At 49.9% G+C, this 113,099-nt stretch overlaps 33 protein-coding genes across 33 annotated transcripts; 11 read left to right on the forward strand and 22 right to left on the reverse strand.

Moving 5' to 3' along the window:
- Positions 1–7,317: 7,317 nt before the first annotated feature.
- On the forward strand, positions 7,318–8,615 carry GCG54_00005678 (uncharacterized protein; the record flags this gene model as incomplete). Its single annotated transcript, XM_045405696.1, has 4 exons — positions 7,318–7,512; positions 7,708–7,923; positions 7,951–8,079; positions 8,229–8,615. 4 exons carry the CDS (start codon positions 7,318–7,320, stop codon positions 8,613–8,615), a joined length of 927 nt encoding a protein of 308 aa, XP_045264798.1.
- Positions 8,616–12,173: 3,558 nt separating this feature from the next.
- On the reverse strand, positions 12,174–12,897 carry GCG54_00005679 (ATP synthase subunit 9; the record flags this gene model as incomplete). The annotated part of the gene is made up of 3 exons (XM_045405697.1): positions 12,174–12,179; positions 12,239–12,552; positions 12,792–12,897. The coding sequence occupies 3 exons, from the start codon at positions 12,895–12,897 to the stop codon at positions 12,174–12,176; spliced, it is 426 nt and encodes a 141-aa protein (XP_045264799.1).
- A 4,235-nt stretch (positions 12,898–17,132) lies between these two features.
- GCG54_00005680 (uncharacterized protein) lies at positions 17,133–21,271 on the reverse strand (the record flags this gene model as incomplete). Its single annotated transcript, XM_045405698.1, has 3 exons — positions 17,133–17,192; positions 17,281–18,910; positions 19,470–21,271. The coding sequence occupies 3 exons, from the start codon at positions 21,269–21,271 to the stop codon at positions 17,133–17,135; spliced, it is 3,492 nt and encodes a 1,163-aa protein (XP_045264800.1).
- Positions 21,272–21,909: 638 nt separating this feature from the next.
- GCG54_00005681 (uncharacterized protein) lies at positions 21,910–22,413 on the reverse strand (the record flags this gene model as incomplete). The annotated part of the gene is made up of 2 exons (XM_045405699.1): positions 21,910–22,027; positions 22,097–22,413. 2 exons carry the CDS (start codon positions 22,411–22,413, stop codon positions 21,910–21,912), a joined length of 435 nt encoding a protein of 144 aa, XP_045264801.1.
- Positions 22,414–24,014: 1,601 nt separating this feature from the next.
- On the reverse strand, positions 24,015–25,252 carry GCG54_00005682 (Glycerate dehydrogenase; the record flags this gene model as incomplete). The annotated part of the gene is made up of 3 exons (XM_045405700.1): positions 24,015–24,731; positions 24,782–24,911; positions 24,996–25,252. 3 exons carry the CDS (start codon positions 25,250–25,252, stop codon positions 24,015–24,017), a joined length of 1,104 nt encoding a protein of 367 aa, XP_045264802.1.
- An 875-nt stretch (positions 25,253–26,127) lies between these two features.
- GCG54_00005683 (Exosome complex exonuclease rrp6) lies at positions 26,128–29,206 on the reverse strand (the record flags this gene model as incomplete). Its single annotated transcript, XM_045405701.1, has 5 exons — positions 26,128–27,658; positions 27,708–27,898; positions 27,945–28,604; positions 28,659–29,033; positions 29,195–29,206. 5 exons carry the CDS (start codon positions 29,204–29,206, stop codon positions 26,128–26,130), a joined length of 2,769 nt encoding a protein of 922 aa, XP_045264803.1.
- Positions 29,207–29,516: 310 nt separating this feature from the next.
- On the forward strand, positions 29,517–34,777 carry GCG54_00005684 (N-acetylglucosaminyl-phosphatidylinositol biosynthetic protein gpi1; the record flags this gene model as incomplete). Its single annotated transcript, XM_045405702.1, is given in 12 exon segments — positions 29,517–29,557; positions 29,609–29,646; positions 29,714–29,787; positions 29,852–29,942; positions 31,319–31,545; positions 31,607–31,699; positions 31,900–33,196; positions 33,242–33,703; positions 33,755–33,843; positions 33,899–34,158; positions 34,170–34,194; positions 34,376–34,777. Coding segments are annotated over 12 exon segments (3,099 nt in total), but the record flags the coding sequence as incomplete, so codon positions are not given.
- Positions 34,292–34,808, reverse strand: GCG54_00005685 (uncharacterized protein; the record flags this gene model as incomplete). The annotated part of the gene is made up of 2 exons (XM_045405703.1): positions 34,292–34,750; positions 34,806–34,808. The coding sequence occupies 2 exons, from the start codon at positions 34,806–34,808 to the stop codon at positions 34,292–34,294; spliced, it is 462 nt and encodes a 153-aa protein (XP_045264805.1).
- Positions 34,809–38,654: 3,846 nt separating this feature from the next.
- GCG54_00005686 (uncharacterized protein) lies at positions 38,655–39,263 on the forward strand (the record flags this gene model as incomplete). Its single annotated transcript, XM_045405704.1, has 1 exon — positions 38,655–39,263. The coding sequence occupies one exon, from the start codon at positions 38,655–38,657 to the stop codon at positions 39,261–39,263; it is 609 nt and encodes a 202-aa protein (XP_045264806.1).
- Positions 39,264–39,419: 156 nt separating this feature from the next.
- GCG54_00005687 (uncharacterized protein) lies at positions 39,420–40,439 on the reverse strand (the record flags this gene model as incomplete). The annotated part of the gene is made up of 3 exons (XM_045405705.1): positions 39,420–39,567; positions 39,614–39,776; positions 39,827–40,439. 3 exons carry the CDS (start codon positions 40,437–40,439, stop codon positions 39,420–39,422), a joined length of 924 nt encoding a protein of 307 aa, XP_045264807.1.
- A 662-nt stretch (positions 40,440–41,101) lies between these two features.
- GCG54_00005688 (uncharacterized protein) lies at positions 41,102–42,031 on the forward strand (the record flags this gene model as incomplete). Its single annotated transcript, XM_045405706.1, has 1 exon — positions 41,102–42,031. The coding sequence occupies one exon, from the start codon at positions 41,102–41,104 to the stop codon at positions 42,029–42,031; it is 930 nt and encodes a 309-aa protein (XP_045264808.1).
- A 1,691-nt stretch (positions 42,032–43,722) lies between these two features.
- GCG54_00005689 (Aldehyde reductase 2) lies at positions 43,723–44,918 on the forward strand (the record flags this gene model as incomplete). The annotated part of the gene is made up of 4 exons (XM_045405707.1): positions 43,723–43,975; positions 44,028–44,390; positions 44,442–44,567; positions 44,620–44,918. 4 exons carry the CDS (start codon positions 43,723–43,725, stop codon positions 44,916–44,918), a joined length of 1,041 nt encoding a protein of 346 aa, XP_045264809.1.
- Positions 44,919–45,623: 705 nt separating this feature from the next.
- Positions 45,624–45,947, reverse strand: GCG54_00005690 (uncharacterized protein; the record flags this gene model as incomplete). The annotated part of the gene is made up of 1 exon (XM_045405708.1): positions 45,624–45,947. The coding sequence occupies one exon, from the start codon at positions 45,945–45,947 to the stop codon at positions 45,624–45,626; it is 324 nt and encodes a 107-aa protein (XP_045264810.1).
- A 1,150-nt stretch (positions 45,948–47,097) lies between these two features.
- GCG54_00005691 (ABC transporter FUM19) lies at positions 47,098–51,483 on the reverse strand (the record flags this gene model as incomplete). The annotated part of the gene is made up of 11 exons (XM_045405709.1): positions 47,098–47,242; positions 47,300–47,692; positions 47,746–47,823; positions 47,880–48,516; positions 48,580–48,644; positions 48,712–48,759; positions 48,822–48,893; positions 48,953–49,055; positions 49,139–50,401; positions 50,457–51,004; positions 51,086–51,483. The coding sequence occupies 11 exons, from the start codon at positions 51,481–51,483 to the stop codon at positions 47,098–47,100; spliced, it is 3,750 nt and encodes a 1,249-aa protein (XP_045264811.1).
- Positions 51,484–52,620: 1,137 nt separating this feature from the next.
- On the reverse strand, positions 52,621–53,916 carry GCG54_00005692 (uncharacterized protein; the record flags this gene model as incomplete). Its single annotated transcript, XM_045405710.1, has 2 exons — positions 52,621–53,436; positions 53,491–53,916. 2 exons carry the CDS (start codon positions 53,914–53,916, stop codon positions 52,621–52,623), a joined length of 1,242 nt encoding a protein of 413 aa, XP_045264812.1.
- Positions 53,917–55,333: 1,417 nt separating this feature from the next.
- GCG54_00005693 (uncharacterized protein) lies at positions 55,334–55,624 on the reverse strand (the record flags this gene model as incomplete). The annotated part of the gene is made up of 2 exons (XM_045405711.1): positions 55,334–55,379; positions 55,446–55,624. The coding sequence occupies 2 exons, from the start codon at positions 55,622–55,624 to the stop codon at positions 55,334–55,336; spliced, it is 225 nt and encodes a 74-aa protein (XP_045264813.1).
- A 3,032-nt stretch (positions 55,625–58,656) lies between these two features.
- On the forward strand, positions 58,657–60,854 carry GCG54_00005694 (Asperfuranone cluster transcription factor afoA; the record flags this gene model as incomplete). The annotated part of the gene is made up of 6 exons (XM_045405712.1): positions 58,657–58,891; positions 59,014–59,269; positions 59,316–59,532; positions 59,589–59,891; positions 59,961–60,677; positions 60,729–60,854. The coding sequence occupies 6 exons, from the start codon at positions 58,657–58,659 to the stop codon at positions 60,852–60,854; spliced, it is 1,854 nt and encodes a 617-aa protein (XP_045264814.1).
- Positions 60,855–61,103: 249 nt separating this feature from the next.
- Positions 61,104–66,882, reverse strand: GCG54_00005695 (Vegetative incompatibility protein HET-E-1; the record flags this gene model as incomplete). Its single annotated transcript, XM_045405713.1, has 2 exons — positions 61,104–61,447; positions 65,457–66,882. 2 exons carry the CDS (start codon positions 66,880–66,882, stop codon positions 61,104–61,106), a joined length of 1,770 nt encoding a protein of 589 aa, XP_045264815.1.
- Positions 66,883–67,657: 775 nt separating this feature from the next.
- Positions 67,658–68,348, forward strand: GCG54_00005696 (uncharacterized protein; the record flags this gene model as incomplete). Its single annotated transcript, XM_045405714.1, has 3 exons — positions 67,658–67,803; positions 67,872–68,054; positions 68,123–68,348. The coding sequence occupies 3 exons, from the start codon at positions 67,658–67,660 to the stop codon at positions 68,346–68,348; spliced, it is 555 nt and encodes a 184-aa protein (XP_045264816.1).
- Positions 68,349–74,164: 5,816 nt separating this feature from the next.
- GCG54_00005697 (uncharacterized protein) lies at positions 74,165–75,421 on the reverse strand (the record flags this gene model as incomplete). Its single annotated transcript, XM_045405715.1, has 1 exon — positions 74,165–75,421. One exon carries the CDS (start codon positions 75,419–75,421, stop codon positions 74,165–74,167), a length of 1,257 nt encoding a protein of 418 aa, XP_045264817.1.
- Positions 75,422–80,745: 5,324 nt separating this feature from the next.
- Positions 80,746–83,570, forward strand: GCG54_00005698 (Transcription initiation factor TFIID subunit 12; the record flags this gene model as incomplete). The annotated part of the gene is made up of 3 exons (XM_045405716.1): positions 80,746–82,803; positions 82,854–83,084; positions 83,145–83,570. 3 exons carry the CDS (start codon positions 80,746–80,748, stop codon positions 83,568–83,570), a joined length of 2,715 nt encoding a protein of 904 aa, XP_045264818.1.
- Positions 83,571–84,912: 1,342 nt separating this feature from the next.
- GCG54_00005699 (putative 26S proteasome regulatory subunit rpn3) lies at positions 84,913–86,794 on the forward strand (the record flags this gene model as incomplete). Its single annotated transcript, XM_045405717.1, has 3 exons — positions 84,913–85,183; positions 85,270–86,597; positions 86,651–86,794. 3 exons carry the CDS (start codon positions 84,913–84,915, stop codon positions 86,792–86,794), a joined length of 1,743 nt encoding a protein of 580 aa, XP_045264819.1.
- A 2,716-nt stretch (positions 86,795–89,510) lies between these two features.
- Positions 89,511–93,340, reverse strand: GCG54_00005700 (Secondary metabolism regulator LAE1; the record flags this gene model as incomplete). Its single annotated transcript, XM_045405718.1, has 12 exons — positions 89,511–89,559; positions 89,618–90,037; positions 90,101–90,238; positions 90,306–90,498; positions 90,644–90,732; positions 91,895–92,314; positions 92,366–92,503; positions 92,559–92,596; positions 92,652–92,806; positions 92,871–92,912; positions 92,971–93,064; positions 93,215–93,340. 12 exons carry the CDS (start codon positions 93,338–93,340, stop codon positions 89,511–89,513), a joined length of 1,902 nt encoding a protein of 633 aa, XP_045264820.1.
- An 800-nt stretch (positions 93,341–94,140) lies between these two features.
- Positions 94,141–95,935, reverse strand: GCG54_00005701 (Dicarboxylic amino acid permease; the record flags this gene model as incomplete). The annotated part of the gene is made up of 3 exons (XM_045405719.1): positions 94,141–94,580; positions 94,630–95,687; positions 95,751–95,935. The coding sequence occupies 3 exons, from the start codon at positions 95,933–95,935 to the stop codon at positions 94,141–94,143; spliced, it is 1,683 nt and encodes a 560-aa protein (XP_045264821.1).
- Positions 95,936–96,618: 683 nt separating this feature from the next.
- On the reverse strand, positions 96,619–99,189 carry GCG54_00005702 (uncharacterized protein; the record flags this gene model as incomplete). The annotated part of the gene is made up of 8 exons (XM_045405720.1): positions 98,973–99,189; positions 98,798–98,922; positions 98,540–98,755; positions 97,942–98,489; positions 97,618–97,891; positions 97,393–97,565; positions 97,163–97,340; positions 96,619–97,106 (listed from the first exon to the last, which is right to left on the reverse strand). Exons 1-8 carry the CDS (start codon positions 99,164–99,166, stop codon positions 96,619–96,621), a joined length of 2,196 nt encoding a protein of 731 aa, XP_045264822.1. The 5' UTR covers positions 99,167–99,189.
- A 1,005-nt stretch (positions 99,190–100,194) lies between these two features.
- GCG54_00005703 (uncharacterized protein) lies at positions 100,195–100,965 on the reverse strand (the record flags this gene model as incomplete). The annotated part of the gene is made up of 3 exons (XM_045405721.1): positions 100,195–100,438; positions 100,499–100,674; positions 100,726–100,965. 3 exons carry the CDS (start codon positions 100,963–100,965, stop codon positions 100,195–100,197), a joined length of 660 nt encoding a protein of 219 aa, XP_045264823.1.
- Positions 100,966–102,871: 1,906 nt separating this feature from the next.
- Positions 102,872–104,249, reverse strand: GCG54_00005704 (uncharacterized protein; the record flags this gene model as incomplete). Its single annotated transcript, XM_045405722.1, has 6 exons — positions 102,872–103,137; positions 103,201–103,368; positions 103,428–103,537; positions 103,596–103,798; positions 103,871–104,109; positions 104,204–104,249. 6 exons carry the CDS (start codon positions 104,247–104,249, stop codon positions 102,872–102,874), a joined length of 1,032 nt encoding a protein of 343 aa, XP_045264824.1.
- Positions 104,250–106,568: 2,319 nt separating this feature from the next.
- Positions 106,569–107,814, reverse strand: GCG54_00005705 (Aspartate aminotransferase; the record flags this gene model as incomplete). The annotated part of the gene is made up of 3 exons (XM_045405723.1): positions 106,569–106,971; positions 107,022–107,662; positions 107,737–107,814. The coding sequence occupies 3 exons, from the start codon at positions 107,812–107,814 to the stop codon at positions 106,569–106,571; spliced, it is 1,122 nt and encodes a 373-aa protein (XP_045264825.1).
- Positions 107,815–107,837: 23 nt separating this feature from the next.
- On the reverse strand, positions 107,838–108,143 carry GCG54_00005706 (uncharacterized protein; the record flags this gene model as incomplete). The annotated part of the gene is made up of 2 exons (XM_045405724.1): positions 107,838–107,966; positions 107,991–108,143. The coding sequence occupies 2 exons, from the start codon at positions 108,141–108,143 to the stop codon at positions 107,838–107,840; spliced, it is 282 nt and encodes a 93-aa protein (XP_045264826.1).
- A 400-nt stretch (positions 108,144–108,543) lies between these two features.
- Positions 108,544–109,449, forward strand: GCG54_00005707 (uncharacterized protein; the record flags this gene model as incomplete). The annotated part of the gene is made up of 2 exons (XM_045405725.1): positions 108,544–108,603; positions 108,652–109,449. 2 exons carry the CDS (start codon positions 108,544–108,546, stop codon positions 109,447–109,449), a joined length of 858 nt encoding a protein of 285 aa, XP_045264827.1.
- Positions 109,450–109,767: 318 nt separating this feature from the next.
- GCG54_00005708 (uncharacterized protein) lies at positions 109,768–110,175 on the forward strand (the record flags this gene model as incomplete). The annotated part of the gene is made up of 1 exon (XM_045405726.1): positions 109,768–110,175. The coding sequence occupies one exon, from the start codon at positions 109,768–109,770 to the stop codon at positions 110,173–110,175; it is 408 nt and encodes a 135-aa protein (XP_045264828.1).
- Positions 110,176–110,458: 283 nt separating this feature from the next.
- GCG54_00005709 (uncharacterized protein) lies at positions 110,459–110,911 on the reverse strand (the record flags this gene model as incomplete). The annotated part of the gene is made up of 1 exon (XM_045405727.1): positions 110,459–110,911. One exon carries the CDS (start codon positions 110,909–110,911, stop codon positions 110,459–110,461), a length of 453 nt encoding a protein of 150 aa, XP_045264829.1.
- Positions 110,912–110,945: 34 nt separating this feature from the next.
- GCG54_00005710 (Secondary metabolism regulator LAE1) lies at positions 110,946–111,789 on the reverse strand (the record flags this gene model as incomplete). The annotated part of the gene is made up of 5 exons (XM_045405728.1): positions 110,946–111,087; positions 111,144–111,193; positions 111,242–111,396; positions 111,547–111,673; positions 111,724–111,789. 5 exons carry the CDS (start codon positions 111,787–111,789, stop codon positions 110,946–110,948), a joined length of 540 nt encoding a protein of 179 aa, XP_045264830.1.
- Between the last annotated feature and the right edge of the window lie 1,310 nt (positions 111,790–113,099).

Raw genomic sequence — 113,099 nt, forward strand, 5'->3', positions numbered from 1 at the left:
CTAACTATATAAGTAATAATAACTAGAATTATTATAATATATTAATTCCCTTATTATTATCTATATAATTAAATACCTATAAATGCTTAGGATTATTACCTTTTATTATAATATAAGCCTATCTATAACCCTATACTATATAGGCGTATATACCACGCCCCTGAATACGCTTATACCTGTGCTAACACTTAATCCTCAGCATTAGTTTATAAGTCTATACTTCTCTAATTCCCCTCTTATGTATTTTACTTTAGAAACTACTATAAATTATATATTATAAGAGACTTTATATTTATAAGCTTCTACTCCTAATTTCACATCTCCTGATCCTATTTAATATTGTTCTAGGTATTATAACCTTTAGTAATAGCGGAAACATCCTCATAAAAAGGAGTTCGCCGTCCCTAGCATTCTAGCTGTAGCAGGATCTTCGCAAATGCCTCCGACTAAGTAAGGCTTTCACTCTCGAGATCGCTTGTGGCCTTATGATGTCCAACCTCACGAGGATGTGGAATGTGGAGAATATTTGCCGCGCCGAGATCATTCACGGATCAATGTTCACCGGCAAGAGTTGTTAGCTTGAGGATGAGTGTAACACCTTTACGAGACGGACACAACAGCACATCATAGAATGAGTGCCGTTGATAAGCGAACGACGCTGTGCCTGACTTGCAGCAGAGTTTTCGAAGATGCTACACCATTTCAACCCTTATCATACTAGCAAGTCTAATTATACCAATGACCTCTATCAGATTCTCAAAGGGAAATGCTATGTAGACTTTTTGCTAAGCTGGCCTTGATTCTTGAATATTGTGCGCACCCATTGAAACTTTGCATCATCGCATTTGAGCGTCGTCGGACCCCTTGCTGAGCGTGGCAAGTAGAGCCGGGACTTCCTGGTGCAAAGGACGCAAGCGCTTACAATGCAGACCTGACAATCTAAAATTGAATAGAATCGCTAGCCAATTTACTTAGTATGTGGTGTTTGCTGCCATATGTCAGTTCTACTGGAGTGAACACTGGGTTATGCCGAGCACTCTATCAGACGCCACGTTCGTCTAGAAGTTTGGTATTGAACTCGCTCTAAGCTAGATCAATCACACTTCCTGTCCGATAATGAGCATGATTGGAGGAAGTGTGTGGGGCAAGCGGCGTCGATACATGAGAGAATATGCAGATAAGCTGGTACGACCGCAGCCTGATTTTTGGAGAGCAAAAAACAAGATAAAACCCCGCATTCTTCGATGGTAGTTTTCCTTCATCTTTCTCTTAGATTCTCCGAGAGAGGTTGCCCAAAATCGCCTATGCCATGGCTGATTCCCTGCCCCCAAGCGAGGACGAGGAGTTCCGGCCCCCTCTACGTAGGGCGACGATGCCGGTGGATAGCCCAAAACGACGGCCGTCAGCTTCAACCCCCTCCTCACGTCCTGTAAGCACAACCGTTGTTCTAGAGTCTAGGCTTTTAAGATGAGCTTGGATCACTGATACTTGACTGCCTTAGTATCCAGCCATGCCGCACATGCCTCAACTCGTCCGCCGAGCCACCTTTCAACGACAGCCCGAGATAATAAGAGACGAAGCGTATGCCGAACGCGAAGCTGACGCAGAGGGCGGTAGACACGGAAATGACACATATCATTTAGATGACCGCCGACCAGGAGTGATCCGTTACGTCGAAGCACGCCCAAGGCCCCGCGAATACTACCCAAAGGCCCATGACCCTCGCTCGGGCTCGTCATATTACTCGGATGAAGATGATTTAGATATACATGTTTCACGTCGTCGAATTCCGCCACGGGCCGTTTATGCCCAAAATCTGGAATCCTCAGACGACGAGGACGATGAAAGTATTTACAGCTTCACATCATCGTACGGTTCTACTTCAGCCAGGAAGTTAGAAGAAAGAGAGTCTTCTATTGACTCGTCAACACCGCTTCTGACATTACCTGGTACAGCAGCTTCTGTATCCAAGGTGAAGATCATGCATGTGCATGAATCCAAGTACACAGGTGATGCATGTCCGGAAGGGCCTCACACGTCAAAACTCACATTGCTTCACGAGCCCGGAAAGCTTCAGCAGACGCTGTTCAGATGGGGGTAAGTGATCATGCCAAGATTTCTTGCCTTTTCGCTTTCAGAACGCCTTCTGAACTGATAAATTTGACAGACATTTGGAGCAGCAAACTATGAGCTTCAGTACTTTCTCGGTTAGTATAAGCAGTAGTCATTCGGTTTGAGCTGTGTGTCTTGCGCTTAGGGGCTGACCAGGAACCACTTAGGATGAGATAGTAAACATTCCCAGTCTAACAACTTCTGAAAAGAATGGACTTGCAAAGCTTTTACGAGATGTCAAACGTAAATGTCGCAAGGCGAAGAAGACTGCAAATGGAACTCAGCAGTACATCACTCCTGGGATGATGACGCGAGTATTAGACTCCGACGAAGTGAACAAGTCGCCTATGTCGCCCGTTCGATTTGTGCGTTGGATCAACGTCCCGTTTTTTCATTTAAAAAAGTATTCGTCTGAGGTCCAACTTCACACAACCTGCCCAGCTCTTACTCTGATGCAAGCCAACTTTTCACAACATTCGAGGGCAAGAGACATGCAGCAGGTTGTCCAAGTCCAAGGTGCTCCGGCGGATCACTGCTTCCACATTTCCCAACTGTGGGTCATTGTTGTGAACAATTGTAAGTTCACTTGTCTTTTCTGTCATCGATTCCCACAAACTAGTCTGGGCTTTATGCAACACAAAGTCATGTTTCTTACACTTCCCATAGCTCTGTTGGTGTCTTGTAGCACTCTGTCCGAGCAGGCGCTGCGAAATACCGAGATCGAGACCATAACTCTCCCTCCTAAAGAGACATCGAGCGACAATGGCAAGGCACGAATCATGGTGTCATATCACGACAATGTTATCTGGGCGATTCTGCTGGAGGAGTGTCAAACGTGGTTTGTAAGTGGCGCGACTAGATCTATCCTGGGCAAGGTCAATACTAATGTGTCGAAAGGCATTCATGGTTCACTTTTGGGAGTTCTGGCTGAAGAATATTAGGTTCTACAGGCGAAGAAAACTTCTTACTGCAGATGATTGGCAGCGCTGCTGTAAGTGCAAATACTTACTAACCCTTCTAAGTAAATCTAACTAAAGGGAGGCTATCACTACGCCTAATTAAGTAAGTTTATACCCCTTAATTAACTTAAATACCTTAATTAATTTAGATATTTATAGATCTAACTAATAAGAGGCTATAGATCTAACTATACCCTAGTTATTCCCTTATTTAGAAGTATACTTAACTATTAGATTATACTACTATTACTAATATTACTATAATTATATATTTTAATAATATTCTATAAACTACTCTTAAAATATTAGTTTTTAAATAATACTCTTAAAAATCTTAGGGATTATAGAGGGTATTAAAGTAGTTTAAATAATATATAGAGTATTATAATTAGCTATTAATAGTAAAAGTTATTTATTACTTTAGATTATCTTTATTATTTTTATATATCTATATATCTCTCTACTTTAAATTAATAATATTAACTATTATTACTACTACCTTTATTGCTAATATATATATATTAATAGGTACTTTATACTTATATATCTTAATATAGATTATAAATACCCTTATTACTATTATACTTATAGCCTTTATAATTAATAACCTATTATAGATTATTACTAATAATAAGAAGTATATATTAGAGTTATAGTTATTAAGGAGGTATAGTTAAAATTAATCTAATTAGATTTAGGATTATAGTGACTTCCTTATTAAAGTTATATAGGGCTAAGTTAATACCTCTTTTTAGAGTTACTAATAATATAATACTAAGGGGTCCTTATAGGTTTTTAGTATTATTACTATATCTACTACCTAAAAGTACTTACTTTAATATATTAATATAAACTTTCTATCTATATAATTTATACTCTAATAAAGCTAAAGTAGTTATAATATCTATAGGATCTCTTCTATATTAAATAAGGATTTTAATAACTTAATACTTCTATTATTAATAATAATATTAGTCTCTCCTCTATATAAAAAAGCCTACCTTATTAACTTAAGTATCTTAAAAACTAAAATTATAACTTTAAAAGACTTTACTATTACTACTATTATCTCTACTAATCTTCTATTTATTTATTTTAAAAATACCTTCCTCTAGTAGATCTTTTAGTACTATAGTATAGAGATTACTAAAGAGGTTCTATAGGACTAAATAGTAATTTAAGATTAGCTTAATAATCTATTTTAGTATAGAGAAGTTCTTATAAAGTTAGAACTTTATATAGTAATTTTAAAGATCTATTTATTATTTAATCTATAGTTATTACTAAATATCTATACTTTTATAGTAGTTACTAGTTATTTTATTAATAGTAATAATATCTTATAGTTCTATTTTTTAGCTTTCTTATAATATTATAGAGATTATAGAGGCTATAGTTTTTTAGAGACCTTTATTAGTATTATTTACTAATATAATATCTAGAACTAAATTAAAGTAATAATCTCTAATAATATTATAAATAATAATATCTACTTTAAGGCTTTCTATTAGAGTATTAACCTTAAGATAATAGAGATAGATATAGAGGCTTAATATATATAGTACTATAGCTATATCCTTAATCTCTTAGCCTAAGCTTTCTTATTTAGTGCTAATAAAGATATATTTAATACTAAGTTAGAGTTCTACTAGTTTATAAACTAATATAATAATAATCTTAAGCTTTAGTACTATATTAAGCTTATAAGCTAGCTTTAGAATATTATTAAGTTTATTTAGGCCTTATTATAATATACTAAAAGGTTCTAAAAAGCTATAGTAGAAGTTAATAATAACTCTAATTTCTAGATCTTCTTAGAGTTATATTAAAAGGCTTAGTTTATACTAAATAATAATACTTAATAGAATAGTATATATTTTATAATTTAAAGGGTTATAATAAAGAAGGTAGAGATTTAAGCTTTTATATTAGTTATTAATAATAATAAGGATATTAAATAGTATATACTAAAAGAGGATCTATTATTAATTAATAACTAGAAAGTTCTTATTAAGATAGGTATAATCCTTAAGCCTTTTTATTACTAAATAAAATAGTATAAGGGATAAGGTGTTAGTAATAAGTATAGTTAACTCTAAGAGGTTATAATAGGTATAAAATACCTTCTCTTATACTTTATTAACTAAAAGGAGTATTATAACTTTATAATCTTACCTCTAGTTAATAATAATAATTAAGGTGAATCCTAGTAGTTATAAAACTCTTAGAGGTAGTTAGGATACCTATATTATTATTAGTATAATACTTATACCCTACCTTAGTATATATAAGAAAACTAAGTATTATTAGCCTTATAATCTACTTCTTAATTTAATACTCTTAATAAGAGATAATAGACCTTCCTCTATAATAGTATTAAATAAGTATAGTAAAAGCTCTAGTTATATTATAATAAGTTAGAGGTATTACTATTATTTTCTAGTATAATTATTCTATATCTATTATATAGTATATTATACTTAAGAGATATATAGAATAATAACTACTAATAAGAATAAGTTAATAAAGCTCTCTTAAGCCTTATAGACTACTTTAATAAGTAATATTATTAAACTAATACTAATAAGAGTTTTTTAGCTAACTTACTAGATAGTATATAAGCTAGATTACTCCTAGTTAATCTTAAGGCCTAAGATAAAGACTATTACTTCTAATAATAGGTTAATAACTAGTACTAGTAGCTACTACCCTAGATAAATAAACTTAATCTCTACCTCTATTAATCTCTAGAGGCTATAATAGATCCTATATATTAGTAGAAAGAGTATATAGAGACCTACCTAGACTTATCCTAGTTTATTATTAATATCTTTACTATATTAGTAATAGTAGTAGACTATAAGAAGGTGTTTAGTACTACTAAGTTAAGCTTTATATTATAGAGGTTTATAATAATACTACTTACTATAGAGACTCTCTAATTAATAAAAAACTAGTTAAAGAGAGGGGTTATAATATATTAGAATAGCTTTAAATTAATAGGATTATTATAAACCTTATTATAATATAGTTTTAAGTAGTGATTAAATTATTATACTTATAATATAGCTAATTAATTAAACCCTCGTGAAAAAATCTTATTAATAGTAAGTTTAGGGGTCTAATTTGCTTTAATTGCACTTGCGGCAGCGCTGATGATTGGCCTGATATCGTACGGTCGGCGCGGAGCCCAAGCAGCAAGATAGTTATTCAAGCTGTTTTGAGGTAAGCACCCGAGCTTTGAAGTTTATTGTACTAGTTTGACGATCTTGATACAGGCCATTGCCGAGTGCTCCAGTTAGAGGTGTATTGACGCCTACCTGCCCAATAAAAACGCCTGAGGCGGCACAAGTGAATACGACAGCTTCGAATGATCCGACAGCGCCCTCAGTATCGACAGCGGACAAAATCCTTTCTCACATGAAGAAGAGTCCCGAGAAGGGACAGACGAATCAAATAGAATCGAAAGACCCTGCATTGTCTGCAAAATCAATTCCAGACAAAAGTACTGACGTAGATCCCACAGCACCGTCTCAAGAGCCAGAAACCTTCAGCGTCTTTACCTGGCTGATACCACCTCGAGGAGTTTCCACAGCCACGGCCGTCCAAACAGAGTTAGAACGCCTTGATAAATTCCTCCGCCAACGTACGCGGAATAGGGACAAACAAGCTTACATGCAGTGTCCGGAAGCAACGCAGGATGATATACGATCCTCGCTATTGAACATCTCCCAACATAAGCTCTTTAGCCAGCTAAATGATCAGTCAGACCTGAAAGTTGCACTTGAAGACAGGATCGATATCTTCAACGCTGCGCTCATGGCTTTTGAACTTTTTCTGCCCTTGCGAATTTCTAGTGCTCTGGTAGGAAAGTTTTGGGGGGGCTTGAAGGCTTTACTAGACGTGAGCGCTCTCCCATAAGTTCCTGTTCTATTTGCCAGCTAAGCAAGCTAATCTGGTCATCTTTGTCCCAAAGCGCCCGTGGTGGCCCTCTAATGCCGAGGACAGTCGCACCATCTCGAAGTTCACCAGACGGCAAGAAATAGCAGACGAAAACGTTCCCCAAGTACGGAGGAACTTTAGAGACCTCAGTCGTCAAATTCAGCTTTTCCAACAAATCATGATACACGCACAAGCATCCGATAGAGCCCGCTTTGAACTTCCTCCCCAGCTGTTTCAAGCATGGATATATCTCATTCTCGCCACAATACAAGGCGCTCTAGATCTTGAAACACATCAATCCCACATGGATCAGGCTGCTAGCCTACTAGAGGATGGATTGCGGTTCATTCTCAAGGTCTTCTCGCCATCACCCCTGCTGAAGTGGTCATCCATACTACCAACCGAGATTCTGTCGCAAATCAGCTTAAAGCTCATCAATGACTTAACAGAGGAGCATTTGGATATCACCACTGTCTACTCAGAGTACATTCAGAAACTCGTAAGTGTTTTTCAAAATATCGTACTTGAGAGATCAGTTATTGAGACTCAGACCAGACGAATGAAATAGACACAAAACCAGCTGTGTCCCACCAGGAAACCATTCAGCGGCTTATCACGGAGATTAATGTTATCATTAACGTTTTGAAGCAACAAATCAATGTCTTCCAAGACATAGTACGATATTCTGCACCAGTGTATCAACAGAACCCTCGCGAACGAAGTAATTATCCCGACAGAGAACCAAGTTATCGACTCAGGCCACGGAGTTACTACCCCGACGAGAGAGAACCGAGCTATCGCACCACGCAACGGAGTTACTACCCCGACGAGAGGGAACCGAGTTACCGACCCAGGCCACGGAGTTACTACCCCGACGAGAGAGAACCGAGCTACCGACCCAGGCCACGGAGTGAATACCCAGAGAAAGTGGAAATAGATATCGTTCACAGACGGGCCGACCTTGACGACACAAGGGCTTATCCAGAGTATGGGTACCTCAGAGACCAGAGTGCGGGCCCAAAACTATCCTCGACAGATACCAGAGGCTTCCGAGGGCTCCTGGCTAGTGAGTGCGAAAACGTCATACGCCAGCGGCTGGAAGACTTCATACACTTTCGAGATCAGGTACATGATCTTGGTTTGAGGGTAAGCGAGCTTCTTCTCTAACTTCACAGGCTTGATCTTGGAAATTGATCGGCTCACCATGCTTTGCAGAACCAGAATAAGACACAGACAAGAAAAGACACTCAGGAACAAGCGATTTACGCCTTTACCATAGTTACGATCATATTCTTGCCGCTTAGTACCGTCGCTGGCATCTTCGGCATGAATACAACCGATATTCGAGATATCGAGTATGGTCAGTGGCTGTACTGGGCCACGGCAGTTCCAGTGACTGCCTTGGTAATTTTGGGCGGATTATGGTGGATGGGCGAGCTTGGAAATGCAGTTCTATGGCTACTCAACGTGCGACGGCCCTCGCAGAAGGACTTGAGAAACGTCGAACGCTTTGAGAGCAGAACCGAAAGTTCCGAAGACGATTTACCACCACCCCATGTATATCGTGAGTATCGTGAAAGAATGCTGAGGCGGGGGGTTTAGGACAGCGTGTGAGATCTGTGCTGGCGGAGGTTTCTCTTCTGATCCAAGATTCATAGTCTTTTGACGACGATGCCTTCTTTAGGCATCGGGCAGAAAAATCGGTTTCTTCTTTTCAATGGCTTATCCGGTTTTCTTTTCAGAAAGATTGTCACTTCCTCATGATTTATGAATCCTGTCAGACAGATTACCTTCGCTTTCTGGGATACAAGGAGTATCTTTCTTTGTGTCTCGATTAGCGATGACTATCTCATCGTGGTCGATGAGGTTTGCTGTGAATAACATGCAGATGAGCTAACACGCCAGCAGGCATGACAACATACGTAGAGCTAAGACAAATTTCACACGAGTCAAATGAGGGTTTTCTTCTAACTACCTAGTAGTCAGGCTTCACACGATAGCGAAAAGCAGAAACTGGCGAGACGTGAATGAATTGGAGCCCGCGTTAGCAGTTACATAGTATTGCAGATGATCACATGAGGTCTCGCAATGAGTGAATAAGCTCAATCGAACAGATATTTTGAGCTTGTTTGGGCCGGCCGGTTTCAAGCCGTTGAGGCGAATTGCAATGCTAACTAATCATGCGCACTCTGGGGCAGGGGCACAAGTCAGTGGAAAATGAGCCAGCACCCTGCTAGTCAAACAGACGAAGGAAATCCTTATCTAATATCGCTATCTGGGTAGGCATATGAGATATACTTCGAGGTTGAGACCCTGGCCAAGCCATGTCAAGCGGAGCTGTGTGTCATTATCAAGCACGAAAGACAGAGAATATGAAGACAGGGGGAGGTAGCAAACACCAGATTCATCTTCGTGAAATGGTCATGAGAGCCATACAGCCAGTAAGTTACCCTCCGAGTCATCCCGTACATCAGTAGCCCGCTTCACGACATGCCCTCCCCCAGCAAAGCATCCACAATCACCTCACGAACTTGTGGGACTGCTTCCCCATGGGGGGCGGGGGCAGCTTCGAAGTTCTGTGCCCCGTCTCTCCAGACTTCTAGGACGACAACCCTCTTCCGAACGGTTTGCTGCATGCCAACAAAGGCTGTTCACACCTTGTGAGTGTCATAGCCGCTTACTGAGGCCCCCGGAAACGGCAGCAAGACACAGCGGATAACTGTTATACAAGTCCTGACATCATCTCATTTCCGTCATACCTTGGCCCTCGCCCCCAGTGCCATCGTGACCAAACACCCGTCCCTCGCCATACCTAGCTCCGGAGCACTCATCCCGCTTCTGACTCGCGCCCCATAGGCCCCCTCCCTCCCTTGCAAAAGCCCATGAAAACGGTCTCCCGACGTTATCCTTCATATCAAACACAATCCAAACCTCCCATGAATCTCGCGATATCTCTCCCAAAATCTCATAAACCCATCTCATATATCACACCACAACCCCCAAGAGCCGTCGTCAAAACAAAGACCCCCCCAAATTCTTCACGCTCAGAACAGGCATCGAAAAGTGGATCCACATCCTTTGCTGCACAGAAGCGAGCGACCGTTACACCGGCCCAAGCCCTCGGCTCTCGCTTCTCCTCACCAAAAAAAGAATTGGAGTAAGGGTAAACAGACGAGCCACGCGCAGAAAAAAAACAGCCCAGGTCTCGAAAAAATCGAACGACGTCTGCGTGAGGGGAAAGCTGTCAATTACCGTTCCCTTGGGTATATCACATCTCCAAATCCCTAGCCCCCCGGCTCGGAATTAAGTAATCCTCCCAACTACATCTCATTATTTCAACGACACATCGTGAGGCCCATTCGGTGCACTGCGCCGCAGCACAACACAGGCACTACGTAAAAACGGTGAGATGGACACACAAGCGAAAACGGTGCCACGGATGGGTACGTAGACCCAATTCCAACAAATGTCGTGATGGGAATTGTGTGGAGCACCCCTGGGTCAGTCGGAGGAGGACCCGCTGGGTCAGTTGGCCACCGAGCCTGACGACGATGATTGCGGATCCTACGATAAGAACAGGATTTTCATTTCGCGCCTTTCACGAAACGGTACGGCGGGGTCGCTCACTTGGATCGTGGGACTGGGGCGGCGAGGGGGGGAGACTTTGGCGTCGGAGGAAAACAACAAGTACGTTCGATCAACGGGCGGGCGGCCGAGCTTGATGTCGCTGGCTCTCCCAACTCAGGGATGGCCGTCATCGAGATCGGGCCAAAGGTTCGATCTTATCGCCACGGACGGCATTTCACATGTCTTTCTCCCTTTCTCAAAATTCCCAAAGTTGGGAGCATGGAAAAAAAGAGTTGAAGCATAAGTTTAATCGCAGAAAGCATGCTTCCTCACTTTTCCCTGGAGTTTCAATTGAGTTTTCGTCATTGTTTGAAGGGGCGGACCAGCGGCCAAGCTGGGCGATGAGGCAATTTTTAGTGTTCGGACGCACGAGCACGACTCGGGGGTAAGGCCCCCCCTTCAGACTTGAGATCGCGAGAGATAAGGACATACGGTCCAATGGGCGGGCGGAGCCTCGGAGACCGAGCTTTATTTTCGTTTCTGGGTTCACTTTGACTGCACAGTGTGTGCTTGTGCTGCGTGGCCTTTGGCAGAGAGTCTGGCAGGTCGGGAGCTCGAGTGAGATCGTCCTCTGGCGGCAGTGAGTGAGTGGGTAGGTGAGAGCGACACGTTCGCAGGAGGAGGATCGTGAAGGGCCGCCCCGTCGTTCATCAGCCAGGCCCCCAGGATTCTAAAGATGTTGGTTTGGTTCATGGGGGCAGCGGGAAGGGCACGAACGCAAAATCTAAACGGACGGGAGCAGCAGTCGAAGGGGACTGGAACCAGACCAAGCTTGTGCTTGCCTTGTGCGCTCCCCATGGGGTGTGATGCTTCCCTTGTCATCCGCTCCCGCGTGGTGCCTGTGTGTGCCTGGCCCTCAGTAGCTTCCCTCCCGGCGAAGAAAGCTCTCACACGCCCCCTTCCCTTCGTCCCAATTCTCACCTCACATTGGCCAATTCACCTTGGGATCTCGAGTTGATCGAGGGGAGCTCCTTCTCCAGAGTGGAGATACCGTGGCCTTGAGATCTAGTGAGACGTTCATATCGAAAGCTGTCTCGAACGGGAAAACGCCTCAGGCGAGTGCTCAGGTGGAAATCCATCAAAGTCGGAGGATTCAACGTTCACAGCATTTCATATTTCACATTTCACCAATCGAGACGGATCGCAAGTGTTTTGACGTTGTAGTATTTTTACAGAAAAAATTTGTATCGGGGCCAGGAGCCACGGGGGATACGTGGGAAAATACCAGGTGCAAGAGAAAAGTGTGGTACAAGCAAGACTTTTTCGCTGGATGAGTAGTGCGTTGCCCCAAGGCCTTCCTTTGCCAAACGGAATCTCCATCTATACAACACAACAGAGTGTGCGGTCTATGACCTCTATCTTCTAGGATGCCCACCATGCTGTCTAAGTTTTCCCGTCTATTACTCTCTCATCATACAGTTGGGGGTCAACCGTAGATGAAAAGGCGACCTGTCCCAGGGGAGTCGTGAGATAGACAGCTTGTCCAAAGCTGGCATCCTTCTCTCCCCAGCTCGCCAGTGCGAATTGAATCGCTTACGTCTGTGGGGTGAATTAGCATCGATGACGGGTGATGGAAATGAGATGGAATGATGACGTACGAACTTGGCCATGAGGGCAACCATGAGGTCGAAAAGACCGATGGCCTCGACGAAAGCGAAACCCAGAATGGCGTAGGAGAAGAGCTGGCCACGGAGGGCGGGGTTGCGGGCAACACCGTTGAGGAGGGCGGCGAAGACCAGACCGATACCGATACCAGCACCAGTCAGACCGATGGCGGCGGAACCCATACCCAGGTTCTTGGAGACCTCGACCATGGCCTGGGCGATCTCAGAGGAGTAGGCGCGCTTGGCCTGGACCTGGGTGAAAGCCTTCTGGGCGGTCTGCTTGCGGGCGACCTGGAGGGGGCTGAAGCCTGAAAATTTCGAGTCGGGTCAGAAACGGTGATCGGTGAGGAATTTTTTTTTTCTGTGTCTCATGGTGTCGGGGGACGGGAAGGAAGATCGATATCGACATCGAATTGGTGCCGGCGAGGCCAATTGGTCTCATCATCGGCGGGGTATGTGAAAGTTGTGGTCGTCGATGCCTTCTTTTCCTCCTCTTGCTTTCCTTCCCTCCTCGGATTCACCTCGAACGTGTCTTCATAAAACTTACCAGAGATGGTGCGCTTGGGCATGGCAGAGACACGCACCGCAGGGCGGGCGGCCTTGGTGGCCATCTGAGTGGCGAGTCTGGAGGCGAGGACGCGAGTGGAGGCCATTGTGACTGATGGAGGGGAGAGGTGGTGGTGATGGACTGGAAGGAAGAAGATAGGAAAACAAGAGACAGATTGGGGATGGAGAGGTAAAGTGGAAGGAGGAAAGGAGGAGAGAGAAAAAGCTTCGGAGACGGGAAAAGCTCTGCTCAGGTGATGGGCAAGCTCGGTAGAGCGAGAGGGCAGGGGCCCGGGCAACGGGACGGCGGAAGTTGATCCAGATGGCTCGGCCGTTGGGCCAAGGTCGGTTCCTCAGGTTCCACGGGTTGCTACTGTGTGAGGTGAAAGACGGTAGCAAAGAAGCCTGAGGTTGATACGGTGACTGGCAGTGCGGCAATACTGTAGCCATCCACCAGCATCCAACCATCGGATCAAACAGGAGAGACATTGGTGAATCCAGTCGCTCGGTGGGCCCGGCGCCGGGATGGATTTCGCAATGTGCGAGGCGTCCCAATCAGGTTAAGACTTGACTACCTGTTGACATATCGTGGACCTCCCATCCACACAATGGACCCAACACACACGCCCTCGCACCGATCTCGGGCATTGTCGGGAGGCTGGGCGGCGAAGGGCATCCTTGATAGCGAGACGGCGCTGCAGAAGGGTTGACTTTGAGCATAGCATTGCTGCGCATGCGCCTCAGGCTTTGCTGCGCTGCTCAGAGGGATGAAAGGGCGAAAAGTCCCTTGGCCGGGAGCACGAATCATGAGAAGTGGGTTGGGCTGTGTCAAGGCTGCGAATCCGCAAGGTTGGGTCCGTTACGGCCGGCTAAGGTAATGGAAATGGCAATGGATATCCAGTTTGGTTCCGTTACGGAGATGCTATGCTGTTGGTTGGGCACACGATGGATTATTCTCATTGGAATTGTTCAGCCGCTGCTGATGCTGGCTGATGAACGGATCGAAGGTAAGAGATATCGATGACGGTGGATGTCGGGGGCTGCCAGCGCCTGCCAAATCCGATAGACGGGCATCCCACGGCGAGAAAATTTTCTCAAAAATCATTCCCTCAGGCACAGCGCGCTAGAGAAGAAGTCAGCTTTGATATCAAACCGGCCATGGCTTGTGGTGACCCCCACTCGACACCGTCAAAGGCCCCCACTTTGCGGCGGTTGGGTCCAATCAGCCGCAGCCTGGCACTCACACGTGGGTGGACCCGACAAAATAGCTCAAGCAAAAGCGACCCTAAGGCGCCAGAAGAAAGTGGGCACGATGGCCCAGCTTGGATCCGGTTCCAGAGATAAAAAGGGACGCGGTGAGACGGATCGCGGTTTGGCGGCCGTGGCGAGCGGTGGTCTTCCGTTCTGTTTTCCCTCTTCATTTCTTCGCGCTGTTCCTCCCTCCCGTCCACCCTGTGTCGCCATTCTTTCCAACCGCCGCTTATCAGACTTTTCGCCGGGCCGCACCACGGGCGAGATGGGATGAAGTCAATCGAAGCACGCTGGGCGCATAGACCTAGCGCTGTCAGGGACGCTTGTCGGCGACTGCACCCGAACACTCACACCCCCTTCCAGGCGTCGCCCCCTACCGCATAAACAGTAGACGAGTGTTACGTGAGATCCCGGCAGAAATCCAGAAACCTGGCTGGCGTGCGCTGGCAGAGAGGCAACAGTGAGGTGCTGGCAGCTGCCGGCTCGGAAAACCCGCCAATGGGAGATGCCATCGCTCCATTCAGCCGACGTCCGAGGCTCCAGTGTCTGAGATGGCCGAGATGGGTGCGACGCCGTCCAGCGTGGCCGTATTGCAGGGTCCACAAAAGCGCTATCTGCGAGATTGATTCAGCGTCAAACGCAAATCTAGCGTTGTGTCAATCCCAGTGCTTGGTACCACCAACGCAATGCAGCCCTTTCACAGGCTTGGCCTGCAGTACGTTCACACCTCATCACTGCCGTCCGTAATGTGCCGGGTCAGTCCTGTCTCGGAGGTCCAGGTACCATTACGGTTCGAGGTACCTGAAATGCCCGGCGGAAGAAATTTTCGCGGCCAAGCCGTTCAATGCCAATGAGCCACTGATGGCTGCTCGTAACGCTGACAGCAGTGCCGCGGGTACGCTGACGGTCGCTGAAGAAGAAATGCCGGCACAACGTTGGCGCTCCTGGGCGTGGGCGATCGGCGTTGTCTCTCTGTCCTCTGTCTCTCGGTGCGTGCCTGAGGCGTAAGAGCCTCAAAAAATGACGCATTACCGGCGGACGTCTGCATCAGCCACTAGAATGCAGCCCCAATCGTGTTGAGACCGGGACGCCAGCGGTTGAGTCGGAGCTTGCTTGTGCTTCCGAGTCGGTGTCTGACTTCTGCATTTTGATCGTATCTTAAATTGGGTGCAGCTGGTGTCGCAAGACAGAAGCAACCGCGTTGCTGACGCTATCGAGCCAATTGAACGGGAGATTCGACGACACCTGTTCAAGCCACGGGGGTCAGAAGGTCAGACGGAATTGATTGAGGTGCCCATTGTTACGGTTGGGATGATGAGGGCGACGGATGCCAGTCCGCCCGAGCTTATTGCAAAATTTTCTTCCCTTTGTTCCAGGTCCGAGCTCCTTGTTCCTTCCTTCCCTTGTGGTTGGGTTGGTTGGTTCCTTCCCGGCGGCGTCCCTTCCATGCCCGTCTCCTGCCGTCCTGGACGGAAAAAAATCAGGGCCAGGCACGTTCAGCCTTGCAACCCAGGCAGGCGCCGCCAAACGGGACGTCGTTGCCTTAGGCTCAAGCTTAATTCCGTTGTGGCTGCATCATCAACCGAAACACCCGATGGTGCCCAGCCTTTTTGGACCTGCGCCAACGGGCAGGAACGGGACTATGAGACGCCGAGGTACAATATACAGCAAGGTATAGATATAGAAAAGGACTAAGCTACCCTAATAGATATAACCTAAGGTATAAATATAGAAATACTATACTTAGTACTAGAAGATATAGAGGTCTTAAGAGAGATAAAGATAAAGTAAATAAGGTATAAATAACTTTTCTTTATAGTAACTTTAATTACTAAAGTTATAGGAACTTTACTTTATATAAGGAGAGTAGTAATAAAATAAGTAACTAGTACTCTATCTATTAATTAATATAATAATAAACTAATAACTTAATAACTTTAATAATAACTTTAATTTAGAGGGTACTATATATATTAACCCTTAAATAACTATTTAAAGTATATAAAAACTATAATTAGGAAGAGTATAAAAGTTCTTTATAAGTATTACTAAACTTAATATTAAGGATATTATTACTATATTTATTTTTAGTACTTATTTCTAGAAATAAACTAAGTTATAGTTAATAGATTTATAAACTTAAGTTTTAAACTATATTTATAGGAAGTATTAATAGGGGGTAATAGATTAAATAGAGTAGAATTTCACTATAATTCTCTAAAGTAATAAATATATTACTTATAGAGCTATTCTACTAAGAGCTTTATTAATTACTTAGATCGTATAAGAAGGGTAGGATAACTATAAGAGTTAAGGGATAAAGTAGTATACTAAGACTAATATAAGAAATTCAAATAAATAACAGGCTACTCACACCCCAGGGTGGGGGGAGGGTGGACTGTGAGACGCCACGCCCAGATGGTGCACTCGCCAATTCGAATCCCAGCGTCCTTCCGGAATGATAAATGAGTCTCAACCAACGGGAATAGCAACCTTGCAAGCACCCAGGAAGCTGCAGGCGACCTTGTCAGAAAAGTTTTCCATTCCCGGGGAGATTTCAATTGGGAAGGCTTCCAGTAATTCGCTTCAATATTCCATACGAAGCCCGGCCGATCACCTCCCTGGCCCTGCAAAAAATAGCTCCAACGAGGTCGACACGCATTAATTCCTCGCGCAATTGACGCCGAAAGGCGCATGCGACGGCGCCAGTGGTCCAGCAACCTCGGGCGAGTCCAACACGACGCCAGCAATTGGAAAAACATTGCGAAAAGTGATCTCGGCTGCCGCCATTCGCGACCATCCATCCAAAGCTTTGCATGGCCCAAGCTCCTTTCCCTTTTCGGCCTCATATCTCACTCCCTTCCATCCTCGACGTCTTTCTGCATCCGATAAATCCCGCTGACTTGCATTGTGTCCTTCCCTTCATGCTCCAAGTGCCTTACTTAGAGTCTTGCATCTTGGGCATGACATGCCAGAAAAGATTCCTGTCACTGGTTCTGGGTATCGAAGTATCCTTGACTCTGCCGAGGCACTCATCTCGCAGACACAAATTCAAACCTATTCGACGTTGGGCGATGCCTCATGTAATTTTTCAACAACCCGCGCAAATAAATTCGGGTGCTACCACCCTCATGATGTTCCGAGCAGCATACTGCGTATGCGCTGAACCGTCCTGTGGTTTCCTTCCCTTGATTGTCTTTGTGAATCCATGTGCGGGGTCCCAATTCGTCAACAGACACACAGCCTGGCTCAGTGAAATCAAATCCATCATCGCGTGGCTGTGGAATGAGATAGACCAGATCTCTGATCCATGAGTTAACCTCCGTGGTATCCTCGGCGATTGCTGAGTGGCTAGGCCCGTCCTGTTCGTGTGCTTGGCCGTCATCTGTCTTCTGTCTATTTACGCCGTAATTCAGATGTATAAAATGGATGAAAGGGCCGTTCCAGGTCACGTAATATTCTTTGCCCATCGCCTTAGTTATATAATCCTCCCCTGATGCCTTCGTTCTATACAGCCTGCCCATTGTCTTGATCAAAAACTCCCTGCTCATTGCGCTAAAGCAATTCCCGTCGGTGCTGGGAGTAGGTACAAAGACTGAATAGTCGGTGAGGTTTTCGAGGAGCAATACTTGAGCAGCTGTTCCCATTAGAAGCGCAGGAAACTTGATTGCAGTGGTGTCTCGCATGCATACAGACACAGGCAGCCTAGCTAGCCCCTCTGATTCTTGCTCGTACGTCAGCCCCCAGTCCAGCCGCTGGAGGCCATCATACGCCCAGTTAGGTACCCATTGTGGTAACTGATGCTCGACAGCTAGACGCTGCTGCAGAACGCAGGTTCTGCTGAGTAATGACGGCAGGCCGAAGTTTTGTGCGATCCAGATAGCGACTGACGTGTATACCTCTGCCGTCGTTTTCGTATAATCAGCCACAAGCCCGTCGCTCTCTGGGCAAGTCAGCAAGCCGAAAAGTGCGAAGACTTTGTCCCGTGGGTCCGATGCCCGGCTGCCAAGAGTTGCCTCCAACAGCCCAAGCAGCCCCTTGGGGTTCCCGTACGCGGGCGCGCGAAGTTCCAGGACCGGAGGCAGTCGGTCCAGGCCGGATATGCCCAGGAAGTATCCATCGTCTTTTGAATAATCCAATAATCCGATGTGACCCAGTCTAGGAATCTCCATCAGAGACCATGGTATTGAGTGTCTTCCACAAATAAGTGTTGCCTGTCTCGCCAAAGCAACTTCCTGGAGGACCCAGACTCGAGAGAAATATCGTCGTCTGAAGAGCCTACATAACGCCGCCTGCAGTAGTAGATGCAGATCGGTGTCCTCAGATACCCGCAGAGATTGGCCAGAAAGGAAGTTCAGCAAGTCATCCTCTTTGGGACTCGACTCACCAAGGTAGACAAGCACATGGTCCGCGCGAGAGTAGATTTGCTGCATCAGGCGTACTTGATGGCCCCTCTCCTGCAGGTCATCTTGGTTGATACAAATAGCGTCGATCCAAATGGTTTTTTTGCTACCCTGGCTTCTAACACGCCTCAAAGCTGCTTCACAGTTCGGTGTCACTAGAAACCTTCGAGAGTTCAGCATAATGGATCCGCTGCGTTCCATTTGTTCGTCTTCACCGCCCCAGGTGTAAGATATGGCATCGTATCGCAGGAAGCCGGAGGTGGTCGTCAGGTGAAGATTTCCATTGAGTGGGTCTTCGTATTCACCAGGTTCCAAAGTGAGAAGCCGTATATCTTTCGTGTTGTTCAGAGTCTGGTAGATGTTGTGGTAGATGTCCTCATCACCAGATGACGATAGATCCGGTTCGGTCTGAACGGAGCCACAGCTTAAGCAACTTGAAATGCCGCCATTGGTAAAAACGTCCAGTCTTCGACAAGATGAGTTGTGCCATTCTGACATGGTTGAAGGGTGAAAGATCTGAACGTGCGTTTGATATAACGAATATGTTCTTCATTGAGGTGGTTGATGTAGCGTTTGTGTAGGTGGTAAGTCAGGCTGCCTCGAGGCGGGGTCATGCGAGTGAGCCGCATGCTGAGCCTGGCCGGTTCATTGGCAGGCATTTCAACAAAACATCGAATCATATTCCAGCAGATGTTTATGATGTGTCATCATTCTCTTGAGGCGCAGGGGCATGTGCGCAGGCGAAAGAGGGAGGCTGAATTGGCAGCGCACAACTGCCAATTCATCTTTAAACAAACCACGTTCGTTTGCTTCGCAGGCAAAACGTCTTTTCAAATTTCCCTTCTAATGAATGCGCTTAATTCTCTTCGGCCTGACAGACAGGAACAAACAAACCTTTCCAAATTACCACGCCCACTGGCTAACGCCTTTCGCTCTGAGAATTGACATTCAGCACGAACCAAGCCATCCGGCAAAAACATCCTCTAACACTACGCCTCGATATTCCCTATTTAGCACAAACGAACGTAAATTCTCCCGTTTTCCATACGCCTTTGTGGGAAGTCCCATCCATGTACAAAAGTCCTTGTATTCGCTCTGGCCCATCAACCCCATCGGCCGCGCAGAAAACTGCATACTTGCTGAATCTGCCCCTCGTTGTCCTCCCGTTCGGTCTCTCATGGAGCCACGTGAGGGATTTCCCGTTCGCAAAGACGGAGACAGTTCCCGGGTGGGTAAATTGAAACTTCCCGTAGTCGTCTGGCTCTGGCAAAAGGTAAATGTTGGCCTTGTTCCAGCCCGCGTAAGCCTCTAAAGTCTTGAACGTGATCGGAAAGCCATTGTCACACCGTGAATACGCCTCGCTCGCCAGACCAGGGAAATCTCTGTCGTTCCTTAGAAATACGAATGAATACGTCTCGGCAGTTCTCCTCCCATCGATATAGTCGCCAAAGATCTTAAACACCCATGGCGGGGGAGGAATATGCACATCCTTCGCTCGACCTATCACATTTTTGGAGAACGACTCGTAGGATTCTTTGTCGTACGCCAAAATTTCGTCAATAATGCGTCCAAGTTTGAATGTAGGGAACCGGATCGCGCCGGGGTCTCTCTGGGACACCGTAATCGGCAACCCTGCCACCTTAGACACCGAGCGATACTCTCTCCTGAGCTGAGGAATCAACGAGTCCGGACTTTGGAATGTGTCCTCCGTCCAGTTGGGTATCCATGCTGAATCCAATACGACTGCCTCGCTCACAGGCACACGCCGGACAACATCGACAGCCCTCGCAAGAAGGGCCGGCAGGCCGAACCTCTGAGCTATCCATAGAGCAGTCGATGTGAAGACCTCTGCGGGTGTTTTGGTGTAGTCTGCTGAAAAGCCCTCGCTCTCAGGGCAGGTGATCAACCCGAATACGGCAAAGACCTTGTCGCGTGGATCTGCTGCCCGACTGTTACGAGCTAAGTCCAGGAGGCGGAGGAGGTCGCCGGTGGTTCTAAAGGCCGGCGCCTTGAACTGGATTACTGGAGGTAGCGCTTGCAATCGTGGTATTCTCCCGTCCTCTGATACTAAGCCTGATAAAAGACCGCGAGCGGCCAAGTTGTTCACGTGGACCAACGACCATGACAATGTGTGGCTTCCGCAAATGAGAGTTGCCTGTCTTGCCAGTGCAACTTCTTGGATGACCCACGCCCGCGAAAAGTACCGACGACTGAGGAATCTCACCAAAGCTTCCTGGGTCTCTTCTCGGTTGCCCGGCGTCGAGTTGTGCTGAGCCCAGGTGAGGTGTTTGAACAGTGCCGGTATATCACTAGTTGCCTCTCCCACATAGATGATGACTTCTCGTGCGCGTGAGTATATCTGCGGCATCAAGCTGACTTGGCGTCCTCGTTCGTGAAGATCATCCTGGTTGACGCAGATAGCGTCGATCCACACTATCCTCGGTGTCCATTCTTGCCGAACCCGCCTGAGTACGGCCTCGCAGTTCGGAGTGACTGGGAAATCTTCCGAAGCAATAGAGACCCGGCCGGACTTGTCAATGATATCGTCGTCGCCTGCCCAAGTGTAAGAGATGGCATCGTACTCCTCATAGCCCCGAGTCGTTGTCGTGACAGCGAGGCTGCAACGGACTGCATCGCCAAAGGACCCAGGCCAGACGGTGAGCAAGCGGATCTCGTCCTCTGCCAAGGGCTGGTAGAATATATTTTCGCTGTCGACCCTATGGCACTCCTCAAGTGAGAATGGATCGAATTCCAGAGAGCTTTTCAAGTCATTGTCGGGATCGATGTCGAGCTCCGCCCAGAACTCGTCCCAATCCCCATCATCCATGATGGATCATGGAATTAGTTTATCGGCAGTTTGTTCACTAGATCAACGCGATTATGTCGAATCATGCAGAAAAACGAATCAGGCTATCACGGGCGGGGTAATGCGGCGGAGCTGTGTTGCACATTCGTGCTGATTGGTAGGGACTTCACGAACCCCCGAATCAAGTTTCAATAAGTAGTCGTGCTGCTCCACACGTGCATGACATTGCCTCCTTTTCACTGGACGCAAGATCAGCTGTACGTTACATCCATTTTCTGAGAGCAAATCCAGAAAGCTTCGCATTGGATCCCACAGATTGAAGCCGAAAGACTACTGCCAGCCCAATCCGTACGTGTTTGGTTTTCCAGCATTCAACCTTGTCTGCCCTGCCCACATGGGTTAGAAAGCTCTATGTTCACAAACGGTGATGTTGCAGCTTTTGTGGCCTTTTGACCTTGTATCATTACTACTAACCTAGAGTCATCACGACCATGTATTTGAGAGATCGAAAATGATAGCCATCAAGTGTTGTTTGGTTTTATACAATGATTTTATATATACACGAACATAGTGTACCCCCTGACTTTGAGGATAGCCGACTCTTTCATCACGCCGGACCACTCCTCCCATCCCCAGCAAAATCCGCTCGCAGATTCCCTTTAAACGCAGCTGTCGCTGCCAGGAACGAAGGTTCCGTCAGAGTTCTCGCAGCCGCACTCGCCGGTGTTGGGGTCCTTGATGCATCCAGCGCCCTCGCCGGAAGAAGATCCGTTGCCGCTGTTTCAACTCTCGGTCAGCAAATTACATTCTTCTTCGTTCCCCCAAACGCAAACCACCAAAACTCACCTCCAGAAGAAGGTCCAGCAGTCCGCGTCAGTCGTCATCTGCGAGCTCGAGGGCGGGGTGCAGGTGTACGCGGAGCAGGTGCCGTAGGGGGCGCCGTTGTTGCCGTCGTACTGGTGGTCCGTCTCGAAGACGGCGAAGGTCTGCGTCTTGGAGGTGCGCGTGTTGTGCGAGCACTCGGCGGCCTGGATGGCCTTGGACACCTTGGTCGCGCTGCAGCTGTAGACGCTCGGGCAGGCGCCCTTGGTGTTGGAGGTGGCCGGGTCGAGGGTCGCGGCCACGAGGGCGGGGGCGGCGAGGAGGAAGTAGGCGAACTGCATTTTTGTTGTTGGTTGGTTTGGTTGAATTGAAGCGAATGTCTTGTCAAAAGAGTGTGGTCTGTCTGTGTGGTCCGGCCTGGGATTGTTGAAATGGTGATGATGGTAATAGCAAGAGGCACATATTGGATCAAAGGAACTTTTCCTTTTATATCATCTCCCTCACCTCATCGAAAATGGATCGTCTGCTCTTTGCCCATTCCCCATACTGTCAACTCCTTGGTTCCGAAGCTGCGTAGCGTCGACATGTAAATTAGCTCCCGACCCGCCGCGTTTCGAACAGATTCCTATCGGGCCATTACGAGCAATCGGGTCGCGGCTCCGGCATGTCCATCCCGCCCGGCCGGGAGACACCCCTGCCCTCCCGCCGCGGTCTGGACCAAACTTACGTAGTTTCTTGTGTTTTCGTCCGCGTTGCCTGTTTATATTATGTTTTGACAGGAGGTTCAAGGTGCACTGGCAATTGCTTGAATTTTTCTCCTGAGTTTTCTGGAAACATTTCTCCCCCACAGTCTTCGATTTCTCGTGGTGGAGCCGGCAGCACACTAACAGTGTCTCGACCAGAAGCTGTGTGACGCGCCACTCCATCCAAGTTAATAAAACAAAACCAAACAACGCTCATCTCCCGAGACAGCACCACCACCACCACCAGCACTCATCCTCGAATAATTGCGGGTGTTTCTTCTAGACCACCACGGCAGTCTGAAAGAAGCACAAATGTCTCGGAAAACCTGTCACTTCCCGCCTTCACGTAAGGGTCAGTCGTGCACCTCCCCCAAACCCATTGTGGTTCATCCCAATTCCCCACACCACGCCGCCAGCCAGCCAGCCCTGCTCAGGGGGGGATTGATTGCTTGTTGCAGCCGCAGCGGGAGATTAAAGGCGATCAGTGGGGTTTCCCGCTCCCTCAATCAACAATGCAGCTGGGGTTCAGCCACTGCCGGCAGGTTGAGTGGTTGCTGACGACGCGCTGCAGTTTGCGGTTCGTTGTTGCAGGTCTGGATGAGGGCCATTTGTCTACGTAGGAAATGGTTCGGAGGATGGATGCGGGAAGAAGAAAGTTGCTGGCGGCTGCGGGAACGCGTATTACGCAGCTGATGTTTCTATTCTTGAACTTCCGAAGCTTTCGATCCCCCTTTCTTAATATTCAGGGAAAATCGTCTGGAGCTTGCGAGAAGTATGAGTTGCAACGTTGCAGGACCTTTCCCCTTCGTCCATCGAGTCACGCGTTGTCGAAGCTCCTGAAAGATTCGTGTCGTGGAGTTGCATTCGATCGCGGACGAGGTCGAGGGCGGCATCGCAAGGCAAAACAAGCTAGCCTAGCTCACCGGTCGCCCTATCTTGGCATCGCAGCTGAACGGGCACACCATCGGGGAACGACCAGACCCAGGCCAATCGAATCGAGCAGAAGCATCGGACATTTTCATGTCGCAAGGTGCGGGGTGTCGTACGCAGCGGAGCATTTCTCAGTAGCCTTCCTCTAGGATTCTCGGTCAGCCAAGGCGCCCGTCTCGGTGATGAAGCCGCAACCCATCCCGCCGGCTGCCTGTTTCTCTCTATATATCCTCTTGGACCCAGTCCATCTTCCTCCTTCATCGCCACCTCTACCTCATATCAAGCACCACATTCGGCCCCTTCTCCCCCTTCACAAACGCCCTCAAATTCTCGCCCACGACCCTCCTGATGTTCACCCGCGTCTGGTCCGCACACCACGCCAGATGCGGGCTCAGCGTCAGATTCACCCCTCTCGCTTCCTCCCCAAGCAACACGCTATCCGCCCCGCTGCCCGCCGGCTCGACCTCGTACACGTCCGTCGCGGCGCCGTACAGCCTCCCCTCCTTCAGCGCCTCCAGCAGCGCCGTCTCGTCCACCGTCCCGCCGCGGCCCACGTTGACGATAATCGCATCCGGCTTCATCAGCGCCAGCTCCGCCGCCCCGATGAGGTTCTTCGTCTCGGGCGTGAGCGGGACGACCATGAAGAGCGTCGTCGCGCGGCGGAGGACTTCTTCGAAGGGCGTCCTTTGATCGCCGTTGGTGATGTTGGAGCCGTTTGTTGCTGGCGTGGGAGACGGCGAGTCCTTGCGCGCGGCCACGAGGACCTGCATCCCCAGCGCCCTGCACATCCCCGCGATGCGCTGCCCGATCGGCCCGTACCCGACCATGCCGACGACCTCGTTGCCGCACGTGTGCGGCGGGCGGCCCTCGGCGTCGAGGAGCAGCGAGGACATGCTGCCCTTTGTGCGCCACGGGTTCGCGTGCGCGGGGGAGTGGTCCATCATCGTGTTGTGCAGCGTCACGAGGCGGCGGCGGGTTGAGAAGTACTGTTCCAGTGAGCATTGGTGTCTTGATGATGAGAGGGTTGACGACGTACGAAGCCCAGCGCGTGTTCGGATACGGCTTCGACCGTCGCCTGCGGCGAGTACATGACCGTTACGCCGCGCCGCTTGCACTCTTCCAGGTCAATGTGATTTGTGCCCGTTGTTTCCGTGATGATGCATTTCCTGTGATGAACCAGTTAGCCCAACCCGTCTCGTCCATAATGGTTCCAATCTCCCCGTAAAAAACGCTGAAAAAAGAAAACTCACAAATAAGGCGCCTCCCCCAAGGTCTCCTTGCTAATCGGCACCGTCGTCGTGATCAGGATGCTCGCCGGCCACACCCGCGCCGCGGCGACCTGCGGCTCCGACGGGCGCGTGTACTCGTACCCGATGACCTCGTGGGTCAGATCGCCCGTGTCGACCTCCGGCAGGGCCACGTGGATCGTCTCGAGCTTGACGACGACGTGGTGCGTCGCCGAGGGCAGGCTCGCGGGGCGTTTTATCTCTGTTGCGGGGTCGGACATGGTGCTGCTTTTTCGCCCCTCTTGCGTTCTCCTATTATCCTTGAGATTGGCCGAAAATAAGACAAGTTCAATTGTTCTAGAGGGAGAATGCGGCTTTTATGTCAAGCTGGACGTTGACCATATGATGAAGTTGACGCAAGGAAGTTGGTGAGCTCTGGGAGCTTGGGCGCTCAAGGTGGTGGGGGCGGGCCGTTATGCAAGATGGAGGTTACCCGTTTCCCTGTACCCAAAGATCAAGAGGGAGAGTCCTTATAACAACAAGTATCCAATTGAGAGAAAGATAAGAACATTGGCTATATACCGCGACATGAGGGGAAAATGCCATCTAGGGTCCTCAACCCGGCACCACAATATGTCTCCCGCTCCCTATCAGACACGCTAGGCCCCGCGGATCCGACAACCGGCGGGCGGGGGAGACCAAGATCGGCCCTCCGCGCATGCAAGCCGTCCACCGCAGGGCGCGGGCGGCACTTGATTTTTGACATTTTGACGTTTCGCACGTCACGCAAGCAACACACGCCTGCGGGAAGGATCACAATCCCGGTGCCATTGGCGGCATCAATACGACGACATCCGTCTACCCTATCTTGAAATGTCCGATCCGATCTTGACATCCCGCCCTTGCGTGGGGTCCCGGCTGCGGCAGGGCGTCTGTGGGGAGGGAGGGAATTCCGCACCCCGCGGAAAACTCGCGATAAGACAGAGCATGCTAATGGTATCAGTGATTTTGCAAGTTTGGGTTCCAAGCCACCCACAGGTATCAACTTTTTGAATTTGGCATCTCGAGGCATACCTGCCCGAGAGCAATGCTAACAACAATTCCTGCAATAAACCCCTCCCATTCCCAAATCCAACCAACCACCATTACCCACTGCTCACCTCTTGAAGGTCGCGCTCTTTTCACCCCTCGGAGGCGGCGCCTTGCGGGCCCCCTTCGGCGCATCGTCTCCCGTCTTGGCGTACGGGTCGAACGCCGGCTTCGCGACCTTCTTCGCCCCACCACCGTTCCGCTTCGCGTGAAGCACTGAAGCAGCCTGTCCGTAGTCAAAAGCCTCCTCCTCCTCCTCGTCATCACCCTCGCCCTCGCTCTTGCTCTTCGCGGCCTTCTTAGCAGCCTTCTTCGCCAGCTTCTCTGCTTCCTTCTGCTTCTTCCGCTCCGCCTTCTCCTGCTTCCGCGCCTTTGCTGCGGCTTTCTTCTCGGCCTTGGCCTTTCGGTTCGCGAGCGCGGTGACGTAGTTGTCCAGCTTCTGCTTCTTCTCAGAGGCGATGCCCTGCGCCTCCTCAAGCTGCACCGGGTACGCCCGGTCCTCGGCGACGTCTTTCGTGAGACGCTCCACCTCGGCTTGGGCACGCTGGTAATCCTCAGTGTATCTAGCAACCTTGTCGGCCCTCTTCTGTTCGACCTTCGCCTTGCGGTCACCCTCTGTCGTCTTACCCCTCTTGCCGCTGGGCGTACCGTCTGCCCGTTCCAGAACGATGTCGACGGAGCTCTCGTCCGATCCAGATTCGTCGTCGCTACCATCTGACTCCTCTTGCGCCGGAGCCCTGCGTTTCGCGCCGGCCTTCAGGGTGAACTCCTCCTCGACCGGAGGCGCCTCAGGCTGGGCAGCAGCCTCGGCTTCGGCCTCGACTCCTCCCTCCATGGCGACATCCTCTTGAGCGGTTGCCTCAGTTGTTGCTACGTTCTGCACGAACTTCTGCCATGGCAGCATGACGAAATCTCCGAGGCCATTAGCCGCAGAGGGCGCCGCCTCCCACGCCGAACTCAAGGCCATGCTGCCGAAGAGCTGGGACTGAGCCAGTTCGGCCGGCTCCGCGGCAACATCAGCTGCATCCTCCACCGCGGTCTCGGCCAATGGCTTGACTGGGCGAGATGGCAAATCCGAGCGGAAGAAATGGTACAGACTCGGCTCCTCCACACCACGCTCCCTCGCTTCTTGGTACCGTGCCCAGATATCGCTGACATTTCGTCGGGCAATGTGGGAACTTGGGGGAATGAGGGCGTGCAGAGCCTTCGCATCAGGCGGCATCCGCTTGGCGATGTCGCCAATGATCGCGTTGGGGAGCACGTAAGCGGTGCTTTCGTCCTCTCTCCGCGCCACCTCATCTCTCCAGGCCCAGACAGCCCTGTAGACAGCAAACTGCTGGCCTGAGAAGGGCGCTGGGTGCTTGAGCAAGAGACCGTACCAGCCCTTGGGACCCTTTCCGGAGACTGGGTCAAAGTGTTCGCCCTCGTATCGGGATAGAGACTGGGTCTTGGACTTCTGGAGAACAGTCTCGATGTAGTCGGTTCCAGGGTTGCCGCGGTCAGACTTCATCACCAGCTCATTACGGACCTTATCGTAGACGTAAAGGAGATAATGTGTGTCAGAGCGGGCGTAGTAAAGCATTTCCGGGGACAGTGGGCTATCGAGTGTTAGTGATGTGTACGCCAACCCCTTAAGACTCTACTTACCGCATGCGCCAGTCGGCCATTTGGTATCTCTTATCAGCATCAAAGTTGGCAAACTTGCTCAACAGGAATGCTAAGCTCTTTTGGGGGTAGTGGAGAGCTTCGCAAGCATAGAATGTGTCAAAGAGGCCGTTCACATACAGCCCAAGGTCGCGCTGCAGCCATATAATGTCCATGTAGGAGCCGTGGAAAACCTAGTCTCGTTAGCGCTGTCCATAGGTGAGTTGGAGGCGAGCCTACTTTGACGATGTTTGGATCAGCAAACACCTGGTTCAGAACCTGGAGCTGCTGTCTCCAGGGCTTCAGGGTATCGACAACCCAGTCTTTCTCGCGTGTGCTGATCTGCATTAGTGATGTGAGTCCCACATATGTCCTGAAGTCGTGATGCTCCAAGTCGACAGCGATCTCCTTGGCTTTCTTGAGCTCCTCCAACATCTCCAGCACGCCCTCGAAGGTATCGACCCATGTCGCCTCGGTCTTGTCGACGGGTTGCCAGGGAATCGGTTCGGCTTGTTGATAGACGCGGTCGGGGTATTTCGCTTCGAGGATCTCGGCTTCGTACGGGTGCTTGTACCTAATCCCTCCGTTAATACTCTTGATTGAACCCCTTGTCTTGTGGCGCTTGTTTATGCGAGATCTAGTCTGCTTGGAGTTTGTGGATTCGTCCACGTGAAGTAAAGGCAAGAAAATGGTGCAATCGTACGTAACAAAGCCGTCCGTCTCGTTGGATACCAAACTTTGTTCAAGCGGTACCTTGGCGTGAGGCTTCTCTGTGAGAATGGGCTTCCATGTCGCATTGTTGTCGACAGGGGGATCGAAGTTGAGCTGAGGCTTCGAGATGTTGGCATTGCGGATGACCTTATCAGTTCCGGTAGTCTTTGCCTTCTTCGCTTGAGAAGCCTGCGCAAGTCGTTAGCAATCGAAGGTCTCCTTTCCCCGTCACAAGGCGCTCACATCTGCGGTGGGCGCATCCTTCCTCTTGATAGCTCCCGTGTACTCGTCGATCGATGTGTCGGCCTTCTCCAGCACCGAGTCAACTACGTCCACAACACTCCTCCAGCGCATGTCAATGTCGTCGGCATCTTCGAGTTTGGGCGCGTTGAGGCCGCAGACGCTGGCGGCCGACTTGAGGAGGGTCGTGGAAAGCTCGAGGAGGCGCTCGGTTTTGGCGTCGAGGTCGTCGCCCACGCCAGGGTTCACGGCGCGCTGGAAAGCAAGGTCCTCGGCGGCGATGCGGTTCACCGACCGGGTGGTGGCCACAAGCGCAGACTGCACCTTCTCCTGGAGAGACTTGAAGTCCTGGGGGGAGGTCATGGTGTGGGCGCGACGCTTGGGGTGTCGTGAGCGTTGGTCGCGGCTTTGGCTGCGAAGTTTGACGCTCAAAAATTATGCCAATTGGGAGAGGTCCCTTGCCGATAAGATAGCGCGCCCCACTCACCGTCTTATCGATACCTAGGGATGAGGTAAGCAACGATTCAGCTGTCACTGACGTAGAAATGCATAGATGTGTATGGTCAGCAGTAAGAGCTGGGGAATCAAGGTTCTTGAAGTGATTTTGGGTAAGAGAAGTAGACAAAATGTGTGAGGTTTCCTTCAATGAGTCAATTTTGGCCTCAATTACAGAAATGCGGCAGATAGGAAGCCGAGGGTAAGGTGCTGACATTCAGCCGAGCCTCAGACTTACAGCGGATGCAGCCGCTGTGACGCAGTTGAGTGCCTAAGGAAAAGCCGTAACGATTTTGCCTCGATTTCTCGCCGCCTCCCTCAACTTCATCTCACGTTCTCCGTGACATCCGTGACACAACACCCACCATGTCTGCCTCGTTAGCACCCGAATGCAATGAAGTCAAGGAGTGAGTCGCCGGGTGAAGTCTTTGCAGACGTCAAACTGACAACGGTGACAGGCGCTACGACACATGCTTCCTGAAATGGTACAGCGAAAGTCAGTCTTATTCCCATAACCCCCCTCCCCTGTGGCTGTTTGTGAGTTGTATCTGACGTAGGTGTAGAGTACCTGAGGGGCACCGGCACGGACAACAATGAGTGCGCCGACTTGTTCAAGAACTACCAAAAGTGCCTGACGGTGAGTAGCATCTGTTGTTGTGTGTGGTTCTAGTCCAGCATGAACTGAGTGGGCAACTTCGCAGGTGGCGTTGAAGGAACGCGGAATAGACAAGCTTCTGGACGAGGCACGGGAAGACAGCAAAGAGAGCGACGCGACGTACTTGGGTCGCAAATGTGAGTTATCCCCAATCCTACGTGATGGGAGGCCAATCTGACCACTCATGCAGGACGTGATCCAACTAGCAACATATCTCGCGGTCGGTTTGGCGTTTCCCAGGGTTGCATTTGTTGGGCACAAGGTGGCAGTGTAGGAACCGCAATCTCAAAATATGCCCCGTTCTTCTCCATGACGCGTCCAACCGCCGTGTCTCTCTGCATTTCATCATTCGTGAGCCGCCCAAGACTAAAGTTATCCCTGGACAGATAACCTTAGCGTAAGCTTGAATTCCCCGAGAGAATACCCTGTGTGGGACGGGGGAGCTTTGAAGAGAAAAGAAAGTATGATGGCAGTGCATTTCGCAAGTGGCATCATCGTTATGCTGTTCCAAAGGTACACTGCGATGTACTTGGCAGCACTCCCAACGGGAATAATTAAGATCAGCCAAGGTCTCCATCAACTTGATGCATACTGTAAGATGATCTGAAAACATTGAAACTGACAATCCGACAAATCAACCAATGTGACCACCATAGTCGGGAAGCGTCTTGCGGACTCCGAGGGTCCACGTGATTGCACATTTTTCTTCCATTCTCGTCGCTCAGCTGCGAGTCCGTCTCTGGGAGGAAAGAAACATTGCCAGTCCCGGATGGCGTCAAATGTCAAGCAGGGGCCAGAATTCGGCCAATCCAGAAGCTGCTCAGGGCGGGTTGTTCCAGGTTCCAGACCGCCCACATCCCAGTCAAGACAATGTGAAGCTTGCAACTGGCCCTCAATCCACTGAGGTGTGCCGTGTCCCCTTAGCGGCCCTACGAAAAAAAAAAAAAAAAAAANAAAAAAAAAAAAAAAAAAGGCCACACACACCGCGCAGCAAACCGTGTCCAGTTCGGTGGGTCGCCCTCTGCTTGCCCAATGCCGAGCGGCAACGCTGCGCTTCAGCAGGTTCGACCCGCTAACGACAGCATTCGCTAGCGGCAGGACATCGCTGCAATGACCAGGGGAACAGCAGGAAACAGGCGGTCCGCTGTCGCCAATAATTACATTGCCAATTCCCGTCCCGGACCACGCACCCAGGCCCAATCCCCGATTTGCGAGCCTCCTCTCCACGCGCGAAGCTTGTCCCTTGCCCACCTCCCGACCCCGTCTCCGACATCCAAGGACCAACCCCCCGTCCGCTCCAATTGTCCAGTCCCTTCTCCTGCCCCAGACAACGCGCGATAAACACGGCTGTCCTGCACCACCAGCCTATCTCGAGTCGATTCTCCTACCGGTCATATCGTCACATCTCGTCCCCGAAAGACCTGGAAACCCCTCCAAGCTCGAATCAAGCTCGCGATCTGGCCCCCCTCGACCTCCGAAAGCTCCCCCCTCTTGGCTCCCCCGCAATCGCAAGCCCGCAGCCGCAAGACCACCTCGAGTCCCTCCTCCGAACCCCCAAGCGCACAGCAATCAGCTTGGCGACAAGCCTCGGCATGCACCACCCGAGGGAATAGCGATTCTATGCACCCCCTCTCCGTCCTCAGCCTTGGGATCTTCGTAGCAGGCTACATCACCGCCCGATGGGATCTGGTTACTCGCCTCTATGAGCTTGCCATCTTTGCTTGGAACTACGGAGTCGTGGTAGGGACCTCCCTGCGCCGCCCCCAACTTCACACGCCTCTGACCAGCTCTCTCTCGATAGACCCGCGCTGCCAAAGGCTTTGCGCTTCTGACCTTTGTATTCCTCCTCGTCTTTATTCCCGTGGAACGCTTGGCCACGAGGGAGTCGAACCTGGTACGACGAGTCCCCCCGATGCTCGCCCCTGAGACATGTGTGGTTGCGCGGGCGCAAAGAAGCTTCCAGCTGACAACAACCTCACTCTTCAGCATCCCAGATCCCCCGGAGCTGGCGTCTCAGCCAGGGAACAGTTGCGACGGCGAGGGTCCTTCTAAGTGCCGTCTCCCGCTGCTGCGCGCGTGGTTGACATGCCAGAGAATGATGGATTAATGAGGATATTCTGGCCGACGGACATCCAGCGCTCCGACCTGCCTGGCGTTGTCGTGGGATGGAGGAACTCGAGCCTAGACGTCTTCGTCGTAGCCATCCTTGACGATGTCGATGTCAGCACACTCCAATACCTAGACCGACGAAATGGACACCAATTGACGAAGCAACAGGCCGGCCATGTCGAATTCGCCCTGAAGGCGGGAACCCTTTTTCGCAACTCCCCGCACCCTGTCAACAGCATCTACGAGCGATGCGGCCACGGAGCTATGCATGTCTTGGGCCTCACCAATCCGAGTGATGCGGTGGTCCTGGACCCATCCTTGTTTGTTGCGACGACCCCAGCCAATGCGAAGGCACCTCGAATCACTTGCGCCAGAGCTCTAAGCATACAGATTATCCTATACGACCGACCGCGCCCCAGCCGGATGCAATACATCTCGTTGAACCCCATCTCTCTTGCGCTCGGCAACAAGGAGGCACCGGGCCTACCCCCGACAGAACACATGGCGGAGGAGGAGAAACACGAGTTGAAGAAAAAGGAACAAAAGAGGAAGCTGGTGGAAAAGTTGAAGCAACACACCATTGTCAAGCGGTCTCCGTCACCGAAGGAGAGAGCTTTGCCGAAAATCGTGAACCAGATCAACTGGTCCTGGGAGCTCGAACAACTGTTGCAGAAGAACATTTCTCGAATTGGCACCAGGCCTAAGCGGACCCTGAGCGTCTCGGAACGAGTGGTGGAACAAGCGACAACGATGCGGAATTTTGTGTGGGATCTCTTCATCCTCTACCTCCTCCCGCTGATACAGTGGGGCTTCGTCTACATGCTCATGGGCCACAGAGCGGTTGCTGAGTTTCTGCTTCAGATCTTGGAGTTCAGGTTGAAGGACAATTACCTGGCGTTGAAGGATATCTCGGCGACGGCGCAGCAGGTGGAAATTCGGTTGCAGCAATTCTGCTATTGGCCAATGCAGTACACGACGCTGCGACAGCGCAAAAACGACTGGGAGAGCGTCACGACAAGCCACCCGGACTACATTAGGTTCTACAACAGCCTGTGGCTCGTCGCCAACGACGTCATCATCGGCATCGCTCTGGGGTCGTACATAATCGATAATGCGGAATGGGTCGCCAACGCCATCAGCGAGCTCCTCAGCAAGTACACGGTTCAAGCGCTTCAACGCAGCATCTCATGGTTGATGGGATGGCCGGCCGGATTGAAGCTGAACAGCGAGTTGGCTATGTTCCTCGGTGACCTCTTCCTTTGGGTCATTGACTATTGGTCCAGTATGTTTCCCCGTATCAGATGAAAGCTCTGTACTAACGTCTCAGACTGCATCGTCACCCTCCAACCAGTGCTTCCCCACATCATCTGGTTCATCGGCTTCTCAAGCTTCGCCGGCGCCAGCATGCCCATCGCCATGTTTTCCGACCTCCTTTCCGCCCTCACCGTCCACATCTACTCGTTCTACCTCGCATCCGCCCGCATCTACCACTGGCAACTGACGATACTCATCTCGCTCTTCCACCTCTTCCGCGGCAAGAAGCACAATGTCCTCCGTAACCGTATCGACTCGTGCGACTACGACCTGGACCAGCTGCTTGTCGGCACCATCCTCTTCACCCTGCTCTTCTTCCTCCTGCCAACGGTGGTCGTGTTCTACCTGAACTTCGCCATCGCCCGCATGGTCATCATCTCCCTCAAAGCTGTCTTTGATACGCTTCTTTCTTGTTTAAACCACTTTCCCCTTTTCGCGCTGATGTTACGGGTCAAAGACCCTCGACGACTTCCAGGTGAGATCTCATTCGTATCCAATCGAGTAGCCATCGAACTAACATCACCAGGCGGCATTCGTTTTGAACTTCGAGATACCCATGATTATAGACTTAATAATACTTCCAACGAACCACCCACGTCCGTCATCTACCTCAAGGTAAGCAACCTCTGCCTCCCGCTCTCACACATGCGCTCGCTAACAGATTACACAGTCCATCCCCCTCACCTTCCGCGCAATGTTCCACCAGTACTTCCAAATGGGCAACCGCATCCGCAAGCACTACCTGTCTCCGCAGGTGCTACTCTGCCTCCTGACAGGCCGCTTCGTGCCCCCGCTCAACCGCAAGAACCTGTACAGCCTGCAGTACAGCATGCTGCCCGCGCGCAGGGCCGGCATCCGTCAGATGTGGGACGCCATCACGACCGTGCAGCCCTCGAGGAAGCCCGTTCCGTTCGCGATGAACGGGCGAAGGTACCCCTTAGGGCTCGGAGGCGGCGGCAGGACGAGGTATCATCATTAGATATGAATTACATGTGAACTTTTTCCAAACGCTGCCTTTTTCTTGTCCGAGTCCCTCTCGGTGAGAACATGTATGATGCGTAGTCTACTCATAATCCTCACACCGTCGAATCTCCGTCAGCCCGCCACTAACCCACGAGTCCTCCGCGAACCCAAACATGTAACTCAGCCTCAAATCATCATCCACCCCCGTCTCCTGATCCGCGTACCCAAGACATTCTCCGCCGGCCCCCGGATCCCGCCTCGCAACCTCCGCCCGCAGACCCGCCGGCTCGGTGACGGTGTACGGGTGCCCGTTCCAGAGGCCGAAGAGCAGGCCGTTGCATGTCGCCACGCGGGCCTGCTCGGCGCGCAGCGTGATGGGCTCGGGGCCGTAGAGGGCGGTGAAGACGTCGGTGATGGCGGCGAGGGCGGGCAGGCCTGGCCCCGGGAGGGTGGTTGTCGTGGAGGCGGTGCAGGTCCAGTAGGATGGGGCGGAGCGGGCGGTCGGGGCGGAGTGGGAGGTGAGGGAGGGTGGGAGGAGGAGGTCTATGAGGGGGAGTTTCTGGGGGTGTTAGATGGGTTTGCCGGTGTATGGGGGAATGGGGAGGGGGGCTTACCATGGTTTCGTCAAATTTTGGTGTAGAGTTGGCTCAGTGGGTTGTGGTCGATGCGATGGAAACTGGGCTGTGCTGAAGAAGAAGCGAAGTGCTGGCTTGAGGCGAGCTTATCTACTGAGAGGGTGGGGTTCTCGACAGATTTGATTCAGGGGCTGGCCGCACAAAGGTGAGATCTCGGGGGATACGGACGGGTGGCACGTAGTGCGGACAACGGTCGAGTGTCAAGCGGTTTCAGTCTTGAGTGCCCTCGTTAATGATGAGATGGCTGCATACGGATGAGATTAAGAACAGGACACACGAGGCATAAGCGAATTGGAAGCATGGAGTGGAGGGAATCTACATCTATGATCTAAATAGAATCTAACTAGGTACATGGCTTGGCTGGCTCGTCTTCTTTTTCTGGCTGTCTGGCTCGGATCTTCTAAGCTTGATGGTCTTGCAGGCTTGATGGTGTTCTGGCTTGATGATGTTCTGGCTTGGTGGTGGGTCTTGATGGTTCACGAGCTTGACGGCTGATGGTTGGAAGGCCTGATGGTGGTCTTGCTTTTGAAGGTGGGTGATCTGGCTCGATGGTTGGAAGGCTTGATGGTTGGAGGGCTTGACGGCCTAGTGCAAGTGGTGGCTGGCGGCTTTGTGTGCAGCGTTTGTGTGTGGTGCATTGTGTTGTTTGGTTGGTTGTGGATGTGGTACAGCTTGACTTTATGCGATCAGGCATGGCTGTAGTGTCTGTTGTGCGTGGTGTGTGTGGTGGAGTGGCCTGGCAATACTGAAGTCCAGCAAAAGCTTCATAGGCTGTGTCAAGGGCCTGATCTGCGAAGTCGTGAATGGCGGAGAGTGATGATTTTGAATTCTTGTGAGCTGAAAAGGGCATTCAGTCTGAATCAGAACCCTCAACAGAAGGATGTGAGATACTGTGCATTGCCTTTGTGTTGACATCGGCGCATTCAATGAGTGTCTATCATTGAAGGGAAGAAGACTATGCCGATCTCCGTGAAGGTTTCTGAGGCCATGCGCTGTATAAGTAGGCTTTGTGATGCTCAGAGTCTATGAGGTTGATAACGAGCTACAGGGCTGGGCGTACTCCTGTTTGACAAAGTGCAACTCTCATGCTGAGGTCTGAAGAGTGTGTCTGAAGAGTGTGTCTGAAGAGTGTGTCTGAAGAGTGTGCACATTTCTCAAAGGGGCTGTGAAGAGTGATGTGTGGCTCCGAGTCTTTGTGTTGAGGAAACTCTCTAAGAGAAAGTAAAAGTTTCTTCAGCGATGTTCGAAGGATCATCATGACTTGAGGTTCAACGTTCCTGCGATGGCCGAAGCCTGTTAGCCACGTGAAGCAACAATGCCTGCTTATCTGCCTTCTGCTTAGCAAGTCGGACCAGCTTTGATCATCAACCAGTACCACCCATCCGCGTAGCGGTGACACGAAAGGCGTGGATGGGATAAGTATATTTGTGATAAGCAAGCACCAGCAGCGTGCCGTGCAATAGAAAGACCAAAAAAAGAAAAGGGGACTTAGCCAGCACGCGCAAAAAAACAACACCATAAGCTCACTGGACAGAGGCCTGGCCAGAGATCGCATCCGCAGCAAGGAAACTGCTCATCATCGATGAGGAATTCCTCGGATCGTTCTCCGCCGCCGCCGCCGCCGCCTCCTCCTCCTCCTCCTCCTCCTCCTCCATCTCCTCCCCCACCGCCATCTCCACATCCGGCTCAGGGCGCAGGGCCGCCACCCACTCCTCCCGGCTCCGCTCCCGGTTCACCTGCATGCCTAAAAGAAAGGCCTGCAGGGCCGCGAGCATCTCCACCTCGAGCCCCAACACCACCACCGCAACACGGGGCACAAAACTCCCCAGCAAACGCCACAGCCGTCTCACGTGACGCAGCAGCCAACGAAGCCTCCGAGGAGGCCTTTTGAAAAGGGCCTTGAGGCCCGTTGCCCAGAAGAGAGCACAGCACGCGAGAACCAAGACAGCCCACAGAATGCAAGCACACCAGACGACAGACACCAGTATTTGCCTATAGTAGGCTTTGACGAACTCGAGGAGGACCCCAGCAATGAGGCTTTGAGCGATTGCAGCTACTATACTCAGTTAGCAGAAGAACACAACAATAGTACGGGACAAGGACGACGAGGGCTGACGAGGACAAGGGGAGAGCACGAAGATGACGGCAACGACGGTGACGATGAAGGCATGGACGAGAATGGTGATGCTTGGGATGTGCTAGACAGAATATCATGAAGCACTTACGCCAAGTGAGAGCCATTTTTGCTTGGATGACTTGGTTCGCTGAAGAGAAGAAGAGAAGAAAACATCGCCAGGCATCGTGACGGCAGACATAACTATCAATGTCTAAATCTGGTGGCCATAGGAAAGAGCAGCGCGTGCCTTTTAGATTTGCGAAGCGCTCTTACTTTCAGGAGGCCGGGAATGCATATGGAAAGGACTCTCCAGCTGTAGACTATTATACTGGCAGTGTAGCGAAGAAGCTATTCAGGCTTACACGAATGCAGTCACGATAGCGGAAACTCCGCAGTGTTCTTGCAACAATGTGTTCTATTCGGTGCAATCAGGGAAGGCCTACGGACTGGCGTCAATGGGACTTGCAAGGGTGTAGCCGTGTAAGTTGGTAGGTTCGGCGTCAGGTGTTTCCCGCTTCTGGGGATTTAGCTCATGTGAGCCAGTGATAGCTTCCGTACGTGAGTACAGATTCCCGTTTGGGGGCCTGTTTGAACGAGGAGCTCTTGTAAGTTTCTCTGCGATGGATGGCACTCAGGCAGGCACTGCGCTGGGCATGGACAGAAACCCCAGGAAGTAACGAGGTATCTTTACAACCACCTCATGCATCAGAGCAGGTGCAATGGAAAATGAACGAACGATCGGGCTCCATTGGCTACTCGCTGAGAACACAGGCTCTTACTCGCTTGAATGGCTATTAACTTGCCTTTCCGGGTGTGGAGCTTCGCAGGTTACGGTCCAGGCTCAGAGGCTTCAAATTACCAACAGGACAGACCCCCGTTGAAACGCGAGTTTTCGAACAATATCAATCGTTGAATTGAGATGCGGATACCTATTTTCGTGGCTTGGCCTCTGTCCGCCACGTGGGAACCTTGAGGATGACACAAACCTACTCATATATGTGGCCCTCGAAAAAAACTTCCTGTCCATGGGGCGTGCCCGTTCCAATGCTATCTTGAAAAGGGTGACCACCAACGGATCACCGTGCAAAACCAATCCACCCAAGCGACATCATTCCAATCGAAGCATGGACACTGACGAGGAAGATTTGATCCAACTGGACACAACCCCGACAAGCTCTTCTGAGTCCGCCAAAGATGTGGACTTATCCCCCTACCACCAAGGGCCGACTAACGCTCCGCTACATATGGAGGCTGCTATGAAGCCGTTGCCTCCCCTCCATGAGCTAGAGGACCTGGAGCTCGAGAGACTGAGTCAACTCTGTCTACCGCGATGGGATAGCCGGGAGTTTTGGCGAAAAAAATCCAAGGCGATTCGACCCGAGCGAGTCGAGTACGCCGCATTGCTACGAAAGTCACCAAGCCAGGCATGGAAGCGAGCTATGCAGCAACTTCAATCTGGATTCTGCCGCAGCAGGCCTCTTGAGAAAGCCATTCCCTTCAGTCAGCCCCGCATAAACAAACCATTCCTTGGGGCTATGTCCATTATACTCTACGACATTCAGTTGCAGACAGGGAGCCAAGGAAACACCCTTGCGTATTCGCAGACACCACACCAAATTAACTCCAGACTGGCCACTTTGCATGACCTAATCTGCATGGTCAACCAATCGAACACATATCTGTCGCTTACCGCTCATTCTGTATTCGAGCACATGCTCCTCGTAGATTACGGCATGGAGGCGCCTCCTGTGAGGGTATACAGACCTTTCGCCGACAAGAAGGCCGAAAACGATATGTGGAAATGCGACTGGCCGATGTGGCATGCGTTATGTGCCGCGGTCAGCGAAATCGCCCAGAGCTGTACCCGTGGAAGACCGGTCAAAAACATCATTCGCAAGGCTGTCATTTGTCTCCGCTTCTTGGCATCTATCTCCCCTGCAGCGGGTGCTGTGTTCGGCAAGTCACACTATGAGTACGACCTTGCTCTCATGTTGCATCACTACCACACTCGCCGTACACATCTTCAGCCTCTAGAGTACTGGAAAGGTCGAACCGGATATCAAGGAATACTACAGGAGCTCATCAAAGACGTGCCACGAGTCGGGACGGAAAGATTGATGAGGAAGCTTTCCGTTGATTTCAACGAAAATATTGACAAGTTCGTTTCTGATTACGCTAAGCGTCGGGCGATGAAGGCAGTCGCCAAGCGCGTTGCAGTGAGACACGGGATTGAATTAGTTGCGCCAAAGGCAACAGGGCTAGGGACACCTTTGATCGAGCTGTACTATAAGAATGGCCTGCCAAAGAGAGAACAAGACTGAGGTCCTGTACTGAGAGCTTAGCGAAACGTGTAAGCATCCAATTAGCTTAGAAAACAGAGATTATTCCTAGCTTTGAAGACATAAACCCAGGGGCCCATCGCATCTGTCTATGGTGTAGGCTCACAGAACATATGCCTCTCATAACGTTGTCATTTCTTACGTGGAAAACACTCCAGAAAGCTCCTCCAGCTTGTGCGCCTTCATGAAATCCTCCCACGTGACAGGCTTGACAGTTGGATACTTTCCATTCTGAACATCGGGTCCAACGAATGTCCGACCATTGATCCAGTAGTACATGTAAAACCTGATGAAGATTAGCGATTGTCATTAGATGCGGCTGGACAACCTACAAAGACATGTACTTAAAAATGTCTGACGGATTCTCAGCCTGGGCGCGTTGCATGGTGGATTTGAGATCATCAATCGATCCCAAGCGTTCCATCTGCGGCTTAATTCCGTAGACCCTTTCGAAAGAGGCCGCAATTTCTTTGATGGTCTTTCTGTCTCCCAAGACTAGAACGTATTAGAAGAAGCTCATATGATTAGGACACAGCTTTACTTACACCTTTGAACACCAACAGCGGAGGGATCGGTCGCAACCGCCGCCGTGTACTCAGCGGCATTCTCGTAAGAGGTACCCTCCCACGGCTCGGTGCCCTCGCCCCAGTACTTGAACGTGTGCTTGACGGGGTCGACGACGAAGAAGAAGGGACTCATGATGGCGTCCATAAAACCTCCAATGAGAATGTGGACGCCCTTGACAGACTTCTTGGTTTCGAGGTACGCCTTCACATGCTTCATGGGGTCCTTGGGGAAGAGCTCGCCGAGTTCGAGCTTGGTGTAGTCCAGAGCCCAATCACTGGCGATGTATCGAGGAACCCCCTCAGACTCACACGCATCGATGAGAATTTTCTGTCCCTCGACCATGAGCTTGTCATCTCCAAGGTATGCGCAGATAACGACATCGGAGCCCTTGACGAAGTTTTGGATCTTTTCCTCGTCGTAGGCTTCACCTTGGAACAGCTGGACTTGTGGAGAAGATGCCAAGGGCGCGATGACCTTCTTGGGGTCACGGCAATAGCCTCGGAGGGTGACATCGGGGTTTTGGATGAGTTTGGAAGCAAGCAGGCGTCCAAACTTGCCGGTAATGCCAGCCAAAGCGACGGTGAAAGTCATGTTGATGAGTTGATAAGTTGTAGGAGAAGTAGTAATTCAAGAAGCTGTTTGATGAGATCGATATCCGTTCCTGGAAGATACCATTTGGGCTCTGAATACGTTTCTTTTAAATGCCAAAATTACCTGATCTTTCAAGTTGAACTGGACCTCGACGAGACGCCGCATATGTCATCAGTTAGTCCGTCAGGCTCCGAAAAGCACCTGTTCGCGCCGGGCCATTACCAATTATCGCGCTCTCTGATGACGCAGCGTCAAGAAGCCTGTTCTGAAACGGCACAACAAGACTACCGAGAATAGCGCGAGGTTGTGGGCAGACCTACCAGGCCGACGCCGGGTGGATCTCCCGTCGTCAGGAGCTCCGGCCTCCGACCTTGTCCGACGTAGAGTGCTGCCGTAATCATAACTAGCCCGACCCGGTGTGGCAGACCATCCGACTTTGTCATCTCAGAGATTTCAATGGAAAAGTGCACTGAATCGTGCAAATGCTTTGTAGGGCTTTTCGGTGGACAGTAAATTGTACAATGTCCAGCAAGTGATTAATACATATTTGAAGGAACAACCGTCCAAACTGTGTGACTTCTTCCATCTCCAACAACACCCAAACATTTCCACATCTTCCATTCACGTCTTCTAAATCTATTCGATACAATAGAACTGAAGACATGTCACGCGCACTCCTCATCACCGGCGCTACCGGCAAACAAGGCGGCGCCGTCATAAACGCCCTCCTTGCTCGCCAGCCCTCGGACTTTCTTCTCCTCGCAGTAACACGAAACGCACAATCCGCCTCAGCCAAGAGTCTGGCCACAAAATCCAAGAATATCAAGCTCGTCGAAGGTGACCTCGACGCGACACCCGCACTCTTCGCCTCTGCCAAAGCCGCGGCCGGGGCTGTTCCCCTGTGGGGCGTTTTCTCCGTGCAAGCTCTTCAAACGAACAGCAAGAATGCAGACCACGAGACTAGGCAGGGGAAGGCTCTTGTAGATGAGTCAATCAAAGCTGGCGTGCAGCACTTCGTTTACAGCAGTGTGGAACGTGGCGGCGACGAGAGATCATGGAGCAATCCCACTCCGGTACCGCATTTTATCACGAAACATCAGATTGAGCATCACCTGCGCGACTCCACGGCAAACGGAAAGAGTCCCATGGGATGGACGATCATCCGCCCAGTTATTTTCATGGACAACCTTCTGCCGGGTTTCTTCGGCAAAGTCTTCTTCACCATGCTGCGCGACACCATGAAGGATAAGCCTCTGCAGTGGATCGCGACAAAGGATATCGGCTTCTTCGCGGCGGAAGCTTTCCATCAACCGGCTACGTGGAATAAGAAGGCTTTCGGAATCGCGGGAGACGAGTTGACCTACGCGCAGCTGAGTCAGACTTTCGAGAAGGTCACGGGCGCTCCCACTGGGACGACTTTCGGACTGCTTGGCAAGGCGCTGAAGCATGGAGTTTCGGAGATTGGAGTGATGGTGGATTGGTTCAAGAATGATGGCTACAAAGCTAATTTGGCGGAAGCCAAGAAGGTTCATCCCGGTTTGACTAGCATGGAAGATTGGCTGAGGGACAGTGCTTTTGTGAAGAAGCCATAGCTGTATGCGGTTGAGATGGTGGCTTGTAAAAAGGTAACATTGGTTGCGAGTAATAATGTGTATCAATAATAGACAGTCTGACTTTGATCCTAATCGCTTTTCAGCTTGCTTTTGAGCTGGCACGGCAATTCGTACTCGCGTGAAGTTGACTTATGCTGAGTTTGGTCTGTAAAAGCCTGTGTACTGAAGTTCGAGGTAGTTGGTCGGTCTCGTTTGCCCAGAAGCTTGGCTGTTTTCAAGCCAAGACACGTTTCCTAAAGCCCCTATGTTCAGAGTTTGTTCCTGAGTTCTTGTTGAATTCAGTGGCTGACTACTGTCACCCCGGAAGACTCAATGTGCTTCCGAGTGGGAAACTCGACGCAATCTGTTGATCTTGAACTCACGATTTAGGAAGTAAAATCCGCACACACTTGGCATGTTCACAAGAGCTGATGTGCCGATTCTCGACGAATTTCATGCAGAGCCACCGTCCCTTCAGTTCGTCCCAAGAATCGGTGTTAGTCAAGGATTCCCGGTGCTATCACACGTCTGGGACCAGCTCACATGTCAATCAAGTCTCAGGAACCCGCGCCTAGGCCGAGATAAGGCACATGGTTCCGCATCGAGACACTTCGGACTCCCAAGAGTCGAGCTGAAATGCAGGATGCCTTGTCTTGAGCCAGATCCCGCCCGAGCTCATGCCGCAGCCCTGCAAGATGAAGGTCACGATTTCTTGTGTGCGCGTCTTGGATCTCCGACAACCGCTACTGTCCAATTAGACTCAAACAACCACTTTTTCTGTCAACCAGGATTGGATGATCAACCTGAAGCCAATTTTGGATCTGCGCCACAGGTGGAAAATGTCGTGATTTCGACCCCGTTCCCCTCTCTGGAGGTTTGAAAGCCCATGGCACAGCAGCCAGGCGCTCCAATGGCGGCCTCTTTCTTGCGAGCGCTCAGACGCGAGCGAAGAGAGATTCTCGTAACTGGCCAAGTGAAATGATCTGCCCAGGGGTTCATCACAGCGTCGTCATTCCTATCTATCGTCTTGCTGCGTTTCGCGTTTCTCATCCTGGCTAGCTTCCCGTGTTGGTGTCTCGACTTTCCCGGCCAACTGCCCAATTCGTGCACGGCCTCGGACCTGCGATTTCTAATTATTAATTCTTCCCCGATTTTTCGTTGCTACCGACGATCTGGATCGCGTGCATGGACAACTGTCAAGAAAACACCGCGGCTTATTGTGCCTGATGGCGGGGTTTGACACGATGTCAGAATTCAAAGGTCACCCACAGCCCCCCCATCTTGGGATTTTCAGGAGTCCCACTTGGCACTCAACGACAGCGGTTTCTGGGCGAGTTGCGTTTCAAGCCACTTGACAAATGTCACAAAAGTGTCAAAGACGAAACCCCCCCTCCATGCAAAATAAATAAAAATTTCTCGCGGCGGGGTAAAACGAAAAGAAACGAAAAGTAATCGCTTTGCAATGGTTTTTCGAATTGAGGCGTTTTTTAACTGACATGCCACTGTTTCATTGCAGTTTCCATTCTTGCCGTCTTCCCCGGGATGGCTCATGACACCCTAGACGGTCTTGACAGCCATGATCGACTTAAGATCTACAGCAACCGAGCAGCTTTCCTGCACCTCGAGACCTTTGACGTCTTCCACCGCGTTCTATCCGGTCCACACGATCACCAACCGCCAATAACGTCAACATGCAGTCGGAAGGGAGCTTTGGCATTCCAGAGGGCTCTACCGTTCTTGTGACGGGTGTGAATGGCTTCATCGGTTCCCATGTCTGCAGTCAACTGCTACAGCTTGGTTTCGATGTCCGCGGGACCGTCAGAGATCCGACAAAGTACGCCTGGGTCGAGTATTTGATGGAGAGGGACAACCCGAAAGGTTGCTTCACGCTGGCCTCTCTGCCGGACCTCGAGGACGCGGGGGCCTTTGATTGTCTTGTTGATGGTTGGTGTCTGGAATAGAACAGTCTGGCTCCTTTTTAATGACTTGTGCATAGGCGTTTCGGCTGTCATCCACGTGGCCTCGCCAGTGTCTTTGAGTCCCGACCCAGAGAGCGTCATTCCGAACAGCATCAACGGCGCCATGAATGCCCTCAAAGCAGCCAACAGATCGCCAACTGTCAAGAGATTCGTCTTGACTAGCTCGTCGGTTGCAGCGGCTCTACCAAAGCCTGGTCAGAAAGGCGAAGAGGTGACAACAACAAGCTGGAACATTGAGTCAGTTGCGGTTGCGTGGGGGAAGCCTCATCCGCACCAAGCATGGCACGTCTATGCGGCAAGCAAGATTGAAGCGGAGAGGGCAGTCTGGAAATTCTACAACCAAGACAAAAGCTGCCGTCCAGACTTGGTCGTCAACACAGGTAGTTTCTCTGCCAATCTTGTTAACAAGTAGTTTGCTGATGATTTGAAAGTGCTCCCTAGTTGCAACTTCGGCAGGAGCCTCGATGTTATCAATCAAGGCCACCCTTCAACATCATCGTTCATTGAAAGTCTGTGGTACGGGATTAACATGGACCAACTGGCGTGTAGTCCTCCGCGTAGGTTCTACTTCGCATCATTAAATGGTGATTTAGCTGATGGAGAGTTTAGAGCACTTTGTTGATGTTGAAGACACCGCAAGGCTTCACGTTGCCTGCGCCGTACTGCCAGAGGTCCAAGGCGAACGAGTCTTTGCGTGGGCCGAGCCTTTCAACTTCGATGCCGTGCTAGACATTTTGCGCAGCGAGTTTCCCAACAAACATTTCGTGGAGAACTTCCACAACTACCGCGATCTATCTACCGCAGAGAAAGCAAAGTCGCGAGCCGCCCAGCTGCTGCGACGAATGGGGAGGAACGGTTTCACTTCATTGGAGGAGAGTGTTTTACTAAATGTTGACGATCTGCCCTAGGTAGCAGATCAAACCTTTGAATCTTAGGAGGGACGGGGTTTTGGTGTTTCGGGGAAGACGCAACACGACCACAGGAGCAAGCCATGGAACTTGCACCAGAAGGAACGACACTTTCATTCATCCATACATATTTACCAACTACTTTACTTTGGGATACGACATCTCCCAGCTTCAAGCATGAGTTGGCCATAGCGCTAAGCTGGCATGCAGGGTGCGGATGCAACCCGCCATTGAGGTGGAGGACCAGGGCCAACTCTCCACTCCTTAGCCAAAGGCCAAGGCTTAAGGCCGCAATATACGTCATTTGAACAATGCATGAAGGGTGCTACTGAATGCCATCTGATCTGCTGAAAGTGACTATGCATTCCTAGTTGTTGATTGCGTCTGGTAGTCATGGATGATTGCTAGCTTGCTATGGATGTAGTGACTCCCCGCAGTTCAAGGTCGAGAACTCCCCAGATCCACACGTTTGCCATTACAGACACCATCGCAGTAGTTTGAACAAGCCTATTCCAAGGCCATCTTCGAAGTCCCGCGCGTGATGGCTTGCTACAGTCGTGGCAAGCACCGTACCTGCTCGAAGGAACCCGTGTGTCCGTCAACCACAAAACTCTTCCCATCGAAAGAAACCCGTTCATAGCTCCACTAGTTATTTTGTCAGAGGTTTGTAAGAGCAGAAAAAGCAAGCAGGAAAAGTCGTACTATTTACTGAGACCACACTTGCAGGCCGAGGGTAGGGTTGTCGGTGGAGAGACGGGACGTGGAGCAACTGTCGCCAGCGCCAAGAGGGACGCAGACGGATCCGTACACGCAGAACAAAAGCCACTTGTTGGAGGTGTTCTTGACGGAAAGAGTCGTGTCGGTCATGGTCATGGAGCCGTAGGAAGGAGAAGTCGCGGTGTACGTGCTGCCGCTCTGGGAGAAGCTAACGCTGTCGACAGTGCCACAGCCGGGGCATCCGCCATCGCGGACGCACTCGGCGGCGAAAGCCGCAGGGACGAGAGGGGCGAGGAAGGCGGCGAATTTCATCTTGAGACTGAAGACTTAACGAAAGTTGAGTTGTGGCTATTGACAAGGGCTGCAAGTATTGATCACAGGCGGTGGTGGCAGCAGAAGAAAGTCATCTCGAGTAGAGAATCTCCTGGGAGTTTATATGCTCACTCACCGGCCTCCCACCAGGTAACATCGCGTTCTACGGACACTCAATCTTACGATGCCATCTATTGCCGTTCTCGTTTTCGCAACATTGCATACCTTGCGCCACCGTTGTGCATGAGAGTACATCACCGGTTGCCATCGGGATGCACGATCAACGCTCTCTATCTGAGTTCATCTCGGCTCGTAGGTTCCGAAGAGGCAGTTGGGCTTCCCGCGCGCTACCGTACGGTAGTATAGATGCGACACTATCCCCGCATACGGTCGCCATATTTAGTCAGGCCACTGACTCGATTTAGAAGTCTATGCCGATGGAACCCCAGCCCGGGGATTTGTAAAGTCTTTTAAACAAGGCCGCGATCGGCAGATGTTGCTTTCTAACAAGCGATTAAACCGGTTTGTATACCTCGGTAGGGCCGGAATGGCTCAATTGACGTTGTAAGGTGGAACGGTTCGTCTGTTCTTGTTTCTTTGCCAAGATGCCCCTCGACAGAGCTCTCAACAAGCTTATTCCCGACTGACGTTGGCTGGACCGGGTATCTTCAGCGGGGAAGCCAAGTGGCAGCCGCAAGACAACCTAGTGCAAACAATCTGCAGATCATCCCGCAGCAAGGAAAGCCAAGACTTTTGGAATGCTCCTTCGAGGAAATCGTTTCCAGGGGCAACCGAAACGGTAAATCGGGAGCGAAATAGTTCCGAGTTGATTGCAAGCAGCGTCAGGGGTAAGACCTTAGCCGACCAGACTTCAGCCAGGTCTGGTTTATCAGTCACCCTAAAAAGGTAGTTGTCTAAAGACACATGAAGGCTGGAAATCGATACGAATTCTTGTAATGCTGGTGTGGGCACTGATCTTCGTGGGGTATATGATGACGATCTTTGATTGCTAAAGACTCCTTAAAGACTCCTGCTTGACTAGAGCAATCATGCGGATGTCTCTGAAAAGATGACGTGCACGGTTACCGTATGAGATCACCTTTTCATCAAGTGAAAGTGTCGGCTTGCCAACCGTGCCTCGAGTTCCTCATCACGCTATCTTCCCCTCATCGACCCTTAGAACTCTGTCGAACATGTCTAGCCCCTCAGTGTGATGTGTCACAATAATCATTGTACTCTTAGGATGGGTGCTGAGAATGTTATGGATCATGGCCTTATGGGTCATAGTATCCATCCTTTTCAAAGTTGATGTTAGCCACGGCCCTTGAAGAGGGACAAGATGCGAAACTCACCCACTTGTAGGCTCATCCATGACATACAGAGCGCTTCTTCTCAGCAACGCCCTCGCAATACCAAGGCGCTGTTGCCAACCAAATGAAGAGTACCGAGAAGATTCCCATGCTTGATCGACGTCAATCATGGCTTCGTCTCGGCCATTGTACGACAAACCGACTGACATAAGTCTAATCATGTCCACAACATCAGAAAGAGAGTGGTCATCGCCGGGGTCCAGATTTGTCTTGACGCTAGCCTGTCCGTTGTAGAATGAGAATTGAGGTGCTCCGACAAGTCTCTGGCGAAGCAATTGAGGTGAGACCGTATCTAAGTCGACACCGTCTATGTGGACGGAGCCGCCGGTCTTTGTTATTAGCCCAAACAGAAGTTGAGCCAAAGAGCTTTTCCCGCTTCAAAGATTCAGTAAATCTTTCCAGATAAAATAAAAACCCTTGAAGCTTACCTCCCGGTTCTTCCAACTAAGGCAATCTTTTCGCCGGATCGGATGTGAATTGATACGTTGGTGAGAACCTTATGATCACTGGAAAGATACGATTATGGTGGGTTTCCTGTGAGTGATTGAGCCGGGAGACTTACCCGTACGCCGCCGAAACATCACGAAGGACGACCTCACCTTTAGAAGGCCAGTCACCTATTAGCTGTTCCACATGCGCCCCAGCACCGTTTGCCGATCGACGGTTCTTGCTAGGGGTTGTTGCAATAAACTCCCTGATGCGTCGAACGACGCCCAATTGTGCTTCGAGAAGAGTCAACCAATTCATGAGCATCTTCAAGTCAGATCCTAGTGTAATTGTGTTCACCAGAGCAACGCCAGCCCAGCCAACGTTGACCTTGGACTTTAGCCCGACCAGGAGGGCTGCCAGCGTTCCCGCAACCCCACCGCCAAGAAGTCCAATCACAAGAAAAAGCCAAGACTGTAGAGATCGAAAGAGATATGCTGACTTGCTGGCCTGATAGACCTGATTGACGAGAGTGCTGGATGCGCTGTCCTGCAAATTGAAGGCTCGAATCGTCGCACGTCCGTCACAGCTTGCTCGCAAAGTTCCGATCACAGGTGCTTGTGAAGCAATTTGTAGAGTTCGAAGCTGTGAAGAGGTGGATAGGTAGCTGCGCTGGATGAAGTAGAGGGCAAAAAGAGAGACTGCGAGGCTGATCAGAGTGTAAACGGAACCTGCAGCCAGTACACCCATTGATGCCAGAACGGCGGCGATGGCTTTCATAGGGGAGCATCATGGTCAGCTGGAGTTCCTTGAATAGCCGGTGTGGTAGATCTTACCCCATGTCGAGTTGAGAACAGCCAGGGGAAGAGCGAGGTCAAGAACATTGACGTCGTTTGTAAATCTAAACATAAGGTAAGTAGGTGGAGCCGACGCACAAGAGACAGCGTGAACTCTTGTCTTTAACTGACCTATTGAGAGTTTCTGCGCCATTCGTCTCCAGAAAGCTGGCGGAAGAGCTGCAGAAGTGTGGTATCAGCACCATATACGAACGACCGAAAGCCATCTGGAGACTGCTTACCTGACCAAGACATCGAGCATATCCCTATGAATTGAGACTGCAGACTTTGGTATCATCCGGAGGAAGAACACACTGAAAGACCAATCTCAGTTGACTGCCGACCTTCGAGAGACTTCCCAGGATGAACTCACCCGCAGGCCACAAGGATACCGATAAACCCCGAACCGACAATGAGAGAGTATATCCCGATGTAGAAGCCAGGGGACCTCGAATAGTCGCCAGCTTGATATTTTCCTGTCCAATACGACAGAAAGAATGCTATGGCACGATCGCTCAACGCGTTAGCTATGGGAAACCCGAGGAAACCAGGAACGTACGGCTGGCTTTGTTTATGCCGGAGACAACACACGTCGCTGCTATGGATACCGCAAGATTCCATGCTCCAAATGACTTCATGTAATTCCCGAAATCACGCATCAAGAACTGTGTCTTTTTGACTCGAGGCGACTGAGCGGCATCTGCAGCCGTTGGCGTGGTCTCTGTGTTGAGAGTTTTTACCTTTCCGGTTTCCGTTGATGAACTCTTTTCTTCAGCCTCCACCTGTGGTCGAGAGTGAGCTGTTGAGTCAGTATTATCTTCGACTGTAGAGGGTCCCTCCAAGTCCATGACTGATGGATGTTGATCAGTGTCAATTGCCTCAGTCCGTCGAAGCATTCCTTCCACGATCGAGAGTGTTTCATGGGCGAAACTTGATGGTATCGTTGTCGTTTCCAGAGGCATGGCAGCCAGGATAGCCATTTCCTGTCTTCTTTGGGTGATAAAACCCCGCGGGCCAAACAAGGCTGTATTTATATCTCTTATGGTCTTGGCGTCAAGACCCGTGAAGACGTCATCGAGGATTAAAAGATCTGCTTCATGATATAACGCTCGTGCGAGGGCCAGTCGTTTCCTCTGACCTCCACTGAGAGAGGTCCCCACGCTGTCGACGACGATGGTCTCGTCACCACTTGACCACCGAGAAATATCGGGCCCGAGGCAGCAGCAGCTGAGAACAGCTGAGTAGAGTGTACCGTCGAAGGGGCGCTGCAAGATGATGTTTTGGCGGACAGTGCGGCCGGCCAAGAAGTATGGAGACTGATCGCAGAAGGCAATCTTGTTGGTGCCCAACTGTAACATGCCTGCAGAGATGCGAACCTCTCCCACGAGAGACTTCAAAATGATCGACTTGCCGCAGCCTGAGCTGCCCGTGACTACAGTCATTGTTCCCTTCTTAATGGTGAGGGAGACGTTATGAATGATTGCTTCAACGCCCCAAGCCAAAGATGCCTCGGAAAATCTTGCTAAGGTAGAGGCTTCCTTTTCCAGGCGAATGAGCCCGCTGACAGCGGTCTCCATCCCTGTGGCGTCGTTATGCCTTTCAGACGACCTGTCTTTGGGCTTCACGTAGGCTATAATGCGACCCCAGCTGACAACACCTTCGTACAATGCCGGAAGCATCTGGATGAGGGTAGGAAATGATCCGAGCATGATAGAAATAACCGAAAGAGCTGTGAATAGAGTCGAGTAGTCCAAGTTTGCTCCGTTGATAGCTGCGTAGATGCCAAAGGTCACTAGAAGTGACAGGCCGTTCACAGAGTCCGCTAGCATGAGGTTAGTCAAGATTGCTTGAAGCCCATAGAATAGTCATGAACTGACAGGCAAAGACCACTCCGATCAGGAATTTCCGGTACAGAGACATTGCCTCGATTTCGATCTGGCGATTTTCAAGCACTTCTCTCTCAGCCATGGCCTGCATCCCAGCTATGCGAATGCTTCGCGTCTTCTCAATGAGCTGGCCCACCGAGCGTATCCGACGCTCGGTAGCCTCCAGAGCGTAGCGTTGACTTTTCGTCAATTTGCTACCGAGGGCTATCGGAACACTGACACTCACGAGGGCCAAGAGCAGAGGCCCGATGAAGACCAGGGCGACGGCGTTGTACAAGAGATACGCCCCAACCCCTACGATGATCGTACTGGTGATAACGTCGGGGATTACTTTAAGAACAAAGACGGCCTGTGTCACATCCACATTTGCCAGGACTGTGACTTTTGCGCTCTCGGCGTCGTTCGAGGAGGTCGCTTGCGATGTCGCTGGCTCTAGAGATCTGAGGTGAATGCGGTAGGTGAGGTAAGCCCGAATGCGGAACGATATTTGGTCGACAATATGAGTACTCTGTGCAACGAGGATGTTGAGAAGGGTGAAGCTTGTAATTCAAGTTAGTTGTCGACTCAACACTTTGGGTGACCCCGGACTTGGGGATCCCACTGAAATCTGGGCAACTCACTCAATGAACAGAGCGACGACGAGCCATGAACCGATAGATGTATGACTTTCAGTCTGTAGAAAGGCTACTAAAGCGCCAATTATGATTGGCTGACAAAGTGTAGTCGCAGCTGTCAACGCAGCTAATATCACGGCCAACACGAACAAGAGGTAGGTTCGAAGGGAAGTGTCTCGGGCCATTTGCCTCATAAAAGAACGGTTCTCATCCTTCTTCGGATCTGCATCGGGCGATGGGAAGAAGGCCGAGGTTGGGTGGGTTTCGATGCGTTCTAGGTCGCTTTGCAAAATATCTCCTCTTTTCCCGGCCGAAAGAAGCGGACCGAGCCATCCCAGAAACATTAGGCTGGCAAAGCTTACTTCCTTCTCTCTTGATGGGAAAAGAGCATACCCGTTCGCCATCGCGTCCGATGGAGGGGAAGCGCCACTCAAACACGATATGACGAGCCCAGAGACGGCATAAAGGACTGTCGCTGTCGTTTGAATAGCCACTATGGCCGTAGATATTGGCGCGAACCCATGGTTAGTTATGACGGTCCATAGTGTCGCGAGTCTGAAACTGTCTAGGACCGCGAACCCGAGGAGAAGCAGTTCTAGTAAGTGTGATCCTTTTCGACTATTGGTGTAAAGTATGAGAATTATCAGCGCGCAGGTAATTTCTGTGACATGGCTCGGTAAGGTGGTTCCCGTCCGAATGGTGTCCAGGTTCGTCCGAGAGATGGAATAAAGGATGAGTGAAGCTACGTGAGCAGTGAATATCAGAACCAAGGGGACCTGTGAATCAATCAGAAAGATGTATCCCGATCGTGAAATCGATGAAACGAACCAGACGCTCCAATGCGATCAACCGATATGGCTTCCAAGTCAACCCCTTTGATAGCGGTAAGCCTTCAGCAATATTTACGGCGAATTTGGCCAACAGGGCTATCATAGCCAAGGCGCGAGGAAGGATGCATAGTATGGCATTGCAGAAGTCCAAAGACAAGAACACGGCGCCCGTGGGTGTCGAAGATATGGGCCAAGCCATATTCTTGAAAGGATGATGCGTCGCTCCAGAATGACCTGTTCGGCCTTCATGGCGGAACTCGGGGATCCCATCTCCAACAATTCGGAAGAATATCACTTTGTTCCGGGGCTTACTTGATGTGGCTGACAGGGGCCATTCGTCGAGGGCAATTGGTTGGAACGTGGTTGGGACTTTTGAACGGCGGCGCCGATCAGCGCACCACAGATGTTGTCGGCCAGGCCGTGGTTGAAGGGCAATAAGGAGTGTCGTAACGTCGCGGCAATAGCTTTACGGGAGAGCGCAAAGAAACACGATAGACACAACGAAATGTTTTGCGAACACACGGAAATTTGAGATAATCACGAACCTGGCATCAGTCAAGATGGGCATACGCTGTTACTTGCTTCATTCCAAGTAACAGACATGATGAATTGTCTTCCGCCTCTTAGTCTAACTGATTTCGAATCTAGGATGTTGTCTTGCTGTTCTTTAGGACGAACCGAGAGAGTTACTCGATAATCGTAATGCTCTCTTTATTTCGAAGACTCAACCCATTCGGGAACCGACTTCTTGAGGAACGTCATGAACTTCCAGAAACCAACAGCCTCTTCGACGTTGCCAGCGGGATCTACCACCCGCTCCGGGAAAGCTATGCCGGCCCCAAAGAGCCCGGGAATATAAGTGCGACCCTGAGCACTTGTCTCGCCAGGCTGAGCAGAGAATCTTCCGTTAGAAGCATCATGATAAACGGACAACGGTTGCGTCTCAGCGCCAGCCTTTTCAACGACGCCCAGGTCTGGCAGAGGGTTTCGTTGAAAGCCGATAGCTTGGATAAGGTGGGTGCAACTAGGAAGCTCCGACGCATACACGGCCTGCTCATCCTCCGGTGACATCAACAGCTTGGTAATGACCTTCTTGGCAGAGCTGTTTCCGAATAGTCGGTCCTCAAGATTCTTGCGAGCCCACTCCGCAGCCTCGCCCTTGAGGCCTGTGTTGTCGTACAAGATCCATCCATCCTTGTACTCGGCGTAGCGCAAGTCCTTGTGGCGGGTGAACCACTTGATACGGAGGTTCGGGTGTGATGTCGTCGCAAGGTTGTAGAGATTCATGAGAACCAGAACAGCTGAATGAGAGGCACCCACGACAGCCACTGTGGCATCAGAGGGTATCCTCCCACCCAAAGATGACGGTCTCAAAGCCGCATCCAGGTGCACCGTCACGAGATTCTCCGGCAATCCCCCCGTCATCAGCTGGGGCTGCGAAATCGGACTGGAACCAGTGCACAGCACAAGCTTCGACGTCTTTGCGTATCTCTTGCCATCCAGAGCAACTGTCCATTCTCTTGTTTGCTACAAAAATAGGTGAGTGAGGTTCATTTTAGATTTTGAGTGAGTGGGTCGCACCTTGTTCAGGATGGCGGATGTGACTTTGGCTCGACGCTGCTCTACGTTCTGGAAATGACGAGGAACGCCTTTGGAGAGCATCAAACAGAGGTCTGCCGCATACTTGAGCTCACAACCTTGGTCCTTTTGCAGCTGCTGAAGTGCAGTGAACGCATTGGGTTGCTCTGCGGCCTCCACAATCTGGCGAAAGGGCGCCACAGCCGTCGCAAAGTCGACGAATAGGCCTGCTTTTGTGTTGCTGGGAACCTGGCGGTAGGAAGTCCCAACCCGACCAGCCTGGAAAAGGCGATCGACCCAAAGCTGGCGGTGCTGCGGCCGATGCTCAAGCAGGCTGCCAATGGCAGCGAGCCCAGCTGGCCCGCCACCGACGACTACCGAGTCGACCAGGCGAGCTTCGGATATCGACTTGGCTGCGATTGAGGCCATGATCGAGTCGCAGGGTATGTTGAAGAGAAGAGAGGAAAATTGCAGGCGACGATGCCAAACTAGGTTAAATGAGAACTGTGCACGTTGTCCAATAATCGGTGTACAGTGGGTACCCAACTCCAGGGGCTGCTTCGCGCTAAGGACCGTGCCACTAGTACAGTGCTGACTGTACCTTTTTTGCCGTCAGGTGGTCCGTTATCTGGTGATTGAGACACTGCCCGATAACTGTCTCTCAATTTGACCCTTGCAAGTCGCTGACTCATCAGCTCAGCGGAGTCTATGAGTTGCTTTCCGATTTGTTGTTGTCGACGAGCAAGTTCAAGTGTTTGAACCTGAACTGAGAGCACCATGCTTGATCTCTACCTGCGGCTCATTCTCATCACTGACTTTGAGGTGGCAATCTCTTGCACTCAAGACTCAAGGCCACCACCAACACCAGCTCTCTTAGCCGTCGCGCTGAGTTTTAGTCCCCTGTAACTCGCTGTCGGCGTTCCCGCGACGACCTTCATGAAGCTCCTCATCCGCGATATTTCAATCAAAACATGCCGAGAGGGCTTCCTGGTTTTTCATGAGTCCACGCTTTTTGAAGCCATCATCACATGATACAAGGAGTTACTAATGGCGCTGTCGCGAGATTAAGTAATCCTCGGTGTGTCCTTCTCATTGCTGTCTTCATCGCTAGTGAGGCTGCTGTGAGTTTTAGTGCTTGTCATCCTGCGTGTCTGGAATCTAAGCTGAAAAATGTTTTCATGGCGGTACATTTGGATTTGTGGCCCTTTGGTCGTCAAGAAGTTGGTGTGGTTGCCGCGTTATTGTCACTTTAGCCCGTGTGGGTATAGCAACATTCATCAAGCCGAATTGAATTCAAGCAATAATGAGTACATGAACTCATTATAGGATAGTTGATTTCTTGATTTCTGTTCATTTTCTGTAAGAGTTATGTCTGTTGCCCTGTGAGCAGGTTTCTATCAGCCGGGAAGACCCAAACTTAAAGAACGGCGACACTGTGACACAGTCAAAGTGTTTCGCCCATGTATAATCTGCGCAGAAATTGCATAGTTTGCTTGGGTTATCGTACTCAGCTACTGCCGCAGGTGGACCTGGACAGCAAGAGTCCGCCGTAGCTTCTTCCAAAGGTGGCCAGTAAAAGTCACCACAACTTAAAAGGTAAATAGCGGTGAAAATAGTCGTGTCATGTGCGGGGCATGAACGGGGGCTTTTGCGTTTGCTGAGTCGCACATGTGCAACTGTCATTGAGGTGCAGAAAAGTATCGTCAATTGTAAAGTGTATTGTACAGGTTGAGTCATTCATTCATCAACGCTCTGATCTTGTCATGTCCCATGCAAACTCAGGGACTTCAACGCCGCTTGTGAATCAGTCTATCCCAAGTCTTGATTATGTCTTTCGCTCTCTCATTTATACACCGGCGCATGAGGTGTACTGCTGCACGGCCACCGAAGTGCTGGAGATCTGTCAGACTTCCAATCCGCTTACTACTGAGGTGGCAGAGGGGTCGTGCAAGACTTACCAAGCAGTGATACATGCGGCGTCCTTGGCGCAACCGTTGATGCAAGCAACTTGATCAGCAGCTGCTTTCGTTTCGCAGGCGGCAATGTCTCCGCCCTTGCCAGCGTCTTTCTTGGCGTCCACGGGCATGGCGGCGGCGTAGGAAGCAGCGAGGATGGTGAGAACGGCGGAGAAACGCATTTTGATATTTTGGTGTTATAATATTGACTTTATCGAGATTGAGTAAACAGTTGATTATTTCTTGGTGGATTGTAAATTGTTCGTGGTTGTGAATGTGTATGATATTGATGTTGATGATGATTTCAAAAGAGGAAACTGTGGGGTTTAAGAGGATCATTATATACACTTTCTCACGACTGTATCTGCACCCTCCTCAACGTATGATTCCATTCTGTTCTGCGAATACGATTACGTTTTGCTACATGGCTGCCGTACAGCCCGGCACGCCTGTGCAGAGGCCATGATGCCCCGAATGACGGGGCATCCGCTGTCAATCCCGGAAACGTCAGTGGATGACGTCTGTTGATACCCTGTATTTCTCGCAATAGCTTTCCACTTTGGGTTTACAAAAGAGGAGCCTGAGAACCCTATTGTAGAAGGTCCGTAGGGTCCGCGATGAATAGGAGCCTTGTCAACGTGGGTGGCATAATCTTGGTGGACAGGTGCCGCTGCTTCCACCAACAAGAAGTTGGGATGAAAAGACGGTTTCTTGGTAAGATACAGGGTCTTCGGCGCTAACCAAGCCTCGCTTCGATTGAAGGCCAGTGACGTGCCGGCAGTTGTTACTTTAGACGAGACGTCAAATGGGCGATCGGCGACGGGGATGGGCCTCCAAGAAGTCGGGGCTTTTCGAGGGACCGCACCACCACAATGCCTCGGACCGCTTCGGCGATATCGTGAAGAACATGTGAAGTAGGCCAACCCCGCCCGGACCATTACATCAGTGCGTCTGCCCAACTGGTATTCTCCGGCTTCCTAGAAGGTTCGACCATTACTCGATCTGGTAATGCGATCGTGGTGACTGGCAGGAACTCTGCCTAGATGGGACTGCCCGAGATCCTTGCTTAGATGCGATGGGTGGTGGCGCAACGGGCTTGCATACGGCCGCATCTAGTCTCCACTTGTCCGCCTTACTTTGTGACTCTACTGCGTGGATATCCGGGAATCTGGTAGCGTCGATACACACAACTGCCCGATCATGAGTGTTCGGATGGTGAAGTCACACCGAGGGATCTCGGAGGACGTGTTATGTCATCAACATCATCAGTTGCTTCAGCAACTCACAAGACTTTACGACGATCGTATGAGTGCCCGATCTGCGTCATCGCCGCGGCGGTCGATGCGAAGTTCCTCCACCCGAACCCACTCCGGCCCCGTCGGCATGACGCCCCGACGTCTCAACCACGGGGTCCCGCGGCGATGCTGTTGAGCCTCGGAAGCCTCGGCGGGAACGTGAAGTCTGATTCTCCAAATCTCTGATAAATGACCAGAGACTTTTCGCGGCGCCGAGTGGTGGAACGGGGCTATGCCAACCAGCTGGGACTGGTGACTAAACACGACCCTAGGTTTTGGCTTACTGAGCTGAGATGCTTGTTCAGGGTCTTGAAGGCCAGCATTCCCGGCCGATCCCATTTCGCTACACGCGATTCCCGACGGGAGGAATTGGAGGTAACCAATAGATGGATGAGCATTCGCCTACGTTCATAAGCTTAAGAAAATTCCCTCAGCCGATAGGGTCTAGATCAAAGACCCCGCATTACTCACGAGAACCTTGGATTCCTGCAAACATGATGGCACGTCGATTGGGATGGAAATCTCCGTATGATGTCAGAACAGTTCTCGCCTGACCACCATGCCACACCAAGCTGGGTCCGGAGGGATGTGCTTTCAAAGTCAACAGGCCACCCATTTCGCGCACAAAGTCGGGTGCTCTCAACACTATGTTCGTTCTCGTTCTTTCCTGCGATGCTAGACCATTCGCGAATGTGCACTAATTCATCAGATGTTGCACCGTGGCATGCAAGGCACCAACTCGCTGTCTAGACTACAATTGGAATCGGGCAGCGGCAGATGGAAGCCACTGAATTGATTAAGCATAGCAGTACCTGCGCAAGAAGCCCCAAAAGAAGGATAACCTTAAGTCGTTGGGCGAACATTGTGGAGCCATTGTCGGGACTTGATTGCAATGCTTGTTGCATCAATCAAGATGACGATAAGCGCGGCTTGTTCGCAACAACATAGCCTCGCCGTGATGCTCTGACCCTGATTTCAATTCATCGCTAACCAACAGTGGCAAAAGATTTCAACAAAGTCGAGCCATGGCCAGCTGATGGCATTCCCAAGCGGAGCCTGTGGGCTAGCGAAACAGGCTGTGGTTGCATTGAGTTGCCGTGGTTCCTCACACGTCTAAGCCTTTTTTTTCCTTTTTGTTTTTCCTTCTCGCGTATCCAGTTAGATCTCACAGGTCTAAGCCGAGGCCTTCCTGCCCTTCTGGATCCACGTCCAAGACTGACCGCACGTGATTATTTCGTCTAATGATCATCCTGATGTGCCGTTCCGGAGTTCCGGGGGTCGTTGATGAACTCGGAGCTCCGTTACTGCCGTATAAGCCATCCTTTAAAACGCATCGGACGCACTTCGATGCAGATGGCGCATCTAGGACATGTCTATTGAGGCCAAGAGAGGACCGAGACTCCATCCAATGTTGTAGACTCGTTACTACGGCTTACTGCCAGTTCCAAAATGAGACATTTCTGGTTGCTGGGATGACAGATGGAGACATGGTAAGAAATCAATTGGGCCAATCCACTCCAAACTTACAATGAAATCCAACTTGGTAACTTGAACGGGCACCACCGACAGCAGTTTTCTTCACGATGCCGGGTCGTGGGGGAGTCGGCCGATAATTACGGGGCTTTCGGTCTCGCATTCCGGCGTGATTGGCCCGAGCTTCGGTCGCTGTGGGGCTTTTGCGCGAAAAGTCCGGCTCGCACTTCATCGGAGGCCGGCTTACGCATGCGGCGAATGAGATTCAAATACAGCGTAGTAGGCAGAGACCTTTACGTAGAACGTAATCTAGCGCATTACTCGTGTGTGTAAAGAATTTGAATTATGTAATCATTCTTTTGATGATCAGGAGATTCCAGCCATGAAGAAGTGATGCTTGCGGCAAACCCTTTGACATGCATCAATGACGGGGCGCCATCTCGAGCATGGAGCCGCAAAGCAGTAGCCAGGCTGGAAAGTCGACATCCAGAGGCGCCGACGACAGCGCGTCTGCGAACTTATTCTCGTGCCACCAATGTCGATCACGAAAGCTGAAATGCGATCGGGTCCGGCCCCGTTGCGGCCGATGCATCAGGCTTGGAGACACTTGTGAATATCCTCAGTCCAGACGGGCAAATGTGGGCAGACGCAAAAGGGTTCATGAGTTGGAAACAAAGCTAGGTCAGTCATCCCAGTTGTGATGGTTCGCCGACATGAGACGGAGGAACAAACTCCTACGCGGTCTTTTTGAGCCAATGAGAAGCCTTCGCCAGCTTGTGTACGATGTGCCTGACACCTTGCAGATCAACTTGAGCAGCTCGCAAGAGCTGTGGAAAAGGCACCCTTAGCTGAAGAGAGCCACGAGCAGCAGGCGTTCCAACAGGAACAACCATTCCAATCAGTACCTGATGAGTTCATGTTTGGCACTGAGCCATACACATCTCAGTCATCGAGTGAAACCCCGGGCCAACATGCGTCTCAACCAGACGATTCCTTCACGGATTTGGTGTCAGTTGGGCTATTTGAGCAACAACCATCGCCAGAACTGATCATGTTTTTGTGAGTAGTTGTCCAAAACTTCTATGAGTGGACTGACCAGAAATAGAACAAATGTTTACTTCGACAAGTGGTATTTCGCAGCACCAATGTTTCAACGAGCTCGTTACTCAATGTCGTTGCATTTGCCGCCTCACATGCGCCCACCCATGTGCCTCCAATACATCGTCATGGCTCTCGGAGCCGACATCACCAAAACACATCGTAAGCTAGCGATTCCATTTTACCAACGAGCCAGGGCCTACATGCAAGCCGATGAAATGAGAGTACGTCCTGATGCCCGCCTTAAGTCCAAAGATAAACCGCTGAAAGCCAGCCATAGGGAGACGGACAGCACTTCACATCGGTGACCCATGCACAAGCGTGGAGCTTGATCGCGAATTTTGAAGCTCAGCATCTCTTCTTTGCACAGTCTTCAATGAGCCTTTGCAGAGCAATCAGAATTGCCCAAATGCTTGGCTTGCATCGTGTGGATGGGCCAAGTGTCGATGCGATACCCTTGCTCTCGGCGCCACGAGACTGGGTAGAAGCAGAAGAGCGACGGAGGACATGGTGGGTAATATACTGCTCTGATAGGCTGGTATGTGGCAGCACAGGCTGGCCGGCGATGATCAATGAGCATGATGTAAGTCTTTTCAAATATCCAGTGCAGCTTACTATGCTTCTCTTAACTCCCTTACTGATACTCTGAAAGATCCACACTCGCCTTCCTGCTTCCGACAAAGCCTTTGAAGCAGGCCTAGAAGAACCCACGAGCCCTCTTACAAGCATTCTGAACCAAGAAGGACAAACCTTTTCTTCGTTTGCAGGAAGAGTCCTGGCTTCTTCATTGTTCTATCAAGCATTCCAACAGTCCTCCCAGAACATTCCAGTTGAAGAGGCACAGAACTTCAAAACGAGTTTGCACTGGAAGCGCCATCGCGAAATCGATAACGACCTTGCTTCTCTCCTCAATTGTCTTCCAGATGATCTCAAACTACCCAACAGTATACGTTGTCAGAACGCGACCTTCGTCAATATCATCATTCACACTTCCATTATCCTTCTTCACAGAGCAGCGCTGTCAACAATCGAACGGACTGGGACACCTCACCACATGATTCGACAATGCCGAGCCAGGCTTGTTGCTGCGGCCGAAGAGATTCTGAATATTTTGAGAATGATGCCAGATGTCAACGACATGCTAAAGAACCCAATGTTGACCTTTTCCATGTACATGGCGTCATTGGTATTTCTCGATCAACCCACGTCGACAGAGCCAGACTACCAGCGGCAGGAGAATCTTGACTTCACACTTCGACTCATGATTCTAGCCGCTAAGACGTGGGGCAATCCAGTGACAAGATCCATGGCCATTCAGTTAGCCGTAGACATGAGGCAAAAAGGCCTAGATTCCGCAGCAGTGGAAAAGGTTAGACAACCCTTTATTTATTATCAGAGATTTGTTCTAATCCTCTTGTAGGCTACTGAGCTGCCCCTGGAGAGAAGCACGGTACCGATCCTTGCTAAAGGCGACAATGACTCGTCCAACTTTTTGTTCCAACTCAACAACTTTGAGAACTCCCCGGAACCTACTGCGGACGCTTGAAAATTGCAAAGGACAATCAGAAACAGAGCTTGGCCAGAGACTAGACCAAAGCACAACTAGAAGGCCAAATATACCCTGTTCATTTCATATTTCTCCGGAACTATGTACCAACGAAAATAACTAATCTGGCATCATCATGAAAACTGAGACGTCCTAATCTAACCAATCACAGACCCTCCGTTATTTCTTGTCTGTTTTGGACATGTGTAATACCTAAATAAAACGCAGCTGCTTCCAAAGCACCCACTTTTAAGCCACCCGTGCTGTAAGTCTCTTCCAAGCGGAAACTTTCTTGTTTCTCGATCCAGTCATTTCTGATGCTTCAACGGCTTCGACTCGGTTCTGACGGCCGACTACAGCCTGATATTGGCCAATGACAGTGTCAACTGTCTGATAAGGGTCCCATGGTCGGTTGATGGGCTCAACAAGAATGTCTGCCATCAAGTACTTGCAGGCATCCGCTACTATGGGCTCGATGGATACTCGCACCCTGTGATATTGCAGCTCGACATCGTTGCCCGCTTGTGATGGCTTGAAGACCTTTTGAAGCGATTCAAAGTCGATCGCTTCTTCCTCACTCAAACCTTTCTCCGCTGACCTGGTGCATTCTTCCTAGCGTAGCACCCCGTTCAAGCCTAATTAATTAATTAATTAATTAACTAATTAAATTAGAGGCTTTTTGCTATTCAAATAGATAAACTTATAGCACTAAAAACTTAGTTAACTTAATTAAGCTAATATTACTTAGAATAATAAAAATCTAACCTCTAGACTAATTAGGATTTTTAAAAGATTTTTTAAAAAAATAAAAAAAAGCCTACTTAGATATTTTAGTACCTAGCCTTATTCTAATTACTTAAGGTTATAACCTTTATAACTTTTATACTTAAAATAAATAACTTAAGCTAGTTTTAAATTAATATTTCTATAATTACCTATATAGTAAACTTACTATTAACTTATTAGGTTTTATTATAATATATCTCTAAAAAAAAAAAGGTTAAGTAGTTATTAATACTAGTTTAGTAATATCTTTAGACTAATAAGTAGTAGAGTAGGGCTAAGTACTTCTTAATAATAGGGTTAGTACTATTAAGAACTATTAGAAGTATTAGAAATATATTTTTTACTTTATTACTAAATTAATATATTTCTAGCCCTTTTACTAGAGGTTAAAAAAAGCCTGTTTTTAACCTTTATATTAGTCTTTAAAAATAACCTTTTTTTAATATTATTACTAGTACTATTAGTACTATTATTATTATTATTATTACTATACCTCTATACCTTAAAAACCTATTTATATATATCTCTTAATATCTTTTTTAACCTTTTACTAGTTACTATAATACCTCTACTAACCTATAATTAATATATTAATTACTTTATTAATTATAAGCTATTAACTCTTTATAAGATTACTATTTAGATTTATATATTATCTACTACTACTAGTAATATATTAACTATTAACTTAGCTATATATAATACTCTTAAAGCCCTACCTTATATTATATAGAGGGACTAGTAGTTTATTAATATTAACGCTATTATAAAGAAGGGTTTTTAAAGCTATACTTCTTAGATTATAAATAAGGGTACCTTTATCTATAAAATCTTTATTAATAGTGAGAAGAGTAGTACCTATTAGGTTTACTAATACTATAATAAGGTAAAGACTCTTAATAAGCTATATAACACTAACGCTATAACTACTACTACTTAATATCTTAAGAATAAATATAATATTACAACCTATAAGTAAGGATAACAGTTAGTCGACCTACCTTAGGCGTCGGGCGGCTAGGACAGGACATTTATACTACAGGACCACGGGAACAGCAGGAACTCACTCAGAAATAGAAGAACTATAGTATAAGTCACATAATAATAAGATAAGACTAAGTAGGTAGTATAGATTACTAAGTACTTAGTAAGAGTTACTAAGTGCTTACTAATAATTACTAAGCGCTCACTAGTACCTAGTTAGGAATTAGTAGCTAAATAAAGGAACTATTTAAGATTTATATATAGTATAACCTTAAGCCTAGCTTATAGTTAGACTTCTATAGCTCTTTAGTAATTAACTTAGTATTTATCCTTATAGATACTCTTAGCTTACTTTTACTGCGAATTACTTATTAAGTCTAAGACTAATTACCTTAGCCTCTAAAGACTTGATCTACTATTAGCCTATAACCTATAACCTAGACTATAACCCTAATATACTGTTATAACGTGTTAATCCCCAGCTTCTATTAGTAGACCCTACTATCAGATAGCTAACTGTAATATATAAAGTCTTCTAAGGTTACCTAGAGGGTAGTAATATATCTCCTAATAAAGCTAATAACTTTAGGCCTCTATTTAAGTACTACTAATCTATTCTTATTACTATACTTAAGAAGAAGACTACTTAGATTAAAGAGTTAGTTATAGGTTTCCTTATTAATATTAGTAACCTTCTTATAATATTTAGTAATTAATATATATAGTATATACTTACTATATTTAATTATAATATTAATACTTAGATATATTAGTTAAAAACTAATTAGAAGGATTAACTTTAATAACTTTATACCTTTAAGAAGTAATAGATTAAAGAGGAGATATAAAAAGCTCTTATAAAGGTTTATATATCATTTAACTTATAGACCTTACTTAATTAATATACTATTATTACTATCTTTAACTACTTATACTAGTGAGAATATTACTACTATAATATATATAGTTATAAGAGATTAATACTTACTTAATAAGATTAGTGTTATAATCTCTAATAATATTAGTACTAATAGCACTTATGTTAAGGCTCTATATCTATCTATTTTATAATTATATATAGAAATAGATACTTAGTATTATTAAATTTAATATTATAGCTATATCCTTAACTTTATTAGTTATACTATTATTTATAAAGTTAATAAGGAGGTATTTAAGTAAAAGTCTAACTATCTTATTAATACTAATAGGATCTAAGAAGACTTAGCTTATTAGAGGACTAAGGGACCTATTAATAAACTTTAGAATATTATTAAATATATTAGATTATTACTATAATACTTAAAAGCCTTCTTATCTATTAGTAATAAGGCTAATAATAATAAATATACCTTTACTCTATAGGAGAAGTTATTATAAAAGCTAAATCTAATATTAAGTAATACTATTTAATAGAACTTAATATATAATATAATCTACTATACTCTACTTAAATATAGCTAGATTATTAACTATATATATTACTCCTTAGGTCTTAAGAATAAGGATAATTATATCTCTAATAAGGATATCCTAATTAATAAAGATTAATAAGTCCTTATTAAATTAAATAAAATACTTAAGTCTCTCTATTTATAGACTAAGTAATATAAAAGCTAGGGTAAGAGTAATAAATATAGTTAACTCTAGGAGATTTTAGTAAGCTTTAAGTATTTCTTAGATTAACTTAAGGATTAGTATAAGTTTTATAATATCCTTATTATAGAAGAGATTAACTTTATAGTTATATAAGTATCTTAAAATCTCTTATTATAGTAATCTTAATTAATAAGGGTATTATATTAATCTAGCTAAATATTAATCTTATAAACCCTATTAATTAATAGTATCTCTACTTATTTATAGTCTAAATATATTACTATATTATTATACCCCCTTTAAGTTACTAATTTTAACTTTTATATATTTATATACCTATTAATTATTAATAGCTAATAAGTACTTAATAACTACTATAAAAAGCTTAAAAAATCTCCCCTCTATATTACTACTATAATATTATACCTTAATAGAGGTTTATAATAGTTTAAAAAGTATTAAAATACTTAAGAGACTTATAAGTAGCTTTATACTACTAAAGAAGGTTTTTAAGAGTATTAAGAGTAGTAATATACTAAGATAACTACTTATACTAATAAATAAACTTATCTAAAACCTCTATAAAAGTTATTTATATTAATTATAATACCTCTAAAACCTAAAAATTCTAATTATAATTAATAGTTAGATAGTAGCTTTTATAATACTACTATTAATAAAATTAATAAATTAGAGAAGTATTTTAACTTTATAGTTATTTAACCTATTAATAATCCTATTTAATAGTAGATTTTATATTAATAAACCTTCTTAATACTTAATAAGTTAGCCCTTAATATCTTTACTATCTTAGTAATAATAACTAATTATAAGAAGGTATTTAGCTTTACTAAACTAATATTAATATTATAGAAATTATTAATAAACCTATTATTATTTAAGGAGATATAGTACTTTTAGAACTAAGTTTAAGGTAGTAGTATTACTATTAGTAAGTATTACTTTAAGTAGAAAGGTTAATAGGGGGTAGGATAATATTATAATATTAGATAAATATATTTCTAATATATTAAGATATTATAAGAGCTTTACTAACTTCCTAAATTAGTAATATTAGTTAAATTAAATTAAGTCTATTAAGTTAAGTAAGCTTTTAGTGAAAATCTAGTTAAATAGTTAAGCCTAACCCCTAGGCTTGACTTGTTTAATTGGTATGCAGCGCTGATTCTTCCCGAGGAGGCAATTCTTGTGCATGAATGCCAACCTTCCCACTATCGGCCGACCCAATCATGATTAAGAGCCTAAAGCCTTCAAATTGGGAGATTGAGAAAACAACTGCACCCGCAAGCTGGCCTCTCGTCTTCGGACTTCGAAAAGCAATAGTCTGTCCGGTAGCAGTCCGAAGCCAGTCGGACCCGCGCGTCCTGCTAGACATGAGGGCCTTGGGTTTGTCCTTTTGATGCTCTTCCGAGGTGATGACTTCAATCAAGGTGTGGTCCGTGGTCGATGGGCCACAACGTAGTTGTAAGACGTGTTGAGGAAAAACGCCCTCTGAGCTGATGACGCCATTGAAATTCTGCCGGACGAAAATCGTCTGTCGTTTTCCCCTTTCCTGGATTAGTCGATCTCCCCGCTCCTGAACTTTGGCAAACTGATTCGCCCTTACCCTGGCGAACTGCTGATCACTTTGTGAGATACGCTTCAGATAGATCGCCAGGAAGCTTGAATCTTCAAAGTCTGGAGGAGCCGGGCAGTCTAAAGCAGCAGCAAACAGCTCCTCACCTCTCAGCGTCAAAGGTAAGTCGATACGCAAGCCCCGATTGGTCATACTGTATGGCGGACGAGGCTCCCAATCCTGGTATGGTACAATGGAGTTGGAGTACTCGAAGTTCCGGGGCGACTTGGCCAAGAGACCATGGTAAGTCTCAGTCGACGCCGAGAGATCGACCCACGCGAACAGCGATTGATCGTCGGACTGTTTCATAATCTCTTCCTGCAGGCGCAAAAACGCCTTGTCCCCCTCACCATAGAGCATTGGCATGTTGACCCCAAAAAGACCCATCAAACAATACGCGACGTCCTCGGGCCTGGTGGTCTTGCGATGGGATGCCCAAGACATTCTTTTGGCTATACTCGCGGATTCAATCGGCTTCGTACCTTTGAGGATGTCTTCTTCAATGCCGGTGATTACCGAAAGCGGACGACTTAGCGTCAGCTTTTCGCCGATCTTGATCCAGTCGTCCGAGAAGAAAATTAGATCATCAGGGGCTAGGAGTTCTTGCAGCGTCCACCCTCGCGTAAACCATCGACATCCAGCGAAATCGCCGTCCGTTTTCGAAGTGTCAACCGTAGACGAGATGCCCGAAAGATATGCGTAGCACACTTCGGCCTTATCATACCAGTCGAACATGGAATTGATGGCCTCAGAAAGCTCTGCGCTGGAGCTTTTGTCAATGCAGCAAGAGTCAATCCAGACGTACTCAAACCCATCGGCAATCGTTTGGTGGCAGCTGTAGCGGATCTTCTCAAACGATTCTTTCCTCGCAGCTGTATGGCTCCTGATGTCGGCATAGACAACTTCATCAGACCCCCAAGTATGCGAAAGGATGGCATATCGTGGGATTCTGTCGGGAGTGAAGTCAACCAACTCAATGAGTGACCCTTCGGTGTTGATTGATGAAGCTTTGATTAAGCGCATCTTGCTGCTACATCGACGTGGTCGTTTGGGTAATTTCGAAGTACCGAATGACGGAGCGAATCGAATCTTGGCTTGAATTGGGAGGACAACTGTTCTTAAGATAGGTTATTTTTCTCTCGTCATATCCATATTCCGGGCCCAACGATGATTCAGTACGATCCGGTGATGTAGGTCTCTGGGAGTCCTACGTCCAGGGGCTGTGCTGACGTGGATTGCCAGAAGATTCAGAGGTTACAACAAGGCTGGGCAATCACAGAGACGCATTCGAACCCCTGCTACAGCAGTACAGAGGGAGGAAGAGGCGAAGCACACCTAAGCTATTACTACCCGAGCTTCGGGCAAATAGCGACCAACCATGTGCCCATGCATGGCTAAACGATGGGGCGTTTTTTGGTTGTAGCAGTTCTAATCTTGGCGACACTCACCTTCAGCAGTAACCCCTTCTCGTGTCTGAGACCTGCCTGTAAGGCTGTGCCGCAAGGCATTTCGCAGTGCAATGCAAATCATTCCTTTCTAGGGGCCAATGATAGCCTGCCCGAATGACTTCTCGATGGTACGGTTCTGCCTAGAGTGATACACGTAAATCTTACAGCGCCCCATTCAGCTTTTGTGGGTGCAAAACAATGAGACTAAAATCTCTTGCATTTGTATTTATTATATTCACGTCCCGACTGCTTTTCCGCTCATCTATACCCGGGCAACTCTTCTTTCGTTCTTGTTGAACACAGTGTGAAGCAACCGTTGGCAAGCCATAACTCGCCCACAAGAAGTCGCCATGTCACAACCTCACACATTCGATTCATCCTACACCGGGGTACAGCATCCTGCGGTAGCTCATGACAGGGAGTCAGTAGCAACCACGATGCAGGGTACAGGTCCAGCCCCAGCCAAGGAAATGCCGACCAGCCTGATCAACACCGAGTAAGCATCTTCTTTATCTGTATCTCAGACGACGATGGAAACCCAGGATGTGTACTGACCTTCGCTAGCGAGCCGACATCCACCCCATGGGCAGGTCAAAAGCACGATGGACCGACCATCGAGGCCCTCCCCCCTCCGCCAACCGTAACGCCACTGCATGCCCTCGGTGACACTCCGCAACCGATCGATTGTCCGTTTTGCAAGAAGAGAACACAGACCACTATCACTAAAGAGGGTACCTCGATGCAAATGTAAGTGCTAATCTACATTCACTGACCGTGAGACCTCACGGGAATTCGGGACTGACAAGACATATCAGGGTTGCGGGTGTCCTCTGCTGCCTCCTCTGCGTCTGCCTTACCTGCGTACCCTGTATCGCTGGGTGGTGTGAGGACGTTCACTATGCCTGCTCCAGCTGCCACAAAAGGGTTGCAACACGGCCGTATAATGGCACGATTCAGACGTTCGGTCCACAATCCTACGCTCCAATGCCGTCTCAGTACGCTTCAACGGCACCACCTGTGGCTGAGAAACAAGCACAGTAGACGGGGATAGTCACGAAGGAGCTTGGGATGTCTCCTCTGGTATAGGTGAACATTATTGGAGTAATACGGCGAACGTAAACGATACCACTGAGAAAGCAATCTGGACTTCTGCTGTTATTTGTATTTGGTATGACCATGGTACTAAGAATAAATGCTGTCCGCTCTTGTACCGCACTATTTTTCAGTCCTCCGCTGTTGTGTGCTCCATTTTGCTAAACGGGGAATGATGTCTTTCCATAGAGATCTCTCTATGACCACTCACATACTTTTCAGTCACGATCATGCGGCAGTCAGCAAGATGTGCCCGCAGGCGATAAGCTGTCATACCTAACTGAAGCATGAATGAAAGAAAGAATACTGTCTGCCTCAGAGGCGAAGCTGCAATCTAGTCTACAGAATGAACCGCAATAAACATGACCGCCTGTTGCTGAGCAGCAAAGTCCTCCGGTGTACAAGTAATTGATTTACCCGGGCGTCTAGTGCACGTCTGGGACGAGAAGCAATTGTTTGATAAGGAGTTTTCGTATACTCCGTCCGCGCCAAGTACAGTTAATTCATGATCCCATAATCTACTTTCTCATTGCTCCAGTCTCTCAAAGCTGAAGATGATCGATGGAAAGAATCATGCCCACTTTTCACTCAGGTGCATGGGCAAGACGAGATCTAGAGCGGGGGAAAGGGGCGGTGAAGTTGAGGATGTCTCAATCTTTAATCAAGCATAGGTATTTCAAGGATATGCCAAGCCGGTCAGCATTGGCGCCAAACATTCCAACACAAGTCCCTGGGAAGGACCGTTCACAAAGATATGGGCGCCGGGATTTCAGCACTGCGACTGACTGAGTTGCCTCCATTCCCTGTCCGTCCTTCTCGATCCAAGGTTCCACTTCAGCTTTCAGCCACCTCACAATTCGAGCCCTCCAGCATTCCTGCAGCTTATGAAGACGGGCCACATCAAGGACTTGCTAATTGCACGGCGCCTCTTGGCATATAAACTTGACATGTCGAATTTCGTGCAAAGTCTTGTTTCAGGTCTTGAACAGTCATTCCGATAGACATATACCCACACAAAACGCAGCACTTTCCCAACTCAAGGAAGTCATTTGGCCACAGGCTTCCACTTTTCGCTACGCACAGCCACTGTGTCCGACATCATGTCCGCTCTCTTCGCGGTTGTTGCCTCCGCTCCCGGATTTGCAGCCGACTGCTCTGCTGCGACAGCGACCGTTACCCTTCCCGCAATCACGACAACCCTCAGTTCTACAGTGACAACGACGATTACTCTTCCAGCAGTCACGACGGCCCTCAACTCCCTTGTCACAACCACCATCACTTCCCCAGTCACGGTCAGCGGCTCCTGTCCCGCAGTCCCGCCCATCACAATCCAACAAACAGTTACTGTCGACAACGGGTGCCCATCGCAGCGTTAATCGGGCTGTAATCAACGATTACGTAAGGTGCCGACCTCTGCGATCAACGCTGCGATCGCGGCCACTGCCTCTAACGCAGTTAACCTATCCTTCGCATCACCATCATACGCAGTTAATACACACGATATTTGCTGCTCACAGCGCCCTACCAGCTAGCTGGTCCTGTGAGACCAACAGTCACGGCGACACCTAGCTCCACCTGCCCTGCTGCGATCCCGACCATTTCCAGCGTCTCGTGCAACTCCTTCACACAACGCCGCTCATACTTCATCTACTACTCAGGCACCGGCGTGTCGCCTAGGAAGAGAAATTCCTATGTTAGTGTGAGATTCTTCCGCGGCGATCTGGGCCCTTGTTCAGCTCTCTAGGGATGCGCTGCTGCCATGGAGTATACCTCTTACAATTCCTTCTATTTGGTCTACCGACCCGCTTCATTTGGCAACTACGAATGCCTCGGTATTTCCGATGCTCAGTTTGACCCGGTCTTGTTCTCCGTCTCGGATACGAATGCCGGCGCAGTCTATGCGTATACTGTTGGAGATGGACCGTGAATTACTGGACGCACTTTCACGTAGTCTTCGCATTGTAGAGCTGGGGACGAGAGGCATGAGGTCGGCTAGTATGATGGGGCTGCTGTCCACTGAGCCATGGCTCCTGACGTGGGATTCGCCGAAGCAAATAGCCATCTGTGGACGAGCTCGCATAGACATTCTCGAATCCGCATATTGATGTTCATGTTTGTATGACTGCGCATTATTTGCTGTCAACTGGAACGCGTCGTCCCTCGATCATACGTTTCTGAGTAGTCCGAACACAGACCAACATCACACGTTCAAATTCCATGTTGTCAAGTCATGTCGAAACTTCAAAGCGAAGGTCAAAGCCGAGTATGTTGAAGACAATCTATCACCTCAACTAACTAGAACGATCTTTCCTACAGTCAGCGTGTATTATATACGCTTCATCTTTCGCATCATTGTGTTAGAGCATACTCTGCTACCAATGTGGCATTTTCCTGCCAAAACGTCCTCGCGTATTACTGTAATATATCATATTCCGTCACTTGCAAAAGCAATATGTGCAAAAGATGCGACAACATCGTATGTCCAACTATAATTGCTATTCTGAGTCTGAGTTTGTTTTTCCTAACCATAATGATGAAGATGATGTTGATAATGAACTCTAAGTTATTGGCTAGTTGTAGAGCCTTTTGACAGAGTCTGTGACTTGATGCAAGCCCTTGAGAGCGACGCAAAATCGACGTAAACAACCTCATGTACTACCTCCTTTATCCCTTACCCATCCCCGGATGTAAACAGCGAATACCATAGGGCTCTTCTTTTAATCACAAGAGTAGACAGAACCAGGGCACTGAATTATACCAACCCACGTTGGACTTACACCCCAAAGGCCAATGAAAAACGTACCTCAAAATACTACTAAAAAACAAAGACAGCGGATTATTGGACTTGGCGATTCCATAAGCAAAACCTATCTCGCATGAATAATATTATTAACGACTGTATTACAAACATATATAAGTAAGTAGAAGTCCGTCCACATGAGCCGATGTCGTCATGACTCTACCAAAGCAATCTCTGAAAAGTGGGAGATCTCAGTGCAGCACGATATCATAGAAACGTTGGTCTGTTCCAGAAAAACGTGAAAACCATGGAAGAATGCAATTTCCTATTTGCAGTAGTCCTTCAATTGACGGTCTGGTCACTGGTGTAGACGTCCTTTTGAAAAGAATATTCCCTGGAATCAACCTCGGATTAAGACCAAAGACAGAAACAATGTTGTATGCTGACAGGCGCTTGATGAATGATCTCAGAGTACCTGAATCCCCAGAATCAAATCTTAAACCGCCTGGAGTAAAGAGAAGGCTTGTTGGTAGAACCTCATTGGCGTTCTTCAACATTTCCTGACCCAGAGGTCACGTATAATATGTGTTTTTGGCATGTCCCACAGAGCATGGACGCCTCCTGGCCCACGCACAAGCATCGTTGGCTGTCTCCAGTATTAGCAAAAGAAACACTTGGCTGTACTAGAGTATAAGTTGATTTATGTGCAGATGAGAGGAAGTTTCAGGCGCCAAGAATGATGGTGTCTGGTGATATTTTTGGCAGCAGATTGTAAACACTCTCAGCCGATTTTCCACCCAGAATCCCATCATACGTTAGTCATGATACCCGTTTCTGGACGTTTACAATTCACAATCAAGCCTCTCAGTAACCTTCGTGGTCGTCTTTCTCCAGCTATTAGAAATGTATAGGCACGGATACCTACCTCAAGGCAATGATGAATGCTACACCATACATAAGTCCGCGAAATCCATGCGTTAGATCAATTAGACCGCAGGCTTAATAGAGGGTCGATCTAGAAACAGTCTAGATAAGCAGGAGATATTGTGGCCTGTTTGCTCTATGCTTCTGTGATGGAAAGAAGGCTCAAATATTGCCAAAAACAACACCGCTAAGCTTTGCTTGAAGTCAAAGTGACAGCTAATCATCAGGACCAGATGCAGAGTTTGAAAGACCCGCTCTCGGGTTAGTTCCAAATCATGACCTAAATCTGACCTCAATGTCTCCCGAATGAATTTCAGAATGCAATGGAAGGAGTCATGTCCTCATACTTGGCAACGTTGTTTTGGCATTACGGAGGATAGTCCAGGTCCATGCTAGATTCAGTCTCTCTGCTCTGTCATCGATCGGGTTTGAGGCATCGAAGACTCGAATACTAAGCGGATGTATAAAAGCCACGGTGGAGGCAAGACTTCCGGCGTCAACTTCAACTTGCTTACTTGCGCGGCACCCACCTATAGATCAATAGGTATTCGCGACCAGACTGGTAAACAGACTCGGTGGTGCGATACGAAAATTTTGTTCTCAGTTGACTAGATAGATTTCGCGGCTGTTAAGAAGCAGTTTATACTACCCGTCCATCCAGCGATCCTCGGAACCCGAGCCACTTCTGCTGCATGAGACTTGAGGTTGACACCACCTCACGCCAGGCCAAAACACAAACAACAAGACAACACACCGCATCACCCAAGGGTCCAAGTTCTAGACCTTCTCCCCCTATACACGTCACCAGAACAAGCCCCCAAACCCCAAATCCCACGTTGTCCCTTCCCCATATCCCGCCTCCCCGACCGCCTCCTCCCGTAGCCCCCGAGCCCGCAGCCCCACACGTCCCCAGCCCGCCAGCACCAGACCGCCGTCTCCGCACCACGGCCCCAGAACCCGAACCTCCCTCCAGCGTCCCCTCCTCTTCCGCCAGCTCCGAATGGCTCTCACCCACTCCCATCATCCACAATCGTCAGCAATGTAAACAATCTCACGTACACGCTACACACCTACAGAATCGCACGGTGTCTTAGTTTCGTAGCATACGATTCGAGAGAGATCCAGCATTCGTCAACAAACACGTGCTGACTGTGGCCCCCCGCCCAATCTCCAACTCGCCCGGCCCCCGAATGAAGCCCCTCTCGCCTGCATCCCGTGGTCTCGAATTATTACACAGCCAGACAGACATCCAGTAGAATCATCTCCCGTCACCGAGAATCCACAAAGCCAATCAGATACCAGTCTATCCAATGCCCATTCCCCCCTCCCGTGCCCTCCCAAGCCGGATGGCTCTCGCTGTTCCGCGCAGGTCCAGGTGTGAGTGGAAATCGCCTTAGCAGAGCCTAGATAGCCACTGCACAACACACGCTCACACATACACACACATGTTCCCTTCCCTTCGCCATCCATCCCGCTACGCTACGCTGATCCGCTGCACGTCATCGACCACTCACCCTGTCCATCCCTCCCACCATAAAACACACCGCCTAGATAACGCCGCCATTTTTTCGCCTCCACCCATCTCCCCCGCCCGCCCGGTCTAGACACCACCGGACTTCGGGAAACGTTTCGATAGCTTCAGGTGGCTGAGCTGGACGTTAGACTCGGCAGTCGTCCTCACAAGGCTACGGCGGGTAGGAAGGGTCAAGACATGTGGTAAAATTTCCATGGGCATTCGTCTCATCAGAACCATGAGGCTCTTCTACGTATACCGTTTCTATCAGGGAAAAAACATCCTTCATACTGAACATGCTACTCCGCGCTGTTGTGTGTCCTTACGATGCAAAAACGTCTAAGTATCGTGAAAGGTATCGATAGATTTTGGTGCCAGAGCAAGAGAAACATCGGAGAAAGATAAAAACAATGTCATTGAGACCTTGCGTCATTCCGTCATCATCGTCGTCGTTGTTCGTCAATCTATCCCCGCATGTTCATCATAGGTATATCATTGTTTGCGTCGGTCTGATAGCGTCCGACTGAATGTGATGCACCGCTGTCGGGTGCTAAACGTATATATATCGCGTGCCAAGACGAAAGTTGTTCACGGGCTGCGAGGGCTGGTTGGGCTGGGAGACTCATACTCAATGATCTCAATGGAATAATACGGCAATTCCCTCGCGAGTGTCTCGTGATCGCAAAAGAAGATACCCTCCACCTCGCTATCCGGCTCGTCGAGTTCATCGATGCGCGGGGGCGGGGGGTCTTGGAATTGCAAGATGAAGCTCCGGCGGACTGATTGATCACCCACACGGCGTCGTAGTCTCCTTGCGCTGGAGCCTACGGCGTCGGGGTCGAGAGGCATATCCTCATGATCAGACTCGCTGCGCTCCGATATGGTGCGCTTGCCAATGCTTGACCCGTGAGTTCGGCGCCTGAGCATTCGCAGTGTGCGCTGCACACGAATGAATTCTTCATGTGCCTCGTCTGCATCCAAATCCTCGGATTCTGAGTCCGAGCTGGGAAAGTTGAGGTGATCGAATTCCCGTGCCAACCGGTAAGTCGGGTCGGGCTTCGGAGCGGTAACCGGAGCGCGGGAGCGGGAGCGGGCGGACGCTGGAGAGGAGTAGCCCGAAGGCGCCATGATTCCGTCGCGATCTTGGTCCATGGGATCGAAGTCAGACATTTCTTCGACGGTGAAATTCCCCTTCACGTGCAGCGCTGGTGCAGCGACTGGTGCAGCAGCAGCGACGGCGGCGGGGGCCGGGCGGGGAATCGGGGGCGCTTCGGGGGCGTGAGGCAGCATTTCCGAGTCAGAGTCTGAAGATTCCGAATCCTCTTCGGACTCTTCATCGTCTCCTTCCTCGTCTTCTGCGTCCTCCTCATCGTCCGACACCTCTTCGGAACTGCTGTCGACAGCCATGCTCTGGGGCATTGGCGGGCGCGAAGGTGCTCGTATTGGTGCCCGCATTGGAGCTGACATGAGAGCTGGAGGAGGAGCCATCATAGGCACGTCCTCGTCTTCATCGTCTGCGTCATCATCACTATCGTCTTCACTTTCTTCGTCGTCACTATCATCCTCTTCATCCTCGGATTTTGCCTGAGGTGCTTGTGGGAGTTCGTTATCATCAGAATCGGATTCGGATTCGGATTCTTCGTCGGAATCTTCAGATGACGTGCGAGGTGATAGCTGTGCAAAGCGATTGGAAGGAGTAAAGCTGAATTGATGGCCGTTGCCTGTGGGCTGAATACCGGACGGTGGCAAATGGCGAGCGGCGTACTTGTGTTGAAGCATCGCCGGCGCGGCGGAGGTAGGAGAATGGGGCGGTGAGTTCGGGCCCCCGAGAAGACCCAGCATCATGCTGGGCGTTGATGGCCGTGTCCTGCGTGATGGCATATCGTCGACCAAATGCAATTGAGGTTATTTGACGAGGGGGTCGCAATGTTGAGGGATCGAGGACCGCTGTGAGAGATCGCCGTCCCGGCAGTCTTTTTTTCTTCTGGATGTTGATCTCACGGATCGGGGCCTCTACTTGGGGACGGGGCCTTTTTTTGGTCGTTGGTGTGGGGAAGAAGGGAATTGGCGGGGGAAATGGGATGGATCAGATCAGCCTCCCGCTAGCGATGGCCGGTAGATGGACGTGCGGTTGATGTGGTGTGGATGTGCGGTGAGTAGGTGTGGTGAGAGTGACAGTGAGCAAGTTGTAGCAAGTCAAGGCGTCAACACCCAAAGTAGAAACCTCCGACAAGGAGAAGAGGATATTCGTTGGTCGCTATAGGTTGTCATGATAGATCTCGGGGGAAATTCGAGAAGAGGGAGCAGGGCGCTGCTGGATGTCCGGATTGCGCCTGGAGAGCACGGGATGCGCCTTTGTGGAATGGTTGCAAAGTGCCAATGGCGGACGAACGATTGGCGGCGCCGAAGATGGTCCCTCGAAACCCAGTCCCACGCCTCAGTCCTGGTCGCTGGCCCCCGAGAGAGACAGAGGCAGAGAAACGGAGAGGAATGTTTCGGGGAACAAGGTGCGGGATCCCGGCTGTGGGGGCAACGAAAATCGGGCGGGCGGTGACGATAGGACGGCCTTCGTCCTGGGCGACAAGGGCTGGTCCTTGTTCAGAAGGTTGCAGTAGAGCAGCGCGAAATGGCTGACGAGAGAGGAGAGAAGCAGCAGTGCTATGTGCACGCGAGCAAAAGCAATGGTATGGTCAAGGCGAGCTCCGATGATGGCCTTGAACAAGGTAATTGGATGAAACTAGTTGGGGAAAGTGTCGAAGACAAGCGTGGGGGACCCGGGTAAAGCAAGAGCTCTGGAATTTGTCGGATGTGAGTTGTAATGTCGGAGGGTGGGATGAATACCGCAAGAGGCAGTACTAGATGAAAAGAAGGAACCCAAGATAGCAACTCAGTGCCGAGTAATGAGCGCCGCGCGGGATGCAAGCTTCCCGAAAGCTGAGGGCCTGCTTGTAGCTGCTGAGTTGGCGCTTCAAGCGGAATGAGAGCCAGCAGACGGACCGCCGAAGGGGAACTGTTTTATGATTCCTGTATCCCAGCCGTGGATGGCGATGGAAATGGATGCCCGAGCTACCGGGGTGTGAGAAAGAGTCTCACGGCGTTCGGCGTCTCCTCGATGGCTGAATCGATTCGGAGAGGTGTGCTGGTTGTTCCGTGATAGGCCGGGCGGCTTCGATGGCGCAACCAGGTCGTCCGGTCTTATAGGTATGGCTGATATAAACCGTGTTTTCTCACGGATTGCCCCTTTATGCTGTCTGTTGTTCAGTCTTTGACTGACCGAGCAAAGGGGACAAGACGCGGAATCGCAAGTGTGATAAGCAGATGGCGACGGTCCGGGGGAGGTAGACATGTGTCAACGGCGAAGGAGAAAGGCAAAAGGAGAGGAGAGTTCCTTGAGGGCGTGGGACAGAGGAGGATTAAGAATTAAAAAAGAATCATCGCACATGTGCGCTCACTGCAGCCGTACCATGTCCATGCCATGCCATGCCATGCAGCAAGAAGTCGGAGGATCCAGTGGCCAGCCAGCCAGCCGGCGGTGGGCAGATGAGCCTCTCTCTTGGTTTGGTGGGTGCTGGTCATGGTCCTTCTGCTGCTGGGTCTGTTGGCGCCTCTGGTGGTCCCCCATATTTTGCTGCAGATGGTACGTATCGCAAAATGGCTGTAACGGGCCTTTCGTCTCTCGCCGGTCTTCCTATCAGAAGCAAAAAGAAATGGGAAAAAAGTTCTCGTTGCAAAAGTGTTGTGCGTGACCGGCGGTTGGGTTGGGCGTGGGCGTGGGCGTGGCCTGTGGTGGTCCCTCTCTTGCGCATTCTCGCGGGGCGCCGCAACGCAAGTTCGAGCCTTTGGGCAGCAATGCTCCAGGACTCCCCGGTCTACCCGTCAAGCCGTGTGTATCCCGCAATTGAGAGAAAATTGGCATGTGTGTGGGCGTCACGGCGTATGGTGTGCCCTCACGCATTTGCGTATGCCGCAGCGGCGGGTTCTTGCGAGTTTGCTAGGCTTGCATGCTGGGGGCCCAGACTGGATGACTGGTTGGTCGGCTGGACTGGGCTGGATTGGGGGAGACGGACTGCGGGAAGACATCCAATCGAGACTCGAGAGTGAGAGGGCGAGGACCGGGACGGAGTGGAGGGAGGGGTAACTGACTGGAGGGGCGAGAGGTGTGGAGGGGAAGAGTAGATCGTTGTACTGGTGGCCGGATCGCCGAACCATTGGCGATTTCTTGTTACTTTTTTTTGTCGGCTTGACAACTTGACAATGTCTTTGGTTCGAGGCTCCTGCGAATTATCGAGTGTGTCTGAGGCTTTCCGCTGTCCGCCTCTGGCCCTATCGACGCCACACATTAACGGCCGGCATCATGGCCATTGGCCTTATCGGGACGCAGCTACTGTTAGTGCGTCGCCTGCTGCAGTGTATTCCCATGTCGTGGGATGTATCCGTAGCAGCAGTGGTATTGTAGCGGGCAGCGGGCCTCAACCCTCGAAGCCCAAGAAGACATGTGTCCAATGCTCATGTTGACGACTCGTGTCCTTGGCAGCTTGCTCGGTCAACGTCTGGAAGAGACATGCTGAGCGAATTCATCGGTGAGGCTACCTGCTTCCCGCAGCTCCAGCGACAGGGAATGCGGCGTCACAGGATTTAGCCACAAGCGGGACGTGATGGGCATTGGACCGACTTTATGGAGACGAGCGAAACAAACGACTGGGAAAAATAGATTAGATACAAACAGATTGAAAAAAGGGTAGGCTGGGTAGCAGCACTTGTGCCCAATGAACGAGGGTTCGAGTCGGGGACGGAGGGTCGACTGCGATGGCGCTGTTCCCAATCGTCGTGCAGGTTTTTCGGTCGTGTTGCAGCTGGGACTTGCAGCACTTGCAGCAGCTAATACAATGCACCACCACCATCAGTGAGAGGGACGGAAAAAAAAAATCAGAGGTGAGGGGTGAGGTGGCCGAGTGGGATTCGTGTGGAGAGGCAGAGGGAGCCTTGCAGAGAGAGAGAAAGAGGCTTTGCGTGTAGAAGGATGTATGTGTAAGGCGGGTGCGCGGGCGTGGGGATGGGAATGGAAATGGTAATCAGTCTAACCTCGACCCGGATATAGATGAGAAAGCGGCCAGTGTCCGTGAGGTAAGGTAAGGTAAGAAAAGGTCAGACGTGCAGTGANCTGGGGGGGGGGGGGGTTTCTAGAAGGTGTCTCGGTCTGTCTCGACTTCCCTTTCTGGTGCATACGGGAGACTGAGGGCAGCCGCAACGGCAAGAACAACGGCAACGGCAGCGGCCCCTTCGCGTCGGGCCTCGACGTGGTGTAACTTGAGCCGACTGCAATTCACTACGCCACGTTTAAGCTCGCACTCGCCTTCCTTTCCAGTGTCTGGTTTCCCAAGTCTCCAGCCATTGGAGCCAGGTCATCTTTCCATGTTTGGATAATCATCACGTCGGAGGATGTGTGAAGGTAGGCCCTCGCTATGATGATGGCGACTGACCCCTGTCACCCAACGCTGACGGCCCCTCTTCTTAGCCTTTTTCCGTTCCTTGCTGAGGAAGAAGATCCCTTACCCAGCCCAACCCAGCCCGTCACCATGGCCTGAACAACATCGTCAAACCATGCATACGTATCTGTACTACGTATTTCAGTTGACTGGCGGATGACAATCGGACGACGGGATAGGAACCGCGAACGGGGACGACAGCTCTCGGCCCGTCACTCGGCGGATAGACTGGTGGGTTGGGCCGCCATGAAGACTCCCCGTCCGTCCATCCATCTATCTTACTCTGCTGGCGACAACTGCTGCTACTGCCCATCCCTCTCGTTGCCGCGACGAATTTTTCCACGATGCATATCGTCTTCCTTCGTTCCGCCGCCTGCGTTAGGGCATTGTACCCCCATTTCTCTAGTCTCACCGCGCTGGCACCCCCTGCACTGGCCTCATGCGGCCATCGTTGGGTTGCGCAATTGCGCATGGCGAGTTCGCGCCAGAGTGGATGGTCTTGGGGATCCATCCATCTGCAGGTCCGGCGGGCCTCCCGCAGGACGACCAGCGCAGACGTGTTTCCGGTCTCTCCACGCCCTATTTAGCAGTCTTGGGTTTGCGACTGGGGCCGACACCTTCGAGAAGCCTGCTTCTTATGGAAAGACAAGAAACGGGAATGATGTCTTGCGGCTCTTACTCGATGAAATCCTCCTTGGTTTCTGGCCAAAGTACCGGCGGAGCTGGAAAAGGTAGCTCCCGAAACCATGCTTGAAGCCAAACAGATCTCATTTGACAGAGTGCCCATCAGTCCATCATGGATACTCTGTCCGGTAGAGAATGCAGAGAAAAGAAGCTTTTCACATCCGTGATCGAGTTTTCTCAAGCCCTGGTGATATTTTCACGGTCGAATTTGGGCACGATCATATCTGCCACTATCAGCCAAGGTACCTGGCCACGTATTCTGAGCACCATTTGGGTTTTGCAACGATCAAGTCGATGAGAGCGACCGAGTGTACTGAAAACAAGTGCATGCAAGCTGCAGTGGTTCTCGGCGATGCGTCATTACAGAAACTAGCATGTTGAAAACAGTCTGAATAGATAGAAAAGTTGCCCATTATATCGTCGCATCCGATGACTCGGCCGAAACATTGATCCGCTGGACATTGTGGCAGGACCTAACCTATGGATCGAGGGCCCCGTGTCCATCACCCTGGAACGGCAATCCAAGCCCCCAAAGCTATCTCTCCCTAAGTGGAGAAAAGGGACAACAAAGCATGTAGCAATCCAAGACCTTCCAGCTGCATCTCGTGCTAGCGACACAGTTGACCTTCAAAGAACCATGTTGAAGTGATGACTGGGTTCAAGCTTTCGGTGTTAGCAAGCTGGGCCGGCAGGCAGCTGAGCCTGGAAAGAAGCGCGCTCTGACCAATCACAGGGGTCCGTACCAGCTCCACGCGGAACTTTCCAGCTTCGCGTCTGTCGCCTCGTCGCAACTTCAACCTCAGAGATCACGACAAATCATACTTGCCCCCTCAACTTCGCGCTCTGCATGTTCTCAAATTTTCATCCCCGCCTGACCCACGATAAGCTATTTTTGCTCATATCATTGTAAAACCGTATTTAAGAAATTTTCAAACTTGTAGCCTCCAACCCCGATAGAAACCTATCAAACCTCCTCCAAACCGATCCCACGACACCGCGATGAACAATCAAGGCCAAGCGGCCCAGCAAGGTGCTGCGGCCGGTCAGGCTGGACCTGGAGCCCAGCGACAGGCTCCAATGTATCGACCCGAGATGATGCGAAACCTCCCGATCCTCAACGATGAAGAAAAGGCAAAGTACGAGCGCGGCCTTCGTCAGCTTTGGAACCATTTCGAGAACCACCCCGAAGACTCGGCCCAGCATCAAGATGCCAAGAAGAAAATCCAGGACTTCACCAAGATGCTTCTGAATAAGCTTCAGCAGCGTAGGTTGCAAGTCCAACAACAGCAGCAAGCCCAGCAGGCTGCACAGCAACAGCAACCACAGCAAGCCGGCCAGCAATCTCAGCCGACCCAGGCTGCTCAGGCGCCGACGCCCCAGCAGCAACCCCAACAGGCACAGCCGCAAGCTCAGCAGCAGAACGCGAGCCAGAATGCAGGCGGCGTGACTGTCAAGACAGAGCCAAAGACTGAAGGCACACCGTCGGCAACCGCAGAGCCGGCACATGCCCCCACACCAGCGCCCGCTCCCGCCGCCGCACCGACTCCCGCGGCTGCCCAACAGCCACAGTCGACCCCTTCCCAATTCCCGGAGCACATTCTGGCGCACATCCGCCAGATGACATTCAACCCGCCCATGACGATCTCCGAGAAGGGCGCCGAGGCGGCGCAGCGATGGTCGAACGACTTCAAGGCCAAGTACTTGAGAGCGTTGATGCAGATGGACAACAATGGAAACCAGATGAAGCGCATCGACACCATCATCAAGGAGAGGCAGGACAGGGGATCGCCGTACAGCCCGGAAGAGCTGAAGCAGATTCAGATCCGCCGAGAGCACGCTCACAAGATGTACCAGGAGGCGCACAAGTTTGTCGACGGTTTTCGTAAGAGTCAAGAAAACATCAACAAGCAGCGTGCCGCCCTCGCTGGCCAGGCTGCTGCTGGTGCTCAAGGAGCTGCTCGGCCACCGCAACCGCAGCAACAAGCTCAACAGCAGCAGCAGCAAGCTCAGCAACAGGCCCAGCAGCAACAGCCGCAACCCAGTCCGGCCGTGGCTGCCGCGCAGACTCCTGCGACCCAGGCAGGTGCGCAGGCCAGCCCGGTGCCTGCCCAGGCGGGTACTCCCTCGATGCAACCCCAAAATACGGCGGTGAATGCGGCTATCGAGGCTGCGAAAAATCAGCAAATGGCAGCTGCCGCCGCCGGACGTGCAACTCCCCAAAACCAGCAGGCGCAACAGGCACACCAGGCCCAGCAACAACAGCAGGCGCAACAACAGGCGGCTCAACAGCAAGCGCAACAACAACAACAGCAGCAGCAGCAACACCAGGCACCTGCCCAAGCTCAAGCGCCCACCCCGTCGGCTCCCACTCCGACTACTCAACCCGCGCAACCTCAACAACCTGCTACTGTCGCACCGCAGCAACACCAGCAGCAGCAAGCCATGGCTCCCCAAGGTCAGCAACAGCCTCACCCTCCTCCCGTCAATACAGCCATCGCTTCCGTATCTGCTGGAGGCGGACTTCCCTCGGCAGGCACTCCCACCCAGAACCGCGTCGCGACTCCCCAGTCTGCCGCTCCTCTGGCGAATGGCCAAGCTCTCTCGCACTCTGCTGCAGTCTCGCGCGCAAACCAGCGTGTCAACTCACAGGTTGCGATTCCTATCCAGCAACAGCCTAACAACACCCCCGGATCTGCCGGCGCACAAGGAGTCATCATGGGTGCCAACAACCAGCATGCCCATCCGACTCAGCCCACGCAGACACTGCAGTCCAAGCTCCCGATTCCCAAGCAGCTTCCCGAAAAGGCGACTGCCGTCCCGCAGCCTGTCGCAATGAGCGGTGGTGCTGGAGCAGGCCGCCCTACCTATACCGGAGGTAGTGGCATTGCCGGTGGCGTCATGGGCCAGCCCGCGATGGCCAAGATTCCAGCCTACCAGCATGAGGCCGAAGGCGACCACGTTCTCAGCAAGAAGAAGCTCGATGAGCTCGTCCGTCAGGTCTGTGGCGGAACCGGCGAGAGTCAGGACAACAACATGTTGATGCCCGAAGTTGAAGAGGTACGTTTTCGATCAACAAATTATGAGCTACAATTCTGACATCATTCCAGAGCGTCTTGACCATGGCTGACAGCTTCGTCGACAATGTGCTCGAGACCGCCTGCCGCAACGCTAAGGAGCGTGGATCTAAGGTTCTCGAGATTCGCGATATCCAGCTCGTGCTTGAGCGCACCTACAACATCCGTGTGCCCGGCTACTCATCCGACGAACTGCGTGCTGTTCGCAAGTTCCAGCCTTCCACGGCCTGGATCACCAAGATGAGCGCCATTCAAGCGGCAAAGGTCACCTCCGGTAAGGGCGAGTAGGACCAGCCTTCCCAGGAACCAAAGTCGGCGATGAAGGACAACAAGAAGAAGAAGAAGAAGCGCAACCCTAACATGTGTGGTGTGGCCAAGAGTGTCCGATTCTTCGAGGACGAAGAGGGAGATTGCAGTGAGGGAGCTTCGTCTCGCGGAAGCTCCCCAGTCAAGGGTTCAACCAAGGCCGCCACCGGCTCCAAGGGCTCTAAGAGCATGGCAACCAAGTCTCCCTCGAAGAATGGCACTCCTACCAAGGCCTCAACGAAGAGTGGTACTCCGGTAAAGGCCAGATCGCAAAAGTCTCCTTCTCCTGCCAAAAAGGCTACACCTCAGAGCCAGCCTCAAAGCCAGACTCGGCAGCAGATCGGTGGCCCGGAGCTGATTCAGTACCCTGTCGCAGACGACGGCCAAAATGGCTCTTTCGCCCAGCCTCGTGACAACATCTCGATGGAAATCAGCTGGAAGTAGTAGGCCAAGGATCCCATTTCGTACATCGCTTGCGCACTTGGAATTATCATGGTTTTTATGGCACGGATTGGAGGACATGATGAGGCGTTTCGGGAAATACAGGTGGTCCTTTGGCGACATTTCAACGTCGTGGTTGCTACGAGACACCTTTTTCAGTGTAGGCTATACCCAAAATTGATCACAAATTAGGACGCATCCCATCGAAGTGAAACAGGCTTGACTGTAATAAGTATATGCATGCCCTGTTCTGGATCATGTTCAGCAACGTGGATGCCATGAGTAAGCTAGGTCACGACATCGTCCAGCTGGTACCAAGCGGCTACATGGACGTCGCCGGGCCGCCCGGACGTCAGCAAGGGAGAGAACAGCAAGGTCCGGATTCGGTCGGAGATCACAAACAGACATGCAGGTGGCGCCGCATTTCGTACATGGTCTCTCATCTTTGGACGAAGGCAGAGAATGTTGTATTTTTCGTCTAGAAGGACGAATCTGGGTTCAATATGCGATGGCCCTTGGGTGTTCACGTTGGGCATATTGGGCTAAAGCTCAACACGAAGGTGATCGAATTGTTAACGCAGCCATAAGATGGGGAGGGGAGCTCAGTCGTATGCTGAGTAATAATGATAGCAGTCGGTCGTTGTCGAGGGCGATGGTCGAGTTGTGCAAAGACGGGCTTGTGAATAATTACATAATTCCAGCTGAGAGCTGCACAAGTGGCACGAAAGCAAAAGGGCAGGCAGGCACAGGCAGGCAGCATCGACAACGTCACTCGCGCCTGGGACCCGTGTGGCCTTTACTTCCCGTTCGGTTTTGGGGATGGTGCTCCACGGTCCCAGCAGGCCCGGCATTCTCACTCGCTTAGCTAAGGTACAAGAGGGGTACAACCAAGTGCGTCGGATTTGCACCTAAGCTAGCGTGACTCACGTGTACACATCCCACCCCAACAGAGTACCGTGACCTCTGCTAGGTGTCGTCGCCCCAAGGGCCTGAGTGCTGCAGCAGCAGCAGTAGCCCAAGCCTCAGGTGTTCAATCTTTGAGCTCTCCTCCATCGAACCTTCTTGCATCACGAGGCAAACGGCCAAACAACAACCACCCATTCCCATCAGCGAACGCCGACTCCGACAGAGCTCCGGCCTCCAACTGCGTACACTCTCCACCTCCGACCTCTGTCACCTGACTTTCCCACCCAATCCTGCCGGTACGAGACACCTGACGGGGCTCCGTATCTACGCAAAACAACACCCACCTTACTCCCTCTTCCCCGGGCGCGACATCACGACCGATAGCCGACCGCTGCCACCCCAGACGGCACCCGGAACACTTCCACATACACATCTACAGCTGGCCCACTTAGCAGACATGCCGGGCAAAACACCCTCGCGCAACGGGAAGGAGCCCCTCGAGAACGGCGTCCAGAACAACAAGAAGGACGAGGCAAAGAACAAGAGCAAGAAGGCCGCCAAGGACGGCGACGAGGAGATGACTGTGGTCGTCCCCCCTTCGAAGAAGGCTGCCGCTCCTTCTGGTGACGTTGATGGTGACGTTGAGATGGGTGATGAGGGCAAGGATGAGGCAGAGGTTACGGTCGACCCTGTGGTGCAGGCTGTGGCAGGTACGCAATGCTGCTTCACATTCGAATAGAATATCTACGGTGCACTACCGTCTGAAGCTTCTTACTGACGAAATAACTATGAACAGAAATCAAGAGCAACTTTGCTCTGCTAGATCGCGCCGTCGTTCTCTTCGATGCCAGATTCACCCTCCGAGCTCTGCGGTCAATCTCGACCATCCGCAAGCGCCTGACCCCCGACATCATTGCCCAGGTTATCGTCGAGACCTTCCCCGCGACCGTCGCCTCCGGAAATGTTGCCAAGCAGCTTCTGGTTGCCATCGGCCGCGAGAACGTTCCCCTGGGTCGCTCTAGCGGTCCCGAGATGGAAGTCGACAGCGAGCCCGCGAAGACGGCCAAGAACGGCCAGAAGAAGGAGGCAAAGGAGATCATCCCGGAGATTGACATCTTCCTCGGCATTCTAATCCAGGTCCACCTCTACGACTCGAAGCAGTTCCAGCTGGGAGCCGACTTCTCCAAGCAGCTCACTGACCGCATCCACAACCTCAACCGCCGCACATTAGACTCCCTCTCCGCCAAGGTCTACTTCTACTACTCAATGTTCTGCGAGAACCTTGCGCCTCAGCCATCGTCTCCCCAGTCCCCGATCGTTGCCATCAGGCCAACGCTGCTCGCTGCTCTGCGTACTGCTGTTCTCCGCAAGGACATCGATACGCAAGCTTCGGTTATCGTGTTGCTGCTTCGCAGCTACCTGCTGACGTCCCACATCGCGCAAGCCGATCTCCTCGTCTCCCACACCCAGTTCCCTGAGAACGCTGCCAACAACCAGGTTGCCCGTTTCCTGTACTACCTGGGACGCATCCGCGCTATCCAGCTCAGATACACCGAGGCACACGAGCACCTTACGGCCGCGACCCGTAAGGCCCCCTCAAGCGCCGCCGCCGTCGGCTTCTCCCAGACCGCCACCAAGCTGCTGCTTGTCGTCGAGCTGCTGATGGGTGACATCCCCGAGCGCTCCACCTTCCGCCAGCCTACCCTCGAGCTGGCTCTGCACCCCTACTTCCTCCTCGTCCAGGCCGTTCGCGTCGGTAAGGTGCAAAACTTCGAGACGATCATTGCCGACCACGCCGATACCTTCCGTCGCGACGGCACCTACAGCCTGATCCTCCGTCTCCGCCAGAATGTCATCAAGACCGGAATCCGCATGATGTCTCTGTCATACTCTCGCATCTCCCTGCGCGACATTTGCATTCGTCTCGATCTCGGCAGCGAGGAGTCAGCTGAGTACATTGTCGCCAAGGCCATCCGCGACGGTGTCATTGAGGCCACTCTGGACCGCGAGCACGGATACATGAAGAGCAAGGAGGTCGGCGACGTCTACGCTACGCGGGAGCCCGGTGAAGCCTTCCACGACAGAATTCGCGCGTGCTTGGCTCTGCACGACGAGAGCGTCAAGGTACACTGATTCCATGTCATTTCTCTGACAATTTGCTAACCCAACCTCTCCAGGCTATGCGATTCCCCATGAACCAGCACCGCCTCGAGCTTAAGAACGCCCAAGAAGCACGCGAACGCGAACGTGAGATGGCGAAGGAGATACAGGAGGGTGACCTGGATGAGGACGATCTCGGTGGCGACTTCGAGGGCATGTAACAACTCTATCTTCTACTGTGTTGTTGTCTTATCAACTCTTTTGCCGATGCTTACCTGCCCGGCCCATTTCCCCACCTTGTCGCTACAACCTTCAACAAAGTGGCATGGCGGATGGAGATACCGCAGAACAGGTTCTTGGTTCAGTAATCAAAGGATGGCGGCGCTGGGGACGGTGTGTGCCTTACCGCAAACGACTCAAGGGCGGTGATGATAGACTTTTTTCCCCTTGATTTTTCCCTGTGATTGCGGGCATGCGTGCAGGCAATGGTGATGGCGGTTGGTGGGGTCCCCGATGAGGGGTCCGGCGATGGACGTGTACGTGTTTGAGCGGGGTCGCGTGCGGCTTCGCTGTGTACTAGATAACGCAAGACATGTGGTTGCCGTTCATTTTGAGGATCTCGTGGTGGCTGTGATGTCTGTGATTCCTAAGAAAGCGCGAGCCGATGGCCTGTCGGTGAAGTGTCATTTTGATATTTCGTTCCCCTCGTGCCCATCACGCCACGCGCAGCAATATCCCCCTATTTCTCGGCGTATAAATTGATTCCGAGCACGCAACTGGAGGGTGAAACGGCCAGATTGAAGCAACAGGCTTCAGAGTCATGCCCATGTAGCAGATGTCGGGGAGAAGTGGTTGGACACACTGGCGTCGTGTTTGTCTCATTGCAACCTCGCATGATGATGACGCTGTCATTTTGTCTGGGCTGGAAGATGAATCCGTTCTGTGTTGGATCCATTTTATAGTTGGCTCTGGCGAGATGTTCCCGGAGCTGGAACACGTAATGAATACTGCCAAGGGAAGGTTGACTAGAAATGAGGAGAAAGGTTGGCACAGCTTTGGCAGTCTCTGGATTGGATCGATGACAGTGTGGCCAGCAGGGGATTTGAAGAGCCTAGGTTTTGATCGCTATGTTTTGGAAGCACAATCCCTTGTTTTGAGCTGTCCCGCAACAGATAAGCACGAATCTTTTAATTGGCCTTGAGAAATCAGATGATGACTTCTCGGTGGTTTTCAATAGTTGACACTTTGTTGCGGTGCCCGAGAAACAACCGTCATTCTGTGACTTCCTTGAAACCGACCTTGAGTTTCTACGCCGCCACATCATCTTTGGGCGCGAGGATATATTAGACGGCTTTTCAACTGTGACGCAGCATTGAAAGGTTTGCATAATCAGGCGGGACCGGGTCATTTTGACTCTACTATGCGAGCTCTTGCTTTTCGCATAGGAAGAACACAAGGCCGCGACGAACTACGCCTCACAGGGGTTGACTCCAAAGTCATACAAGAGTTTGTATGGTATTGAGAATACTCCCAACATGATAGTGGAAGTGATGGAAGCCGGTATGAATACACGAGCAATGTTGTCTACATAGATGGGGGTTGGTGAGGGAAGAATAATGACAAGACTTGTTAACATCAGCCATTGCCCGAAGATGCTCCAACGCGACCGATTAAAAGTCGATTTGCGTTGGATAATCAAGCGCCAGTTCGGACATGTTCTGGGGCAATCTATATGTGAATGCTTCTTCCCTTCTGACTTTTCCTTCGCAGTTTGCCGCCTGGAGGCGCACCTTGTTGACAGCCGTATGACCCTGACGGGGAAATATGTGGAGGATCACAGCGTAACCGCTATGGCTAATCCAGGGGTTATATGAAGGGGGCTTTTGAGCCGCTTCTGTCAGCTTGGCAAGGCGGCGAAATTTATATTTGTTCATGTCCTCATGGAGCTTGTTGCCGATGCTGATGGTCCGGCTTCCGAGAAACTGAGCAGCTGACAGCGTTGACTCCATCTTGGGGTACTACAGTTTTGGTCGGCCAAGATATTGCTGTACGTAGGTATTTATTAATATCTGTCTTGTGGCTCTAACCTTTCTCCTCTTCATGTATACTTGGGGATTAGCCCACGGCTTGGGCGGTGTCGGACGACATTGAGGTCCTCTTTCAATTACTTACGAACGAGCTCTCATGTTGAATATGCCACATATCTCTCGTATACCCACGAAACGTGGATGGGCTCTGCTAGCGAGCTGTAGGGGGTAGTATGATTGTTTGGTGCGATGCCTAAGAGCCAAGAAGGGTTGGCGTCGGAATACCTGTTGCGCTTAGGCATATTAATCGCGGCTAGACACTTCTCGAACAATCTATTTCTTGAGATAGCCCGGTAGATATAACCAAATTCGGTTTGTATACCAACATGTGACAGACGGGAAACTGGCCATAAGATGACATAGCGGTGCTGTTGAAAAGACATCCGCCACTGGCTACCGGCTGTTCAGAGCGTGTCGGATGTTCGCGTTATCCAAGAGATCAACGTGTTTTCATTCGACAGAGTTCTTGAATAACTCAGAAGCAAACGTCTTTTGGAGATTTCGTTCAATACAGTAACAATGACGATGACGATGAGGAGTGGCGGCATTTAAGTAGGACGACTGGCAAAACTCGAAGGATATACCACTTTTAAAAGTGGAGAGGCACTTCAAATGCATCCGGGTCTTCGTCGGTATTTGATGAAAATTTGGAACGTTTCATACCAACTCAACGGTTCCGCCAAAAGAATCGAAACTTACACGGATGCGAATATTGGCAGAGATTGTATTACGGAGATCCATTACACTATGTAAGATATGCATGATCTAATTGACGACTGCCGGGCCGATCAAACCTATTCCAACATCAAAATGAGTGGAGATGGAGGTTGTTGCTTTCGCATGTCCCCAGTTAAGCAGCCGCTGCTGGCTTCTCCGGCTTCCGTCCGTAGACAGACCAGCTTGATGACCTTTGTTAGCGACTCTTATCGTCAGACTTCTTCGGTTGGCTGGGCTTACATAGAGTAATATGCGTGGATGCTTCGGTCATCCTGTTCCTTACGATTTTGTGCCATCAACACCAACACCTCCTCTCTGGTCCAGCCAAGGATTCTAGTCAACGGGGCCATGCAGATGGACTCCCAGCCTTCGTGAATGTTCTCGTTTTGCCAGACGCCGAGCTCTTTGTGACGTCTCTCCCTCGGCCAGCTATTAGTAGGCCACTTGTATTGCTGTAGCCTGATGTCAACAAATCCAACATCAGCTAGGAGAGATTTGAGTGCCTTGACGTCCTGATAAGGACGTCCAATGATTTGAAGGGCCTCCTGAATCAACGCGCTAGTTTTAACGAGAGTATGGTCCGGCTTCAAGGTTCCGTCATCGGAGAGTGGCATCAAGTCAATCTCGTTCAGCTCAAGATAGCCACCAGCGTTCAGGTTGCTGTATAGAAAGGGGTCAGCACAGCTCCCAAGTAGTAGCTTGACGCAATTGATAGGTACTAACTTGTAACACTTCTGTATGTACTCCTTCCAATCACTGATAGAAGAGTTCATCATTCGGCTGTGGATATAGTCGAAGGGCTTAGAGAAAGTCCACGGCTCCTCCAAATCGTCGATCTCGAACTTTACATTCGGCGGTTGACTAAACGTTTCAGCCTAGTCCATGTGACAACATGTCAACCGCCCCATGAAGTAGTACAAATACTCACAATTCTGGGAAGTTGGCGGACAAGTCGATACCGCGAACTTCGGCTTCAGGGTGTTCATCGGCGAAATCTATGGCCCATATTCCTGTGCCGGTTCCAACATCAAGAACATGCCCTACCTTCGCCCCCGGGTCGTTTGGAGGGGCATTGCCCAGTCTGTCATCGAAAGTGAGCAAAAACATCGTATGTTGCATGTCTGAGTCATTGTTAGAGCTTTGTAAAAAGGTATCTGGCTTATCTGGTAACGGTACCGAGTCTATCGCTCTCTCTTTCATCGTTTGGCAAGTTGTATTCTAAGTCAGTTTAGCTTTGCAATGCATGAGAATGAGATCAGTGCTTACTGCCGTCCTTGTATCTATGGTAGGTCCTGCCATTCTCAACACGGTAATCGAGCATTGATGCGGTCACACTCGCGGTTGACGAAAGTATGCTTTGCTAAAAGAGCATCAGAATGAACATCTCGAGCTATCATGACCCGTGTTACTGAGGGCAGTCACTGACGTTTTCAATCGTCGAGGCGCCATCTCCCTGCAGGGCAATGTCAGTCATAAGATCTCCCATATTCAATGGCGCAGAAGTTACCTCATCTTCAGCTTCGATTGTCACAGTGCGATCGAAAACACTGTCCTGGCCAGCTTCGGGTGAGCCTGGTACGGCTCCACTGTCATCGTTTGCGTTCGACATGCCGATAGAACCAAGACCAGGTTTCCTATTGTGATTCTATGGATAATTTGGTGTCGGGTGGCAACGAAGGGTCGTGTTGGGGTCAAGACGACTGGGAAAGCGGGACGAAGAAACCAACCCCAGAGACTGGACAGGGAACGATCACATTTTATTGCCAACAGCCAGCCCCTCTTCCGAATTTGGTCAATGCAGGCGCATACAAGCGAGGCCTTGTCCATATGTTGACATGGATGGCCCACTCTCCGCGTGATAACAAATATGACCCATCAGAATGAAGCCCGAGGGACTCGGAATGCAGGGGTGCGAAGACCCGATCCCATGTCACTGTGCCAAGCTGAAGAACCAGGATGGAGGTTCAGAGGCTGGCCTGCCGCCTCCCTGGTCATTCAACGTCCGGAAGCGTGGATCGTTCTGAGGTGCAGGCCATTGTTGGTCGTTCTGGATAAGTATTTTTGTTTCTCTTTTCTTGCCCAGCCGCTTGTGCCGCTGGAACACGTCCGGAGAAGTGTCCACGTTTAAGGATGAGCAGAAACACAGGCCTACGAATAGTAATCCCGGAGAAGCCTGCATTTGTCCATCGGCGACTTCGCATTACATTCAGATGTTACATTGGATGTAACTGAGATTTTGCACGCAAGAAGAATCGCCGATAAGCTTGTTGTGGGCACATACCAAGGGAAGCCAAAGTTCAATATCTGTTCGCGGTCTCCCAATCAGTGTCTAAAACATTGCAATTGACACGTGTATCTCTATGGAAATTCAGAGACTGCAAGGTCTCAGGATGAAAAAGCCGCCAACTAAGAATCGCCACCGGTCTTGGGAAGCTTCCTGCCGTAAATGGTCCAGCTAGGAGGAGTGTGTTAGTAGACGGACGTAACCCTCAAAGTGAGTGAAACTTAGTAACTCACATCGGGAAATAGGCATGAATGTTGCGATTGTTGAAGTCCCGGCGATTCTGGGCCATCAAAACGGTGACTTCCTCCTTAGTCCAGCCAAGCGCCCTCGTTAGAGGCGCCATACATATAGCTTCCCATCCCTGGAAGAGATTCTCATTCTGCCACTGCCCAAGTTCCTTGTATTTCTTTTCTTTCGGCCAAGGGTTAACAGGCCATTTGAAGAGTTGCATCGTCACGCCATCGAAGCCTGCTTCCATCATCATGGACTTAAGATCAGGGGGGTATATATACTTGCGGCCAGCATTGGTCGTAGCCTCCAGTAGTAGATTGCCCGTTTTCATAATGGAATGTTCCGGTGTCAGAGTTCCATCGTCAGATAGAGGGATACAATCGATCTCAATGAGTTCAAGGTAACCCCCATGGCTCAAGTTGCTATCCACCGTCGTCAGTCGCCCGGTCCTCTCAAGCAGATACTCGACTTACTCATAACATTTTTGAATATATACTTTCCAGTCACTGATTGAGGAATTCATCATTCGACTATGAATGTAGTCAAAGGGCTCCGTCCAAGTCCAAGGCTCTTCGAGATCATCAATCTCAAATCGCACGTTAGGAGCGGTGCTGGAAAGGTCAGTCAGCCATTCTTATCAACGCAGGCTCAGAAGTTGTAACTTACAATTCAGGAAACACGGCTGAAAGATCAAATCCGCGCACCTGGTGAAAGTCAGAAACGACATTGAGTGTTCGCAAGATTCGTTTCTGGACCGACCTCCGCTTCAGGGTGCTGATCCCCAAAGTCCATTGCCCAGATTCCGCTTCCAGTTCCGACATCGAGAACGTTCTTGACCTTGGCGCCAGGGTCATTTGGGGGAGCAGTTGCAAGCCTTCCGTCAAAAGTTCTGATGAAGAGGTTGTGCTGCAGGTCTGTGCTTGATGTGTTAGATTGGCTACGCAAGTACTCATCAACACATGGAACGGGAATGCTGACCGAGCCTGTCAACCTCTCTATCGTCATTTGGAAGCATGTATTCTAAGGAATGTTTTGTCAGAACTCTGGCCATGAGTCAATTTGAATGTGCAATACGTACTCCCTTCTTTGTACCCATGGTAAGTCCGCCCATTCTCTTGTCTGTATTCCAAGACTGAGCTAGTCACGCTAGAAGTTGACAAACCAACACTGCTCTGGAAAGGAAGAATCAGCTACCAGTTGACATATAGGAAGCGTCGTTTCGACCACTTACAGCTGTAATCGATGCCGCATCATCATCCTGGTTCTGCGACACGTGATTAGCTACGCACACCGCACGGCGAAGGCTCTTGAGGTGGCTGTACCGGTTGTTCTGCAGGAGCAGCGACCGCTTGATTCGCATCCTCGTCGGGAGCGATTTCGACCTGGTTGTCGTAGACAATGCTGGGCTGAGCATCTGACACTCCCGTGGTGGCGTTGGAAGCTGACATCCTGGGGATGAACGACGAAACAAGCTCTCCAACCAACTGATACTTTTTCTCGATCTAATGAAGAGGCAGTCGCGCGAGTGAGGAAACCCAAGATGATTGACCGACTCGATTGACCAAACTTGCTCATTCCAGGTAGGACAAACAGTTATTTGGCTGGCCACTAAACCCCTCTTCTTGGCTTTGTGTACTGTTTGTAATCGTATGCACGTTTGCAAAAGCCCTGCAGTTTATCGGGTCCTTCTGCAACGGAAGTCTTTCTTGAAGGGGAACATCGTCCTCGTACTGGGGCGAATGAGGCCCTGCAAGCTGGAGAGAAACAAGGGTCTCGTAAGACTGCATGCACATGTGGCATTGTTTTCAACTGTAAGTGGAAGCAGTTTCGTTGGTACAGCCTGCTAAACCCCGATTAGAAAATGCTTTTGGGGCACGAGGTTCCAACGGCAGGTTTATCGCCCAATCGCTTAGCCAACGGGGACAGCGGAATGCAAACCCGCCGCATGGGACGGAGCAGGCAATTGTTGTGGGGACAGAGACCCAGTTCACATCGGAGAAGAGTCCGCCTCCGTGATGCCAAGAAAACAACATAGCCAGCCTGATGTATTGCTACCCGCCGTATTCGTACGGATAAGACATTCAGCCCGAATTGCTCCCTCTGAACACTGGGTCACATAGCTGTCTTGAGACGTTCGGGTGCTGGGAATGCGGAACATCGAATTTCGACAGATCCTTCGATGAAGCCGCATCTAAAAGGTGGCATCTGTCACTTTGATGAACAATTTGCTATTTGAATAGGAGATAGCTTAAAAAAGCCACGCAAATCCCTTGCGATAGATCTTGACAATGACGCCCTTCTTCCCTGTCGCTGCCTCCTTCTCTCTCCTCGCCGTCTCCACTAGAGCCTTTTCTTCCGCCACGGTCTCTTCTGGCACCCCGGTTACGAGATCCGCCGTCTTGGCCCGAACACGATGCGATTTCTTGACGAATTTATAGCCGAATATGCAGATCAGATAGACTGGGATGCCGATGTACTGCACGATGAAGCTCTTGTAATCGAAGGTGCCGACGAATACCTCAATGCCCTTTGTGAGGGTGAGAACGATGAGAAAGCTGAGAGCGATGTATGATCCCAAAGTGCCAAAAGGAGCACGGTAAGGGATGTAGGCAGGGTCGATCTTTTGGGCCTCACGGGCTCTGCAGAAGAAGATATGGGATATGAGAATGGAAATCCAAGTCAGAAGTCCTGAACCAATTAGCATGCGTGCAGTCATCAAATGTGTTCCGATACTCACCGAACACCGTAACGATACTCGTAAGGTTGTTGAACACCGTTGCCGCACTGGAACTGACAGACATGTACGCCAAGCCACAGAATGCGCCGCAGAGGGCCAAAGATACAAAGGGCACACCGGCCTTGGTTGTACGCGTGAAGATTCGAGGTGCCTTTCCGTCAATTGCGATGCCATACAGCGTACGGGATGAGATGTAGATATCCGAGTTGGCAGCTGAAAAGACAAATACCACCAAACAGCCATTAATGACATGATCGAGGCCTTTGATCTTCGCGATCTTGATGGCCACGACAAACGGAGATGCAGCCGCACTAGTCTTCGCACCGGCAGCAAAGGCGAGGTCTTGGCTATCGTAGGGAACAACAAGTCCCAGCAGAAAGACCGAGATCACATAGAAGAAGACAATACGAAGGAAGGTAAGGCGGACGGCTTTCGGCATGCTTAGTCGCGGATTCTTGGCCTCGCCAACCGTGACACCCACCAGCTCGGTACCAGAGAAGGCGTACACAGCTGCGACCATCGCGCTCCATACACCAAGCAACCGGCCCTTATCACCATTGACCTTGTGTTCCGCAAATGCTCCCGGATTGGACCAGTACCTGAACCCAGGGCGATCGCCAGTTGGGCCGCCACCAACTGCAAGAATAAAGAGCAGGAAAATGACACCAATCATTATCAACACCTTCAATGACGACAACCAGAATTCGAACTCGCCGAAAGCTTTGACGCTGACGCTGTTGATGACAAGAATGAGGACGAGGGCGATGGTAATGAAGACGGCCGGGCTAACACGATCACCGACCCAAAACTTCATAATGAGAGCGAATGCGGAGAGTTGGTTCGGAGTTGCGAGGAGGTACTTGAAGAAGTAGGAGTAACCGGTGGCGAAGCCCAGAGCAGGGTCAACGAAACGGGTTGCGTAACCACCGAAACCGTGGGATAACGGCATGTAGGAGATGATCTCGCCGAGTGCTGCCATGACGAGAAAGACTATGCAGCCGACGATGGAATAGTCTATGAGTATTCCAGCAGGGCCTGTCTTGACGAGGGCAGAGCCACTGGGTAAATGTTATCAAGAGTCGTGAATCTCTAGGCGACAAGAAGTCCGGGATGAGACTCACGTTCCAATAAGTAATCCTGTTCCAAGCGCGCCTCCCAAGGCAATCATGGTAACATGACGAGTCTCAAGACGTTTGTGTAGGTCATGACCTGGTTGGTTTGCCGGATCCTGCACCTCGCCAACCTTTGCGCTTTGTTGGCGAGAGAGGCTCTCCATGGCTGCGGGCTCTAGCTTCTCTTGGCCCATGGTTCGATATTGTCGCCAAATTTGAAGTCAAAAACAGGACCGAGTTGATGGAGGGTGGGAAAACTGAGACTGTTAACGTCTTGTGCAATTGAGTTGTACTTCAGGACGAAGGCTGGGACGCAGCTCTAGCCTTTAGGGCCCATAGGCTGAACTGTTGAATTGGGATAGTAGGAGTTATACGAAAGACACAGATCTTCATAGTTTCTTTTAGTTAGTCTTTGACACCCCAAACTTGGTCCTTATCTCAACCCCGTGGGTCCGGGGTAATGGTTCGGTAGTGGGTCCCGAAGCTTGGGAAACGCGGGGAGAGCCCTCGGTTCGTCGTCCCGCGCTTTGTGTCAGATAACCCACTCACTCGGCCAGGCCCCTATCTGAAGCTGGTCTTATACTACTCGTGGATGTACTGCTTTGGTTGATAACAAGATGTCTCCTGACACGAAATGGTCAGGTTGCGGCGAAGATGCCCCAACCGGGAAAGAAGTCACCGCCCATAGACTCCACCAGAAGTCGCGTTCTCTAGAAACTTCCAGATACCTATCTCCGTAAAACCCAGTTGTCCTATCCTTGTCACAGAAGCATATTTCCTATTTGATCATAGCGCATTCGTCATTTGGCATCAGCTGTGGTTCTGTTAAGCTAACAAATTTCGGAATGAATCATCCTAGGGCATATTCGAGGGCCTATCATAGAAGTTCCCCGCCGAAATCGAAGTCTTGCGGAATCGTATCTGTCCATAGCCAGCTTCCCGCAAGCTGATCGTCGCCAAAAGTAGACATGTTCGGTTCCCAGTCTAGCAGCCCCGCAATGGACAACATCTGCTCTGATGCCAGACCATTGACTGTGCTGCCGGTGGCTGGACCACGGTCCTGTAGAACACCACTATCCGAACCTCCGCCAGAGTTCACTACTAAATGTCCCTCATTTCTGTCGGATGCCGCTACCGGCCTTTCAACCTGCGACTGTGTCAAACGTAACATCTCTTGTAGCTTTTCTAGCTCTTCTTTCCGGAACCGAGCAACAACGTTGCCACGAGCAATCATCGTGTCCAATATTTCGAAGGCATCTTTCATATGGTTGCCTTCTCGGTCGGGAAGGCCTGGAATGGAAGTCATGAGCTTGAGTAAAAACGCAGATGAGAAAGTTTGTTCCAGGTCAAATGGCAGAAATGTTTCTACAGATAGTCAGGTTACTGATAGCAAGACTGGTGATAAATCGAAGGCCATCTACCGAGAAGATGCTGAGTTTGCAACGTTGACAGTATGCGAAGAGACTTGGTCGCTGAATCGGAAGATGTCTTAAGAAGCGCCTTGATCGGACTTGCCAGATTTCGTTGGGAGTGATCCCTTCTTGCTAGAACGTCTTGTAGTAGACACATTAACAGAGGTCTTGTTGCGAGGACCACACACTATGGATGTCAGATGAATCAAAACAGATACTGGACGGTGATGACGAAATACCTGATGGTAACACAGGTTGAGGGTTGCGGAGACTCGTGAGGCAGGCTCCGAGTTGTTTAACTTGAACTCAAATCCTGCTGTGAGTTGTGGAGCGAGTCTCGCCATGTCTCTGAGAACTTCTTGAATATTTTTCAGAAATGAAGGGTCGAGCTTGCCGTCCACCCCGTAGACGGCTGTGAGATTTTCAGTTGCGTTCAAGCTGAAGTTTTGTGGAAGAGGCCTCACTGTTTAAAACCTTGGCATGGAGCTTCGAAAGAACGACATGAAGACTCAAAGCCTTGTATTTCTGTACAGCCGGGTCTGACCGAGGTAGATGGACAGTGATGTCGCTGTCCTGGATCGAGTTCGGAGCGCCCATTAATGATGACAGCTTTCGATCCAAAATGTAAATGGTCCACCAGATGCACCGCAACCTATTGGCCTCTGCATCACTTAGGAGCCCTTGGAGAGGCTCACGATGCAGTCCCTGTGTCATGGCGATACGAAAAGCCTGGCCAATCTGCCTATGTCATGAGTAGGACATCCGTCAGGTAGAGGTGCTTGACATACATAGGTGTAAGCACTATTGCGATGATCAACAGACTGCAAATATAGAGCGAGACAGCATAGTATCTCCACGGACAAGACCGGGTCTTGATAGAGACCGTGGGCATCGGGCAGAAGTTCAAGGGCTCTGGTGACAAGACTGCTGCCTGGGGGTCTTTGATCTGGCGTCCCTGGCACGAGTAAAGCTTTGCCGAAAGCCATGATGAGAAGAAATTGGATGTACCACAGTCGATCACCTGCCTCGGGCTCTGTGTTGGGGCCTTTCCGATAAAAGTCATATAACCCATGCATGAAAGAGTCTTCGTCAAACAGATGGTACGTCTGGCCAAGGTGAAACTTGACCGTATTGGTGAGATAGAGGGCGTAATCGAGAGACGGAATGTCGACTGTAGGACGTGGAATAAGTTCTCGGGAGGATGGCCAGTCTAGCTTGAATGCCTGCGCGTCAACATTCAATGGAAGCTCTGGTGACTCGCGTTGGCCAAGATACCCCTGGATCATGCTCAGAACCTGTCGGCTGTACGCCCAAGTTGATGAAGGGCCAAGCCATCCTGAAGCAAATTAGTTATTCGTTCCCATGAAGTATCTTTCATAAACTCACGCCTTCTCCCGTTTGAATCTGTCAAGAACCTGGATGCACCACTTGCAAGGGGGTTTCGCATAACAGGAAAACCTCCATGACGCCGCTCATCGAGGTCGCCACCGCCCACAACAGTCGTGCCATCATCCACCGCGAACACATCATGCGTCGATGCTCGATCATGTGCCCCAAAATCTCCCGCTGGAGTAGGGCTTTGTTGTGTATCTAACATGCCTCCTTAGCTTCAGGTATGATGGAACTAATAGTGGCCATACTAACCACGACGTCCGTCGTCGTCCACGGGGGAAGTTGATCGGTTTACCCGAGATCGCTTGGATGCTGGCGAAGGCTGAAGATGACCATCGACACCATACCCGGACTTGCGTTTGAGTTCATTTAAAAACCTTTGATTCCGGTCAGAGGGAATCACGGGCAGGGGCCGGCAGCCGCCTACCTCTCAGACACCACCACTTTTCTGTCTTCCCTATCGAACACGCACTCGGTTGCGCGACGGATGCAGTTTGTACAAGGCTCCGAGCCTGAGCACTTGACCTTCCTTTCACGACACCTTAGGCAGCTTGGTAACGTCAGCGTAAGATTCCAAGGAGCGTACGTGTGGCATAAGATCCAGCAGGGGGACTGACGCATTGCTTGATCGTTTGCTCCGCGCACTTGCGTTTCCATGATCGGCTTCGTTTTCCGCCAAATTGATGGGACTTCCTCCTTCGCCAGTCATGATGCAAGATTCAGCGGCGATACCATGGATCTCTACTCATACAGGTGTTCACATGGTAAAGCGCGGCTATCTGGCAGCATGATGCATCACAAGAAGTGAATGGCGTTGGTGAGATTGCGACCGTGTGCGCTGTCAGAAGCTGATCATCCGCTAAATTTCAACGAGCCACACCTGTTGTGGCTCGCCCCAGTTCCATTTTGCATCTGAACTAGCGCATCCTTGTACGAAGAGGACAAGTCTAAAGTCATTTTCCACGGATATCGCTGTTTAGTGCCCATGGCCTGGGATTGCAATCCGTAGTTCGTCCTCTTGCATTCAACTCTGAACAGGTCATCTCCAGGATCTTCCAGACGTAGTCAGTCATCTCGGGGAAATTCGTGTGTGTAAGCACTCCATAGCTCTCAAAGGCAGTACCAGACAGAATCAACTATCATTTGATGATGGGGCACCCAATGATTACAGGGTTTAGGCCTGTGGGGAGGCTCGGTCTGCTGTGCCGAAAAAGCTGCCAGGCCTTTTCGTATCCTCGGCCCCTCATCCCGCACGCCTGTGTTCGCTCCACGGGGCGGGTTTGCTTTCCGAATTAGAGCTACTTGGGAACACATCAGACTGACAACAGTCTTCAAATTCCGGCTCTCGGCTTCAATTGATACGCACATTCATGCCCGCTCGCGATACGACTGGTTTTCTCTTATTGATAGGCTTGAGTTGGGACTTTTCATGAAGTCCTGGTCTTGCAAGATGTGAGGGCCAAACGTACTGCAACGCAACGTCATCTTGACGGGCATAGCACATGAAGGGCGTTTAGTATTTATGTCAACTTATTATGTACGCAGAAGATAAAAATATGTACAGACTGCATGTACGTCCACTTTGGGCTTATTGGATTGTCACCAGAACCGATGCGCAGAACTGTGGTGTCATGTGCGAGTCTTGTCGCTCAGCAATTGCCAGAAGCCTTGAACTGCGCCTTCTCGGTGGTGCCTACGTTATTGATCACAACTTGCTTCCCGTTGCTACAAGTGACACGAACGCTGACAGTGTCAACGTTGAAGCCATCACCGCCACTTTTCTGCCAGTAGTTGTAGTCTTGGCGAACGGTACTCTGCCAGGTCTTGCCACCATCGGCACTGACTTCGAACTTGGTGACGGGATAGTTGTGGTTCATGACTTGCATGGAGAACCTGCATCGGGTGTGAGGGTTAATTGAGAGATGGGCAGAAAGATGACAAAGAGGAACGTACCACCACTTAGAAGTGCCCTCCTTATTGCGGACAACTATGGGTGTGGTAATCCCGCACGGGACTTGTTCCCACTGCACTTTAATCTCCCCCCTGTTCGGGTCGTCAAGCTTGGCAAACGCATCGGGGAAGAGATCAAGCTGCCCGGCTCCACAGCCTTGAGGGCACTTGTCGACGACCTGGACCCCTGTCAGTTGAATTCATCGAATGACCGCATTTGGTGAACTTACCATCACCTTGATGGTATTTCCCTTGGGACCCTTGACGTTAAGGCAAGTACCGCAGTTGCCGTTGTAGTTGGTGTACGATAGAGCAGTACCAAGCACGCTGGAGGGAAGAGTGTAGCCAGAGAATAGGCAATTTCCTCCATTCAAGTTTCCACCGTACCAAGTAGCAACGGCACTGGTTGCAGCTGCGTTCGTGCCCTGAATCATGACGGCAAGGGCCGCACCGACGGAAAGACTGTGCATCTTGGTATAGAGTGTAAAGAAGAATGATCCTATTGAATGATTATGAAGAATAAGATGAAGAGCAAAGGAAACAGTTTTCCATAGTTCAGCAGCCAGGTTCTTTTTATGCGGGAATTTGGGTATCAGGGTCCTGCCCGTGATGACAATAAGAAACCCAAATCGAGAAGGTCACTGAGGGCCACAAGGGATGCGAGGGTGAAGGCTGGTCACGGGCGATGATCCCACAGGAGGAGACAAGTTCAAATCCTTCAATCTATCCGCGTTACCCCTCGGCATGTTTGGGTATCGTCTTCTAAGAGGTCGAGAGTCTAGTGTCAATCAGAAACCCGCTACTCCCACTCGGCATCCCTCCTGACAACCTTGGTGAGACTCCATGTCGCAAATCTGCATTGTAATTTGCCAGGGTTAAGCCAAGAACGCGGAGTCAGCGGAAGAGTCGATATTGGAATGCCCCAGGTGGTGATGTGATATCGTGGTGCAGGCGGTCTCTTCGCTCGGGAACTGACGCTAGCCACGGCCCGTTATCGTCGGCTTCGGCTCCTTGCCTAATTTATGATGACATGGCTCTAAGGCTACATTCAGTAATGCCCGCGCGCCTGTCGTACGGTTCGTGGCAGGGCTACGATTTCTCCTTGGTGGGAAGAGGGTCGGTTTTGAATGGAATTCATTTAAAGTTTCATAGTTACACTAACACGGTTGAAACTAAACCAAAAACACGCGAATTCACCGTGAGTCCAGACCACAGTGGATTGAGGGCATGAGTCGTGGTTAAGTGGAATCATCCGTATTCAGACCATGAGAATCCAGCCTGGTCGTTCGCTGAATGTCCACTTTTGCTACCACCTGGACGGGCCCTAAGGTCGGTAACGCGGATTTGGGAGCTAGCGTCAAATGCCATCCCTCTTACTTTGCCATGCTGGGCTGAGAAACATGGATGACGGGTTGACAGGCCCTGACATCGGCATTACTGCATATTGGTACGCTGGGTAAAACGCTCCGAAGTGGTGGTCGGTACGCTTACACGCATCCTACTAGATGTCTCGGTGCCCGAGCATGTCTTGAGCCCGTCGCCGGACTGTCCGAGATAGATTAAAGCTGAGAACCCATGACCCTGGCTTTCGGAAGGCTGTTTTGACCAACCATTGCCCCTGTGAGTATGGCTTGTTGACTGTGATGAGATTCCGTTGTTGGAAAGGCATCTGGTTCGATTTGTGCAAGGAATTCATCGTGTGAAATATTGATAGTACGTCTTCGTTGAACTGGACCGCTTTTTCATGATGTACTATATTTTGCATGATATACTACAGCAGGTGCCCTGGAGACATCGCAATCAATCTTGGGTTTTTGGATGAGATAGCAAATCAACGGCGCGAATTTTGCACTGATTCAACTTTTGAAATACTTCACCAAATAAACGATCCATGTGTGGCTCTCTCAAAATCAGATAATGTATCTGGATTGGCCATTGGCAATTGAGAGTCTGGAGGGGACCTTGGCATGACGAATAACAAGCCGTAGCCGATACAGATTGAGAGACTCTGTCTCGGTTCGATTGTGGGAATCAGGTGACAGTAGGAGTTCTGGTATTAATTGATGTCATTCGAGCATATTTGTCTCGTATCTGAGAAATGAAAAAGAAAATCCTTCCGACTCATATTAGACCAGGTCTAACAAGGTATGATGTGAAAACCGTCCCGCTATGATGCATCTATGAAAGTTCGTCATGAGTAATTCGTTCACACATATCCTATGTACATGCGCGCAGCTTCTTTGACTGCGCCTTGATTCTATGTTGATTTTCGTATCAGCGATGATGAAGCGGCCCGAGACATAGTACAGTCGGACCATCGATCCAGACTTTGTGCACTTTCAATGTCCAACAACAGCCGCCGATGAGTTGTTTGAGCTATACTTCGACTCCAGACTTTTGCGATCGGGTCGATGAGCTCGGAGCAACGTCCTCGAGATCTTGCTCTTCAATTGTTGGCAACGTCATGATGTCGAATCCAGTCATTTCGGACGCTCTCATTGGTGTTTTGACTGTTGACTTGTAATTGTAACCGTTGGACTTGTCGGAGTAGCCAGCTCTGCGGCTGGATCGGAAGTACGGTCTGAGAGACGGTAGGCTTGCAACGAGTAAACCGATATTGACATCTAATTCGCTCCAAAGTTCTGCGAGGAAATATGTGAGCAGGTGGCTAGCATGAGACGATCAATCAAGGGCTGGTGACATACCAACTAGGCCAAAAGGCAAGTAATCCACAGAAGCTGTTTGGATAGTGATGAACCTCACTAAGGAGAAGGTCATGTTGATGATGCCAAGCCCGAACGTGCAATAAACGCCTATTTTGAGCGCTTTTCTGATCTTCAGGTCGGGAATGATCAGCCACGGGATTGAGAACACTGCCCAGAAGTTCAAGTTAGCGCACAGGCCGAGGAAACGTTTGATCAATGGGACTTACCGAGAATATCCCCGAAGAAATGTAATGCCCATCCGACTTGGAACACGATTGCCGGAGAAGAAGCCGAGCACATCACATTTTCTGTTCCGACTACCCTATCCTCAACAGCCCTTAGGACAAAGGTCAGTATTGTCGAACTGAACAGATGTGGGAGGACGAGTGACTCACCAGTTCTTGCTGAGAGGCAAGCAGATTGTGAAAAGCAACAACATGCTAGTCAAGTAGGCCAGCCCTGTGTAGACAATGACGATCCACAGCAACATTCTGCGCCAATACATGAACACAGGGAAAAGTTGGACGTAGACGGCAAGGAGCGCCCCCTTGCACAGGTAAAATGTCGTGAAGAACGGTATACTGCTCGCCCAAAATAACTAATAAACAGCGATTAGTGTTGATCACAGACCCAACTCATGATTGAGTAGCTTGGGGTAAATGCTACTTACCCTCATAACCTTGATCACATCCTCATCACTGCCGTCATAACCATCTAGGGTGATTTTGATATTTTGCTTCAAAGCCCCCATGACCGTAAACTGGATATCGAATGAGGCTGTGGCTACCGCGGAGCACCAGGCAAGGCATAGAAAGTAGTCGCTCGGCATAAGCTTCCTCCCTTGTATGTTGATCCGGAGATGAAGGGACGCAGCAATCACTGCCCCCGCGGTGAGAATGGTCACCCATCCTGTGGTCTATTGGTGTGCCATAATTGTCAGCCAGGGATATCGCTTGGCGGGGTTTCGGTCTCTTCGAGAATTCGGGGTGGGGACTTGACGTACTATAATCGTTACCGCCTTCGGGGTCGGGAAATGAGCCATCATCCATCGTCACATCTTCACATCACGTTTTACCAGAGCGTCCCTTGATCAGTGATCGGGTGCCTGTAATTATAAAAGGAAGCACTGAGCGGGAAGCTGAGTCCTGCAAGTGACTAGTGCAAGACATACTGACTCCTAGCGCCGCATTAACATTCTGCTACGCACGCTTTCGTAACATGAGTTGCTGCTAACACTACGTACGATGCCGGATCCATCGTCCGGATTCGGGTGTGGCGCACCCAAATTCATCCTTATCGTGCGCATCGGATTTCCCGCGACGGGCGTTTTCGTTAAAGGGGCTACTTTGACAGATGAACGTGCCTGGAAAATTGCAGGACAATCTGGAGATGAATCGCTGAAACGTGTAACTTTCATGTCGGCTACAGGCTGGTTCATTGAAATATTCCCGAGCACGTTTGTCATCTGCCAGGGGTTTTTGAAAGGCGACGAGAAATCTGGAGTTGGATGTCTCGGAGGCCATCGGCACGCTGTTCCCCTATCAACTCAGGGCCATGTCTCAGATGGTTCTGATCACGACACAATTCAATTTGGCTGCACGAGCTGACATCCCTTGGCTATCCACTGCCGCCGAAAGCATACAATCTGCTCTTCGTCATGCTCTACCCGTCGAATGCTGCATCGTCAGCCGGCCATGTGAACTGCGAGGGCAATTCAACGGCCAAAGGATAAAACAAATCGGACCTTATTTAGCCTTGAATGTCTAAAGCCACGAGCCGTTCCAAAGCACAACGAGACAGATACCCTGAATGGTGGTGAGCCAAAGTCCGTGGTCCATGTGGTCGCTCTCCCCGTCTCGTGCGTAATCGCGTTGCCTTGCCGATCTGGCCAGCCGGTTGCGCGGCACTGGCACCGTCTTATGTGATCGTCAGCCACATCGTTCTGATAGGGGCCGCCATTACCGGTTATGTATTTGCGATGAACATGAGCACACTAGGCCTCTGAGGCCCTGCATCGGCCTGGCTCGGTTGAAGCCAGAGGCGAGCGCTAGGCTTGGGGAGCACGTGGGATGCGTCGCTGAACTTGGTCTGTCGCCCTTTTTGCAACGGGAACTAAGTTTTCGGCAAGATGCAAGGGAATTCAAAGGTCCACAAAAGCGATCTAGAACCATATGGCCCCGAGTTTTACGAAAAGTACGGACGTAGTGAGACTTTTCGCGCCATGGACAGCCAAGACTCGCTGACATACCAAACGATTCGAGCCAAGCATCTACCATGGAATCAATTTTGGAACATAAAACCATGCACATTGATGCCAAGTGCGTTATGGAAAAGCCGCAAGGTGGCAATTCGCTAGTTATTCAATTGGCCTTTAGAATCGGCTGACGGGCCAAATACCAAAAAGACTTCGGGGCTGTTCAAATAGTACTTCAAGTTGTTTAAAGTAAATAAGATTTCTCGCAATGACATGATATCACTATAACTGTTACAGCTGCACGCGTGGAAAAGACTTCATCTCCCTGTTTTATGCCCGGCCGGCGCCCTCTTCCGGACCGGGCCCGAGTCGGCCCCACTCACCCAAAAGATTACGAAAGCGGGCGGAACGGACTCGGTCGACGCGAGTGGCTTGGAAGCGTGGCGGGGCTAGGCAACCCAAATCACTCTCATCTCACTTGTGTTCACACCCTGACGCCCAAGGTAACCCGCGCATGCCGGGAAGCCAGTGGCTTTGCCCCCCGATGAAAACGTTTGCCCTTACCCGAGTCTACCTCTTTGCGATCTTTACGGTCAGCCAATCACCAGCAGTAAATATGCAACCGCTCACAGCGTATCCGCCTTCGGGGACAAGACTTGAATCTTCGGCGAGACTCGCCGTCGGACCGGCGAAGGCATGCCTTTGAGACGCACCGAAAGAAACCGGCCTCTCCAACGACTGGCATCAAGCCGAAGAATCGGGTGCACCTTCTTCGCTACAAATCATGAGATCAGTAGCAATGAAAGAGCCGGCTCTGGTCACAGAAATGGTCCAAAAATTCTCTAGCTGGCCAAGACCAACTAGGAGTGGTCAGTGGTGAAAGGGCCACCATCAGCAAAAACACAATCTCAGCCGAAGCTTCAGTGATCTGTGTACACTCCTGCACTGGGATGGGGAAAAGAAGAAGAGAGAAAACTGGAATACAGAGGAGAAGACAGGTATTTATACCCGTATCGAGTTGCGAATTGGCACGTTAGGCAGCAGGAAATATTTGGCCTCAGTTGGTTGCCTCCAGTTGCCTGAACTTTCCCGACTGAATGTGAAGTTAATCCCACCAAGGTGCCTTCTGTGGAGTTCTACCAATCTCTCTGACTTAAGGTAGAGGTCAAATTATTCAAAGCTTCTGCTGTCCGATCTGCCTGATGACTTCGTCAATGGCTTTGGCGGCACGACGCACATTATCCTCACTCAAACCAGCCACATTGATGCGCCCAGAACCCGGAAGGTGTACGTGATATGTGGTTACCAACGTCTTGCATTGAGCTGGCGACAGCGCTAGGCATCTAGCAGTCCTCATTAATTGATCATGTGTTTGACCGACTTGGTGCCACTTACGAGAATAATCCCTTTTCCTGGGTAAGATGCGACCAATCGCCTGGTGTCTGGATGCAATGAGATTTAATTCTACAAAATCGGAATTCTTTTGTGCACTCACTTTCAGGACGTTTGTCAGTTCACTGTATAGTGCTTGACGACTGCGCTTCAATCTCTCTCTCATGCCCTCAAGTTCCATGGCCCTGACACGTCAGTAAGTTTCGCTTTGAGTGATCAACCAAGGGTTGCTCACCAAGCATTTCGGAACTCGCCGTTGCTCAACACAATCTTAACTAGACGACTGCCGTAGGCTGGAGAAGAAGAATGTGTGTAACGAATCAAACTTCGAAGACGATCCTTGACATTCGCAGCCACTTCAATGGAATCCGCTACTACGTGGAGAGCTCCGCATCGCTCTCCGTAAAGCGCAAAGTTCTTTGAGAACGACTGACAAACAAGCATCTCCACGCCAGCTTCGACAAAGGTTCGGACACCAGCCGCATCCTCGTCAAGCCCATCGCCGAGGCCTTGATATGCAGTGTCGAAGAAAGGTAGCTGGCCATGAGATTTCATCTCAGTGGCTAACTCCTGCCACTGTTGGACACTAAGATCGACGCCAGAGGGGTTGTGGCAACAGCCCTGCAAAATAAACACACTACCTTGAGGCGCCGTCCGCACTGCTTCCAGGAGAGCGTCGAAGTTCACCGCGTGTTTGGATGAGTCAAGATACGGATAGTTCACAGTTTCCATATCAACATTGTGAAATATGTCGAAATGGTTTCCCCAGGTCGGTGTGCTGATGTATACCTTTCTGTTCGGAGACATGGCTTTCGAAATCAGCAGCGCGCCAAGGGCATTCGCACCGGTACCTGAAATGGTTTGGACGGATGAAATCTACCAAGCTATCAGCAACTTTACTCCTCCGACGTATGGCTTATTGCGAAGGGGCCTTGCGTAAATGGAAATACCTTGCCAGAAGCTAGTGCTTCACATTTGTCTCCGAACATCACCGAAGCAGCAAATTTGAGAAATTCAGGGTCACCCATTGTTGGGCCATACTAAAAGGTTCTTAGACATGATCGTCGCTCAGAATATTACAGGACACATACATCATGTCCCAGATTCTGTCGGTCAAGCTCTTTCTTGGCCTAGCTCCAAATTCGTCAGCTTTTTGTCCCTCTTTGCTACTGCGAGCAATCTAGGAAGTGATTTGACGACCTACCAACTTCACAACCTCCAGCTCTTGATACAAGCCAGACTCATTCCTGTATATTCCGACCCCCAAATCAACTTTTTCTGGGCTTTGATCGTTGTCCGAGTCCCTTTTGAGATCGAACATGGGGTCCGGAGGACCAGGTTTGATGTGCTCGAACATTGTAGCAGAAGCGATTCGTCTCGAGGAGTAAAATGGTTGTGTGAACGATGCCGAAGGCCCATCAACTCTCCAAAACTGTCTTCAAATTATTACTCAAAGGTGTGTGATAAGATCCTCTTTCAATAAGACCGGCGGGCGGTAACCGTGGCCGAGATAACAATTGTGCCAACATCCCGGCGCCCCACACCCAACTTACACGGGCTCGGCAAGGGCTGCCGAAACGTGCAGGACGGCGGGAACGGCTGCCGAGAATAGTGAACGTAAGCTGACGTTTCCATCTACCCCTCATCAATGGCAGTACGAGGGTTGGTTATTTATGCAATGCCGGCGATCAAGTTATTGGAACACAGGGTCTCGATGGGTTGTGGTTGAGTTGTGATCACTGTCTTCTCATTTCACCATGGCCTCGCTCTTTACCAACAGCTTGACCCGTCTCAGCGGAGCCGGCAAGCTATGCACGGTCAGTCGATTTTTACGCGGGAGCATTCCGGTGGCTAATGTTTCTTAGGCGATGGGAATCAGGCTGGTGACCAATACCCAAGTCGTCCATTTAGCGGCAAACGGAGGCTTTGATGCTCTCTTCATTGACTTGGAGCACTCAACACTTTCCATCCAGGATGCGAGCCAGCACTGCATAGTTGGCTTACAGCTGGGCATCACTCCCTTCGTCAGAGTTCCTTACCAATGTGGAAACGGCTTCGTCCAGAAAGTACTGGACGGCGGAGCGATGGGTGTGATCTTTCCGCATGTCCATGGTCGAGGTAAGATTGCCTCGAACGATGTTCTGCCTCAGCGAAGGTTCTCACAATCCATACTAGATGATGCTAAGGCGGCGGTGTCAATATGCAAATACCCACCTCAAGGCAAGAGGTCGATCACCGGACAACTCCCGCTGTTCTCTCTCAAGGCAACGCCCCAAGACACCATTATTTCTGAAACGAATAGAAACGGGTCTAGCGTCTTCTTGATGATTGAAACAAAGGAGAGCATAGATAACATTGAAGAGATCGCGTCAGTTGACGGCGCGGATGTGCTTCTAGTTGGGTCTAATGACCTGGCAATAGAGCTAGGAGCGCCAGGACAATTTAGGAGTAAGGAATTTCGGGCGGCTATGGAGACAATCAGTCAAGCTTGCGAGAAGCACGGGAAGATCATGGGTTTAGCCGGCATATACGATGATCACGAGCTTCATGACTGGGCAATCAACCAACTTGGTGTACGGTTCCTGCTTGGGGGACAGGACTCGGCTATCCTGGCGAGAGGAGCAAAAGAGACCATGGCAGCGATTTCAAAGGTGCCTCAATAAGGTCTCATATTGGGAAATATGACGGAAGCAAGCCGTTGGATTTCTAGTTGGCATGTGTTTTCTTGTTATTCGCGAATAAATGCATGATGCATGCCGCATCCCTTCTACATATTCAAAAGCTAAGGCGTCCGTCTGATTCGCCTACGACGGCTAGCCCGTGGGATCGCCGGTCGCAGTAAGACAGTGATTACATCATCGACTCCAAATCGATCGCAAGATACTTTTACTCCCCCCACAGTCAACAATTCGCGGGTGATACCTTCTTCAATCAATAAAACTAATCTGCTGTATCAAGTATCAAGTATCAACTGGTTCATCATGTCGTCTATCATTCTTAGCGTTCCACGTATCGTTCTTACAATCGAGTATTTCATCGGCGGCTGGCCCAGGATCAGCTCCTGGCCATTCAAATCCCTCCACGAAAGAATCTACCGAAAGTCTCAGATCACAGCGCCGCATCTTCATCCGGTGTATCCCTTTACTGATCCTCGGACCACCAAGCTACACATGCAATACATCGGGGTGTTGATGGTCATGGAGGGGTTCTTGTTGGGTTTTCCATGGACACGAGCGTCTGCCGTCACTCTCTTCCTCGGCTGTTTCCTGACAAGTTCAGGGTATTGGAGCCAGATGAGGGCGGGAATGCCTTACTGGCTTCCGGTAACAAACTTCATATTGGCATGGATAGTCTGGTTCATCGAGACAAGATATTCAAGGGGTAACTAAGGCGGGCCAGTACTCAACATATGACACACTCAAACTGAAGCTGCTTTTTTCAATGACGGTTACCTAACGCACGTTTATCTAATAACATGCGATGATCTCATGCTTTGAGGGCAGGCCTAGATGATGCCGAAACCTGAAGAAGGTATTCTTCATTCTAATCCTTGGCTTGAACGCCAGATTAAGGGCTACTATTAGAATGTCTGGTTGCGATAGGTTTCTGGCCATAAACTGACCATCTTACCCTTTGATTAGTAGAGCACTAGTTACCAATGCTTTCAAGTACTCACATCGAGAAGTACGCATGGACATTGGGGTCCTCAAACTCTGCCCGGCATCTTTCCAGTAGTAGATCTACCTCTTCCTTCTGCCAGCCATGAGCTCGAGTCAGATTTGCGAGGCACACCCCTTCCCATCCTGTGGCCAGGTTTCTGCTCATCCACCAAGCAAGCTCTTTGAATCTTGGTTCTTTTGGCCATGGATTTGTAGGCCACTTAAATTGCAGGAGCTCAACGTTCACGAAGCCCGCATTGACGAGTATGGCCTTGAGCCCACTCATATACCTGAAAGGCCTACCAAATGACTCTGCTGCTGACTCCAAAAGTCTCACGGACCTAACAATAGCTGACCCATCACGCAGACTACCATCGTCTGAAATAGGCGCTATGTCGCATTCGTTGAGCTCCAACCACCCTCCAGGACTAAGATTACTACCAGCTAAAGTCAGCTTTTCCTCCATGGCTCTTTCTGTTGCAAGGACGATTGAGCAAGACTTACACATAAGCCTGTGCAACATAGTCATCCCAATTGCCAATGTTTGAGTTCATCATGCGACTATGGATGTAATCAAAGGGCTTTGACCATGTCCAATCCTCTTCGATATCGTCAATCTCGAACATGACGTTTGCAGGGATACTTGGAATCCTGATAAGTACAAATGGTCAACTTTCTGAAGCATAGATTGTACTCACAACTCTGGCTGGATTGGAGAAAGGTCCACTCCGATTATCTGACAGCTCAGCTTTTCAACAAAAAGTTCGACGGAATAAGAGGAATTTCAAGAACACACCTCTGCCTCTGGATGCTCATCTGCAAGCTCGATGGCCCAAAGCCCGGTTCCGCAGCCCAGGTCGAGAACTCGACCAACACTAGAGCCTTCATGGAGCGAAGGTGCATTGGCCAGTCTGCCATTGAAAGTCAACCTGAACAGATGGTGTTGCAGATCTGCATCGGCGATTAGACAGGATTCATTGATTCCGCTCGTTCCGGGACTGGCAACCTAGACGTTCGGTCTCGGTTTCGTCGTTCGGGAGGGTGTATTCTCATTTTCCCGTCAGATGTTCTGCCACCATAACGTGGAACGTAACGACTCACTCCCGTCTTTGTACTTGTGGTATGTCCTCCCATTTTCAAAGCGGTGATCGAAAATCGAGCTGTTCAAGCTCCTGGTGGAGTTCGCTGCCCTAACAATCTCCATGTCCGCTGCTTCGTCCTCGAAACCCTATTTGGATTTAGCCCAGGAGTTGGGGATCACAAGGATTGTCAACTTACCTCGTCCGCCACCAGAATGATGTGGCGGTCGGCGACATTGGCGAACTGGGCACCATCTGAGTTCATTTTGACAGCAGACAGGGCTTGATGAATGAAAATGTGCCTCACTGCGTGGTAATCATTCGTGAGATTGCGCGCAAGATTCGGCACTGTTGTAAGATTTCTAAGCAGAAAGAAGTTGAGAGGGTTTGTCTGATGGAAGTGAACACCAAGTACCTTGGGTATCTGGGACAGCGTCGCTTGTGTATCCTAGGTAGTCCACACTTTTCCAAGGGCTCATTCCCAACATAGAAGTCCAGTCGTTTGTGAAATGTTATTTTGCGGTGTGTCGCAAGGCTTTCACGGAGTGAAATCAGCAAGGATTAGCATTTTTCTTTCTTCCATCTATCAGTTGCTCCGAAGTTTGCTGGTTTGTTGGTACTGAGCCGGTGGTCGCAGATGTGATATCCAATGAGCATGCCCGAACCTGTGCCAAAAGTCCAGTTGGCCGCATGAGAGTCCACATATGTGGCCACCTGCTGTTGTGTTGGTTGAGGCTGGTGAACGGATGATATCTCTTTGCTCGCCTACCCTTGTTGCTGCACGAAACTATGCCTCCATTTGGACGTGGTTGTCGGCGCCAACGCTGCCGTTTGCAAACCCCATGTCGTATTCAGGAACAGCACAAGCTCCATGCACAACGAATTAAGTCACCAGTTGCATATACCATAATCGCTCTAGCACTAGCAACAGAGCTTCTAAGATTTACTTCTGCAAAAATGTAGTTGTTCATAAATGTCTCGGGAGAAAACAAATGACCCGTCGTCTATATTCAGTCCGAAGCAGCACGGCAGAAACGTTATTCCCAAGGTTATCACATAGCATTAACAAAATGTCAGAGTCAATCACGTCCGTTCATAGAACTGATCATTTGAAGCCTTCAAAGGCGCAAGAACTGAACGACATATGCAGGGCTGGACCAAATCACAATCCAAGAGATTCCTATAGTCATTCTATTTTCTCACGCTATTTCAGCTTTTACAACCAAACAATTTGAGAGACAACAGTCTACATTTTATAATACTTTCTCAATCGTGCAATTAAGCGGTTATCTAGGCAGTTTTCTTAGCAGCCTCTGCCTTAGTAGGCTTTCTCCTAATAATTAGACTTCAAATTACCTATACTATAGATACCTATAGGTAGCTATATAAATAGGTTAGGTTATAAGTAGACCTAAGCTATAGGTAGATAGGTTTACTAGGTATATAGGTAGATATAAATATAAATATAGGTAGAGATTCTACCTATATTTATAGAGTTATAAGTAATACTATACTTCTTAAAGTTATAGTATATTATAATAACTATTATAATAATCTTATATAAAATTTTATTTT

This window comes from Colletotrichum gloeosporioides, assembly GCF_011800055.1.
Source record: "Colletotrichum gloeosporioides strain Lc1 chromosome Unknown consensus_41, whole genome shotgun sequence".
NCBI lineage: Eukaryota > Fungi > Ascomycota > Sordariomycetes > Glomerellales > Glomerellaceae > Colletotrichum > Colletotrichum gloeosporioides.